This window comes from Leopardus geoffroyi, chromosome B3, assembly GCF_018350155.1.
Source record: "Leopardus geoffroyi isolate Oge1 chromosome B3, O.geoffroyi_Oge1_pat1.0, whole genome shotgun sequence".
In the NCBI taxonomy this organism is placed as follows: domain Eukaryota; kingdom Metazoa; phylum Chordata; class Mammalia; order Carnivora; family Felidae; genus Leopardus; species Leopardus geoffroyi.
The window spans coordinates 108,340,187-108,462,082 of record NC_059337.1 but is presented as its reverse complement, the minus strand read 5'-3'; the positions used below and the strand labels follow the sequence as shown (position 1 = coordinate 108,462,082).

At 40.9% G+C, this 121,896-nt stretch overlaps 2 long non-coding RNA genes across 7 annotated transcripts in view; both read left to right on the top strand.

The window, feature by feature from the left end:
- Positions 1-2,806: 2,806 nt before the first annotated feature.
- LOC123583955 lies at positions 2,807-74,782 on the top strand. Its single transcript, XR_006705079.1, has 4 exons — positions 2,807-2,931; positions 66,585-66,636; positions 73,391-73,470; positions 74,123-74,782. It is a non-coding gene; the product is annotated as an uncharacterized LOC123583955 (long non-coding RNA).
- Positions 74,783-94,798: 20,016 nt separating this feature from the next.
- Positions 94,799-121,896, top strand: part of LOC123583953 — a 79,979-nt gene continuing 52,881 nt past the window's right edge. Inside the window, exons 1-5 of one of the 6 annotated variants that reach the window (XR_006705076.1) lie at positions 94,799-95,510; positions 97,689-97,799; positions 97,912-99,048; positions 99,752-99,885; positions 100,186-100,399. This is a non-coding gene — a long non-coding RNA (uncharacterized LOC123583953). The other 5 variants (XR_006705072.1, XR_006705071.1, XR_006705073.1 and 2 more) reach the window with 5 other exon arrangements.

The window sequence follows — 121,896 nt, the reverse complement described above, 5'->3', positions numbered from 1 at the left end:
GAGGGACTGGGCTATGTCACAACTGTGTTTGCTTCTTATAGTTTCTTTCCCCCTGTTTGAATCCTTCCATAGCTTTTAGTGTCCAGATGTCGTTTAGCAATTCCCAACAATTATTCTTTTTGAGGAAGTGTATCTTTTGTTCTTTTTTCTATAATTCAGTTGCCTTGTCATTCAGAAAGATTTTTATCCCGAAATCTTGTTTATTTTGGGCCAATTTTTCACTTTGGTAATATTTGTTGTTGTTGTCATAGAAAGCATGGCATTTTTATCCTAAAGGGAATTTATCTGATCTATTCCTCTCATTTCAGGGTGAAAAAAACTGAGCCCTGAGAAACTAAGTGAGCTCTTCAAGGTTAATGGACAATGGGGTAGTTGACAGAGCTGAGACTAGAACCTTCTGATTTCTGGCCTAGGGTTTTTTTTGCGGGGCAGGGGGAGAAGAATTTTCATCAACTTACGTGTTTTATTTCAAAAATTCTACTGATAATTTGAATTAGTGGCTAATTAATTTCTCCCCTGATCATTAAGATATATTAACAGTTTTTTTTTTAAATTTTATTTTTGACAGAGGAGAGACAGAGCATGAGCGGGGGAGGGGCAGAGAGAGAGGGAGACACAGAATCTGAAGCAGACTCCAGGCTATGAGCTGTCAGCACAGAGCCCGACGCCGGGCTCGAACTCACAGGCCTCGAGATCATGACCTGAGCCGAAGTCGGACACTCCATGGACTGAGCCACCCAGGCGCCCCAACAGTTCTTTAATGATTTAAATTTTAGTGCAAGTGGGGCTTTCTCCCCCTTGAAAGTAAGGACAGAATTAGGAGCCACTAACAAATAAGCAAAAATATTTACACTTAGATGGCTATAGCTTTGTACCACTTCACTTGCTAGTAATCAGTCTAGACCTGTACTTAGAGCAGCCATGTTCGCGTTTATTTTCTCCTTCCAGAGAATGCCAAGCGTACAAAGCAACTCCCACCAATCTTGCTTAAATCCCACTAGAAAGAATTTCAGAAAAAAAAATTCAAATATAAGAAAAGAATTCAAATACACAGTCTTGGGGAATTCAAAGCACATCAGCAAAGCAGACAGTTTCATGAGATGATCAGAAGGATTCAAAGAAAGTTGGAAGAAGGAAAAACCTGCCTCTGCAAGATCATGTTCCCCGTGATCATGCTATGCCATGATCCTGGGAGCTTCCACCTATCTGTTCAGCCAGTGCACAGAGCTCATGCTGACTTCAGCACCTTGTTTCTCTAGATCCTTACAGAGCTCCCTGGCTGCCACTCAAATCTGCTTTATCAGAGAGGTCTCCCTGACTGACGACAGTCAGTAAAATAGTTCCCCACCCATCTAGGCAGTCAACAGTTAGCCTGGGTTTTAACGTCCATTGCTGTCTGTCTTGTTTCCTTCCTTATCTGACTTGGTTCCTCTCTGAATGGTTAGTTCTCTTTAATATACAACCAAACAACAACGACAAAAAATGTAATTTCTTCCCCTCTTGTTAGCTAAATAATATTGTTTGGTGTGTATGGTAGGATTAATTTTTGTAAAACAGAGATGTGTATTTGCAAAATATATACAGAAGAATGTACAAAACACCTTAACCATGTAATTTTCAGGCGATGGAAGTTATGGCGATTTTCATTTCCTTTGTTATACTTTTCTTCATGGACTGATTTTATTCCAAGTAAAATCAGTCAGAGATTACAAAAAGCTCTGTTTTTGTAATCAGAGAAAACAATAGTGTCGGTTCCATGTGGGAAAATGAGTGCTGTTTAACAGAAGTTTGCAGGACATTAAAGTAAGGAGTCAGAATAAGGGCACAGAATCAAGCCTTGTTTAGGTGAGTAAATTTAGTTGAGAGAAATTGTAGTCTATAAGGGAAAAAGAAAAAAGAAACACTAGTCTACAAAATGCAGACTTTTTTTTTTTTTTTTTATGTGACTGTGGTCATAAGGGGTAACGATAGAAAACAAATCAGGGCTTCTGACCCACTGATGGTAGATTGGGTGTCTTTCTCTCCCGGGAGGAAAGACCATTCTGTAATGTCAGTAAGCTTATTAAGCCTTCAGTGATCAGCATTTTCCTCCCACCCTCCCCAAATTCTGCTTGGAGTATTATAGGGCAGACTAATGAACAAAACAAGATTAAGATCTGTTAAATTAATAATTTCATTTTCCTAATGAAAAATTTATTTTTCATTTGGAAAATTGACCTATAGCCTTGTGTTTATTTTTTCTTTTTAAATGATTTTTAAAATTTTTATTTATTTATTGTTGAGAGGGAAAGAGAGAGCGAGTGCACAAATGGGGGAGGGGCAGAGAGAGAGAGAGAGAGAGAGGGAGAGGGAGACACAATGCGAAGCAGGTTCCAGGCTCTGAGCTGCCAGTGCACAGCCTGATGAAGGGCTTGAACCCATGAACCCTAAGATCATGACCTGACCCAAAGTTGGACACTTAACCCACTGAGCCACCTAGGTGGCTGAGCACAAGGTGCCCCTACCTTGTGTTTATTTTTAATGCAGGAAAATATTAGTGAAATAAAATTGTCTTCTTAATTTAGGCATATTGGAGCAAGTTTTATTTACACTCACTGAAATGATAGTGTTGGCAATTTCTCCTTTTCTCAGCCAAGAAACCTTAATCTCCTTTCTGAAAGTGATTCTATTTGGGCAGCAAATCCTACATTAAAAATTGTTCCAGATCTCAAGTTATGTAACTGAACAGATGGCAGTCTCATGGCTTTGACATGTTAGGCTGCAATCATAGGACATGCTGAGGAACCAGCTCTGGAGCCTTCCAGTGGACAAGCAGACAGCTCCCGTGAGCAAGCAGACATGTGTGGCTGTGGGATCAGATGAAGAATTGCACTTTGGCTCAGCTTCCCATGTTCACTACCCAGGAACAAATTCCTCAGGATCCTGAAAGAGGTAAAAAACAGTTATGGAGAAACTAGTGGTAAATTTGATTGAATCATAAAAATAAACAACTCTCTGCTATAAGAGAAAACAAAATCTCTCAGGGAATGCTATACCAGAAGAGTGATTTAGTTTATGGTGCAGTTGAAATGTCAGTGGAGATAGATATTGAACTAAATGCATTTTTTAAGTTTATTTATTTATTTTGAAAGAGAGAAAGAGAGAGAATGCATGGGGGAGGGGCAGAGAGAGAGGGAGAGGGAATTTCAAGCAGGCTCTGTGCTGTCAGCACAGAGCCTGATGGGGGGCTCGATCTGACAAACTGTGAGACCATGAGATCACAAACTGAGCCAAAACCAAGAGTCAAATGCTTAACAGACTGAGCCACTCAGGCATGCCAGAGAATCTTAAGCAGGCTCCATGCTCAGCATGGAGCCTGATGTGGGGCTCAATCTCACCACCCTGGGATCATGACCTGAGCTGAAATCAAGAGTTGGATGCTCAACCTACTGAGCCACCCAGACGCCCTTGAATGCATTGTAATTGTACCTTGGGCTTGGAACACAAGGTGGCACAATGGATAAAAATCCCTGCCTTCACAGAGTTTGCAATTTAATGAGGGAGAAAGATAATCAACCAACCAATCAATCAATCAATCAATCAACAAATGAGCAAACACATACATATGAGAGTGATAAATGCCAAGAAGAAAAAAATAGCACACAGAGGTATGTATGAAATTTTACATAGAGTGGCCATAGAAGTCTTCGTTTAAAAAGATGACATTTGAGGAGCACCTGGGTGGCTCAGTCAGTTAAGCGTCTGACTTTGGCTCAGGTTGTGATCTTGTGGCTTGTGAGCCCCACGTTAGGGTCTGTGCTGACAGTTCGGAACCTGGAGCATGTTTGGATTCTGTGTCTCCGACCCTCCCCTGTCTGTCTGACCCTCCCCTGTCTGTCTGTCTCTATCTCAAAAATAAATAAAACATTAAAAAAGTAATAATAAATAATAAAAAAATAAAAAGATGACATTTGAGGAAAACCTGAAGGAAATGAGGGTGTAAATCTTGTGTATATTGGGGGAAAGTGTTATAGAGAGAGGAAACAGCAAATTCCCAGACTTAGGAGATACCTGGAGTGTACAGGGAACCACAAAAAGTCCATTGTGGTTGAAGCAGAGTACACGAGGGGAGGTTGTCCAAGATGACATTTGAGAGATGATGTGAGGTCAGACCAAATAGAGTTTTAAAAGTCATAGTTTGGAGTCTGCCTTTGATTCTGAGTGAGATGGAAACCATTAGGGGGTTTTTCAGCAGACAAAGGGCATGATTGAATTATTATTTATCAGGATAACCCTTTGAAGGAAATAAACTGTAGAATGGTAAGAGCAGATAAGAGGAGCAGGGGAGTGAGGATCAGGGAGGAATCATTTAGGAGACTGCTGAGAGAGAACAAGTTGAGAGATTATGGTGGCTTGAACCAGGCTGTCAGCAATAAAGGTGGTGAGGAGTGGGCAAATTCTAGCTATATTTTGAAAGCAGAACCAACAGTTCTGGTTGATAGATGAGGTGTATTGCCTAAGAAAAAGAGAGGAGTCTGGGATCATTTCAAGGTTTGGGGTCTATGTAACTGAAAGGAAGGAATACATCTGAGAAGCTTAGTGAAAAAGAAGAGAATGTGGAAGGAGTATATTTGAGGGATATCAGGAGTTCAGCTTGGGATATATTGTTAGAGACGTCTATTAGACATCCAAATGGAGATGTCAAGTGAGCAGTGGGATGTATAAGTCCAAAGTGCCAAGGATGGGTTTGGGCTAGAGATATAAATTTTGGGGTCATAAGGATATACATGGTATTTGAAGCTATGAGGCTTGATGGATTTACCTAGACAGTGTGACTGAGTATAGGACCAGGTGAGTATGGAGAGAGCAATCATCTATTTGGAATGTTGCCAATGAGTAAAATGAGGCAAATTGAAAACTGGATTTCACCATGCACAAGTTATCATTAATTTTCATAAGAGCAATTATCTGGAGTCTAGTAGAGTCTAGAGCAAAAGCCTGTTGGAGTGAGTTCAGGACAGAATGGAGACATTGGAGACAGTAAATAAAAGCACTTCTCTAAAGAAGACATCCGGATGGCCAACAGGCACATGAAAAGATGTTCAACGTCGCTCCTTATCAGGGAAATACAAATCAAAACCACACTCAGATATCACCTCACGCCAGTCAGAGTGGCCAAAATGAACAAATCAGGAGACTATAGATGCTGGCGAGGATGTGGAGAAACGGGAACCCTCTTGCACTGTTGGTGGGAATGCAAATTGGTGCAGCCGCTCTGGAAAGCAGTGTGGAGGTTCCTCAGAAAATTAAAAATAGACCTACCCTATGACCCAGCAATAGCACTGCTAGGAATTTATCCAAGGGATACAGGAGTACTGATGCATAGGGGCACTTGTACCCCAATGTTCATAGCAGCACTCTCAACAATAGCCAAATTATGGAAAGAGCCTAAATCTCCATCAACTGATGAACGGATAAAGAAATTGTGGTTTATATACACAATGGAATACTACGTGGCAATGAGAAAAAATGAAATATGGCCTTTTGTAGCAACGTGGATGGAACTGGAGAGTGTGATGCTAAGTGTAATAAGCCATACAGAGAAAGACAGATACCATATGGTTTCACTCTTATGTGGATCCTGAGAAACTTAACAGAAACCCATGGGGGAGGGGAAGGAAAAAAAAAAAAAAGAGGTTAGAGTGGGAGAGAGCCAAAGCATAAGAGACTGTTAAAAACTGAGAACAAACTGAGGGTTGATGGGGGGTGGGAGGGAGGGGAGGGTGGGTGATGGGTATTGAGGAGGGCACCTTTTGGGATGAGCACTGGGTGTTGTATGGAAACCAATTTGACAATAAATTTCATATATTAAAAAAATAAATAAATAAAAGCAATTCTTTCAAAAATATTCACTTTAAAGAGGAGAGAAATGACATGATAGCCGGATAGAGAGATAGGATCAAGAGAGAAATTAAGAAACATTTCTTAAAGGATAACGGACGTGATAAAAATGCACATTTCTTAGGTGCATAGCTCTGTAATTCACAACCAAACACACGGGCTAGCACCCATTTTCCGTTTACAAGTCCCTACCCACCTCAAGGGCAACAACTATCCTGACTTCTAAAACCATAGATTCATTTTGCCTGTGTCTGTACTTCAGTAAATGGAATCAGATCATTCACGCTCATGTGTATTTGTATCTGTAGTTACGTTTTAACCATTCTTATTGCTGTGTACCAATCCATCATTGTGAATATATCAAGATTTATTTATCTGTTCTCCTGTTGCGTGGCAATTGGATATTTTCCATTTGTATTCTCTATTTGTCGTTTCTTTTCTATTTGTAGTTTCCCCAGGTGGAATTACTGGGGCATAAAGTATGCATATATCCATCTTTAGTATTCCGAAATGGTTTTACCAGTTTACTGTCTCACCAGCATGGTAAGAGAGACTTTATCAGTAATAGGAGTGATATTATATCTATCTGTCACTCCTTTGTCTTGTATCTCCTTTTGTTGAGAACTAAAGTAGTGGAGAGGGGCGATACTTATTGGGGCCCCTCAAAACCTTAAGGATAAGATTCTACTGCTCACAGGGTTCTCCTGATGACTGACCAACTGTAAAGTGCTAGCACCATGCCTAGCACAGGACAGGAATACAGAATGTGTTAGTTGTGGCTCTTATTTTGTAGTCATCTTCTCAGACCTGCCTCCAGGCAGAGGTAAAGTAAAGCAGTGATGACTGCACATGCCTCCTGCTCCAACTCCTGCTTATCCATCCAATCTTGCTTTGTAGGGTTGGGAAAAGATGAGGACTCCAAATGTTTCAGTGACTGTACTGTAGGGCCACGAATGACACGAGGCTCAAATACTCCTTTCTGTAACTTGCACTGCATCCTTTAACCAGACCAGGCATTTCACCAGGGTGTTGGAGGGGCTGAGGACTGGTAATGCCCTAACTCTGTTAGGTTTCATTGTAAAATAAATCTTCTAATGTACTAGGAAAGATACTCAACCCAGGCACTGAAATTTTAATGGCAGAAATCCTGAGGAGGGCTAATTATACAGCTAGATATAATTTTTGCCTTTTGCAATTTTCTGGAAATGGTTATTGTTTATTTAGCCAATAAATTAAATATATTCTGGATGGATACTTGGGTGTCTCAGTCAGTTAAGCATCTGATTCTTGGTTTCAGCTCAGGTCCTGATCTCATGGATTGTGAGATTGAATCCTGCATTGGGCCCCATTCTCACAGCGTGGAGCCTGCTTGGGATTCTCTCTCCCTCTTTCTCTGCCCCTATCCAGCTCGTACGCTCTCTCTTTCTCTCAAAATAAATAAATAAGCTTTAAAAATATACTTCTGGATTAAAAAAAACATTTTCCAATATATGTATAAATCAGAAAGAAGTATATGTGACTGAAATCATCATTGCATCCGAGGAGATAAATTTATTTTTATACTGATTGTGTCTGATTACACCTTTTTCCCCCATACTGAAACATAATTTATGGAGTTTTTGAGAAACAATATCTTTCAGTGATATGATTTTCTAGGTAAAACGAAACGTTTCCCTATTTAAAAAAAAGTGTATTTCATATTTTGAGCAGTTTTATACTTAAATAAAAATTATAAACACAGCACAGAGAGTTACCACATACGCTATGCTCAGTTTCTCCTGCAATTAAGATACTAGTATAGTACATTTGTTATAATTAAAGAACTGATATCAATTTGTTAACTAAAGTTCATACTTTACTCAATGTCCTTAGTACGTACCTAATGTTCTTTTTCTATCCTAGGATCTCACCCAGGATACCATGTTACATTTAGTTGTTGTGTTTCCTCAGGCTTCTCTTGGCTGTGACATTGTCTAAACTTAATTTGTGTTTGAGGAGTACTGGTCAAGTATTTTGTAGAATGTGCCTTAAGTGGGGTTCATCTGATGTTTTTCTCATGATTAGACTGGGAGAGGGTTTTTGGGAGGAAGACCACAAAGATAAGAGCCATTTTCATCACATTGTATCAAGGGTCCATTCTATCAATATGGCCTATTACTATTGATGTTGACCTTGATCACTTGGCTGAAGTAGTGTGTCCTGTTTTCCACTGTAAAATTATGCTCTTTCCATACTGTGCTCTTTGTAAGGAAGTCACTATGCAAAGCCCACACAGAAAAAAGTGGGGAGATATGCTTCACCTCCTTGAGAGTAGAGTACCTACATAAATTATTTGGAGTTCTTCTGCAAGGGAGATGGGTCTCCGTGTCCTCATTTATTTATATATTCAGCCATTTATTTATAGACCCATAGATGTTTATGTTTATAACTTTGAGTTATAGTCCAATACCACATTATTTATTTTATTGCTCCTCAATTTGTTCCAGGTTTGGCTATTGGGAGCTCTTTGTGTTGGCTCTATATCCCTTTGACATCCCCCTCTCATTGTGTGTGTGTGTGTGTGTGCATGTGTGTGTGTGTGTTTTAATATTTTCTTAGTTTCTTTAACTATAAGATGCTCCAGGACCATCTTGTGTATTTCCTGACCTAGTCCTAGAATCAGCCATTTCTCCAAGGAGAAATTCCTTGGAGATGCCTTGGTTCCTCTTATTGGAGAATGATATTAGAAACTAAGATCTGGGGGCTCCTGGGTGGTCCAGTTTGTTGAGCATCTGACTCTTGATTTCAGTTCAGGCCATGATCTTACAGTTCATGAGATTAAGCCCATCAGGAACCTGCTTGGGATTCTCTCTTTCCCTTTCTCTCTGCCACTCCCCCATTTGTGCTCATTGCACTTGCTCTCTCTCTCTCTCTCTCTCTCTCTCAAGATAAATAAACTTAATAAAAAAAGAAACTAAAGTCTGGGCTCTAAGAGTGCTCCTTGGTATTGGGGTGTCATTGGGGTTCTCAGCTCTGTCAGCTGACAAAATGAGGAAATATACTTGTGTATACTAACTCTTGTACATACACAAACTTATAAATATCTTTATATGTAACCATATGTATCTATGTTAAGCTAAATATGTGCTCATACTGATAGGTCCAAATCTAATCCATTACCACATGGAACATTCTGGCCTCCTAACTTTTTTTATCTCTGAACTCCGACTCCAACAGTGTGAAATCTGGCTCTTTCTAATCCATTTATGTAATTGTTCAATTCCAGTGTATGGCACTATCAAAATTATTAACCTGAAACTCCATGGGAAACAACTTTCTATTCAACTAGAGTTACAGTTTGATATACATTTTCTCCTGCCTTCAGAGGTTTTTTTTCCTCCTTTTTTTATGAAGTATAATTAACATACAGTATTACATTCATTTTGGGTATACATATAATTCAATAATTCTATAAATCACTCAGTACTTTTTGAAGTATGCGTACTTTTTAAAAAAAGTTTATTTATTTTGAGAAAGAGAGAGACAAAGAGAGTGAGAAAGAGAACCAATGGGGGAGGGGCAGAGAGAGAGGGGGGACAGAGGATCCAAAGCAGGCTCTGTGCTGACAGCAGAGAGCCTGATGTGGGCTGAACCGTGAGATCAAGACCTGAGCCAAAGTCAGATGCTCAGCTGGCTGACGAGCCACCCAGGAGCCCCAAGGTAAGTGTACTCTTGATCCCCTTTATCTGTCTTACGCCTCCTCCCATCTACCTCCCCTCTGGCATCCATCAGTTTGTTTTCTGTGTCTAAGAGTCTCATTTTTTGTCTCTTTTTTTTTCTTTGCTCATTTGCTTTGTTTTTAAAATTCCATATGTGAGTGAAATCGTATGGTATTTGTCTTTCTGTGACTTACTTTACCCACCATTGTACCCTCTAGGTCCTTTCATGTTGTTGCAAATGGCAAGATTTCTTCTTCCCTCCCTCCCTGCCTTCCCTCCTTCTTTCCTCCTTTCCTTTCCTTTTACTCTTTTTTAATTGAGTATAGTTGACACACAATGTTATATTAATTGCAGGTGTACAACATAGTGATTTAACAAGTTCATACATTATGCTATGTTCACTATAAGTATAGCTACCCTCTGTCACCATGCAACACTACTACAATATGATTGACTGTGTTCCTTATTCTGTGCCTCTTATTCCTGTGACTTACTCACTTCATAACTGGAAACCTGTATCTCCCACTCCCCTTCACCCATTTTCCCCATCCCCTCACCCCCTCTGGCAGCCATCAGTTTGTTCTCTGTATTTGTGGGTGTCTTTCTGTTTTTTGTTTGTTTATTTATTTGATTTTTTTAGATTCCACATGAGTGAAATCACATAGTATTTTTCTTTCTCAGTCTGACTTATGTCACTTATCATAATACTCTCCAGGTCCACCCATGCTGTTGCAAATAGCATGATCTCATCCTTTTTATGGCTGCATAATATTCCTGTGTGTGTGTGTGTGTGTGTGTGTGTGTGTGTGTGTGTGTGTCCCACATTTATCCATTAGTCTATTGATGGACACTTAGGTTGTTTCTACATCTCAGCTATTGGAAATAATGCTGCAATAAACATAGGGGTGCATTTATCTCATTAGATTAGTGTTTTCATTTTCTTTTTAAAAAATGTTTGTTTATTTTTGAGAGAGAGAGAGAGCGGGGGAGGGGCAGAGAGAGACAGAGAGGGAGACAAAGAATCTGAAGCAGGCTCCAGGCTCCAAGCTGTAAGCACAGAACCCAACACAGGGCTCAAACTCACGAATGGCGAGATCACGACCTCAGCCAAAGTTGGACTCTCAACCGACTGAGCCACTCAGGCACCCTAAGGATTAGTGTTTTCATTTTCTTTGGGTAAACACCCAGTAGTGAAATTATTTTTAATATTTTGAGGAACCTCCATACTATTTTCCATAGTGACTGCACCAGTTTGCATTCCCACTAGCAGTGCATGAGGGTTCCTTTTTCTCTACATCCTTGCCAACATTTGTTGTTTCTTGTGTTTTTGATTCTAGCCATTCTGATAGGTGTGAGGTGACATCTCATTATGGGTTTGATTTACATTTTCCTGATAATTACTGATGTTGAGCCTCTTTTCATGTGTCTGTTTGTCATCTGTATGTCTTCTTTGGAAAGATGTGTATTCAGGTTCTCAGCCCATTTTTTTAACTGGATTATTTGCTCTTTTTGATGTTGAGTCAAGCTCTTTATATATTTTGGATATTAACCCCTTAATGGATATGTCATTTGCAAATATCTTCTCCCATTCACTAGGTTGTCTTTTTGTTTTGTTGATGGTTTCCTTGACTGTGCAGAAGCCTTTTATTTTGATGTGTTCCCAATAGTTTATTTTTGCTTTTGTTTCCTTTGTCTGGGGAGATATATCTAGAAAAATGTTTCTACATATGATGTCAAAGAAATTACTGCCTATGTTTTCTTTTAGGAGTTTTATGGCTTCAGGTCTCACATTTACGTCTTTAATCCACACTGAGTTTATTTTTGTGTATGGTATCTAGAAAGTGGTCCAGTTTCATTCTTTTACGTGTTCTTTTGCCTTAGGTCTTACAGACTCCACCCATTTCCAAAATTACTTAGATCAGCACCTTTACCCCTACCTCCTTCAGTGAAGTTGTTTCAAATATTTTTAACACGGTCTGATTGTTCTGTCACTTTCTGCATTCCATTCTAGGATCCCTTGACCTCTGAAATCGTTTTTAAATTTGCATGCATTCAGGTTGACTCTTTGTACTGTAAATGAAATTCTGTGGGTTTTGACACATGTGTAGTGTCACGTACCCACAATTACATACAGAATAGTTTCACCACCCTAAGAAATTGCCTGTGCTTAATCTGTTTAACTCTTCCTCCTCTCTCTCTGAGCCCCTGGGAATCACTGATACCTTTCCTGTCTCTATACTTTTGCCTTTTCCAGAAAGTCATATAAATGGAATCATATGGTATTTAGCCTTTTTAGACTAGCTCTTTTTACTTAGCACCATGCATTTAAGATTCATCCATGCCTTTGGGGGCTTAAAAGCTCATTTCTTTTTACCCCTGAATAATATTTCCTCGTATGCATGTGCCACAGTTTGTTTATCCATTCACCTATTGAAGGACATTTTGGTTGCTTCCAGTTCTTGGTAGTTGTACATAAAGCTGCTATAAACATTCGTATGCAGGTTTTTGTGTGGACATAAATTCTCAAATCAGTTGGGTAAATACCTAGCTGAGTTATATGGTAAATTGCTGAGTTAAGTGGTAAAACTATGTTTAGCTTAGCTGCACTATTTAGCTAACATGCCACTGCTCAAAATCAGGTGGTGACCATCCCACAATTGTCGACAGCCGTCACTGTCAGTTATCTGTTTCTTTTACCCCATTCAAGTTCTTGCACGTGAATATAGTTCCTGAACTTCTCTCCTATGTCAGAATAATCATTCTATGTACTTTGCAACGTCTTTTCATATACACGATGGCAGTCGCAGTACAGTAACTCAACCTGTTCAAGGGAGAATCCTTCCCCTGCCCCTGACCTACAACCTGATACTGGGAATCCTTTCACCTGTGAAAGAGGATACTGGTAGCACCTATATAAACCTACCTCAATGTGTTGTGAAGATTTAGTGAGTGTTTAGAGCAGAGTCCTTCTTTGACCAAGCCTCACTGTTGTCTGAAGGATCTGCCAAGATTAGAATGTGAATTTGTTCATTCCTATTCCTGTGCTTCTTCCACTAGAGATAACACCCCAACTTCATTTTCCTGTTACCCAGCCAATATGTGGACCTCACTGACACCCAAGCAATTGATCTAACCAGTCAATTTAGGAAAGCCTCTGGTAACTTCTGTGTATATGTATGGTAGGCAAGGGATTTGCTTTTAGTTAAATAGGAATGCCTAGTAGCCATTGGCAAAAATAGTCTTCTCTCACCTTTAAATGGAAGGAAAAGGACAACAGACTTTCTTTCAAGGTATAGACTTGCAGATCAATGAATGGGCTAAGCACTGAAGTAGTTCAGTGATCCATAGATTAAACTGCCTGAACATGAATTAGTGCATTAAACTCTATGGACACAAAATGGATCTGTTCAGAAACAAGTTTGGGCGGTTCATGTCTGGTACATAGCGTTTTCAGAATAAGGTTTAATTTTTAAAAGAGGTTTTAGAGCTCTGTATCCCAGCCAGAGAATGCTTATCTGCTTTATGCTAGTTTTTACCTGCAGAGTTTTTGTCTTTGTGACATCATTTATTTGCTCCTGTATTTTAAAATGCATTGCACAATGGTGGGAACTCATCTAAGAAAGTTAATCATACCCTGGCAATCCTTGAGCATGCTGGTAGTTACTGAGAAGATTTTAAGAAGGATGTTATATCAATACACTAAGTCTTCTGTATGGTCAGGCTGATTTCCTATGATTGGTTGGTTGAACAGTGAATGTGCAAAAAAATCCTAGAGAACTGACAGGTGGAGATTAATACTGTGTTAGCAAGATCAGCAAACAAAAAAATCCACAAATGCTTTCACACACACATGCTCATATATGTGTGCACACACATACACACAAGCACGCACAAACATATCTTCGTTGATATCTGTTTGGCCTGGACTAGTTGTATGTGTGGGACGTGACTGGTACTATCAAAAAGGATCACCAGGTTTCCAAATCACTTGCAATGACTAATATCAGTTAAAAATGCTTGAATTATCCAATTGATCAGGGTCACAGTCTAGTCTGGAAAACATTTATAGATAAAATTATATTCTAAACATACTAATAATTTAAATATATGAATATATTTATATATAAAGATATAAATGTTGCCATTAAATATTTAATAAATCATCCAGGGTTCTTTTTACAACTGTAATGTGAAGGATAGCTCTCTACCGGGTGGGTCAAATGTTTATATCGTGAATATTGGTATTAGGACTCAGGTATTTCTTGACCTGCATACTCCTATCAGGAAAAGCACAAGGTGTAGAATTTTTTATTCATGCATTCACATAGTTTATTCACTGTACAAATATTTAGCACTTACAATGTACCTGGCATTGGTCATGTTACTGGGGAACAGATAATCCAATGGTTGCTTGGGGGAATTGAAACAGTTATAAAGCCAAGTGATTTGATTGACTAAATGTTTTTATTTAAAGTTGAAGGCTCAGGAATATTAAGCAACCAAAACTTTTTGACCAGTTTTACCTGTGCACACCCAATATGCACACACATACCTTCTACCAAATCTCTCTCGGCATCATTACCTGCTTTCCAACCATTGCCTGTTGGCTATAACTCCAACAGGTGTATTGGCCATAATTGACAAACTGAATGGCTTATAAATGCAAAAAAAATCCTAATCTATTCACTTCATCTACTCTGTAGGTACAACGAGAGTCAAATAAATGTCATGTCATACCAAACAATGAGGTATATGGCTTTAAATTTTCATTTAAACATATCAAATGGACCCAGAAATGATAACAACAGAGGCAGGTGAACATTCCTTACAACCCCTTTCTACTGTCTATTTTCTGGCATTGTTTTCAGATGACTATATGGTAAATGTGTTTCATTCCCTGCTAGTAGATTTGCAGAACACATTATTTAATTTTAATGAAGAAGTTTTACATCCAAATAGCTGTAAGACAAGCAGATTTTGCTTTCTTGCAATTTTATTAGTAAAAAATGAAGGTATCAATATTGAAAAGTCACAAATGTGAAGTTTTGTTTGTTTTTACCAATATAAAGTTTTTTTTTAAAAATTTTTAATGTTTATTTATTTTTGAGAGAGACACATACACACAAAGTGTGAGTGAGGGAGGGGTAGAGAGAGAGAGAGGGAGACAGAATCTGAAGCAGGCTCCAGGCTCTGAGCTGTCAGCACAGAGCCCAACATGGGGCCCGAACACACAGATTGTGAGATCATGACCTGAGCCGAAGTCAGATGCTTAACCTACTGAGCCACCCAGGCACCCCACTGCCAATATGAAGTTTTAAGTCAAATATCTGTATTCTCTTAAAGGAGAATATCCTTTCTGAAGCTTGGGAGTTGCCATTAGTGGACAAATTAGCTAAATAGACATTGGCAATGAAAGAAAATTCCCATTAGTTTGGTTAAATATTTTCGTTTGTTTGACTTCAGGTTTATTTCATTACAAAAATAGAAAAAAAAACCATGTAAGATTATAGAAGAATAAGAAAGAAAATAATTAACTTTGGCTCCCCCATGCAAATGATTCTGATGTGCTTCACTGGACACAAGACGTAGCCTGAGACTCCAAGAAGCTGGTTCCTTTCCTCGGCTTGGCAGAGCATCTGTTTCTCACAGAAGCCTGAAAAAATACCCAGCTCTGTGGATTGCTGGGGTTCATTTCTGGTCATTGCACTAGCATGGAACAAAGTGTAACCACGTAATAAGTATGTGGGGGATGGAATGCTGTAGGGGGTTGTGTTAAGTACACTCCAAATTCTATGTATGCTCAGTGCTATGGAATGATTGTTTGGGTCCCCCTCCAATTCATCTGTTGAAGTCCCAATCTCCAATACGATATGTGGAGGTGGAACTTTGGGAGTTAATTAGGTCATGAGGGTAGAGCCTCCTTGAATGGAATTAGTGCCATTAGAAGAAGAGACATGAGAGAGATGATCTTTGTCTCAGTCATGTGAGGACATAGCAAAAAGATGACCATATGTAAATCAGGATATGGTCCATTACAGAACCAAACCATTCTCGCACCCTGATCTCACACCTCACAGCTTCCAGAACTGCAAGATATAAGTTTCTGGGTTTTTTTCAGTCACCCGGTCCATGGTATTTTGTCACACCAGCCTGAGGAGACTAAGACATTTTCGTACCGAAAAAAAAAAAAATCACACTGCATTCATGGCCCATGGTTGTACAAACAATAAGGAACACCGTGTCTGTTACTGCAAGAAAGCAAGTGTAAGAAAAGAACAATCTCTTCTTCAGACACAGAAGTAAAAATGCACATATCCAGTACAAAAGAAGGGGTGACTGTTCCTCTTAGTTCTGGCGATTTTATCTTTAATAATTCCAGAGAGGCGCTGACAAGCTGGAAGGTGAGGGCATGACTGTTGTGTTCCCTATTGAATGCACAACCTTGGTGTGGGGCACTCAGTGGACACGCGTAAATAGTTTTTGAGTAAATATGGGAGAGCAACTGGGACTGTGGTGGAGTTCTAAAATAGACCATGTAGTTAAATAAAATGAAGATATCTTCCTCTGGGAAAAAGAAGACTCAGGGCACGCAACGGTGCTCTTCAAAGCAGTTGAAAGAAATATGCAGAGGAGACCTCGACTCAATCTATGGAATAAAATAACTGCACAGACAGGAATTTATCATGACAGCTGCCTCCCATGGTAGAGAACCACCGGAACAGCTCTTGATATGTCTTGGCCACTTTAATTCTTAATTAGTTTCCACATCTTCCTTTCACTGGAGTGGCTCATCCATTCAATTATTCATTCGAAATATATACTGAACATCTTCAAAATACCAGGCGCCCTATTAGGTGCCAGAGAAACACCAGTGAACCTAACAGACATGACCTCTTCCCTCATTCAGTTTATAAGCTAGTGAGCAATGAGATTGGTTATCATAGTGAATTGTTTGGAAAGAAGCTACATGATCACTTGTTGAGGGTAGCGAAAAGGGAAATTCTGAATCACACATCAGGGCCAGGCAAAATGATCTTGCGAGTTCTTCTAAGTCTGGAGACTCCTGGGATTCTTCGTTTTCTCCCTGGATTCCCGTCTCTTAAGGACCCTATGATGACCTGGGATTCATTATGTTCACCTTCATCCTCCTCACCTCCACTTTCAAGTCACTGTTGAATTTTGACCTTTCTAATTCTAGTTTCCACACTCCTATCACAAGGTCAGCCTCATGGTTGCTGACATCTCCTAACTGGGCCCATGTCCCTAGTCCAGCAGAGTGCAAATGACAGAGTGCAACATTCCAGGAGACCCTAATGCAACTTTTCTGCAGATCATAGGCTGAAAAACATAATTCTGTAGTGGATTGAATGATGACTCCCGAAAAGATATGTCTATGCCCAAATCCTTGGAACCTGGGAATGTTATCTCATTTGGAAAAAGTCTTTGCAGACATAATTAAGTTAGGGATCTTGAGATGAGATCATTCTGGATTCCCCAGGTGAACCCCAAGTGTAAAGACAAGTGTCCTTATAAGAGACAGAAGAGGAAAAGAGAGAGGAGAAGGTGATGCAAAGACAGAGGCAGAGACTGAAGTGATATGGCCACAAGACAAGGAAGAGGAGGATTGTTGACAGCCAGCGGGGGCTGCGAGAGGCAAGGAAGGGTCCTTCCAGAGAGCCTCCAGAGAGCCTGCAGCCTTGCTGGCACCGTGATTTTGGACTTCTGGCCTCCAGAACTTAGAGAAAATAATTTTCTGCTTTTTAAAAGCTACCCAGTTTCTTGGGGCGCCTGGGTGGTTCAGTCAGGTAAGCATCTGACTTTGGCTCAGGTCATGATCTCACAGTTCATGGGTTTGAGCCCTGTGTTGGGCTCTGTGCTGACAGCTCACAGTCTGGAGCCAGGAGGCTGCTTTGGATTCTGTGTCTTCCTCACTCTCTACCCCTCCCCAACTAGAGCTCTCTCTCAAAAGTAAATAAATTAAAAAAAATTTTTTTTAAAAAGCTACCCAGGTTCTGATATTGGTTGCAGCAGCCTGAGGAAACTAACGTATTATGCCTTCTACTATCCAAAACAACCAATTTCTCACGAAGCTGTCAGGTGGGGGGGGGGGGGGGGGTCTTGCTAAATGCAAATGTGACCATTTCTTACCCCTGCTTTAGGCCCTCTGTTGTCTCTATGCAGCCTGTAGAGGCCCTTCCTTTCCTGGCTCTGACTCCAGGAAAGACTGCATTCTCTTGAGTGACACACTCCCTGGGGGTACACAGGTGATGTTCAACTCACAGCACAATGGAATTAATGCCATTTGCCCTCCCACTCAAGAATTAATGTCACAATGGAACTGAGATGACTGATGTGTGATGATGATTATAGGGGATAGACACTCTGATTTAATTAAACATAACAAAATCAGAAAAGAAACCATTTTCAAAGTACCACATGCTATTAGATTACTTAAAACTCACCCCTGCTGATCACACTCTGCTGGCCGCCTGCTATCACCCGGTGTCTGCCTTTCTCTCAAGCTTTTTCTCCCCTGAGCATATTATGCTTTGGCAATGTCAACTTGCTTCTAGTCCCTCAGATGCAACTTGTTCATTCAGGCCTCTTGGCTTTGCACATCCTCTTCCTTTTGTTTGGAATGCCCTTCCACCCTTAGCCACCTTTTAACTCCTTTTTGTTTTTTTAAATGTTAATTTATTTTTGAGAGACAGAGAGACAGAGCACAAACAGGGTAGGGTAGGGGCCAAGAGAGAGGGAGACACAGAATCCGAAGCAGGCTCCAGGCTCTGAGCTGTCAGCACAGAGCCCGACATGAGGCTTGAACTCACAAACTGTGAGATCATGACCTGAGCTGAAGTTGAACCCATAACTGACTGAGCCACACAGGGTCACTTTTTTTTTTTTTTTTGAAAGAGAGAGATTGCATGTGTGCACACAGGAGATGAGAGAGGGGCAGAGGGAGAGACAATCCTAAGCCGGCTCCAAGCCCAGCATGCAAGCACAATGCAGGGCTTGATCTCATGATGGTGAAGTCAAGAATCGGATGCTTAACCAACTGAGCAACCCAGGGGCCCCTCCTATTCATTTTTTATTTTTATTTTTTTTAATTTTTTTTTAATGTTTATTTATTTTTCAGACAGAGAGAGAGACAGATTATGAACGGGGGTGGGTCAGAGAGAGAGGGAGACACAGAATCTGAAACAGGCTCCAGGCTCTGAGCTGTCAGCACAGAGACTGACGCGGGGCTCGAACTCACTGGCTGAGAAATCATGACCTGAGCCGAAGTCGGACGCTCAACCAACTGAGCCACTCAGGCGCCCCCTTATTCATTTTTTAAAGCCAAATTCATATGCCATTTACTTTAGAAAGACTTTTTGCCTCCTTAAGATTTGATCAATTCCTCTCTTATGTAATGAACTTTTTATAAAATATAAAGACTTATTCTACATATTCTACTATACTATAATCCTTTGTTTATTTGTCCATTTCCTTGAAGCCCAGGCCATTTAAAACTCATCTTAGTATTCTGTGTCTAGCACAGAGATGAAACTCAGTATGAGTCTCCTGAATTATATTGATTCAGAATTTACACTCTGGAGTTGGTGATCACGTTTGAGGCTTGTGATACTTCTTTTGCGATGAAAATAGCACAGATATCAATATTTAATTGAATTTTTCATGATTTTAAGGGAGCAGTTGTGAGAGGCTGGTAGAGAGACTGAAGAAAATGTACGTATTTTGGGGGGGGCACTCAATTATTAGGTAGCAATACTGGGTTTTGCACAATTACTCTGAGAATGGAGAACATGATGATCTCCTTTTATGAAGACCTGGTGATAAAATAGAAAAAGAGTGACTTCTATTCGCCACAAAAAGAAACAAAAATAGTTTTGAGAGTGAGACAGCGTTTTCTCTTCATGCTTCACATGCAGATTTGTCCTGGACCCTGGTCCTTATAAACTATCACCTGCCTGTGTCCCTGCAGGTAGTTTTCTCAGCCCTACCAGAACAGACCCACTTTTTCCCAGAGATACAGAAGGACATTGTGGCTCAGGGTTCCTTTGGGAACAGATGTTTGGAATAAAAATAATGCAACAGTACCATTTCCGTGAGTTCTCTAAATGGCTTGAAAGGACGTCTCTTGGTAAAAGCACCATTTCTATCCCTGTCCTAAAGCTGGGATGCTGCCTGAGCTATTTTTGGTGTTGTTTCCAGTTGCCGCTGGCCAGTGGCAGGATTTCACACTTGGCTGCCAGTTCTCATTACTGCCCACGGCTCCCTTTCTTGGTAAGGCTTCTCCTCCCAGGCTGACGTATGCGGAACTGCCTCTGCCTTGCTGGGCCAGGAAGATGCTTTGTACGGTCTGGTGTGTTTGTGTTTGACTAGGCAGAACCTGCACATCACTTTCCAGATTGATAGTGCTTTCTCCCCTAAGGCTGTAAGTGCAGGAGATTTAGCCACTTTCTTAGGGAGCTGCAGTCAGAAATGTATCCAGGTAAATGCAAATGAGGAGTTCTCTACCCCAGGACACTGAACTCTACGGATAACATCTGTAGGTTTCCTTCCACTCTGGCTTCAGGTGGGGCTTGGCCAAGCTGGGGGCCAGGCCAGTAGGATGTTGGAGGCAGGCAAGTGAGATCAGGATACATTTCCCCTGACTTCCTCCCTATGAGGTCGCCTCAGGCTGGCTGTGTTCCTTGACCCAAGTCACTGCTCTTCTCAAGGTGTTTCTCTGCACAGGACTCTCTTTTTCTGAGTTCCAGTAATTGTTGCCTCTTTGTTCTTTCAGCGCAGGTGTGGTAAATGCTCAACAGTCACTAATGTTGGCTTTCTGCGCAATCCCCTGTGTCCCTAAAGCCCACCCCCCCTGCCCCGCCCTCCACCACCTGACCTTTGAAATCTTCAAGGTGAATGTGCCATCTGTTCACTGTTGAGGTTCTTCTTGATACACTCACCTAAACTGGAGTTACACTAAAAAGCTTAATGAGCAGGGAGTTTTTTGGTTCCACGGGATTATTTGGTTTTAAGGAACAGAGACTCACTGAATGAACAGAGGGTTGACTGAAAGGAGGCAGCAAATAGAAAGACAAATGAAGTACAATAAAGGCAAGCCATCCCCCCTGAGAATTGGAAAGACTCTTATTTCTTGATCTTAACTCTTATAGTTTCTTGTCTCTATCACCTGTTCCATTTCCTCTAACAGAACATCTTCCTCTGCTTTCTCCCGCTTCTAATCCCCAAACTTCACCTTGTGCATGATTTTGTCTTATCAAGATAGGGACTTCATTTTTCACCTCTGACCTGGCAGCTGTCTTGTAATTAAGTAGAGATTATTGGATCATAAAACAAATTAATAAACTAACAAGATTGTAGTTATCAATGGGGAGATGAAAGCAAACTCAAACCCTTTTTGGGAGAGGTAGAGTTTACCCTTTTTGTAAACAATGAATGTTTACAAAAGATGGCAAGTTGAGTTGCTGAAGATATGCACTAATCTACTCCTATAGGATCATAAATGGTGATCACCCATATTTTTCAGAAATGAGGGTCAAGTCTTCCAGGCAATGGAAGAGAATGTTGTTGTTCTCAGACATGGTACTTTAGTGCCAACATGGAAGGCCAGAGTTTTCTGTACATGGCAAGCTACTGGCTCTGCCTCCTTCAAGCTGGTCTGAATGTCCCTGGAAGTTCAGGATATGTTTGAACCTTAAAATGGTAATAAAATATCCACAGCAGCTTCATAATGGTTGACTTTATTAGACCTCAGAAAGAATTTGACCTTCTTTCTGGTGCACCCAGACCATAAGTATGAATTAGTGACAAGAATGGAGGGCTCAGACTGCTTCATTTCAGCCAAAACGACATATTGCTGAAAAGATAATTTACTTGAATGTTCTTATTTTACATGAGGAAATTGAAGCCCAGGAAGTTTGAGTGACCTACTCATGGTCTCACAGAGAGTTGATGTCTACCACCCCGATTTCCCTACAGTTGATTACCTGTAGTACCAAAGATGTCTTTGAATGTAGGATTACAGAATAGAGGCAGCTTTCAGTGTGCATGGAAAACCCTTGAAGAGTGGTTTCCACAGTAGGTTGATAAGATGTGGCAGTAACCATATAATTTATTGTTCCAAATAAGACCATTTTGAAAGGGAAAATGAGTGCTGTCAATAATTGGGCCAGCACATCAGATATAACATCCGAGTGTCTCCCCAAATAAGAGGCCATTGCAGAGAAGTGGTAAAGAGGAAACTTTATGCTAATCCATGACTCCAGTGAAGCCTGAAGAATAGGTGCTTATATGACCCAGTCCTTGTCGGTGATGTTTACCAAGGTTCTGAGCCTCTAGTTGTTGAAATCTAGAAGAAAAGCTTGGGCTGAGACTCTTCATATAATTGGGGGTTTACTATTCCTTTTGGTGGGAAAGGGGAACCATTTATCTCCCAAATTATAGACCACTAGTCTGTTGGACAGCTCTCAGAAGTACTCTTGTCTTCTCAAATTATGGGGTCAAGTTTTTTAGTCTAGTACCTTGTGTAAGGAACAAAGAGGCTATAGTATCAATTCCACTACTGATTTTCTGTTTTATGTTATGAAAAAAAGTAGGTATGCGTAATAGAAATCCTTTCATAGTGCAGATCAATTCCCTCATTTATCTGACTCCATAAACAGGAGACCAAACTGTGTAATCTGTTTTCAGGTCACTGATCATTACTACTTTTTCTATGTCTGTGTCATGGCACCACTGTCAAAGTTTTGTGTGAATTGAACTACAGCCCTAAATTGTAGAAAATAGCACTGTGTTCTAAGTTCCTTATCTCTTCTCTCCAATATATATTTAACTTAACTTGTTACCATTATGCAAAAGAGTAGGATCCATGCCTTCCATGTGAGCAAAAAGGAAGACACATTCCTGCTGAGGGCTCGATTGCATTATTTCTTTTTTAATTTTTTTTAACATTTATTTATTTTTGAGACAGAGAGAGACAGAGCATGAACGGAGGAAGGGCAGAGAGAGAGGGAGACACAGAACCGGAAACAGGCTCCAGGCTCTGAGCTGTCAGCACCGAGCCCGACGCGGGGCTCGAACTCACGGACCGTGAGATCGTGACCTGAGCTGAAGTTGGACGCTTAACCGACTGAGCCACCCAGGCGCCCCTTGATTGCATTATTTCAAAACAGAAGCAAATGAACCTACTGGCTAATTTACAGGAAGAGCAATATGGCTAAAGAATACCAAAACTAAAGTCTCTCAACCAACAATCTTCCTCAATTAGTTGAAATATGAAACAACTCCATCAAATAGACCATTTATTCATTCATTTGTTCTTTCCTTCCATTCCTAACCCTTCAGTTCCTTTGGTCTGGCCCTGAGCTAGACACTAAGAGCTAGGTTAATTTATCATGTTAATTTTTGGTCTATTTTTCTTTTAATCTATCCTCCCTAACCTATCAAGAAAACTATTATGGAAAATTAGATGTCTTCCAGAAGACTTACTGAAGTTCTTTCATGATCAAGGCGGTCAGTTGTTAACACCTACGTTTAATATTTTTCATGTCAAAATCATATTTTCCATGTTGGCACAGAACTCTGCAGTGTCAACCAAGTACTTGTCTACATACAGGGCTAGATTCAATGCTTTCCTTTTGGTAAAATATTAGCCTAACTGCCAAGCACCCTCCTGGTGTGCGCCAGCACTGAAGAGGAATGACTTTCTCTCTGGCCAGTTCTGAAAGACAACTCTTCTTCCCTCATTCCTGCTTTCTGAAGTGCCTGGCTAAATCCCCATGGAGTCAGAAATAGTGTCTCCATACTTTCCAGTGACAAAAGATATCCTTTGACATTTTCCAAGGTTTCCCTTGCAACAACTGGTATTTGAAAGGGACAATCCAAAGGATGTTACCTGTTCTTTTTCCAGGTGCTCTCCCTGTGTTGAGCTAGGGCATTTTCTCAGCCACGGTGTCCACTCATACCTACATACCTTATGAGAAACCCTCAGGATTATATACAACGGAAGGCATTCCAAGACCTCATTTTTAATGACCTTATTTAATGAAATGTGCTATATATGGATGAAAATTAATGTTGAAATATGAAAATATATTTACATAGAATTTTATATCCTCTATGTAATAAAAGGAATCATATTTCTGTCATTTACTTTTCTACTTAAGAAAAGAGTATTAGTGCCTCGTAATCCTTCCAAGTCTAACATAGAGTCAGGCTCTTTCACATTTGACACCACTAGGAAAATATCAAAAGGAGAAAATCATGGGGAAGACACGGATTTAGATTTTTTAGTGTGTGATACTATGTAGGTAAATGGTAGCTTCTCCTGTATCATTGTCTCCATTCCTCCTAGTTTTGCGGAAATGGAGGTTATTGCTGGACCATTCTTTGTGCCTTAACCTCTGCAAGTTCCAAGTAGAGGATTCTACAAAGCTGTCATCTGTTGTTAACTCTACTGTAAATAGAGGACCAAGTAAAGTTTAAAACAAGACCACAACCAAGGTATGGAGTTTCTTGGAAGGTCATACTTTCTGTTTCCTTTTAGGAGAAAACATAAGCGTTGTACTTGGAAATTAAATTGTCAATATATTTTGAACCTCATTACTAGATGGTAACTAATTCTATGTAGTACGAGTTCCTCGCTCAGAAATTAAACATTAGGCTCTTTAAACAATCCAATATTTAAGTTGAGAGGAGTCATGGGAATAGAAGAAAGGAAAAGGACCATTTTGAAAAGAGATCATGTTGCAAGTAATTTGATATTAACACTAGTTAGACCACTGAATGTTGCCAATGATTTACCTTCTTTTCTAAATTAGAACAGGATAAAGATTATGCTCATAATACTTTCCTCTTAATTTGCATCCAGCTGTGCTCTCTCGAATGGGAGAGAAAAAGAGACAGGGATGCAGAAGGAATTAATTATCCACAACTGTGTGAGTTTTGTGGCAATATGTTACACTTTTAAACATATATGTACGTCTCTTCTGAAGGAGCCACAAAATTAAATTATCAAAAATAAATTTCTTACACAATTTCACATAATATTTCCAATGAAATGCCTTCCCTGAGTTACAATTTAATTTTATATCTTCAGGCTTTATATAGGATCAGTACACGTGAAGGTTCTCTAGAACACTTCCATAATTTTATAAAACTGTCATTGAAGAAATTATGTCTCATTGTTTAAGGACCACACAGCAATTCATCCTTGAATTCAGGTTAAAAAATTTTTAATTTTATGCAAATTATGCTTATTTTCTTTTATTAGAGAAAGGGACAATATAGCCCAATATATTCCTAGTTTTCTCAAAGCTGCTAAGAAACTCCAAATTAGAATCACTGCCCAGCTTTAGGAGTTCATTTAGTTCAAGTGCCTGGTGACTTTTATTTTCTTACTTTAAAAGCTGGCCATATATTTTTATTTTTATTTTTTTTTCAATATATGAAGTTTATTGTCAAATTGGTTTCCATACAACACCCAGTGCTCATCCCAAAAGGTGCCCTCCTCAATACCCATCACCCACCCTCCCCTCCCTCCCACCCCCCATCAACCCTCAGTTTGTTCTCAGTTTTTAACAGACTCCTATGCTTTGGCTCTCTCCCACTCTAACCTCTTTTTTTTTTTTTTTCCTTCCCCTCCCCCATGGGTTTCTGTTAAGTTTCTCAGGATCCACATAAGAGTGAAACCATATGGTATCTGTCTTTCTCTGTATGGCTTATTTCACTTAGCATCACACTCTCCAGTTCCATCCATGTTGCTACAAAAGGCCATATTTCATTCTTTCTCATTGCCACATAGTATTCCATTGTGTATATAAACCACAATTTCTTTATCCATTCATCAGTTGATGGGCATTTAGGCTCTTTCCATAATTTTGGCCATATATTTTTAAACATGATGATTCATATTAAATGTATTGAAATGAAAAGGTGGAAATATGAAAGAGATTATAGAGTAGGCATTTACATTCCTAAATTCTGTTTGGTTACTTCTTAAAAAAATTCTCATTATCCTAGAATCATGCAGTTTTTGCCAACATGAACATTATTTATAATGTTGAAATATAACTTCACTGATATTGTAAATGAGGATTATTATAAATAGCAAATTTTTAAAAAATATACACACACATTTTCTGTCACACCACTATTATTGGAGGTGATCATAAAATTAACTTCTAATCCTTTGGCAAATTGGTCAATGGTCAGGAATAAATATTGGTTGTTTTGTTAATGTATTTATTTTTAAACTTTACCAATATTATCTTCCTGGCTATTGGCCTTAAAAATAATTATGGATACAGATTTTGTTCACCTTGGTAAATGAATACATTCTTTCCTTTACCATGTCTTGATGGAGAAAGGAATATATTTACATGAAGTAAGTAGCAGACCGCCTGGGGAGAGATGAGTTTTAACTGAAAAGATGGAATTAGTTTTATGTGATAGCAGCTGTTCTGCAATATGTGTAGGAAAATCAATGAATTTTGATTCTTGCAGTACATATGCTCACAATTCCTCCTGACTTCCAATAAAAGTCATGCTTCTAGTTCCCAAGGGTACTCGCTTCAGAATATTACATGTAATAACTATAACTAAGAAAATATGTAATGATTTTATGGTTTACAATGTAAATGGATAGGCAGCCCAAAATTTCATCAACTTCTGCATCAGTTAGGATTGCATTTGGCTATATAGACCACAACAATAAAAGAAAATGCGCACACATAAATATAAAAACAACATTACACTGGCTGAAATAAGTAGAATGGTAATTCTCTTAGCCTCAGAGAAGATCTGAGATAGGCTCTCTGTGATTCATGTAGTGGCTCTACAACATCTTGCTACTCTGCCATCACCATTCTTTCACTTTTTTGGCCCATAATAGCTGCCTGCACTCCAGCCTTTGTAATTACATTCCAGTCAGAAGAAAGGAGGAAAAATGAAGAGTCTGCCTCCCTCCCTCCATCTGAACTGAATGCTTTTTTTTTTTTTTAATTCTCAAGTTAGTTAATATACAGTGTAGTCTTGGCTTTAGGAGTGGAATCCAGTGATTCATCACTTACACATAACACCCAGTGCTCATCCCAACAAGTACCCTCCTTAATGCCCATCACCCATTTTCCCCACCCCCATCAACCCTCAGTTTGTTCTCTGTATTTAAGAGTCTCTTATGGTTTGCCTCCCTCTCTGTTTACGTATGATTTTTCCTACTCTTTCTCTATAATCATCTGTTAAGTTTCTCAGATTCCACATCTGGGTGAAATCATGTGATATCAGTCTTTCTCTGACTGACTTATTTCGCTTAGCATAATACCATGAAGGGTCTGCCTCTCTCCATTTCAGGGAAACTCCCCAGAAGTTCCACATAAACAGTTCCACTTATACACATTAGTCAGAATTTAGTCACATGATCACATCTCGCTGCAAAGGAGGCTGGGAACTATTGTCCTTTAACTGAGCACATTGCTTTTCCAAATAAATGCAGGACTTTGTCACTACAGAAGAAGAGAGAATGGATATTGTGCCAGGCACTGTTTTGTTCACTGGATGAAGAACATATCATGTGACAGTTGGGGGCAGAGGTTTGGAGTCAGGCTGCCTGGTTTCAGATTCTGTCTCCTCCCATACTAGTTTTGTAGACTTGAGCAAGTAATACAAGTTTTCAGTGCCTCCATTTATAAAATGGAGTTGACAGTGGAAGCTAACCCATAGGGTTACGGATTGTAAGAATATAAATGACTTAATATGGTGCCTGACACATAGAAAATTATCGGCGAGAGCTATTAATGTGCTTTTAATGTATATCATCTCATTGATTCTTCAGAACAAGTCTGTGAAGTACAAACTCTTATCCTCGTTTTGCAGATAAAGAAGCTGAAAGCTATAGAGGTTAAAAAATCTCTCTATGTGCATCAGTTAGCAAACAGCAGAGACTAGACCACAGCCCAAGTCCCTTGACTCCAAATCCTTCCTCTTCTTACCATGCAGGCTGCTTTATTACTATACATTGGTTATGTGGTATCTCAGCAGTAAGAAAGCCCCAGGGTAGAAGGTCATGCACGTATCATGGACGTGAGGCACGGCATTTTCAGGATGTTCCTGTGCAAAACTGAAACCCACACAGAGTTGGTATGACAGAAGTAGCTGGAGCAGAACCAGTGTCTGTAGATCCTGGAGACAGGCGAGGTCAAGAGGATACAGAGAGTGCATAGAAGTTTTGACAAATATGGCTATTGATACTCCCTTAATAAGTCTTTTATAGCTATTAGCCTGCAGCTAGGTCAAATAGGATATTGCTTAGTTCATTGTTTAGTTTATTCTTACCCTTCCAGATTTAATAGCAGTAAATACATTTTGACCAAGGTATCATGTAGCTGGGGTTGCCAGGTAAAGCAGAGAATGACCAGTTAAATTTGAATTTCAAACAATGTGTGTGTATGGGTCAAATAGCTCATGGGCACCATGTTAAATTTGACTTTTGGGTAAGCAATGAATACCTTTTCTTACTGCAAATAGGTCTCAAATATTGCATAGGACATACCTGTGTTTAAAAAGTTGTTTGTTGTTTATCTGACATTCAAATTTAACTAGGTGCCCTTTCTTTTCTTCTCCTTAAACTTGCAACATTAGTGCTAACTCACGTGATTATTTAGGATTCTAGCTAAGCACCCAGAACTGGCTCCACACAAAAGCAGGCATATAACACATATGAATGAAGAAGGTAACAGACCTTTTCTACTTAAAAAATGTTCCCCATAAATTTGCAAGATTGGGGCTGAAATTTCTACCATTTGAATAATTTGCATTATGACATTTTTCGTTATGACAACTCCATAACTTGTTATGTTTTATTTGAGCATTGCAAAATCCTAGAAGTTAAATGAATGTATAAGTAGTCCCATTTTACAGATTAGAAATTTACAACTGAAAGATTAGGTGATTTGCCTGAGGTTACAAAACTGGTAAGTGACATAAAAGAGACTGAACATACATTTTGTGACTTGAGATTTCCTGCACTTTCTACATCAGTGGAGCTCAAATTTATTCAAGTGGCAGAGCCCCTAAAGCTTATGGTACTCCTTGTGGAACATCTGCTTCATTCACAAGACTACGTTATGTGTATATAATACAAAAATCAAAATAATAAGCACTTATAACCACATCAAAAATTGGCTGTTAAAATACAAATGAACCATCTACAATATTTCCGTAAATATTATCAAAGAAATTTACAATAATCCTATGAGACAGGTGCTAGTATTACCTTCCTTTTGTAGATGAGAAAACCCAGGAGTGCACTGGGTATCTTCGGTGACAAGCTCTTATTGTCAAATATACTTTACAAATAATGCTGTCTGAGGTTATTTCCAAGCCTTGACAAAGAAGCAGAACAATATAGTCTCGATATAGAATACATGCATTAAAAGGCCAGATGCCAAGTTTCATTTAGTGAATTATGGGCAGAAATTCAGGGGATAGTCAAAAGGTCACCTTCTTCCAAGATATACCTACGTTCATACTGCATCTCCCAACCTGATTATTTTATTGAGCACTGAAATCTACACTTATACTATTTCTGCATTCTAGAGAGCTGATGGGCAATTAAATCAGTGTCTAGCTGCAAGAAAGGCCAAGTACCTTCCTGGGAAGAAACTAGTCTTAAGGCAAATAATCAAGGTGTTTGGCTCAAGGAAAATGGGTCATTGTCCAAGGGCAGGGGGTAGAGACATGTTTTTAAATGTCATAAAGCTGCCCTCTACCCAGTCTCTTATATACATAGTTAAATTTGAGTAGCAGAAGCAATAAAAATTCTAATTTAGAACAAGATCAGTGATGAGCTATATTACAAAAACCTTTGTTAAAAACTGGGAACCCAAAGCAGCAATGTTTTGAGAACTTGTATCACAAGTAGGGGCGAAAGGTATTTGCCCTGCCTTCACATTGTGCATTTACAAGTAGAGGCAAGAGGAAGAGGTAAGAGAAAGATAACACCCCAACAAAACAGGGTTTAGAAGCTCAAATCAGTGCTGTAGAGGAAAAAGCGATAGTTTCCTACCACTCTCAGGTAATAGGGCAGGAGTCCCTAGGTAGGCATCCAGGGAGTTTAATAATTTGGAATTTCTTCAAATTGATGTCCTGTGATATCACTTTCTTAGGAGAGAACATCTAGCTACATGGGAGGAGGACTGCAAAAGAGAGTCAACAATGGAAGTTTCAGACTTTCTGCTTTTGCTCAAAACGATTTCACTCCAGCTCTGATCTGAGAAAGCACATTCAGCCAGGTATAATCCCAAGTTACCCCTACCCATTTTGTTTAGAAGTTAGTCTATTGACCAACCACCTGTTGTTACTACAGCACAGCTCTTGGAGAGGATGGCTCATCCTCTTTTGCTCCTCCCCACCTTCCACCTCAAATCACCCACAGAAATATGTCTACAAACCACATACCTTACTTCTCCTGAAATGGTTTCTGAATAATGTTGTTTTCTCTGTTACATTTTTTGATGTCTGATTAGCTCGGTGATATTTTAATGTGCCTTATAGATTGGCAGCTGCTTCAGGGGATTCTTTTAATCCAACTTAATGGGGGGAGGTTTCTTTGTTCTGAAATAAATGAGTGACCTCCTCATAGGTGGTTGAGAACCATTATGCTGGAACTATAGACAGAGACAGCAATCAAGATTCTGTGGGTGACAACTCCAAAATATAGTTTTCTTGGGGCACTTGGGTAGCTCAGTCAGTTAAGTGTCTGAGTTTGGCTCAGGTCATGTTCTCACAGTTCGTGAGTTCAAGCCCCACGTCAGGCTCTGTGCTGACAACTTGGAGCCTGGAGCTTGCTTTGGATTCTGTGTCTCCTTCTCGCTGTGCCTCCTCCACTCATACTCTGTCTTTGTCTCTATAAATAAACATTAAAGAAGATACAAAATACTGTTCTCATGCTGTTATTGGGACCCTTTTGTGCCTACAGGTGGATATGGTTTGAGCAAAAGTGAGAGTTGTAGGTGATGGTGTAAGTAGATTAATTATTACTTCCTTAAAACTCCTGATAATATGTATTGGCCAAGGGTCTGGCAGGAAACAAATGGCATTCAAACTGGATGAATGAAGAGAGGTCAATGAAGGGAGTATATAAAAGGGTGAAGGCAGGGTTGAGGGAAATCAATAGGGGACAATGGAAACTCCCCATCCTAGCAACAGCAGGGTGCTGTTTTTATTCCTAGGACCAGAGGCAAGAGGAAGAGAAGGTTACAAGTGTCTGGAGAAGTCTACCCATAGGAGTTGTGGCATGTGGTTGAGGACTATAACTATTGTCAGGCCATGACCAGGCAGGGTGGAAGAAATCTGTCACTCCTTCCTTCTTCTGATCTTCTGCTTGTGATGTTCATTGGTCAAACTCCATCAGAAACCAGAGAGCCAAGGAGCCAAGTTGGTAGAGTGCTCAGAGGTCAGCCTCCTAGGGCCACAGAACAAGGTAGAGAATAGATCTGAATCAGGCAAATGGAGAAGATCCAATGTATGATGTACTGCATTAATGATGACCACATTTTAAAATGGACTGAATCTGCTCAGATGATGTTAAATACAGTATGTAAACTGAACCTAACAATTATAGGTAGTTACCTACAACCGGATCTTAAGTGTACAGCATGATTAAAGTCATCCTCTTGTCCGTACATATTGCAGGTGGATTCCATAAAATTTCTGAATTCATCTTTTAAAAAGAACTACATGTTTTTACATAGGTTTCTTAAAGGAATAATTACCACATCAAAAACACTGCAGTATGTTCACTAAAGGCTGTAATTAATTTTAGACAATTTACAGTCTTTGAAGTACCTTATTGAAAAGCCAAATTTTCTGACATTTTCTGGAAGGAAATTTATGCAAGAGGCAAGACAGGAACATTATTGTGGATTAGTAGCTGTCTATGTAGTGTGATTTACCAGCATCAGGAAAGTATCTTCCCGCTAGACCCTAAGATGATACATCAAATAATTCAAATTTTCATTTTATGGCTTGGTAGTTTGTTGTTGTGTCTCCTTTTTTTGGTAAAATGCAAATGCCCTGAGAGAACATCATTAATTCATTACGTCCTCCCTCATTAAACATTTACTGTTAATATCTGTTAGTAGTTTGTTAGACATTGGAGTAACAAACATGAACAAGACAGTCCCCAAGGTGCTCAGAATCTAATTGGAGATTGGACACAAAGTATTCAAGGACTCCAGAATTGGTTGATACATACCATGGAAGAGGTATTATAAGATACTGTGGGGGAATATCTAACTCCTTGGAGGATAGAAGAAGGGAAGGGGAGTGGTAAGAATAAAGAAAGACCCTTCACAGTTGATACCTGAACTTAAGATAAGTGAGGGTGAACCAGGTGGATAAAGTAGAAGTGAGTGTAGAAATTAGACTTTACAGGGGAAAAAAGGGCCCTTCATCAGATCATATCCAGAGAATATGAAGCTAGAAGAGTACTCTGAGGTCAAATTATAAAGGGCCTTGAATGCCATTCTAAGGAGTCAATGAAAGATTAAGTGGAGCAGTAGTCCTTTACTATTTCCTCTACAGAAAAATCATCCTTGAGGCAGTGCAGAGGATTGGATTGAAGGAGACAAGACTAGAGAATGAGTTAAGGGGGGGCCCGTGCGATGGTTTTAGCAAGAGGTGAGAAAGTATGAATGAATGAGGTAGAAGTGGAGGTTTTCTAAAAGTGTTTAGGAGGTTCTGAGCATGACATTGTAGCCGACTTGCCATGTGAAGTCTGGGACCGGGTATGAATGATTGAGGAGGAGAGATTAGAGTGATGCCCACATTTTTGTCTTGGGTGACTGGATAGAGGCTGTAGCATTGACTGAGGTGAGGAATATAGGAGGAGGACCATGTCTGCAGAGGAAAATGAATTTGGTTTTAAACATCTTCAGATAGAACCTGGGAGAGAGGTCTGACTGAGAGTGTCAGAATATGGGTGATAATCAGAGCAGCAGGTGCAGGAGCTTTCCTCCATGGAGTAAGCAGAGAAGAGGCTGAAGACTGATCTTTTGCGGGGTGTCTGGGTGTCTCAGTTGGTTAAGCATCCAACTTTGCCTCAGGTAATGATCTCGTGGTTCGTGAGATTGAGCCTCACATGGGGCTCTGTGCTGACAGCTCAGAGCCTGGAGCCTACTTAGGATTCTGTGTCTCCTTCTCTCTCTGCCTCTTTCCTGCTCGTGCTCTCGTTCTCTCTCTCTCTCTCTCTCTCTCTCTCTCTCTCAAAAATAAATAAAACATAAAAAAGGATTGATCTTTTGGGAAGTACCTATGTTTGAGGAACATGTGAAGGAAGGGAAGTACATAGATGAAAACCCAAGCTGACTGGGATCATGGAGAAAAGAGCTTTTAAAAGAAAAGTGGTCTATAATATCAAATGCTACAGAGAAATTGTGTGTTAATTATGATACACTTGGCTGCAAGTAGCAGAATAAAAGTGACTAATGTCATTATAAATGACCTATCAAGAAGTCTGAAGTAGGTGATGTCTACATGGGTTTTGTGACCCAGCAATGTCATGGAGAAACCAAGCACTTCCCATCTTTCTGCTCTGCCACCTTCAGTGTGTCAAATGTTTCCCATAGGGTCACAGACTGGGCATGTCAAGTAGCTGAGAGCATCCTAAGCAGAAAGCAAGGGAAGTGGAGACAATAAGTGGAGACAATTTCTTTTTGTGTGCTTCATTCTCACTCAAGGAACACAATGTTTCCTGGGAGAACCATCAAGTTCCTCTTATGTCTCACTGACCAAGGCTCTTTCCAATTCCTAGATCAATCATTGGCAAAGTGAAAGGGTTTGCCATGACTGGATTAGATCAAGCATGACTCATTGCTCAGGCCTGGGCAAATAAACAGGTGCCAGCAAGAAAGATGGGAAAATAGCAATTTTCACTGTCTTTTTCCTACAGAAGTTTAGTAAGAATAGGACTGAGTATCCATTGGATAAGGGAAGTTGGGAGCATATTGGTGGCCTCAATAAGAGAAGTTTCAGTGAGAGTCAGTGGCACCCGAGCCAGATTACAGTGGATTGAAGAGTAGGCCCCAGACTACTCTTCAAATAAATGTAAATATGTTTTGTCTAATCCTTTTCCGGGAGCATGTCTTATGAAGAGATGGCAAGGATTATCTAAGGGTTCAGGGGAAAAGAAATAAAAAAAGAAGTTGGAACCTGGAAGACAAACTTTGCCTAACTCATCATCTGAACAAGGACCTCTCTTTGGCTAGGAATATAGTTTTCTCCAGATTTCTCCAAATTTGAAATTCTCCTCATTGCGAGAAATGAGTCTCCTCAGCCACAGACTGTAATTTTTAGAAATCTGAGTCAGCAACAAGAAAGAGGTTGTTTTGAACTCTAAATAGAGCCTTACTATTCCACAGCTGTGTACAATTGGTGGTGGTGGTGGGGGGGTGATTAAAAGGTTTCTACAAAGCACTTAAATTAAATTAACTAGGAGGAGATTCAATTCTGAACTCCTTCCAAGATTTCTAATAAAGAGATTATATATTTCATTAAAAAAATAAAAATAAGGCTGAGGGTGGAGTGATACGTCTAACTGCATAAGAGCATAGACTTTCTCCTAAAGCTAAGCACTCTATTTCCACACACCCCACCCCCCCCAAGCCCTGTTACTTGGGAATAGTTTGTGTGCCTGTATCAGCCTCAAAATGCATCTTTTCCCCTGTCTGCTGAGCACTGAGTAGGATAGTAGGTAGCCTCTTCTTCATATCAATCAGCTTGGAAACAGACATAATTAGCTAATCACTGTGGTTAATGAATCTTGTTTGCCTCTTTCGTTTGTTTTTAACAGACTTTATATTTTTAGGGCAGTTTTAGGTTCACAGAAATATTGAGCAGAAGATACAGAGATTTCCTCTATATCCTGTATCCCCGTATATGCACAGCCTCCATTGTTATCAACATTCATACCAGCATGGTACATTTGTTATAAGATGAGTCAACATTGACCTATCATCACCCAAAGTCCATAGTTTACATTAGAGTTCACTCTTGATGTACATTCTATGGGTTTGGACAAATGTATAATGACATATATCCATCATATCCATCATTGTAGTATCATTCAAGGATATTTCTGTCCTAACATTCCATCATGCTCCTCCTAATTATCCCCCTACCCCCACTCCTGGCAATCACTGATCTTATTCTCTCTATAGTTTAGCCTTTTCCAAAATGTGACATAGGTGGAATCATACGGTATATAGTCTTTTAAGATTGGCTTCCTTCACTTACTAATATAGATGTAGGGTTCCTCCATGGCTTATAGCTCAATTCTTATCAGCACTGAATAATATTCCATTGTCTGGATGTATCACAGTTTATTCATTAACCTACTGAAGGACACCTGCTTCCAAGTTTTGCAATTACGAATAACGCATATATAAAACAAACATAACCAGCCAATCTTCCTGGTTGATGAGTTGTCTCTTATGCAGCTCTGGTCACTAGATTTCTAGCTTTTGAGCTTAAGAAAATATAAAGCAATAGGAGAAAGGTTGTGGCTTACAGATGAATTTATTGGTCAGAGCGAACAGAAGACAATAGATAACCACTTTTTCTGGTTGTTAGCACTATCTCTAAATACACATTTTAGTGAAAGAGCCTTAAGTACAGGGAACCTAAATACAGGGTAATTCAGTCTGACTCTATCTGTCTGGCGCTGTTTTGAGCTGCTTTGACCAATTTGGAACAGAATTCACCATGGGTTTTAACAATTTAGAAGTACAGCATACAACTGATGAAGGAATCAAAGCAATCATCTGATTAATATGAGAAAACAGAGATCCAATAATCTCTGTTTAATATAGCCCCAAACTAGAATCTGGGTCTCCTGACTTCAATACAGCTTTTTCTCAGGTTTTCCTGATGACCTCACTTTCCCAATATCTTACTTAATTAGGGCAAAACCTAAGACAATCTTAATATCTAAATCTTTGTCAGGCCAACTTTAATTTTCAGGCACTTCAAATAGCTGAAAACCCATGTTGACCTTGCAGCCCTTGTTCTAGGCAATGACAAGCAGTCAGCTCCAAAAAGCTTTATGCATGTAGAATTGGTAAAGGAGTTACACCACTGTTTACTTATTTAGCCAGGCCTTCACATTTCTTTCTTTTTCTCTTAATTTAAAGTTACTGAGCACTTCATCTAGGTCTTATAAGTATTCTTTCTTGCAATAACAAGCCAAAATGTAGGCGTTGTACCAGTCAGAGTTCTTAGCTGCAAGCAAAAGATACCAAAGTCTGGCTAATTTAAGCAGAAAATGGAATTTTTAATAAGTGGATATTGGGAGTGCCTGGGTGGCTCAGTCAGTTAAGCCTCCAACTCTTGATTTTGGCTCAGGTCAGGATCTCATGGTTCATGGGTTCAAGTCCCGCATAAACTGGGATTCTGTCTCTCCCTCTCCCTCTGCCCCTCCCCTGCTCATGCGCTCTCTCTATCTCCCAAAATAAATAAATAAACTTTAGAAAAAAGGATATTGGGTAGTTTCTAAAATCTCTGGAAGGGGTAAGAATCAGGTTTAGAGGACACACATCCAAAACAATGTTGAAAATCATGTCATGGAGCTAGTTCTATGAGCACCCCCTGTCACTGTTGCTGGGTGGAAGGCATTGTATACGGTCTTTCTAGGATCACCAGCATTGGACCCTGGATGTTGCTACTTTCCTGGCTGACTTTGGAACTAGACATACTTACCATTCCTGCCATCACCCATTGCCAGAAAGGACTTGGTTTGGTTTCCTCTTTGTACATCTATAGTTTTCCAATTTAAGGTCTAGGGAAACTGCATGTGATTGGCAGAACCCTGGTCATGTGCCAACGTCCTAGCAGCAGAGAAAGCAGTAAAAGTGAGCATCTGGCATAATCAGTTTCTACAGTGGGAGGTTAGCTCTTCTCCATAATGGGACTGGTTTAGATGCTGGGCATGCAAAAAGAAGGACAATAGTGGACTATAGGGACCTGTTTGTCACAGTGGTTTCATTTTAATATTTTTACTATTATTTATTGTTTTGAGTATGTAATATATTTATATACTGCAAAATTTAAAAGATAAGAAAAGATATATAGTAAAAAACAAGTCTTCCCTTTCCCTGACTCCTAGCCATTTACTTAGCCTTCTTTGCATGGTGGGTTGTTACCGTCATCAATATTCACTTCTATTCCCTGGAGAAGGAGAGTGAGAGAGAGTAAGATTTATTTTAAAGAATTGGCTCATGAAAATTATGGAGGCTGCAAGTTCAAAGTCTGAAGTTCAAGTCTGAAGGCTATCTGCTGGCAGAATTCCCTTGCTTGGTGGAGGTCAACCTTGTGTTCTGTTTGGGCCTTTGACTGATTGGAGAGGACAATATTACAGAAGGTAATCTTCTGGCCTCAAAGCCCACCAATTTACATGTTAATGTCATTCAAAAACACCCTCACAGAAACATCCAGAATAATGTTTGATCTAGTACCATGGCCCAGCCAAGTTGACATATAAAACTGTTCACACCACAGGCGGGGTATGTGACTCATGGGTAGGATTAAATGCAAAATGTTGAAGGAAATGGTAACCTGATTCCACGGGCAGAAGTAGTTTTAAAAAATCAGATCATGTCAGTCAGTGTCTCTGTCTGCCAGTAGCAACCAAATTAGACACTGGGCAAAGTCTAAAATTTCTAGATTCATTTTGTGTATATAATTTTCTTTATAATCCATACAGAACAATTCTAACTGTGTAGCCAGAAGTATGGATATTAGCATCAGACAGTTTAGTTTAGAGCCCTGGCTCTAGCTTCTGCTTGCTCTGTGAATTTGGATGAGCTCCTTAAACTTTTTTGCCTTTGTTTTTCTCATCTATAAATATTTTTCTTTAATATGAGGGTTAATTAGAAAATATATACAAAGCATATAGTATCAGAGGCAAAATAGATGCTCAGTATGAGTACTGTTGATATATAATCTTCAAAAAAGATTGAGTGCAAAATTGTATTTCAATTCATAATCATATGGAAAGAGGAAAATCACTATGAAGTCTTTAGATAATTTTGCTTTGAAAATTTGAGAAGTTATAATGTAATTCACCAGTTACAGACTTTTATCTGACATCCATGCACCACAAGAGGGTTCCTGGAAGTGAGGCAGAGTAAGGGAACTTGGCTAGGTGGGTAGAAGAACAGCTCGAATGTCCTAGCACTCATAAACTTTATGTCTTGGAATGGTTTCAAATTTGGTATGGCTGCATGGATGTATTGGCAAAAAACCCTTCTCTCCTTTAACTAAGTACCAACTCTTTGCTAACCTTAATGAGAAAAATGAGAAAGGAAGTGTGTGCTCAGAACTGGCAGGGAAAAAAATCTATGTACATTGTCTTCTGCCTTTTAGTGATCAAGACTGTGATGTAGTATACAAATCTAAGCCTCTTCTTGTTTGCCGTGCAGAGAAAACTGATGCTGTTGAATCAGGAATGTATTTAATTTAACACAAGAAAGTGTCAGGGACAAGGTGAGCAGTAATCTTATAGCTTTATAGGTAGAGGTAACCAGAACTAACCGTGAATTATCCTGGATCATGTTCTTGATCTTTGCCTCACCATTTTAGTTATTTGCAACATATCTTATGGGCAGCTACTAACTTCTGAGGTCATTAGTCTGTGATTATCACAAAACATGTGTTTGTTAAGTTGATTTAATCCCATGCTGCTTGAAAGAAGAAGGATCCAAAAGAGCAGAAATTTTTTATACTTTTTTTTTAATTTTAGAGAGAGAGGGAGCAATAGCAGGGGAGAGAAGCAGAGGGAAAGAGAGAGAGAGAGAGAGACAGAGAGAGAGACAGAGAGAGAGACAGAGAGAGAGCCCTAAGCAGGCTCCATGCTGAATGGGAGCTCAGTCTCACAGGGCTCTATTTCATGACTGTGAGATCATGACCTGAGCTGAAATCAAGAGTTGGGCCCCTAACCAACGGGGCCACCCAGTCACCCTGAAATGAGCAGTCTTCAAACTTTTTGGATACAATTCCCCAGATTCCCACAGTGCTCTGATACTGTTCATTTGAAAGCTTTTGGCTAGAATAGCTAATAAATGTGTTATCCTTTATGTACTGCTCTTAATTCTTTCTGTATTGTATTTTTCTTTGCTTTGCTGAATACCCAGCAAATACCTTTGCTGAATACCCAGCTGAATACCTAGGACTTTGGCATCAAACAATTCTGATAAGAATTGCTTTGGGTCTTTTGAGAGTCTGGTCGTCTTATATGTATTCACAAAAAAAACTGATAGAATTTTTCAGAAATTCTAAGCCCCTGTTTCATGTTTTCCTGCTTTCAAAAGGACAAATATAAAACACAGAGCCCATGAAGTTAAAGACTTCCCAAGTTAATGTCAGTTGGTTGCAAATATTTCACAATTGTACAGTATTCTCTCATGTTTTCAGAAGGTAACTGATTGTATTTTTGACAGAAACTTCCCTCTAGAAATATCAACTCTTCAAGTTTGCTCTTATTGTTTTCATTGGTCTTTCTTTTTCTGTTCTGTCCTTTCCTCTGCTACCTATTCCTTCAGCAAAGATAATGTGGGACAGGAAAAGGAGAGAGCTGGTGGGCAAATTGGGAAGGCAAGGAAATCCGTAGGACCTACCCTTCTTCCATCACATGGTCTGATGTTTGGACTCTGGAACTACAGTGGACTTTGGGACACAACAGAGTAGAGCAACATCATCTGTGTCTCCAGCCTTATCATTCTATGAACCTCATGAAGCATGGACACAGGATGTTATCCTCTTCCAATGAGGAAATGTCAGGCTTACAGATTTGGGACACAACAGAGTAGAGCAACATCATCTGTGTCTCCAGCCTTATCATTCTATGAACCTCATGAAGCATGGACACAGGATGTTATCCTCTTCCAATGAGGAAATATCAGGCTTACAGAAAATGCTGCTTCATCCTAAGGTTTAAGGCTATTTCTTGGTGGGCCATAATTGTATCCCTGTTTTTGAAGAACAGTGTATTTATTGACATTCTAAAAATTACAATTATTAAAAATATATTCAACTGGTCACTTTCTTACAGGGTTATCTTGTTTGTTTTTATTGGGGTAAAGATGTAAAATTTACAATCTTAACCATTTACAAAGTGTACAGTTCCATAGGATAGTTCACACTGTTGTGAAACAAATTGCTGGAACGTTTTCATCTTGCAAAACTGAAATTCTGTACTCGTTAAATGACAGCTCCCCTTCGTTCCCTCTACCCAGCTACTGGTAGCTACCACTGTACTTTCTATTTCTATGAATGTCGGTGCTTTAGATCCCTCATATAAATGGAATCATCTAGTATTTGTCTTTTTGTGACTGGCTTATACCACTTAGCATAACGTCCTTAAAGTTCTTTCATGCCGCAACGGCTGACAGGATTTCCTTCCTTTTTAAGGCTGACTAATACTTTATTGTAGGTACATATCACATTTTATTGATCTATTCATCTGCTGGAAGTTTGTGTTGCTTCCACCTCCTGGCTATTGCGATATCCTGTTTCTTAAATATTAAAATTTAACTTTGGCCTTCCGATACCCTCTGGTAGATTTAATAAACATGACATCATCTGTACGGAACTTCTGACAATCAAGGAGAGAGTGTAGTACTAGAAGAGCGTTGAAGACAGAATCCTGGGGAACCCAATCCCTTTAAGATGCCAGCAGAGGAAGAAGGAGGAGGCTGAGAAGTAAGGATCAACAAGAAAGAAGAAGCCCAGGGGACGGGGGTGTTTCCTAGGGGAAGTAGACAAATGTCAGAGAAAGCAGGGAAGCCAAGTAAGAAAGGTGTTAGCACTAACAAGGCATTAGGATCATTTGAGTTTTAGAAGAGGAGAGAAACTTGATGAAAGTAGGTGGAGGAGTGGGAAGTGAGAAGGAAGAGAAATCTGTTGAAGACCTACTCAAGGAGTTTAGATATGAACGGAAGAAGGAGACAGAGTAGTAACTGGTGGGGCAGGGTGGGGGTGTAGTGCTTTTTTGTTACATTGCTGTTTTTTAAGCCAAGAGAGCCTTGAGAATGTTTAATTGTTCGTTGCAATTTAATTGTTGCTACATAAAACATGATCCCCAAACTGAATGTCTTAAAACAGCCATTTTATTTTGCCCCATGATTTTATGACTCAAGGTTTCAAGGAGGGCTAGCTGGCCAGTCTGGCTTCTATCCACGTGGTGTCAGTGGTGGTGGCTAGGACTGGAGGCTCTACTTCTAGGATGGCTGTTTTACCCACATGTGTGGTGCCTGGGTGCTCCTTCACATCCTTTTCTCCTCCAGGGCCTCTCAACGTGGGTTGGGCGTCTCACAGAATGGTAGTCTCAGAATAATCACACTCATTACATGGCAACTCACTTTCAAGAGCTATTACTCTAAGGGTCTCAGAGGGAAGCAGCAAGGTTTCTTGCTTCTTCAAGACGTGAAAGCCAGAGGTCAATTCCACTGCTTTCTATTGGTTACACAAGTCACTAAGACTCATGCATATTCAAGAGGAATGAAGGACTAGACCCTGCCGCTTGATTGGGATGGCATGAGCCAGTAGGGAGGGAAGGACTTCATGGCAACCATCTTGGAAACAAGTAGAGGAAGAGGGTTTGAAGTTACTCAGGTAATGAGTTTGCAGGAATGAATGAGACTTTTGAGATTTGAAACCAAAGATGGGTACACTGAAAAGCCTTTGGCAAGAGGAGGAAGATCCTTTTATGACACTATAATCCTTTATAAACCACAAACTCCAAGGTAACCTAAGCATGTTTTTCAGTATGCTGCAAAGTCTCAGAGTTCTACCTGCTTTTTTCAAGTTTCTGGCACATCCTGAGAGGAAGTTCAAACACTTGAGGAGGCTTTTTCTAAGCCAAAGGATACTGCAGAGGGTCACAGGTACATGCACTAAATGTGTAAACATACTGCCATATGTTGATCTGAACACTCTCATTTCAAATGCTTTCTGAGGAAATCCCTATAGTCAAAAGCCTCTCTTGCTATCTTTACCCACTCACCTTTATGTGTGATTGGCTGTAATAATTCTAATCAAACTATTGTTCTATCTTTTTGAAAGGAAATATAGTGCCTAGTCCCTGGAATTAACTGTTCCATCTACTAGCTATGTGATCTCAAGGCGAATTATTTGGCCCTGTAGAGCATCAGTTTTCCCATCTGTAAAATAGGCACTAATAACCTCAGTAACCTCAAAGGGTTTTTGTGAGAATACAATGATATAATTCATGTAATGGGGCACTTAGTAAGCTCTCAATAAAGGATAGGTATTTTTATTATTAAAACTGTTTATCTTCAGGGGCACCTGGGTGGCTCAGTCAGTTAAGTGTCTGACTCTTGATTTCAGCTCAGGTTATGGTCTCACAGTTCGTGAGATCAAGCCTCACACGGGCTCTGTGCTGTTAGTGCGGAGCCTGCTTGGGATTCTCTCACTCCCTCTCTCTCTGTCCCTCCCCCACTCATGTGTTTTCTCTCTCTCTCTCTCTCTCTCTCTATCTCTCTCTCTATCTCTCTACCTCTATCTCTATCTCTATCTCTATCTCTCTGTCTCTCTCAAAAATAAATAAATAAACTTTAAAACCCTGTTTCTCTTTAGAGGAGCCCCTCAATTTCATCTTTAGGTGGGAAGCAGAACTTTAGCTTCTTGCCGGACAAGCTGGAAATCATTGTGACTCACTCTCTACAAATGGTACACTTTGAACCAGAGTGGAATTTTACCTTGTGTGCCACAAAATCTTTACAAGCTTCTCCAGGGCCTAGTTTATAAGGAGAAAGTATCTTGGGCACTTACATAAGATAATAAAGCTCACTGAATCAGAGGGATAAGAAAGGGACTTTGAGCATCTAATTTGCTACTACCTAAGCCATCCAGACATGTGAGAATCTGCCTTTGTGCAAACAGCTCCTGGGTCTTACCAGCTCTGTTTCCAGCTCCCTCCTCCTCCAGCCAACCCTGCCCCTGGACCCAGTTAGGTTCCTGGAGCCCAGTCTGGCCTGGATGAGAGCCCCGGGCCTCCTTCTTACTGGGAAGCAAAGTTGGAACATTGGTATTAAGCACTCCTTTGCCTTTTTTGAAGAATAAGATATGGTAATACAGCACTTTGACTAGAATTTTTATAAATACTATAAAAGAAAATCTTTCTTGGGCCGGTTTCAAGAATTGAGGTCATTGTGCTGGTGAGTAATGATTTAGAACTGACTTGATCCCTTTGTTTTGGCTGCCAAATGCCCATGGCTGGTTGTAACCGCCTTATGGGTTCTTCATCCTCCCCTGGCCCTGCGTGATACTCAGCTTTCGCAGTGACAGTGATTTCTGCATATGACACTGAGCATGCTCATAGCCCCCTGCCCCTCACCCTCCAGAGTCCAGACTAAACGTGCCTCACCCCAAAACTTCCCTGGGGCCTGCTTTCATCTCCTGCCCTTGCCGTGAAAATGCAGGGAAACTGGGTGGATCCTGGGTGTCTTTCGGATGAAAGTCCAGCCTGTTCATGACAAGGCTTCTCCCTCCTCATGTTTGGAAGGGTTTCCTCCCCACCTCTTCCTTCTTACCCTTCATGGCCCAGAACTCCTGACCTTCTCTTTCTGGTGAACTCACTTTCATAAAGATGAAGCATCTATGTATGCTTAGGTTTTTTTGTCTTGCTGAAAAAAAAAAGAAAAAGAAAAAAACCTAATTCAAGGTCTTAATCCAAAGTGATTCCACCCAGACTGTCAGGAAAGGGGAATGAAACAATTTGGCTGGGGGGTGGGGGGTGGGCAGGAAGTGGGGAGGTGGCTAGGGGGGTAAGTGGCAGCAAGGGGACTGAGGGTGGCAGGACCCCTGACCTTGTTGGGGACAGGGGTTTGTCTCTGAGTCAGAAGTACCTTGTAAGGCATGCCCAGGTCTGCTTTTCTGTTTTTTTTTTAAATTATTATTATTATTATTATTTTAAATGTTTATTTATTTTTGAGAGAGAGAGCACAAGTGGGAGAGGGTCAGAGAGAGGGAGACACAGAATCTGAAGCAGGCTCCAGGCTCTGAGCTGTCAGCACAGAGCCCAACTCGGGGCTCAAACTCGCGAGTGGAGCCATGAGATCATGACCTGAGCCAAAGTTGGCTACTTAACTGACTGAGCCACCTAGGCCCCTCTAGACATTTTTTCTTAATCACCCCCACATGAATGTTTAATATAACAGATGTACTGCACATTTGTTGTGTACTGTGTGCATATCTGTGCTTTATACATAAAAAGAGTAAAATTTTATGGCCTGCCCCCCTGCAAGTAACCAGATTTCACCCCTTGAGGACTATATCACCCTGTTGAGAATACATCCCCCAGAAGCAAACCAAGACGAGGCAAGGAGTTTTTAGGAGATGAGGAGAAGCTGCTAGGGGAGTAGGAGCATGAGCCAGAGAAGGAAGCCAGCAGCACGTGCTTTAGAGCAAGAGGCACTGTGGGCAGCTGGGGTCTACTCTAAGTGGGTGCTCTGTGTCCCACTGCACAACGCCCACCTCCAGGGTATCTGGCTTGAGGGACCGGGTATATGCACAGCCACTTTCCTCAGTCATTGGTTGAGGGTTGCTCCCAGGAAGATATTAATTCTCCAGCAATTTTATTTTGTCGCTTGCTTGGGCAGGATGAGCTACAGAGGACAGAGAAAGTCCGCAGGCAGAGTCATGGGTGCTGGCAGCAGTCTTACGGGCTCCTTCAGGGCATATAAAACGACACGTGCTGAAGAGCCCTGGGAGGGAGGGGGCACTGACATTGGTTGCATTATTTTTTTTTTTTTAATTTTTTTTTCAACGTTTATTTATTTTTGGGACAGAGAGAGACAGAGCATGAACGGGGGAGGGGCAGAGAGAGAGGGAGACACAGAATCGGAAACAGTCTGCAGGCTCTGAGCCATCAGCCCAGAGCCTGACGTGGGGCTCGAACTCACGGACCGCGAGATCGTGACCTGGCTGAAGTCGGACGCTTAACCGACTGCGCCACCCAGGCACCCCATCATTATTTTTTTTTAAATAGACTTTAATTCAGTTTTAAGTCCACAGCAACACCAAGCACAAAGTATAGAGAGTTCTCATATACCTGCTGTCTGCCCCTCCCTGCCCCTACGTGCATAGCCTCCTCTGCTATTAACACCCCCCATCACAGTGGTCCATTTGTAACAACTGGTAAACCTGCATTGACACATCATTATCGCCCAGTCCATAGCTCACCTTCACAGTAGCATAATCACATACTTTATATTACATAGCTCACTCTTGTTGTGCACTCCTGGGTTTGGACAAATGTGTAATGACAACTATCCACCATCACACAATCATAGAGTAGTTTCACTGCCCTAAACATCCTCCATGCTCTGTTCATTCATCCTTCCCTCCCTGCTGCATTATTTTTGTTTCCTTCTAGTCTGTGTTACCACATTATACAACTCTCACATAGTTATAATCACTGCAGGTATATAATTTTGTACTGTGCTTTTTTCGCTTGAAGCGTTTGTTCAGGTTGATATAGTCTTCATAATTCTAACCTTTAAAGATGGCGTAGTTTTCCTTCATATGCATATACCATAATGCTTACCAATATTCCCCTATTGTTAAACATTTTTAGCTTATTTCCATTTCTTCTATTATCAATAAATACATTGCTAGAAAAACAAAGCTAGAAGGGATTCATTAAAAACAGTGTTAATAGTGGTTGTATGTGATAGAATTCTACACATTTTTGGTTTTGTTCTGCTCATTTGTCTATAATTGCTTTTATGACAGGAAAGTAACTGTTTTTATGTGTTAACTTGGCTAAGCTAAACCCAATTGTTCAATCAAACACTACTCTAGGTGTTGCTGTAAAGGTATTTTGTGGTTGTGATAAAGAGCTGCATCCAGTTAACTTTAGGTGGAGGAGATTATCCTTGATAACCTGGGTGCACCTGGTACTATCAGCTGAAAGGCCTTAAAAGCAGAACTGAGGTTTATGTGAAGAAGAAATTCTGCTCTGCACTTCAGCCTCAGAGACTTCTTGAGTTTCCAGCCCATCCTTCCTGATAGCTTATCCTGTGGATTTTGGAATTGCCTAGCCAGCTCCCATGACCCCATAAACTAATTCCTTGCAATAAACACTTTATATGTATATTACATATATATGCTTATATATTACATATAGTATATGTTTATATATATATTATATGTAAGTTTATATATAATGTTTATTTTACGTATCTATACATCCCCCTTTCCCTCTGGTGAAACCCTTAATGACCCAATAACCTCTCATTGCCCCTCTCCTCCTCCCAAAAAGAGACATTGTAAAGAACATCTTTTTCAAAAAATTTATTTATTTATTTTGAAAGAGAGAGAGAGAGAGAATGCTCACATGCGAGTGGGGGAGAGGTAGAGAGAGAAGGAGAGAGAGAGAACCCCAAGCAGGCTCTGTGCTTGTCAGAACTGTGAGATCATGACCTGAGCCAACATCAAGAGTTGAATGTTTAACTGACGGAGCCACCCAGGTGCTCCTGGAAAGAACATCTTAAGGCGTACAGATTTTTTCTTCGCATTTTGTCCTTTTTGTCTTCCCCTGGATTGCAATTTCTAGATGTGGCATGAGCATATTTAACTAACATATACATTCTTATTATGGACCCTAAACAATAGTGAACTCAGGAGGCAAATTAAAGGGTGAGCCAGATGGGCCATGTGATGAGGTGCCAATGTAAAATGGATCCTGAAACTTCCTGTTAATTGTAGGAATTTTTTGCTGGCTGGAGTTTGCCAGTGTGGGACCAGAGCTGAACTGCAAGGGACAAGCAAGGAGAGACAAATTTCTGTTCCAGTGGTCGATTTACCCCCAAGAAGCCCTTTGCCTCCACTCTAAGAAAATGTAAACACATATTTAACCAAATGTCTGTCGAATGGAGTGCCAAAATATTAATCAGCTTGAGTCACCCACTTACCTAGGCCATCTCTTCTGGGCCTCAAGTTGGTCCCGGAATTAAGTTTACTAACCAGGCAGTGTATATTTTATGCCTTAGGACAATAAGGGGCAAGTGTAATGACATTGTTAGGGTTTGGAATACAGAGAGTCGAATAATGGCGGGGATATGAAGAACCTGAATCCCAGAAGATCGCATAAAAGGTGTGGAGTTTCAAGAGCTGTTTTCCGTTTATTCAAGCAATATATTTCAGGTACCAGGTATTATACAAAGTGCCATGGATACAGAAGTGAGAGAGTTATGGACCCTCCTCCCAATGGAGTCTGAGGGAAATACAGACAGCATTTGCATAGAGATTACATATAAAATTATTTAGTAGAGAGTACAGTGAGGGAAACACATCTGATGTCATATGAAGACATATAACAGAGGGAGCAGATCTCAGTGAGTCAGGATGGCTGAGGCAGCTTTGTAAAAGCAGGTGTTCTGGTGGGCCCGACAGAGGAAGCTGACTTTCCTAAGCTGTACCTTAGTTTCTGAGTTAGAGGTGTGTGTGTGTGTGTGTGTGTGTGTGTGTGTGTGTGTGTGCACGCGTGCGCACACACGTACACGTTGGCTGTAAAAAGAGCAGATAGGAGGGTAGATTGAGGAAGCTGGGACTGGTGGCTGTCCATCTTAGTATTTAGAAAGACCATCTAATCACCTGTTAGCAAAGTAGCAGAGGGAAGGCACAGCAAACACAGCACAAACTTGAACAGCTTTTCAGTACCTCAGATAGTTCTTGGTCCTTAGCAGGTGCTCACTAAAGACCAAATGAGGGAAAGATCAAGGGCGCCTGGGTGGCTCAGTTGGCTAAGCGTCCATCTCTTGATCTCGGCTCCGGTCATGATCTCATGGTTCATGAGATTGAGCCCGCGTGGGGCTCTGTGCTGACACCATGGAGTCTGCTTGGGATTCTCTCTCTCTGCCTCAGCGCTGACAGTATGGAGTCTACTTGGGATTCTCTCTCTCTCTTTCTGCCTTTCCCTCTCTGTCTCTAGATAAACAAATAAATAAGGGAAAGATCACCCTGGTGCTCTACTATGTGCCAGGCACTGTATTAGGGTGATTTATGTAAGCTTTCTTAATCTTCCCATAATGATGTCAAGATCCCAAAAGAAAAAGGAGAAAGCCTCTGTCTAGAGATTCTAAAGAACTTGTTCAAAGTCACCAAACCTAACACAAAAGTGCAGTGTTTGCTATAGCTATGATGGATAGAAGAATGGAATCAGTAGGGATCATTTTGGACATGAATAGAGTTTGAATTGAATTCTTGTACTGAATGTTACCCCATTCCTGTGGTATGTGATAGAATTAATGTTTCTCTGCAGCTGCTGGATGCGGTTTCCGTTCCTTTGATCTAAGAGCGTTCGGAGCAGAGCAAGCAATTACAAATAAATGGTTGGATGAGACATTTTAAACTTGGCCTTCAGACTTTTACTGACAAGGTGCCTTCTGCTGCACTTACTTCTCTTTTTGTTTACCTTAACCACAACCCTTACTAGACATTCTGACAATGTTTTTTGCTCCTAATTTCTTTTAAATGGAGGAAACTCCATAGAGATTCCAATAATCAAAGAGAGCCTCTGGTTTTTGTCTCGTCAAACCTACTAAGATCTGCCTAGGGCGGTCAGGGACAGTTAATGTGTGAGATAGGCTTTGACATTTCCAGGAAGGCCACTGCTCTACACTTTTAGGGCTCTTAAATGTCTGTCATACACACTTATCATGGGCTTCAGAATTATCCTCAAAGTATTCCTTTGAATTAGGAAGACCAGTAAGAAGTTTTTACTACAAATGAACACACTGACTCTGGTTAACTTAAGCAGAGAAAGAATTCACTTTAGAAAGATATCAGGGAGTTCAAAGAGTCAACCACATGCCCACTGAATCAGGCTTAACAGACAAGCAGAAGCCGAGGTATATAAGAAGACCAGATGACAGCCAAAATCATAGGACAGAAAGGGTCTGGTTAGACACCTCTGTGGTCCCACTCCTGCCCCATCACTGCTCTCATGAGAAGGGATTCCAAACTATCCTTGCATCTTTGAGTCACTTGCTCCAGATTCAAAAGTCCAGGTTGAGCTTAGGGCCAGGGTCTGTGTTCTAACTGCTGCAGCTCAGAGAGTGAACAGATGTACTTTTTGGATTTCCACAGTAGGATGCATGGCTGGGAGTAAGGGAAGGCACAAAATTGAAGGAGGCACTCACTTCCAGCATCTTTCATTTTCAAACAATTAACAATTGTCATGACGAATATATTTTAATTTTGAGGAACTTCAAATTCAGTAAAATATTTCCTGCATGAAATTTGCACATAAAAAAAAACATCACGCCGTGCAGTCTGCAATCTGTTTTACTGTCTTGAGTTGTATTTATTTTATTCTAGTTTATTCTATTTTATTTATTTATTTATTTATTTGTTTCATTGTCTTGGGTTTCAAGCACAGATGAAAACTCCTAGTAGTCAAATAGACTTGAAAGAATGCCTGTTCTGTTTCTTTGTCGAGACAATGGCTGTGTTATCACTGCTTATTCCTAATCTGTTTAAATTCAGGAATGCATAGTATCACAGGGGTTGGAGACACAAAATGTGCCAAAGGGAGCTTGGATAATTCCAAGCAGTCACAGACTTACTTTCAAAAGGAACACCTGTGGCTGAGTCCACCTGCGTCCAGGGCAACAACAAATCAACAATTGTTTAGAGCTTGTAGGAAAAAGTATTTTATCACTGACGCTGTTGAAATTGTCAGCGTTGGTGATAATAAGCAGTTTTATTGATTTGTCAGTTTTATTATTGTTTTTAAATTCTCGGCAGTAGTGCATCCTTTTATTGCCTGTACCCTCTCTCCTATCACCCCACCATCGTGCGTCTTTGAGTGGACCATATGCAGGAAGCTGGTAAGAGACCTTGACTCTTGGGAGGAACAGCAGAGAGGTACAGTGGAGGGAAGGTGACCTGGCTTGTAGCAGCTTCGTGTATTACCCTATCCGAAGACAAAGATAAAACAAGATGGCTTTGGACGGCTGTCTTAATTCCAGCCCTCTCTTATGCCAAAGCCCAGTGTTCCTGACCCAGCTGGCAGGTTGTGAGCCCAGGGCTGTGTGGCCCAGTTAGCGGCCCCCAGCTCAGGACTGGCCAGCTGCCTCAGAAGTGAGTGCCTCTGGCCATGCTGGCCACAGGGGCAGGGGAATCGTCAGTTCAGCTCACATTCATTGCTACTGTGAGAAAGGCAAGAAAAAATACACAGTCTGCCCATGATGTGTCCTCATCTCTGAGAGATGGGACGCTACTGATTAAAATCAGATTCCGATCCTAAAAGCAGATCTTCCGCTAATTAGGCACATTAGCTTTGTGCCAGGCTGGGTGTAAAATAACTTCCATTTCATTCATTTCCAGAAGACAAGGCTGATGATGAGGGCAAGAGGATGTGGCCCACATAACCAGAGCTATTGTTCAGTTCCTGGGGAAGGTATTCCCGGTGCAAGACAGTGCAGTTTTCACCGCTGGACTTGCCTCCAAAAGATCATTTCATAAACAGTGTTGTTGTTGTTGTTGTTGTTTTAATCTTTTCAACTTCATCGGAAAATACAAGACATGCCTCACCCTCCTCCTAACCCCCAGACGAACAGACATAACGAATACCCAGACGCACAGACTTGGCAATGACTGCTTCACCCCTGAAAGGTTGCTTTGCACTAAGCGCTTCTGACACTAATGTTCATGCTTAAGCAAACACATTACTTAGAGAGAAGAATGGCTCTGTCAGCCCGCCTGCGCTGCTTGGCACCATGGGACCTGCAGGGGCACGAGGTCTCATTCAGACAGGCACGGGGAGACAGTCTTCCAGACGCACTCACAGAGACCCTCAGATGTGCACACCCTTGCAAACATACCACCCACAGTCACCAGCAGACAGCCGACTTCAAGAAGTTCCTGAGAAAGAAAACGTCACTGGTTATTAACAAGCCTGCCATATTTGCAGATGTTAATAAGCCTGAAATACTTGCAGAACTATCTCGGGATTCTCTCCCATTCTTTTTCTTTCTCTTGTTTCTTGTTTGTTTGCATGAAAGTGTTCACGTTTGTGAAAAGAGGCCTGTTGGGGAAGCAAATGATTTGTAGAGAGAACTATATTTGGGACCATTTCTTAATCTTTTCCACTGGAGCTGGTTCGTTGGAGTGTCTGTGTTCACATTAGCATTTCTGTCTGGGGCTATGAGTTATGCTGTCAAAGGAGTTTCACACTGGGTTTGTTACCTGGATACCCACAAATATGCTTGGTCTGTTTGTATAAATCTGAAAAACCTTCCTTGTCCTTAGGAAACCAGGCCATTCTGCATATTAGGAAGGGGCAGTGAATCCAACCGTTAGGGGAACGGTGCCTGGATAAATAACTGTAGAAGGGAGCCCAGAGTCCATTCTTGACTAAGGTGGTTGTATTCCATTCACAAGGAGGTAGACTTCCCTGTGGCCGGAGATGCAGGGTCGAGCCTGCTGTTAGACATCCCTGAAGGCAAGCTTGAGACCAGGACATATCTGTGTACCATCATAGCGGAAACTATTAAAAAGCTCCTTTACACGGTGCATATCATGCCACAAACCAGTCCAGCTGTTGAAGCATCGGCCAGAAGCAAGGACTAATGGAGGCAAGGGCACAGCAAGTGATGGAAGGATGACAGAGCTCTGTGGCTAAAATCCCAGACCATGCTCGCCCTGTGAGAGCCCACCAGGAGATTTTCTGAGAGATGGCTCAGCCCGTTCTTCTCCCATCAAGTTAGACTCAAGCATTTGCCTCTGACAATGTCCCACATATGTCATTCTGACTGCTTTCATAGCCCACTTCCCACAGCCCACAGCTCAGCCTCGGGAAGCCGATTGTGAGTGAGCGTGATCGAGTCAAGCTCAGGACCTCTGGCACCATGCCCACATCATCCTTGTGAAGGAGACACCTCCAGGGTTTCCTATCCACAGACACACTCCCTGGATGGCTGTTGTCGATTTCCATCACCCAAACCCCTCTGGGCCAAACCCACCCGGATGGGCTCTCACAAAAGGCAGGAGAAAAAAGGCTGTGCGTGCTGACAGGGCCAGCTCCCTGAGTGTCATTCCCTTGCTACTAGTGCTGGGCAAATGTTCTATGGCCACTGTCCCTGCTGGCTCATTTCCTACCACTCTCATGGCAGAGCCTGGTGTCACCTACTTCATGGTGCCTCAAGCGTGGCCCATAGTGCACTGACAGGAGAATCATTTGGGTGTATGTTTAAAATGCAGGTTCAGGGGAGCACCCGGGTAGCTCAGTCTGTTGGGCGTCCAACTTTAGCACAGGTCATAATCTCGTGGTTCGTGGGTTTGAGCCCCAAGTTGGGCTCTGTGCTGACAACTCAGAGCCTGGAGCCTGTTTCGGATTCTATGACTTCCTGTCTCTCTGCCCCTCCCCTGCTCACGCTCTGTCTCTCTCTCTCAAAAATAAATAAACATTAATTTTTTTTAAATTCAAGTTCAGAATCTCTAGATGTGAGGCCCACAAATTTGTTTTTCAGCATATACCTCTGATGATTCTCATGCACATTAAAATTTGAGAGTCCCTGATCACTGGCCCTCTGTATTTCTATTTTATATTATTTAGACCTCAGGAAGACGGAATAGAGTTAATCACTCACCAGTTCACGTACCACAGTCATCATTCATCTACCCTCTTTAACAGAGGTGTAGTTGACATACAAAAAACTGCACTGTTTAAAGTTTACAGTTTGATAAGTGTTGACATCTATATATACCCGTGAAACTATCTCCACAATCAAGATAACCATTTCTTACCCCCATTTCTCTTTCCACCATAGGTACTTGAACCTGAACTTCTGTATATCCTTTCAATCTACCTCCACATGTTAGGTACATATTCTTAAAATGATGCCATTTTGTGTGTGTGTTCTTATCTCACAAATATGGTTCTGTGCTGTGGAACTCATTCTGCTTCTTACCTATTTGATTCATCATTAAGCTCTGGGGACCCAACCATGTTCCTATATATAAATTCCTTTTACAACTTCTGGCTAGCACATATTGTTTGTGTTTTTGCTTAACTAACCCACTGCTTTATTAATAAACACCAGGTGTCCTCCAAGTCCTTGTTCTCTCTCTCTCTCACACACACACACACACACACACACACACACTCCCCATGATGAACATCCATTATGTGTTTCTTTATGATCTGTATGTTAGAATTTCACTGGGCACATAATCAGGGCTGAGACTGTGTCCTTGACTTGTCTCAGGACTGACTTCTCTGAGGAATGACTCTACCTGTTCAGACTCACTAGCTGTTCATCTCTGCTATTCTTGATATTATCTAACTTCCTGTGAAGTGATCTCTCATTGATGTTTTAATTTGCATTTCTGATTTCTAGTGAGGTTGAGTATCTCTTCATATACTTACTGGCCATTCAGAGGTTTCCCCTTCTATGAATTGTTTATTCACATATTTCGCTAATTTTTTCTGTTGTTCACCCTTTCCATTTCTTACTGTTTTGCCAAATTTTCTAAATACAGATTTTTTTTTTTTTGGTTTGTCATGTTAGTAACATTGTCTTCTGGTTTACTATCTACTTGTTGACCTGTGGTATTTTTGCTGGAATAAATCTTTAATTTTGTTTTATAGAAAAATCTATCAATTTTTCTTCTGCTTATGGTTTGTACATTTGGGGCTTTCTTTAAGTTATAGGTCCCATTCAAAAGTTATAGAGATAGCAACACATATTCTCTTCTATTAATATATAATTTTACATTTAACATTTAGTCCCTTAATACATTTGGGGTTTACTTTCAGATCATGTGAGTTGGGACTGAATGTAGTTCATTTTCCCAACACAATCTACTAATTGACTTATTACTTCCCCAGCAATTTTGCAGTCCTCCCTCATATTACATACCAAGTTCCCAACTACAGCAATGTCTATTTCTGGGCTCTCTATTCTATGGCATTGGTCACCATGCCTTCCCCCCTCCTTTTTTATTCTGGCATTGTGATATACCTTAATATCTAGTAAGGCAAATCTTTTTTTTTTTTTTGCTTATTTTTAAAAATTAGCCATTTGTGATGTTTATTCTTCCATATACATTTAAAAACAGGTCTCTCAAAATTTCAAAAGTTGGACAACGGGGCACTTTACTGGAATTACATTGGATCTGTAGTTTCACTCATAAAGAAGCGACATTCTTAAAACATTGTCTCAGGTTGCTGCATCACTCCATTTATTCATGTCTTTGTTTCTGTCCATTACTGTAATTAAAACTTTCTCCCAATAGAAAAAAAAGAGACTTGTACATTTTTGTTAGATTATCTCCTAGGTAATTAAGACATTTAAAGTTTCCATCCCCAATTCCTCTGGATCTCCCCGTTGCTGATTATCTGCTTGCACTTTTCCTCCACCCTGGTCTTGTTTTCCCCTGTGGTTTTTATAGCCTCTTGGTTTCTTTTTGCTTTCCTGGCTTCAGTCCTCACTCCTCTGCCTCTTCGATTCTACCTCCTGATCCCTTTCCCTTGACCTGTAAGCTACCTACCATTTAGATATTCTTTGTTCAGGGGGCTTTAAAGATGTTACCTAAAGCCATACTTGACTTATAGCCTAGGATGTTAATGAGGATTATGTCTGAGAGCAGAATATGATTTTATGGAGGCAAAAACAGGACCACTCATCTGTTTATCCAGCTTTTGGTCATGGAATTTACATGAAATTATATTTGTTCCAAAATGTATCAGTTTGAGAAAAATATTTTGGCTCCTACAGTATAGAATTCAAATAATAGCCTGAATAATAAAGGCATTTATGATCTCACATAGGAAGTTTGGGGGTGGTTCCAAGGTTGGTACAGAAGTTCAGCGAGGTCACACTAGCATTTCTTCAGGTCTTTCCCTCATGGTTGCAAGACAGTTGCTATGATTCTAAACATGACATACCTTACCACATTTGAGAAGTGAAAGGTTGGGGGCAGAGGTGGCTACAGAGAGCTCTCTACATATTGTTCTTTCTTTGCATCAAGGGCAAACATCTTTCCAAGAAGCCCTTTAGATACATCTATCTAGCTAGATATCTCCATCTAGCTCATTAGCTGGAACAACATGTCATACTTATTCTGATCCATCACTGCCACAGGGGAGTGGGATTGCATGATTGATTTAGACCAATTCATGATTTAGTCTTTGGGCTGGGCATTTTGTCAACTAAACAACATCCATATTCTGATAGCAAAGAATATGTGGAGTATGGCTATTGGGTAGAAAACTAACAAAGTTTCCTGGTGTGGATGGGAGAAGATTTGAGGCAAGATCATCTTTGTTCTTCAACTTTAAGGCCCTGAAGTTAGAGCTTTCTCATTTATGTATTTATTTAGTAGTATTGATTGAGTAGTATTGATGCTGGGGAGTGGAAATATAATGATGAGCAAAACCTGCCAGGATCTGCACCACCACCAAGACTGCAACATTCTATGGAACAGAACATTAAATGAATGTTCCCACAAAAATACAAAGTCAGCAACTTACTAAAGTACTATGAAGGACAGGAACAGGGAACTAGGGGAGTACATAATGAGGGCACCTGTTTTTGAAGCAGTGATCATTTTTTCACATCCCAGTGAAGAGTTGTAGAGTTGCTAAGAAGGTTGGTGGCCTGACAGAAGCCTGAAATTGCTATGAAATGGGAGGAGTCTCTGGGGCTGGAGGCAAGTGGCTGGGGCTCTCGAATACAGTGGTGAGCACCAGCCCCTTGATTCCAAACAGCCAGATGGGACCAAGGGCACATCACTGCTTACCACTCCATGGAGCAGACCCATCCAGCTACTGCACAGCAGAGATCAGAATGGACCTGGTTCTCTCTCGATGGGTTTAAGGGGCCTACCTCTCCTTTGCTGACACAAGGTTACTGACTCATGAAACCTCTCCTCATATGCCCGGATACCATCTTGGAGGAAAGAAGCAAAGGCCTAACGTTTATTCCCAAAGAACTGAGATTCCTAAAGAAATATTCAAGTTATTAGATCGGTATAAAATTAGTAGATTGGACAAAAATTAAGGTTCTTTTCACACTACTCAGCAGCAGGAGTTTATAAGGAAAACTAGATCAGGTAACTGAAAATTAAATACATTTTATTGCAACTGAGTTAATGTGAATATGTCAAAACAACATTAGGGGAAAGTGCTATTATTGACTCCATTTTATAGATAAGGAAATTGAGGCTCAGATAAGATAAGTATATTGTCCAAGGTCATGTAGTTAACAAGTGGTTGATCTTGAATTTGAGCCAGATAGGACTTCAAAAACTCCATGATTTTAACCACTTACAAGATACCACTTTATAAGGTGGTAACTGCAATAAGAAATACAGATAAACTTTCAGGACTATGTCAAGGAGGAAAAGATGGCTTCTAAAAAAAAGAGGACTGAAGAAAGTTTCGTGGAATAGGCAGCAATGGATTCCATCTTTTCCTTTTTAACAAACAGTGATGGTAAATTGTCAGTCCTTGTCAGCTAACTTTAATGTCTAGATCTCCTGTCTGTGTCTACTGTCTTTTTCCCTTTGGTTTTTCAGCCTCATGATCCTGTCCTTTGGTATACCTAGTAAATCTTAATTGAGTGTTGGACATTATGTATACTAAGTCGGACATCAAATGATATATTCTTTTAGAGAAGTTTACCATCCCCTTGCTGCAACTGACAGAATGATGTCTGGTCATGTTCTGGTGATTTGCTGAGTGTAGGTTGTATTATAGCTCTGATAAATCTGTCTTCCATTGGTTCATCTCTGACCTGGTTCATCTTTGACCTTCGACAAAAGCCTATTGTATTCTGCAAGGTCCCTCCCATTGTGTGTACTAAACTCTAATCTTAGTCTTACAAGACTGTCGAAAAACTTCCGCTCTGCTTTTCAGAGGCAGGGTTTCCACTTGCATTTTAAAACCCCTGCTCTAAACAGTCCCTGTATTTGGCACAAGTTCTCAAGAGAAAAGCAGGCTGCATGCTTGAGGGCCTCCCAAGTCCTTCACCAAAACTATTGGTTTCTCTCCCTCCTTAGCAGCCCTTGGCCAGACTTTGTACTGCACATTGCCTCGGGATTCTCAGCCTGCTGCAAATGCTCTGAGAACTTTCAGGATCTTCTCCTTCCAAGGCCTTAGCTCTTCCAGTTTTCCTTGCCTCAGCAGCTCTCAGCTCCCTTCAAAGGGATGATTTCTGTGTTTTATTTGGCTTTTCTAATTATTCTGTTGGGAATGCTGGTCTGCTGACAGCAATTCTATCCAACCAGAAAGAAGAAGCGGTTGAGGGGAGAAGGGTGGATGGATTTGCATATGGGAAGTAACTGCTCTAAAAAGCAGCTATGATCTATCTCCCTGTCACCAACTCCATTGGTCTTTTCCTTATCCGCCAGCTCACTGATCTTTCTGTGTTATTTGCCCCTCCCCAGAGACTCTCCATTCTTGTTTAAAAAAAAAATGTTCATATTTTTTGAGAGAGAAAGAGAGAAAGCAAGCACAAGTGGGGGAGGAACAGAGAGAAGGGGACAGAAGATCCAAAGTGGGTGTTGTAAATCAACATTCTCTGGGCTTCAGTAGCCACTTCTGGGTGGATAACTCCTGATTCTATGCTAAGAGACCTTCCCTGTCTCTGAAACTCCAATCTTACCCTTAGAGTCCCTCACTTATGTCCACTTGGTATAGTGTGGAAAGGGAGCAGTTTGCAATTTCTTCTTAAAAGGGAAGAAGAGGCACAAATAATTTTAAAATTATAGGTAATATCTGTCTGGAAAAGCAGAAATGCTGGTGCTAAGAATGTGAGAGAGGTTAGAGGAGGAACTGGCTTGCAGAGTATAAGTTTTTTTTTAATGTTTATTTTTGAGAGAAAGAGAGCTAACAGATGTGTAGTGGTATCTCTACATGTTGTTTTATTTTATTTTTTTTTAATTTGCATTGTTGTTTTAATTTGCATTTCCCTGGTGACATTGAATGTGGAGCATCTTTTCACATACTTATTTGCTCTCTGCGCATCTTCTTTGGTGAAGTATCTGTTAAGGTATTTGTGAACAGGGGAGGGGCAGGGAGAGAGGGAGACAGAGGATCCAAAGCAGACTCTGTGCCCTAAGCGCAGAGCCCAACGCAGGGCTCAAACTCACGAACCCCAAGACCTTGACCTGAGGTGAAGGTCAGGCATAAACAATCTGGTATAAACAATCTGATATAAACAGTCTGAGAAGTCAGACGCTTAACTGACTGAGCCCCCCAGACGCCCTCAGAGTATAACTTTTTTTTTTTAATTAAGCGTTAATTTTTTCAGAACAGTTTTAGATTCGTAACAAAATTGAGGAGAAAGTACAGAGATTTCCTATATACCTTCTGACACCACTCATGCATAGCCATTATCAAAATCTTCCATTATCAACCTCTCCCACCAGAGTGCTACATTTGTTGTAATTGATGAACCTACACTGATGCATTAAAATCACCTAACGTCCACAGTTTACATTAGAATTCACTCTTGGAGGGGCACCTGGGTGGCTCACTCAGTTAAACATCCAACTTTGGCTCAGGTCATGATCTCACAGCTCATAAGTTCGAGCCAAGCCCTGTGTCAGGCTCTGCATTGACAGCTCCAAACCCGTAGCCTGCTTCTGACTCTGTGTCCCTCTCTTTCTCTGACCTCTCCCCTGCTCATGCTCTGTCTCACTCTCTCTCTCTCTCTCTCACTCAAGAATAAATAAACATAAAAAAAAAAAAAGAATTCACTCATGGTGTATATTTTGTGGGTTTGGACAAATGTATATGTGGCCTATATCCATCATTATAGCACTATATGGAATATTTTCGCTGCCCTAAAAACCCTCTGTTCTTCTCTTATTTAGCCTTGCCCACAACCAATCCTTGGAAATAACCACTGTCTTCATAACTTTGCGTTTTCAGAATGTCATACAGCTAGACTCATACAACATGCAACCTTTTCAAATTGGCTTATTTCCCTTAGTAATATGCATTTAAGACTTCCCCATCTTTTCATGGCTTGATAGCTCATTTCTTTTTAGCACCGAATAATATCCCATTGTCTGGATGTACCACAGTTTATCCATTTACCTACTGAAGGACATCTTGGTGGCTTCCAAGTTTTGGCAATTATGAATAAAGCTGCTATAAATATCTGTTGTTTTTATGTGTACATAAATTTTCTACTCCATAAGCTAAATACCAGCGAGAGTGATTGCTGGATAATATGATAAGAGTATGTTTCGCTTTGTAAGAAAGCACCAAATGGACGTCCAGGGTGGCTGTGTGCATCCCACCAGCAGGTATGAGAGTTCCCGTTACTCCACATCCTTGCCAGCATTTGGTGTTGTCAGTGTTCCAGATTTTGGCCATCCTGATAGATGTGTAGTGGTATCTCTACACGTTGTTTTATTACTTATTTATTTACTTAGTGTTTAATTCGTGTTGTTGTTTTAATTTGCATTTCCCTGATGATGTGGAGCATCTTTTCACATACTTATTTGCTCTCTGTATATCTTCTTTGGTGAAGTATCTGTTAAGGTGTTTCGCTCATTTGAAAAATCAGATTGTTTTCTTATGTTGAGTTTTTATTTTTTGTTTTTAAGAGAAAGAGAGAGAAAGAGCATGAGCAGGGGCAGGCAGAGAGAAGGGAAAGAGAACAAGCAGGCTCCACACCCAGTGTGGAGCCCAACACAGGGCTCAATCTCATGACCATTAGATCATAACCTCAGCTGATATGAAGAGTTGGACACTTAACTGACTGAGGCACCCAGGTGCCTTGAGTTTACATCTTAAACTCTTAAAGAGTTCTTTGTATATTTTGGATAACAGTCCTTTATCAGATGTGTCTTTTGCAAGTATTTTCTCCTGTGTGTGGCCTGCCTTTTATTCTCTTGACTTTGTCTTTCACAAAACAGAAGTTTTAAGTTTTAGTGAAGTACAATTTATCAATTATTAATTTCAAAGGATTGTGCCTTTGGTGTTGTATCTAAAATGTCATTGTTATACCCAAGATCACTTAGTTTTGAGTTGTATATTTAGGTCTATAACGTCTTTTGAGTTGATTTTTGTGAAGGATGTAAGATCTGTGTCTGGGTCTGGATTTATTCTTGCATATGGATGTCCAGTTGTTCCAGCACCTCTATTGAAAAGACAATTTTTGATCCATTATATTGCCTTCCCTCCTTTGTCAAGGATGAGTTGGCTAGATTTATATGGGTCTATTTCTGGGCTCTCTATTCTGTTCCATTGATCTATTTGTCTATTCTTTCATCAATGCCATACTGTTTTGACCATCACAGCTTTGTAGTCAGTCTTAAAGTTGGATAGTATCAGTACTTCAATTTTTTCTCCTCAGTATTGTGCTGGCTATTCTGCGTCTTTTTACTTTCCACATAAATTTTAGGACCAGTTTGTCAATATCCACGAGATAACTTGCTAGGAGTTTGATTGCAATTGTATTGAATCTATAGATCAAGTGGGGAGACCTGATATCTTGACAAGATTGAGGCTTCCTATCCATGAATATGGAATAGCTCTCCATTTATTTAGTTCTTTGATTTTGTACACCAGAGTTTTATAGTTTTCTTCATATAGATCTTGTACATATTTTGTTAGATTTATACACAAGAATTTAATTTGTGTGTGGGAGTGTGTTAATGTAAATAGCATTGTTTTTTTTAATTAATTTTTTTTTAAATTTACATCCAAATTAGTTAGCATATAGTGCAACAATAATTTCAGGAGTAGATTCCTTAGTGTCCCTTACCTATTTAGCCCATCCCCCCTCCCACAACCCCTCCAGTAACCCTCAGTTTGTTCTTCATATTTATGAGTCTCTTCTGTTTTGTTCCCCTCCCTGTTTTTATATTATTTTTGTTTCCCTTCTCTTATGTTAATCTGTTTTGTCTCTTAAAGTCCTCATATGAGTGAAGTCATATGATTTTTGTCTTTCTCTGACTGACTAATTTCACTTAGCATAATACCCTCCAGTTCCATCCATGTAGTTGCAAATGGCAAGATTTCGTTCTTTTTGATTGCCGAGTAATACTGCATTGTGTATATATACCACATCTTCTCTATCCATTCATCCATCGATGGACATTTGGGCTCTTTCCATACTTTGGCTATTGTTGATAGTGAATAGCATTGTTTTTTAAGTTTCAAATCCACTTGTTTCTTTGCTGGTCAATAGGAAAACAGTTGGTTTTGTATATTAACCTTGTATCCTTAACCTTGTTACAATCACTTACTAGTTTTAGAAATTTTTTTGTTGATTCTTTCAGATTTTCTACATAGATGATAATGTCATCTGTGAACAAAGACAGTTTTATTTCTTCCTTCCCAATTTGTATGCCTTATTTCCTTTTCTTGTATGTATTAGGTAGGATTTTCAGTATAGGGTTGAAAAGGAGCAATGAAAGGGGACATTCTTGCCTTTTTCCTGTTCTATAGTTAGAAAGTTTTTTGCTTTCTCCTCGTTTAGTATGATGATTTTTATAGATATTTTTAATCAAGCTGAGGAAATTTCTCTTTATTCCCAGGGTTTTCATCATGACAGGATATAACATTTTATTTTATTTATTTATTTATTTATTTATTTATTTATTTATTTATTTTTTATTTTTTTTCCAACGTTTATTTATTTTTGGGACAGAGAGAGACACAGCATGAACGGGGGAAGGGCAGAGAGAGAGGGAGACACAGAATCGGAAACAGGCTCCAGGCTCTGAGCCATCAGCCCAGAGCCCGACGCGGGGCTCGAACTCACGGACCGCGAGATCGTGACCTGGCTGAAGTCGGACGCTTAACCAACTGCGCCACCCAGGCGCCCCAGGATATAACATTTTAAAGCAAAGGAGAGAGGTAAGGGGAGGAAAATTATGAAAATGTGATTTTTCAGTGATTGTAAGAGAACAATATGAAATCAGAAAAATTTTGAAGATGATTGTTACAAGGGAAACATTTGATTATAAATGAAAACGTGAATACATTTAAAATATAAATATTAAAATATAGTATTTCAAATCAATAGAGAAAAGATATATTATTCAACAAATAGTTTAGAATAACTGGTTAGCCATCTGGAAAAAAATAAAATTGTATTCAAACCTAAAACTTTATTTATTTATTTATTTATTTATTTATTTATTTATTTTCAAACCCAAAACGTTTAGACCAGGATAAATTTCGGATAGATTAAATATTTAAAAGTAACAAATCATAAATGTGTAAAAAAGAAGCCATAGGATTTTTTAAAAACAATCTCAGACTGGGAAAGTAGGATAGAAAACACAGAAGCCATAAAATTAAAGGACTTTTAAGATGCCAACAACAAAGTTGGAAGACACAGATCTGGGGAAATATGTGCAACTAAAACCACAGATAAACTGCTAGACACTCTACTGAATAAATAACTTGTACAATTCAGGAGCACCTGGGTGGCTCAGTTGGTTAAATGTCTGACTCTTGATTTCGGCTCAGGTCATGATCTCACTGTGCTGACCGTGCGGAGCCTGCTTGGGATTCTCTCTCTCCCTCCCTCTCTCTCTCTCTTAAAATAAATATATAAATAAACAGAAAATAAAATAAAATAAAATAAAATAAAATAAAATAAAATAAAAAGCTCTTACAAACCAATAGAAAAAGATCACTGATGTACTATACAAAAAAACCCTGAAGGCTATTAATAGTTTCTAGGACAGAAATACAAACTGCTCTTAAATATGTGAAAATGTTCTCCTCAAAAAATTAAAAATAGACCTACCCTATGACCCAGCAATAGCACTGCTAGGAATTTACCCAAGGGATACAGGAGTACTGATGTACAGGGGCACTTGTACCCCAATGTTTATAGCAGCACTCTCAACAATAGCCAAATTATGGAAAGAGCCTAAATGTCCATCAACTGATGAATGGATAAAAAAAATTGTGGTTTATATACACAATGGAGTACTACGTGGCAATGAGAAGGAATGAAATATGGCCGTTTGTAGCAACATGGATGGAAGTAAAGAGTGTTATGCTAAGTGAAATAAGCCATACAGAGAAAGACAGATACCATATGGTTTCACTCTTATGTGGATTCTGAGAAACTTAACAGAAACCCGTGGGGGAGGGGAAGGAAAAAAAAGAAAGAGGTTAGAGTGGAAGAGAGCCAAAGCATAAGAGACTCTTAAAAACTGAGAACAAACTGAGGGTTGATGGGGGATGGGAGGGAGTGGAGGGTGGGTGATGGGTATTGAGGAGGGCACCTTTTGGGATGAGCACTGGGTGTTGTATGGAAACCAATTTGACAATAAACTTCATATATTGAAAAAAAATAAAATAAAAATAAAAATAAAAAAAAGAAAATATTCTCAATCACACTCATTATAAGAGAGATACAAATTAAAACTATACCCAGATATCACTGTTTACCTATCACATTTATAAAGGTTAAAAAAAAAGAGTTGGTAAGATACCATACTGGCAAAGGTAGGAAGAAACAGGCACTTTCTACACTACTGGGAGGGCTTTAAATTGATACAATCTCTATGAGGGGAAATTTAGCAATTTCTGTCAAAATTACAAATGCTCATATCCTTATATCTCACATTTCCCTTTCCAGGACTTTTTCTTTAAAAAAAAAATTTTTTTTTTAATGTTTACTTATTTTTGAGGGAGAAAGAGTGTGAGCGCGGGTGGGGCAGAGAAACAGGAGGACACAGAATCCAAAGCAGGCTTTAGGCTCTGAGCTGGCAGCACGGAGCCTGACTTGGGGCTCAAACCCACAAACTATGAGATTATGACCTGAGCCAAAGTCAGAGGCTTAACAGATGAGCCACCCAGGCCTCCAGGACTTTATTCTTGATATAAAGTTGCGGATGTGTAAAATAATGTATTCTACACCATTGTGTAAAATGTTGCACCATTGTGTAATGGCAAAATTCAGACAATAAATATCTATAGCGGAACTGATTAAATGAAATATTCTTTATTCCTACAATAGAGTATAATGAAATGCATCTATAATAAAGAATGAGGTAGCTCTTTAACTTATGGATACAAAATATCTTCAAGATATTAAGTAAAAATGGCAAGGTGTAGAACTGTTCGTAGTAAGCTACCCCTCATGTAAAAATTTTCACAAAAGAATATATGTGTGATTATATATTTAAGTATGTCTAAAATAATTCTGGAATGATATATAAGAAACTAGAACTTGTTTTTGCCAGGACAGGAACTGGGTAGCCATGGATGGAAGGGAGACTTCTCACTGTACATCCTTTGGTGTCTTTTGAATTTTAGACCATATGACTATATACTTCCTATTGAAAAATAAATTAAACTGAAAAATATCTTTAGGAAACTGCACATATTTTGAAAACTGCAGTGACCTTAGATAGAAGGTTGTTTGCTAGAGAATGGATTTCCATGAGGTGGGAGGGGTGAGAGGGAGCCAGGACGGCTTTTAAAGAATAGTTTGAAAATCTTCTCAATAGAGAAAAGAAAACACAAACATAGCACAACTCTTCCCGGATCATCAGTTTCCTCTCCTGCCTTGGCTATGAAAAGCTTTTCTCCTTTGGCGGACTCTCAGAGCCACACGTATTTCCTACCTCTAAGCTGCCTGAGCTTGCTGGCATCTGGCCTGAATGAACCGTACAGAGTCAACCAGGGTGAGAGGGGTACTTCTGAGAAATGTCTTAAACTTCTCTTTGAAAGGTCAATGCTCGGTAAGCTGTGACTCCTGAATGTGCTCGTGTACTTACCTGCTCGGTATTTAGCACGTCTGTAATATCTATAGATGTTTCCTTCTTGTGGGGAGCTTTCTAAGGATTTAGTCAGTTAACAGCAAAGGCTCCTCTATGTTTAACAAGTGCTCCAGAAACTTCTCAGTTTCTTCAGTTGTTAACTTCTGGAGATCTAGGACAAACTATCCTTAAGCAGGATCATTTTATTAATTCTGCTTTTGCTGTCCTTGATAGACCCTCACTGGAACCATCTTCAACCAGCATGGTTTTAGGGGAATATGTCTCACCTCTCCATTAACTAGCTTTGGTTCAAGTCTTGGTTCTAGTCTCAACTCTGCCCTGCTAGCTGTGCTAACCATAAACAAGTCAACTAATATTTCTAGCACTCACCTATAATATTAGGAGATTTGAATAGAAGAGCTTCAGGTCTTTCTACATTTGAAACTCTAAGACCTAGGGGTAAATTCTCTCCTTTACCACACCTCCAAAGTAAGTAAATAGATCTTGTTCTTTCTATTAGAAGTAGCAGCCATTGTTCTAAAAGTCTGAGGGATCTATGAAATAACAACTTTCAATCTGGACAGTTAAAATAATAGTTCTAAAGGACTAACACACGGACTTGGGGCTTCAGAAAACTACAAAAAGGCAAGTAACAGAACAGCTCAAGTATGTATAAGTATTTAGAATACGGTAAAGAAGGTATTTCAAATCAGTAGGAAAACCATGGACTATTCAGTCCAAATGTTAGAAAAATAATTTGGAGGGGCACCTGGGTGGCTCAGCGTCTGACTCTCGGTTTCAGCTCAGGTCACGACCTCATGGTTTTGTGGGTTTGAGCCCCACATCGGACTCTGCGCTGACGGTGAGGATCCTGCTTGGAATTCTCTCTCTCTCTCTCTCTCTCTCTCTCTCTCTCTCTGCCCCTCCCTTGCTCATGCTGTCTCTGTCTCTCTCAAAATAAATAAGTAAACTTCAAAAAAAAAAATTTGGATCTCTACCTCACATGTCAAGTAAATTTTAGATGGCTTAAAAATATAAAAGTAAAAAACAAGGGAAAATAGAAAAAAACATAGGTAAAAATTATATAATTCTGGAATGTGAAATACCCTTCTGATCATGATTCAAAGGTAAGACATAAAAGGGAATTATTAACATATTGGTCACTTAAGGCAAACCAAAACTTCTATACATCTAAACTACATAGTCCAAGTTACGAAAAGCTGAGAAAAAAAGTCACAACACACATGACAGCAAAGGGTTAATACTTTTGAATTATGAAGAACTCTTAGAAATCAATGAAAAGATAAAAAAACCCATTAGGAAAATATAGTTGGCACCTGGTCAGGCAAGTTGCACAAAAAAGAGAAATGCAAATGGCCAATAAACATAAAAAACATTTGACCTCACTGGTAATAAATGAAATGCCAATTAAAACAAAAATGAAAATATCTTTTAACCTATAAAACTGGAAAATTTTAAAAAGAATGATAATAACTAGTGTTGATGAGGGCTTGAGATAATAGGGCATTTATACACTTTAAAGGGAATGTAAATTGGTTCCGACTTTCTGGAAGGCAATTTGGCAAATTGATACAGCACTTTAAGGTGTGCACGCTGACATTTAAATGTTCACATTTAAGAACTTATCCTAAGGAAATAACAGGATAAATGCACAAAAATGCCTGTTCAAGAATATTCTTTAGTGTGTCATTTATAATAACAAAAAAATTGGCACACCTAAATATTTGTCAATAGCAGAAGAGAGACCTATGCAATAATTGAAAATATGGCAGAGATGTTCTCAATATATTAAGTGAAACTGAAGATTATATAATAAAACATACAGTATGATCATATATACGTATATTTTCTACATGTTTGCATTCAAAATAAAATCTAGAACACCAAGTGTGAATAGCTATCTCTGAATGTTTTGAATAATAGGTAATCTTTACTTTCTTATTTATGCTTATCTGTGTTTTCTGATTATTCAAAAATAAGCAGTATTTATTTATTTTCATTGTTAAGTGAAAAAGCAAAACTGTAACATTCCTTCCAAAACTCAAGTATGAGCCTTAGAAAACCATTGTAGGTAAGTGATGTGTGTATTTCCATGACATGGCTTTCGTTACCATAGCAAAGTGCACAGAGAAATAATGTCCACGACTAAACAGCTGTGTGTCTGTCAAATGTCTCAGCAAGAATTTGCTTCCTCTATTGCAGATGGAAAGCTAAATTTTCCAGTGAATTTCCCACAGAGTTGTCACTTCACCAGGTGGGTTCCAGCAGTAATATTCTAAACAAGGTTTGTCATAGAAATGGTTTTTGATTTTCATTTTCCACACAGAACAGACATCTAAGACAGAAGCAACATACAGTTCCTTCTGTCTATCTCACTCTTTTTATCTGCCCTGCCCCATTCTCATTCCCTCCATTTCTTCCTTTACCTTTCTCTCTCTCTTCCTTCTTTTTCTCTTTTCCTATGCTCTCTGCCTACCCCCTTGTTCTTTTTCAGCCATTGTCTCACCAGGCATTTCTTGAGAGCTTTCCAGAAGCCAAGTGCTAGAATGGGTGCCAAAGGCTTCTTGGGAAGCGTCATGGGGGCTTGGGAACAAGTGTGTTCTCCAGGTCCCTGCAGCTGATGGCAATTCTAAGGCAAAATGGTAATAGCAGGATTTTGTGATTTACTTCGCTTACTAGTTAACTCCCGGGATTGATATCGTTATCAGAATATTCAGAATTTATAAAATTGAAAACATCAGTGAGGGGCACCTGGGTGGCTCAGTGGTTGGGCAACCGACTTCGGTTGGTCATGATCTCACGATCTGTGAGCTCGAGCCCCACGTCGGGCTCTGTGCTGACAGCCCAGAGCCCGGAGCCTGCTTCAGATTCTGTGTCTCCCTCTCTCTCTGCCTCTCCTCCACTCGCACTCTGTCTCTCCTCCACTCGCACTCTGTCTCTGTCTGTCTCTCAAAAATGAATAAACGTTAAAAAATTAAAAAAAGAAGAAAAAGAAAACACAGTGAAACAATATGTGTGATGCTTTTTGAAAGGGCACATTTATAAGCCTGCTTTAGAACATTAAGCAAACGTGTAAGTTCTTAAGGATAAACACATTAAATACACAGTATTAAGCTCTCACAAATTAACAAGGTAACAAATTAACATATAACATTAAAAATAGTCATAAAAGGAAAATTCAAATATCATACTAAAAGTATTTGATTTTTAAAAAGAGAGTATACTTTTAAAAACAAAGTGCTACTTCAGTGGTGTCTTTGTTGAATTGTCCGTATACTTTTACGCACATTTTTCAACTGTTAAAAATATTCTATTATGCTGAGGAGTGATTATAATTCACTTTAAATTCTTTTCTTCTGACTCATTCACCTTCAAATTATAGGATTTCCTGCTTTATAACTGAGGAGTTCTGGGGACTCTCAAGAGTTTTTTGGTGTGTGTTTGTGTTTGTGTGTGTGTGTGTGTGTGTGTGTACAAGTTTGTTGTATGTGTGTATAAGATGTGCGTGGGGTCTATGAATGTATGTGTGTGTTGTGTGAGATGTGTGTGGGTGAGTATGTGTGAGTGTGGGGTATGCATGGTATGTATATGTGTGTGTAAATTGTGTATGGGGTCTGTGTGCTTGTGTGTGATGTGTGTGGTGTATGTGCATGGGTAAGGTGTGTGGTATGTGTGTACGTGGTCTGTAGGTATCTGGGGTGGGGAGCTGGCAGAAACTAGCAAAATTCTCTAACTGCAGTTTGACTCTGGATATGGATCTTTCTCTACCTAATGTTGGCTGACTGTGGTCAGAGGTCTGTTTGGTGCTTTGTTTATTCATGCGGGGACAAACTGCCCCCAAACCACTAGTAGTTTGTGAGGCCAAAGGACTGATAGATAGTGTCAACCCCCGAGTCATCCCTGAAGCTGCCAGATCAGGGAGGTTAGACACTTGCCTTCCTAGAAAGAAACCTCACAGACTCTGAGAAGCCCCAAGGGGGATCAGAGATTGAGGGCTGGAAAGCACCTCAGAGGGTGTCCAGTCCAGTGTTTGTCAACGTTAGGATTTAAAATTTTAGTGGGTAGTAAAATCAATTTAGTAGATTGCAAAGATCTTTTCTGAAAAGTAGAACAGAAAAGTGTGCATTGCACTAGTGAGAGTAAGTACAGATTCTTGGAACTTTTGTTTCAGTTCTGCATGTGTGTGCGTGTATGAGTATGTGCTGGGTTATGCTGCAAGATGAACTTGATATCCTTAGTTGTGGTCACTGTTTTTATTTCAGGGTGATAAAATGGAGAATATGTGGGGAAAGAGATCTAGTTTGAAAGATCATAGCTGATTAGTGACGGAACACTCTTCCTATTATATCACATATAAGAAAGCCAATAATGAGTCACTAGAAAAGACCAGAACAATGACTTCTCTCTTCCTTTTGTGGAAAATAGCACTTTTAGTCCTTTTTGAAATATTATTCCTTCTCAAAAATTTCAGACTTCCTGGAATTTCCAAATGAGAGAATTGAATAAGTTGGCTGATGTTCAGGATTCCCATCAATTTTGAAAATTCTAGAGTTCTATGACTTTAAGGATGTCAGAGAGAGAGTGTGCAAGTGACTCAGTGGTGGTCTATGGGGAAAACCATTTTTATCTAGAAGCAGTGAATTCAGATTCAAGTGTCACCTCTGTCCCCATGTGACTTGTGGTAAGTCATCGGACATTCTCCCTACCGTTAAAACACTATCCTTATAGCTACTTTGTGGAAGTCAAACCTGATTATTATGTGAGATGCTTGGAAAAGCACAAGATTGAGGCAAGAGTTGCTATTAGTGATCTAACAGCTGCTCTGGTCTCAGTATCCTGTCTTGCAGCCAGTCTGTGGGACCAGGGATGGACATCTAAGGCCAACCTGGGCACCATTCCTGCACCTATGCAAGGTAACTTAATGTGCCTCTTATCCTAGTAGCAACTATGCCATGTAATCAATTATTTAAAGAATTTTTCAGGTTATGAACATACAATGATAGGATTCTCATTAAGAATATTAAAATCGAAACAAAGTTTGGGACTGGATGAAACACTATGTCGTGACTTTGTCAGTCACTGCACCTGTTTACATAGTGATCCTTGTAGCTGGCACGACCCTGCCCTCCTCTCAAGTCCACATCTTGATGACCGTCCCTCCCATTTGCATAGTCTGGACATAATGGCCTTCTCTCAGGCCTTCAAACACTCCATTCATTTTTGCCTTTGCATGTGCAGGCTTTCCCTCAGCCTGGAAAGCTGTTCCCTCCTCAATTTTCCTCTGAATACATTTTCTCAGCTTTCAGATCTCAGCTCAATTGTTAATTTTTAGAGGTCAAGTAAGGACTCCTTTGGTAAGCTCCCATAGCATCTTGAACCTTGCCATTGAAATATTTTGGTTTAATTTTACATTCAGTTGTGGACTTGTTTGATAAATATTCATCTTCTTTTTAAACTTTTCTTAATGTGTAATTTTGAGAGCGAGAGACAGAGTATGAGGGGGTAGAGGAGCAGAGAGAGAGGGAGACACAGAATCTGAAGCAGACTCCAGGCTCTGAGCTGTCAGCACAGATCCAGATGCGGGACTGAAACTCATGAGCTGTGAGATCATGACCTGAGCTCAAGATGGACCCTTACTCGACTGAGCCACCCAGGCACCCCATGAATATTCATCTTCTTAACCTAGAAGTTCCATGAGGGTAGGGAGGTTTTCTATCTTTAATTCCCATTGTGTCCCCAACACCAAGGACACTGTCTAGTGTGTAGGTCAGTGCTGAATAATGGCACACTGAATAAATGCATGTATTTGTGGGTCTACAGACCACACTCAGAAAGCATGTATTGCATGCACATTTACAATCAAGTGCTATGCACATGGTCACATAAAAGGCGCTGAATGAATAAGGCAGTTCTTGAGCAACTTACTTTAATGTTTTAAATATGATTTTTCCAGAGAATATCAGATTGAACTTAAATCTCTTCATTGCCAGGAGAGTCTGTATTCTCAATAGGCATATTTTGTGTTTTTCTGAATAACCATTTTAGATGCTACGGTTTTCTTCCTGCCACCTTTTGACCCCTCAGTAGTTGAGGAGAGAGAGAATGAGAGAGGCCCTTTGTTTATTGTCTCCTCCTTATTTCTCATGCACTCCGTACAGTAGAGATTCAAAACCTGTTGGTATTGGTCTGATAGGTGCTACTCTACTGCCTGGTTCCACTGTGCATCTGGGAAAAAGTATTTGGGTGCTTGCCTATGAAATATTGAACGAAGAACATTTGTGTGGCATTTCACAAAGCACCCCGCCTATGTTACCTGGTTTTAACTCATAACAATACTGTTATCAGAAGATAGCATTTTCCAAATTTTATACACAATGAAACTCAAAGACATTAACTCACTTGTCCAAGGTAATGCAGCAAGTATTTTGGACAGCAGGACTCAAACCTGGCTCTTTCAGTTCTAGAGTTTTCTATTACTATATAACACCTGTTTTGCATTCATGTTTCCTAGGATTCATAATACTTCATAATTGCTCCTTAGATTTTATGGTACTTCTTATTCTTCCAATTAGGCCACATTAATTTATGTGTTACTTACAACAACTTCCTGAGGTAGGTGGGGCAAGTATTCATCCCATTGGTAGAATGGCTTGGGGCAAATTTCACTTCTCTGCTCCCCATGTGACTACCTGTGGTAGACAGAATGGCTCCCCAAAGATGACCAAGTCTTCATCTTCAAACCCTGTGAGTATATTATCTTATGTGGCAAAAGAGACTTTGCAGATGTGATTAAGTCAAGAATCTTAAGATTGGGAGATTATCTTGAATTATCTGAGTGGGCCTAATGTAAACACAAGGGTCCTTATGAGAGAGGGGCCAGAGAATCAGAGTCAAGGAACAGGATGTGATGATGGAAGCAGGATTTTAGATGGGGGGGGGGGGGAGAGAGAGAGAGAGAGAGAGATTTGAACATATTCTGTCATCAGCTTTGAAGACAGAAGAGCCACAAACCAAGAAATGCAGGCAGACTCTAGAAGAAAGATATTTCCAGAAGAAGCAGATACTGCCTCCAAAAGGAACATGGCACTTCCAACATCTTGATTTTAGGATTTCTGACCTCAAGAACTGTAATATATTTATGTTGTTTGAAGCAACTAAGTTGTCGTAATTTGGTACAGCAGAAATGGAAAATGAATATACTACTCTAAGCAATGATTGACTTCTGTAGGTAAGGAGAATTTCAGACCATTTCTGGTGTATCTGGTGTATCCCCCAGGCTTGGAGGGAAGGGCTGTGGCAGGTAAGAGGCCTTAGGATGTAGAGAGAGATTAATATGTCACAAACTTCCGCTGTCTCTGAAGGAGATGTGAGGTCCTGCAGTTCTTGCCTCTAGAGTCTTCCATTGGCCTCTAGCTCCCTGACCCAGCCCACCTCTCTGACCTTAGCCTATTTCTCCCTCACTCACTACGCTACAGAGGAACACACACCTTGTTCCTGTTCCTAGAAGCCTTGGCACATCCTGTTTCTTCTGCCTGAAATACTCTCACCACAAAATTTCACGTCGCACCTCTCATCTCTCCTCAGAGAGGATGTACTTGGTCATCTCTCCAAAGTGGACCCCAAGCCATTTTCAACTCCATCAGTGAATTTTATTTTCTTTATAACTTTCCTTATCACTACCTAAGACTATCTTCTTTCTCCACCCCTATTTTCTGGTGCCCCTCAGTAAAACATCCACACCATGAAAACTATATGGCTCACGGCTCTATCCCAAGTGCCTGAATATATTAGCTGTTCAGTATATATTTGTTGACTGAATGATGAGACCAGAGGCAGCCTTAAATCAGGAGCACCTGGCTTCTCTAAGCCTCTTCTCCAGCCCTCCAGAAGGAGTTTCTGCTTAAGATGTGAACACTGCAAGCCTTCAGATTCTTTCCACTCCAGGGTTCCTGGCTGTCTTTAGACACAGGGCTCAGTTCTAGTTGAGAAAGAGAAAACAGCCCCCAATATCTAGGACCTACCCCAGAACTCACAGCTTGGCCATGATGTTCTCATGTTTAACAGAAATATTTCCATAGAACTCCAGCATCAGCCAAGGCCGCTCTGTGACCCTGATGAAGCAAAGCAAAACAAGATTACTCCATAATCATGCCTGGACCTAGACAAAAATAAGAACATTGTCCAAACCACAAAAATGACCAAAGATACCCCTTTCTTGGCTAAAATGTGTGACTGATATTTCTTTACCAACTATAGCTTTAGCCTTGTCTCCCTCCTCTTAGCCTTTTATGTAAGAATAATCAAGATACCCATAGAATTACCCCTGCTTCTGATAACACCCAATCCAGAGCAAAATCCCGCCTCTCTGAACCCTCCCCAATATCACCTGAGCCAAAGCTAACTCCTGTAAGTTCTCTGTCATATCCTCTCACTGAGACACCCCACGGCTCCCCACGCTGTATGTTAGCCCTCGCTGCAACTGGTCGGTAACCCCAACACTGCTCAGCTCCAGGCGATCCTGGTGCTCTCTGGCTGGAGGACACTGACACTTTGGACTGGAAGTCGGGCTTGGCTGCTTTGCCATCTTGGAGGAAGAAATGCTAGTTGGGCCAGCTGGTCAGCTAGAAAATCCTGAACTACTTTACCAGTGAGTCAGTAATACTGGATACACACTGGGTGTGTATTACCAGCTTGCACAAGAGCGGGGCGGTGAGGTTCCAGGTGGAGCAGCTTCCTTACAGGCGCACGGCACGCAGGGACTCAGAAGGTGCAGCCATGACCTGCCTGGTTTTCCTCAGGGATGGCTCAGCCCAAGACACGGCTGCTCCCTATTGCCGATCTATTCAAGTCAATCTCCCCAACACAGGTTCAAAAGTCGGTGGCACCTGCACTCTTTTACCTGCCTCACCCCCCAGGTTCCTTGCAGTCCATGTTAAACTCTCCTTCCTGCCTGAACTAATTCCCTTGTTGGTTTTCTTAATACCCTTACCCTACCCCTCCTGCCACAGCTGAGCCAGAACCACTGCTACCGCCACCAACACAGCCTCTGTACAACCACAGCCATGGCCACATCCAGCTTCTGCCACAGGTATGTGCATCTGTGCCGCTGGGCTCTGACCTCTGGGCCTCCTTCCCTCTTTTCAAATCCTGCTGGATGATTAACTCCCATCCTCCCCAAAGTCTTCTTGGTTGAGCCCAGCTGCCTACCCACGCTCATAGCAGCTGCTCTCAACATTTACCAAGCAAGCTCAGGTTACAGTAGCTGTAATCAGGTTGATTTATGGGTTCCGGATAACCCATAAATCCGTGGACTGTGCGTATGTTTAATTTTGATGGAGCGGTGGGAGTCCTACTGCTCATGTCCCCATCGAGAGTCTAATGTCCCAGCACAGAGGCCATGCCTGCTGGCTTCCTTTTTTGACCCTTTTCTCCCTACTACCTGAGCCCAGGATGGTGACTACCCGGCACTCTGCAAGTTCTCAATGCTCTAGGAGAAGGTCAATCAAGGACTGATTTTCTGTGCAGTTGAAGAATGATACCTGCTTCTCAGGTGACCCAAATCCCAACCCCAGGCCAGCATCTGTGCCTTCAGTTGCCAGGAAGGCTTCAGAGGGAGCTGTTTTCAGGGATCCAAGAGGCATATCAGCTCTCCTGACCAGCCCAAGTTGTTTGCTTCTAGCTCGGAGCTTCATGGCCTTCTGTTCATAAAACATTGATCCTGGCATATTGTTTTTTTCCAGAACTGAACATTTGTCAGCCTGACAACTCCAGGAACCAGCTCACTTCAGTTAAGGGTGAGTTAATCTCTGATGTCCTTCTCATCAACCACCTCTTGTAAACACCTGGTGACACTTTACAGCACAAGGTCAAAGATAAAGCCAGACACATTTTTAAAAAGGGGGAGCACTGGGATACAGAATACTCTCCTGCCTTAAATAGAACCAGATTAATCTAAATGCAAAATGTGGAGCAATGTCTAAGATATGATGTTAAGTGAAAAAAACAAAGGTTGCAAAATAGTATACACACTGTGAGTTCATTTTTATAACCCCATTTATATTTAATGCTTTTATGTATAGAAAAAGAGTGGAAAAGATGTTTATCAGTCTGTTATATAGAAAGAGTTATGAGAGGACTTTGAATTTTTTATAGTCATGTCTGTTATTTTTGCAATCAGTAAATAGTTTTTTGTAAAAGGGACTTGAGATAACAACTCTTACTTTCATACCATTTATTTTTTGCTTTACCATTAAAAGAATTTTACCTAACTAAAGGAATCTCTATGTATATCTTTGTTTAGATTTTTATTATCTCTGATTTCTAACTTATTCTTGCCTCAAAAAAAAAAAAAAAACATATCTCCAAGCACTTCAGATTTCTCACAAACTTCATCCTGACACCAGCCTGGGGAAATCTGAGAAGGAGGGATCATTCCACAGCCCCTCAGAAAAATAGTTCGTTGGGGAAGTGGTTGAGGGACAGTTATTCACTGTGTTCATTCAACATACACTACTGAGTCCCGCTGTGTATCAGGCTGTGTGCTTGCTTCCAGGGCCAGTTGACAAAAGAGATTAGAGTTTCAAGGAAATACTCTAGGCTATTCAGTTGCATTAGGACTACAGGTTTGCCCCACAGTACAGGGTGGTGGGTAAGAATGGGGGTTGGAGAGTCAGACACCAATAACCTCAGGGGCATCTGCCAGTTAAGGAGTGGGTCAGATGCTAATGACAACAACCAGAAATAACATGGGATTAAACAAGATAGAAGTTTGTTTTTCCTTCATTTAGGCAGACGTGCCTGGAGGGAGGCAGTGTGATGCTGGTACAGAAAGTCATGGTCCTCAAGGACCCAGGCTCCTCTGTCCTTCTGCCCTGCCATCCGTAGGTTGTGGCTTCCTTTCTCAAGGCCACAAGAGTTGGTGCTGGAGCATTAGCCATCAAATCTGTACTCTAGGCAGGTGGCAGGAAACAGAGGAAAAGAGTAAGAAAAAAAGCCCACATAAGCCCATAACCTTATTAAGAAGCTTACTTACCCAGTGACCTCTGCTTCCATTTTTATGGGGATAGCGCTCTATAAAAGAGTCTGGAAAATGTAGAAAAATATAGACTTTGAGCTGTCCGTATTGCCTGCTCGGGTGAAGTCAGGCTTCCCTTTACAAGTGAGAAGGGGACTTTACATCCTAGCTGGGTACCTAGCTGTCTCTACCCCAGGGTCATACCTTGCCTGCTTCCCCAGTACTAGAAGATTAAATAAGATACTTGTAAAGCCTTCAAATGTCACCTCTCCTTGGAAGCCTTCTGTGGTAAAGTTGGTCATTTTTTAAATTTATGGATCCAACGGCACATTGTTCACACCCAAATCCTACCACTGGCTGGGGTTTATTGTAATTTTGCATGACTATCTCCCCAGTGGACTTTGAGGCCAGGGGTGAGGCCTTATCCATCTTTGCTGGAGTGCTAGCATTCTGTGGATTCTCAATCAATCTTTATGGAATAAATCAAAGAATTTCCCTCTATTCCTTTCTTGACTGAACTTCCTGAACCAATTTTACTTCTAAGTCCAAATACCCTCCAGGTCCTAAACCTTCATCTTTGAAAAGTCGCTTTTGGGTTTTGGTCTCAGGTCTGAGAAAGAGTGGAAGGAACAATAGCACTGGTCTCAAATACCTGCTTTGTCCTTTATTTGCTGTGTCACATAAGGAAAATTGCTTAACTTCTTTGAGCTTTAGTTTTCACTGGGAAGTAAGGATAATATTAACGATGTTGTGTATGTGATATAAAGATTAAATGAAAGTATTCAGCATGTATCTGGCATGGACCAGCACTTATCAGTAGACATAAGCATCTTTGGTCTTTTGATATTTTTCCCCTGTACTCTAATAGAGCTAGCCCAGGCAAGTTGAAAATAGCTACCACTTTTTGAGCATTTATTCTATGCCAGGTGTTACCTTGAGATAGTCCCATTAGGTTCGCCCCATTCTACAGATAAGGCTGCTGAGGTTCAGGGAGTCACCCAGCTAGAGGACAGAAGTAGAGTCAGAGCAGTCTGGTCACAGACTATACATGAGACCATATTGCTTTTCATGTTGAATTTGCCACCATTTAGCTTCAGCATATCCCCATCAACGTTTCCAATTTCTCTGGATACTCAAGAGGCCACGTCACCGTGGAGGTAGACAATGAGGATTCTGGGTCAGTTTACCCACAGGGATGACTTTCTCAGTTTAAAAGTTCCCACAGAACCCAGCAGCTACTCATTCCTCAGAGAACATTATGAGAAGTTCAGTTGAAGAGCCTGAGAACAACTGTGACCTCAGAGTTCATGAAATCCAGCCTGTGAAAAATTCAAACTTGTAAAAAAGATCAGTGTGTGCGTGGGAGGGATAAGGTACATTATCTAAGGATAATTTACTTTATAAAGTATAGCACCTAAGCCTTCCTTTATTTGACAATCTTTCCCCGTGTAGTTATAGTGATTTAATTTTTTAAAAAATTCCATTTATGTGAAAGTTTACAGGGACATAGCTATTAAGCCAAGTGAGATACACCCATGTAATTCAGTGATCTTGATATTGCCAGGAAATTGCTGCAAACACTGCCCTATCTTACCCTTTGCCTTGCATTTTTCTCTTCCAAATTTTCCTCTGAGAAGGTACTTTTTGAACCCAATTATAAGAAGAACATCATTGAAAATCATTCAATTATCACAATAGAAAGAAGTTAATTTTGGCTGTGCTGGAAGCTTCCATCAACCACTAGCATCCTTTTTCAGCACTGGAAAATTACAGTTTCTTTCCCTACTGTTTTAAAACTCACAGAGCCTTTGGGAATCAGCCTAAAGGATCTGGCCACCAGCCAGTACCAGAGGGGCGGAGGCAGATCGCTAATGATATCACGGAACTTGGAGGCCAGTGAAGGAAGAGACCGTGTAAGGAGCTGGCCTCCTGAAGCTGGCCTTGGTTGTTCCTGGACAAGCTGTCCTAGACGCTGTTTCCAGTGTGCCTTTCTGACCAGACTGCCAGTCATGGGGTGTGAAATTTCTGGCCAGAAAGGGCAGAAAGCAGTGGGGAGGAGGAGTGGGGGAGGAAAGGGGATGAGAATCCATAAAATCATAGAGAAGTGAAGCACATATTTTCCTTACATTTTCAGAAAGTTTAAACCATACTTGACTTTGATACAGAAGTTATGCATTGCCAAGGGACTAGAAGCTACTCAAACATCACCAGCCTCAACTGAAAAGAAGAATCAGGAACCCAAACATTTAAAAATTTTTGAGTGTGGCCTTCTAGAGGAAACCGCTGCAAGTTTACATTTCAGGAAAACCTGGCCTGCTGAAGTCTCTTCTGACTCACGCTTATGGGCTAGAGCTGTTGCTGGAAAGGGTTGACATTTCCTTGTAAAGCAACAAAATGCAGCGATAGGACCCAGGGCTTCTCAGAAATCCCCTGCAAGCTCTTCCCCTAAATCCTGAACCCAATTCAGGATGTCAGGGGCCTGTCAGGGTGAGGCCAGTAGGAGTTTAGGACAAAGATTTAAGGAGGCCCTCACTCTCAGGGTTGCTCGAATGCATGGTCGGCCCCGAAAGTGAGGGCCTCCTTAAATCTGGCTCCCTGGACCCTTGCTTTGCTTACTTTCCTCCCAGCCCTGCCTTTCAAAGTCCCCACTCAGCGACCCCCATTCTAAATCCCTTGGTTTGGGATTAAGGTGTAAGATTTCTAAAAGCTCCTCAGATGATTCAGATGTGCAGCCAGGAAGGAGAGACACTGCTTTAAGTGAACAAGGGTTGGTGGAAAATTCAAGGAATCCAACTAAAAGCCAGGAGTCAACCTTGAATTCATTTCTTCCTTGCATGTTAACTGGGGGAGGGGGGGGAGGTGGAAGGGGGAATTCTTATCAAATTCATTTTGGTTCAGTCTGTTCACTATATCATAGGTCACAAAGGGTCCCATATCCAATTGCCAGATAAAATACAGGATGCCCAGGTGAATTTGAATTTCAGATAAACAACAAATGATTCCAAATCCAACTAGGCATCCTATATTTCTGTTGGCTAAATCTGGTGATCCTCATTTTGGATGACATGTCAAAGTATGTGGACTTGATTATGTAGGGCAGCATTTCCTAGTTTGTATTACAGAACAAAGTTGTGGTGGATATAATGTGTATTATACTAAGAAAAAACCTCCATAGTCAGCTAAATTTGGCAAGTATTGGGTTAAACCAAGTTAACCTGGGTTTTTTGGCTACAAAACTTCTTAGAGGCTTTAATATGTAAGTGGACATTGTACTCCTTGGAGTTGGAGAATTACAGTTTCCAAGTTTACATACCTGGGGACATCTTAATAACAAATGTTCCAGAAAACTTAAATGTAGAAAACACCACAGGGAGAGGTGGGGTGCTACTGAAGGGTTTTAAGCAGGCAAGTGACACAGACCAGTGATTGAGACAGATCATTCCACTTTTAGAAGTATCGATTTTGAGAAGGACATGACTGAAAGCAAAGAACTGAGATAGAAGGCTCTATTTGTTTGCTAGAGCCAACATAACAAAATACCACAGACTGAATGGCTTAAATGACAGAAATTTATTTTCTCACATTTCTGGAGGCGAAAGTCTAAGATCATGATGTCAGCAGGGTTGGTTTCTTCTGAAGCCTGTCTTCTTGTCTTGTAGACGGCCAACTTCTCCCTCTGTCTTCATGTGGTCTTACCTCTGTGCCTTTTGGGGTCCTAATCTCCTCTTCTTGAAAGGACACCAGTCATATTGGATTAGGAAACACTTGGGACCTCATTTTACCTCAATTACCTCTTTGAAAGTTCTGTCTCCAAATATAGTAACATTCTGCAGATACTTGAGGCTAAGCCTTCAATGTGTGAATCTGGGTGGGAGAATACAATTCAGCCCACAACAGAAGCTATTACAATAATCCTAGTGGAAGATGACAAGGCTATTAGTTAAATTAATGGCAGTGGGAATGCAGAGAAGAGACTGTATCCTAGAAATATTGGAGACAGAACTGAAGAGACAGATGAATTGATTAGATGTGGTGAATGAGCAAAAATAAAGCATAGTTTCTAGCACATAATCACACTCAAATATATTTGTTTCCATCTCTACTCTTCCCTGAGTCTGGAATAGATCTTTCATGTAACAAAAATTTATACTCCTAGTGCAATGTTGGTGTGGGATTGAATTCATCTCAGAGACAGAGCATGAACAGCGCAGTTATTAAATATTTCCTCCTTACTTCCAAAAATGTACACTAGTTTTTGTATTGGGATGATTGACTAATCTCTGAATCATCTCTCCCCACCCCTGGAAAAAAGTATTGAGCGTTATGAGAACGCCTGGCCGTAACTCTGCCAGATTGGTTCTGACTCCAGTGAGTAGAGTTTGGGTGATCTCCATGAAGAACAAAGGCTTGGTGAGGAGCAATGTCTTAATAGACCTGGCTCCCCTGGAGGGTGTGGTCCTCTGGCCCTTTAAGACGTATCGAAGACCAGCCATAGTTCCTACCTTCAATAATAACCCCTGAGAATTGAAATCCTGGTCAAATTTTGATAGTATGAAAAAAAAATTACTGTGTGGTTTACACAGATGAAGAAGTAGCCAAAAGACATTTTTGGTGGCAGCCTTCAGTTCTGCAGAATCTATAGAACAAATCAACTCTATAAAAAGAAACTCTTAGGATTGTTGGAGTGAGGGACTACAGATCCACAGGTCAATGTACCTTCTGAGTACCAGCCTCTAAGCTCTCCCTGGCCTCATTTGGTCCGGGCACCAAGAACATCAACAACTGGATGGCTATAGTATGAAGGGGGTGTCGTGGTAACACCCTGAAATTCTGACAGACCTACCACAAGCTGGGACCCATCTTTGCTGAGGTGTACAGAATTCTTGTTGATACAAGTGTTCTTTAAATTAAAAGCAATACATTCCTTCTGGTTTAACTTAAAAAAAAAAAAAAAAAAGAAACAGTTGAGACAACTTGGATTCTTTTCCCTTTGTCTTCTGAGGATTGATGCATTTCTCAGGCTTTTGGCCTTTCTACCTATTAAATAAAAATGCTGGCAAAAGGGCAACCACTGCCTGTAATCTTCTTCTCTTTTGAGTCTTTAATCTTTCCACGGCCTCTTCCTTTCAGCCTACACTTGAAGTTTGCCTCATTCCAAAGATTTTCCCTTGGCCAGTCATCTTGTAGCATTAATATTCTGCCTTGTTGTAGAGCTGGAGTCTTGCCCTGCACTCCCTTATTCAAGTAATAGCTGCTTGAAAGGCAAGAAGGAGTTCCTCTGTGACTCTCCCTTGGCTCCTAACACATACCTTGATTATGGCAAATACTCATCCAGCTGTCCCGAATCTGATGTAGAGCCTCTACCACTACCTCCTATACTTGCAACACTCAGGAATTCCTAGTTTGCTCCACTGCTGACATCTTTTCTCCTGAAACTTAATTCAAATTCATCCCACAACAAGTTAAGTCCATTTTGTACTCCATTCATAGTACACTGTTTGAAAAAATGGTCAAAATCGTCCCCTTCCTTGTATCCGTGACCCTTTGCAACTTCCTCCCATCAAAGGATAGTACTTATCTTCCTGCCCTTTGAATGTGGACTGACCATGTGACCTGCTTTGACCAGTAAATCACAGCAGAAATGACGCTGTGCCATTTCCAAGCCTAGCCCTTAAGAAGTTTGGTGAGTTTCTCTTCTCTCCCTTAGAATTCTCTCCAGCTACCATGTGAACAAGATTAAGCTATGTGAAAGACCACATAGCCAAATCAACTTTGTTGCCCCTGTTGGTTTTAGCTGACCATCAGTTATATCTCAGAAGCAGAACTCCTTAGCTGACCTGTGGCTGACCATGGATGCATTAAAGAACTCAGCAAAGACCAGAAGAGTGTACAGTTGATCACCCTAACCTGCTGATTTGCAGAGTCATGAGTTAAATAAATTGTTGCTGTTTTAAGCCACTAAGTTTTCCACAAAACTTAAATAGTTAACTACACACCGTCCAAAATGTTCAGATGTTTAAAGAGTGTAAGGAACTTCTAGTCAATCCATATGACTCCACAAATTTATGCATTTATATAATTTTGGTGCCCTAAACTCATAGTAATAAGAGATAGAATAGGAAATAAAAACTGGATAGCTGGCTCATGGACAAACATCTCAACAAACCAGAAACTTATAGTGCTGAGGAATAGGAATGAAAGCAAGGAGAGGTCACTGGGCAGTTTGGTCTCTGCAAAGTAAAGGGAATTTCACTTAAGGCAGGAGATAAAAGCCAGTTTACTGCTGGAAGCCGGGGGTTGGTGGGAGGTAGATAACACCCCCCAGTGTCGACAGTGCATGAAAGGAGGCTTAAAAATAACTGTCTAGTATGGGGTGCCTGGGTAGCTCAGGTCATGATCTCACAGTTCGTGGGTTCAAGCCCCACATTGGGCTCTGTGCTGGCAGCTCAGAGCCGAGAGCCTGTTTAGGATTCTGTATCCCCCTCCCCCACCCACCCCCAGCTCCTCTTCCACTCATGTTCTGTTTCTCTCTCTCTCTCTCTCTCTCTCTCTCTCTCTCTATCAAAAACAAAAAACACTAAAAAAAAAAAAAAATTGCCAAGTATTACCATCCAATCAGGCATTCTCCCCCTGCTTCATCTACTGACTTTGCTGAAACTAGAGTTCAGTTCTCAGTCCTCATTTTACTAAGAGACTTGATCCTCTCAAATTTTCCTCTTTTCTGTGTGAGGATACAACACTTCCCTGGTTTCCCTTCTACTTCATTGGCCACTTTACTTGGTTTTGTTGTTAATGGTTCCCCCTCTTCTTCCCAAACTTTTAATGTTGGAGAATGCTTAGATTCAGTCATTGGTCCTGTTCTGGATACATCGTCACTCCTTTGAGGATCTCATCCGTGTTCATGGCCTTAAATATAATCTAGATCCTGACCACTTCCAATTTAAATTTCTAGCTCAGATCTCTCTTAAAACTCCAGGCCTATATATCCAAAAGCCTACTTAATATCTTCATTGGATGTCTAACAGAAATCTCAAATTCAAATGAACTCCTGATTTTCCCCTGCCCTAATATCTCTGCTCTACCCTTAATCTACCTGATCTCAGGTAATAGCAACTCTGTCCTTCCGTTCCTGAGGCCCAAAATTTTGATATAACCATTCTCTCATATCTCTCAACAAACATCCCAGGAAATAGTGTTAAATCTACCTTCAATATTTATCTAAAATTTAACCATTTCTTATTTGGAGTCATGGCTTTTGGCAAACTGTGAGCCTGGGAAAGTGAGAGGGCCTAGACACAATCTATGAATGGAAAATGAGTAAATGTTGGCTAAGTGCCTAGATGTATAGTATCTCCAATTTCACCAAAAGATAGAAGCTTCACCTGTTTCTAAGCTCAGGTGAGGCAACTGCAAAACTATTTGGGGGAGGTGGGAAAATAAAAAAGTTAAAACCTTCCCAAATAAGATTTGGAAAGCCTGTAGACCAAAATTCTAAATTCTACCAAAAAAAAGTCTAAAGTTAATGAAGTCAACAAATTTCTTATCCTGAGTAAAATTATTTTATAGAATATCCTGAAAATATTTTTTAAATGAGTATGTTTTAGAGTATTCAAAGAAATAAAATGAAGGACCAGCTTCCATTTTTTAAAAAAGAGCATGTTATGAAAAACTAATAGTCATAAATAAAATAACTTATGTAAATATGAAAAATAAGCTATTTGAGGGGTGCGTGGGTGCCTCAGCTTGTTGGACATCTGACTCTTGATTTCAGCTCAGGTCATGATCTCATGGTTCATGGCATCGAGCCCCACATTGGGCTCTGAGCTGACAGTGCAGAGCCTGCTTGGGATTTTCCGTCTCCTTCTCTCTGCCCCTCCCCTTCTCTCCAACTCTCCCTCAAAATAAATAAAGAGGGGCACCTGGGTGGCGCAGTCGGTTAAGCGTCCGACTTCAGCCAGGTCACGATCTTGCGGTCCGTGAGTTCGAGCCCCGCGTCGGGCTCTGGGCTGATGGCTCAGAGCCTGGAGCCTGTTTCCGATTCTGTGTCTCCCTCTCTCTCTGCCCCTCCCCTGTTCATGCTCTGTCTCTCTCTGTCCCAAAAATAAATAAACGTTGAAAAAAAAAATTAAAAAATAAATAAATAAATAAAGAAACATTAAAAAAAAAAAAAGAAAAAAGAAGCTATTTGAAATGTTTGAACTAAAAATGTTAGTAATTTGAATTAAAAATTCAGTTGATAGGATAAGCTCTAGCCTGAACAAATACATAGAGAATTAAAGAATTGCAAAATCATACTGAGGGATTTACCTGTACACAGCCAAAGATAGAAAAGATATGAAAAAAGACAAGGACCATAGTTTGAATAGCTACAACACATGGCAAATAGGAGTTCTCAAGAAGGAAAGCAATCTTTGGAGATGTAAATAGCAGAGGCTTTTCCATGATTGAAAAAAGAGAAGAGTCCTCACACGAAAGGAGCTCTCTGAGTGCTAAGATGAATAAAGAAAACTCATGCTTACCATGCTTACCAGCCACATTGAATTAAGAATGCAGACTGCTAACATTAAAGAGAAGAGGTTTAGGGAGCCTGGGTGGCTTGGTTAAGCATCCAACTTCAGCTCAGGTCACGATGTCATGGTTTATGAGTTTGACCCCTGCATTGGGCTCTGTGCTGACAGCTCAGAACCTGGAGTGTGCTTTGGATTCTGTGTCTTCCTCTCTCTCTCTGCCCCTTCCCCACTCACACTCTGTCTCTCTATCTCTCAAAAATAAATAAACATTAATAAAAAAAAAAGAAATCAGAAATTTCTGGAGAGGAAATATATTCTCTATAAAGGAGTAACAACTGCATTAACAGTAGATTTTTTACCAATAACAACACAAAAACTCCACTGAAAGAAATATTAAAGGATGTTATTCACTAAGAAGAAAAGTGAACCCAAGGCATGGAATATAAGAAATAATAATAAGACAGAAATTGATAACATTTATCAGTGAGTTTAATTAATTATTGACCATGAGAGCATGCATATTAACCATAACCATACTTTTGGATTTTAAAAAGGGTATAATTCAAGCTCAGTACAGCAATAGTAAGATAGGGGGAAAGGAATACCATGTTTAATCTCTATTAGGCCTATGCCATAGTAAAAAGAAAAAAAAAGGATAGAAATTATGAATAACTTTAGCTTTTGTTTAAAAAGTTTATGGTTAGGGTTTCCTGTGTGGTTCAGTTGGTTGATCAGGTCATGATCCCAGGGTTGTGGGATCGAGCCCTATGTTGGGCTCTGTGCTGAGCATGGAGCCTGCTTGGGATTCTCTCTCTCTCTCCTTCTGCCCCTCTCCCCTGTTTGCATGTGCTCTCTTTCTAAGAATACAAAAAAAAATAAAAAATAATAAGTTTATGGTTATAAATATGTATTTTTTTAAAAATTAAAGGGAACCACTGTAATCAATAAATAAATTTGTATCTAAACATTCTAAGTATATGAAAACTATTAATACAGTAGAAGGCAGAAAAGGAGAAGTTTACAAAGCAAAAAAAAAAAAATTATGGCAAGGTGAAAACCCAAAATAAGAAGGCAGTTCAAATATACCACAAAAAATATAAAGGGATCACATTTATCTAGTAAAAATGGTTATCAGAGTGGGTTTTTTAAAAATCCAGCTGTATTCCTCTTTTAAGAGACATAAGTAAAACAAAACCAAAAGATAAATTTTGAGTAAAAAAGAATAAAAAAGAGGTACCATGTAATAATAATAAAAAGAAACCCAGTACAGTAATATTTTATTGGATAAAATAGATTTTAAGGTAAAGGCTCTATATAATATCAGATGAAATAATCCACCAAGATGTAGCATTCATGATCTATCCGCATCTAACAGCATAACTCTGAAAAATACAAAGCCAAGGCTGAAAGAAATAAAAGGAGGCATCAACAAATCTATAATCATAGTGTAGATTACCGAGATCAAGGAAAATGAAAACTTAGCAAGAATTTAAGAGGTTTGAACAACAAATCTACTAGCTATGTAGGAAAAAGTCCTTATATTCAACATTAGACCTAAATACATATTTACATAATCTTATCTCCTATTCAAGTCACAAAGGATAGCTCAACAAATGTACAAGGATATTATAGAGACCATATTCTCTGACTATAATGCAATTAAATTTGAAATCAGCAATGAAAAGTAATAAAAACAATAATGACACATGTCTATAAACTAGCAAAGCAACCTACTAAATAATTCATGAGTTAAAAAGGAATTCACAATGGAAATGATAAAATATTTAGAAGTAAATGACAATGAAAGTACCTCACCTGTGGAAGCTGGTCCAAAAAAAAAAAAAAAAATGTTGTTAATGGTATTTTGGGGACAACTGGCAAAATTTGAATAAGGTCTATATATTAGATAATAGCATTATATTAAATTTTCTGATTTTGATAATTATACTGTGGTGTGATTGTCTTTGTTCTTAGGAAATATTCACTGGGGCACCTGGGTGGCTCAGTTGGTAAAGCGTCTGACTTCAGCTCTGGTCATGATCTCACGGTTCGTGGGTTCGAGCCCTGAATCGGGCTCTGTGCTGACAGCTCGGAGCCTGGAACCTGCTTTGGATTCAGTGTCTCCCTCTCTCTTTGCCCCTCCCCAGCTCTCACTCTGTCTCTCTCTGTCTCAAGAATAAATAAAACATAGGGGCGCCTGGGTGGCGCAGTCGGTTAAGCGTCCGACTTCAGCCAGGTCACGATCTCGCGGTCCGTGAGTTCGAGCCCCGCGTCAGGCTCTGGGCTGATGGCTCAGAGCCTGGAGCCTGTTTCCGATTCTGTGTCTCCCTCTCTCTCTGCCCCTCCCCCGTTCATGCTCTGTCTCTCTCTGTCCCAAAAATAAATAAACGTTGAAAAAAAAATTAAAAAAAAAAAAAAAGAATAAATAAAACATCAAAAAAAATTTTTAAAGAAATATTCATTAAAATATTTAGGGATAAAGGCATATGAAACATTCTCAAATTGATCAGATGATGATGATGATGGTGATACCTAGAGAGAAATAACAAAAATGGTATACGGGAGTGAAGGGCAAACAATATTCTTTTACACTATTTTTAATAATTTTTTGTGTAAGTTGGAAGCTTGAACTTCAAAATAAAAAGTTTAAAAAAGAAAAAAAAACTAATGCAGTCAGAGTTAAAGTTAAATAGTTAGTAGTTAAACTATTTAAAACTCCAAATAGTTCTGTCTTTTAAGAAGGATAGTGATTTGCCAGAATGAATTTCCCTTCTGAAGATTCTCAGTTTCACTGATTGGATAAAACAAAAACCTGTTATGTGAGAAAACGGCATGTTCTGCAAATGAGCAAAGTAGCCCACAATGTCTGTTGTGTATGGAACAGCATCTCAGGGTTGTTGGCACCATTTGTTAGGAATTGCCTTGGGGATAAACACAGACTAGTGACTAAACAGTGATGTCACACAATTGTTTTAAATAAATGAACCAAAAACGCCATTTGTGCCACATTCCAACTAGGTCATAAAACTTTATTTAAGAAGTTTTGACCCTAGGATTTCTCGAAGCTATTCACAATACTTTGTTTTGACTCCTCTCTCCATGGGTCATGATTCAAAACAGTGCAACCCAATCTCCTTTAAAATGTTGCCTGTGAAATCTGGCTCTTAACTTCAGAAGAGCGCTAAAGTGTCAACACGTGGCTGAGAGATTGCTTCCAGACGGTCAACACTGTGTAGAAAGATCCAATGGTGGAGGATAAAAGCAGGAATATGGTGCAATGCTGTGCGATCACCAAGGAGTAAACGTGAGTGTGGAGGAAGGAGGAGAGAGAAGTGAGAACAGAGAAAAGATGGATGAGCAACGTGTGGTTTTGAGACGAGCTCTAAGGATAGGTTTGGGAAAATCTACCAGCCCCTACACGTCCACAAGGTCACTCAGTTGCCAGGTAAACCTTTTTGGTGAATAAGGAGAAAGTCCTAGACTGAGGGCTTTGGGAAGGTTGCATGGTGGAGAATCATTGCTAGAGATGATAGAGAAGAATATAGATGCCAGATGTGTGATGACACTGTTTTCTCAGTCAGTAGATTACGGTGGGCTTGATGGGCCAGGCCATGCGGATTGTTTGGGGACCTTACGCATTTTTGCAGCAGACTTACTTTGTAGTCCTCCTTTGGGACACCTCTCTCCTTGCCCCATCAGACCCACAGTCTTGGGCCTGCATTATTTCGCAAAGTCATAGCAACTCTTGGGTCAATGGCGCTCACAGCATATTGGCAGCCAGGAGGAGACTAGGAAATTATGCCACTTCTACAAGACAGCGCAGTTTAGATTTTCAATGAATTCTTTACCTCTTTATTTTATGTCAAAGTCTGTCTATTGTAATTAAAATTACTCCAGAAAATAGAGCGTGCAACCAACCCTAGAAGTGCACATTTTACTTCTAGCAAGTGTAGAGGGTCAGGAACTACCTGAAATTTGCAAGCTGTGCCTAAGTATCATCATCTCATGGGAGATGGCTATGCTTCTGAGGGCTCCAGCCCTGGTCTCTATTTCACCTGACCAAATTCCTGTCACAGCTGTTTCCCACAGAAAACCTTTCTAGCCTGGATGGGTCAAGCGGAGAATTCCTAATCTACCAGGTAAGTGTGAATACCTTTTTTCTAAACTTTCCTTCCTGACAGCTATTAGCTGTGAAGGGAAAGAGAAGAAAAAATCTGACTATATGAAAATAAATATTTCATAGGATCAATCAGTGAAGGTTCTGGTGGAATTTGGGGGCCATAGAAAATAGCGCTGGAAGACAGCAATGTTCAAACTTTCCCTATTACCCCACATTTTATAAAGATGCCTCAAGTGCCAAATCATCACTGACATCATCACCACCACCATCATCATCATCATCTTCATTAAGTCCATCTCTACTCCTCCTGCCCATAAAGGGTTTCAATGGACGCTATTTGAAAACCTCCAACTTAAGAAAATGAGGCCCAGAGAAATTGAGAGCCATACTCCACGCATGCCAGCTAAATGGTGACAGTATTGGCACACAGCCCCTTTGCCCACAGAAACATTTACTCATTGTCTGGAAGTTACTGCATCATAAAAAAAAAAAAAAATAGATGGCAGAGACTCCAGTAATTTCCAGTGTAAGAAAGACACTGTCAGACTCAGAACACACAAAAATGTGTCTTCAAGCCCTCCAAATATGGGCAGACAGGCTAAAACTCTTTGCAGCATTTATATTATTAACAAGCAGCAGACTATGTCTCCAGGAATTTGTATGACATCTCCTCCACCCCATCATGAGGTCCAGGCTATGGAGTCAGTGTAAGAAAGCAAACAAAACAGAGATGCAGGGTATGTGTATTCTTGGGAACTCTTGGATGCGTCCCACAATAGTGCTAGCCTTCTCCACTCTGGCCAGGACTTAAATTAGGCGTGCCATCACATGGTTTGGCAAGGATTTTGTTCCTGTTTTTTTTCCCAGGGAGAATAGGGAGAAAGGATAGGAAACACGACTTCACATAATAGCATGGCTATATTTATGTACTATTTTAAAACTTTGCACAGTTCACCCACATACTGCAAATTAAGTAAGTTTCACAGTAATTCTATGAGAGCGAAAGAGCTGCATTTTCCTTACTCCGCAAACAAGGAAAAGGAGAGGGCAGTCATGTGGTTCGCCCAAGGCCACTCCATCAGTTGGTGACAGATGGGATGGGATGATCAGTCAGTGACTGAAGGAGGAACACTCCATTTTATTTTCCAGCAGACTCTAGACTGGATTTGGGCTCTGTCCTTCAGTGAACAGGTTGTAGGCTCAAACAGAGGGACTGTTCTAATTTGAGGAAACGGAACAGAGAAGAAATTTCAATGGCGCATGGATCAGAAGGGGGGAAAAAAAACAACCATAGACAGATGACAGGTATCACAGGATTCCCTCTGACCTGTGTGTTCTTCAACATTGTTTTTTAGATCACTTATATTCAAATATAGACTTACCTTTGGTGAATAAGTAAGTTGTGGCATCACAGACTTGCGTACCCTTTGCTGGTCAAAACTACCCTTCCCCACAAAGAGTTTTAAATCAGTTTAACTGACCCCTGAAATAAGGCTGAAAAAACTTTTTAAATGAAGAGTGAACTTTGAAAGCAAAGATCTCTGGTAATGCCAAAGCAAGTCCCAGGAGTGAGAGAGCTAATTTGGCAGCTGTCAGGACAGATCAGTTCATGGAGTGAGAAATGGGTTGAAGGGAGGAGGCTCTGTCTACAAGGACAAAGCTGGGCATGTAGGTCCAATTTTTCAAGCTGCTTCTCTTCCTGAGGGAGCCACCCATAAACCCCCACATGCCTTGCCACCTCATCTGATAGAAGTAGAATGCTACCTCTGGCACAGAGTCATTTCTAATTTCAATGGCATTACTGGGGCCTGAAACATCCATGGTCAGAAGTCCTGAAATAACATAGGTTTTTCAGCGGCTTGTCTGAGCACTCCTGGAATTCCTTTAAAATGCAGCAGGATGAGTAACTCTGGGCTCATTTCTGCAGAGAGGGCTGGGGAAAGGCCCAGATGCACAATGCCAACAGTGCAAAATTTGTAAAGCAAATCTAGTTAACAAGCTGTTACTTTTCAGACCAAAACCTGTTGAGAATTAAGACGTCTTTCCGGAAACCCAGGGATTATTATTCATTTGCCTGTTTCACCTGTGCCAGTAGCTTCAGGAAATAGCAAGGTGGGACAGCCCACAAGAAAGCTAGCATCAACCACAAAGGATGTTCACGGCTCAGGCAGAACCAAACTTGGTTAAAAAGGCTTTTCAACTCAGGAATCGCTTCCCACTCCAAGAGAGTTTCTGATCATCCCAGAAGGTGATCTTGGGAACTTCAGCACCTTTGAATAAATATGAATACCAAAGAACAAATCCAAATGTTCTTGGGAAGACAAGTTATTTCTTTTTCTTTCTCAGGGGCCAGTATTAAAAGCCCCTGACAACATTCCTGGGGAGCACACGTGCCTCTTGTTCAGGGAACTGGAGCATTGGACCAGGGGACAGGGAACCATTGGATCAGGGAACAGGGAACATTGACCTTGGGCTAATCATTTAATTTGGGATTGGTAATTCATAGTCAAAGCCATGATTACTGTGATCTAACAGAAGTAAGCCTGCCCAGGCATGGGGACCCAAGGGTTATAATTTTAAGGATTTATTCTTTGGGAGTGGAGGCAAAATGATGATGGAAATAGAGCAGCCCAGATTTGAATGCCTTATCCGTGAGTTTTATTAGGGCTCCTACGCCTTTCAACAAGCCTTGAGGGCTTTCTAGTGGGTCTGGGGAGGCATAACCTTTGTTAGCTCACAGGTATAGAGGCAGGACTTGGGTGGTTCATCAGCCCACACAAGGGATACTTGGAAGACATCGAGAAATGATATTTTTGCTCACCGTTGTCTCACCAGAGCAATCTTCTGGGAAACTTAAATTTAATGTTCTTATCCCCTATTCAAAATGGCTTTCCATTATTCTAAAATAAAAGCCAAACTCCTCAATACTGATTACACATCCCCGTGTGATCCAGTCCCTCCCTACCTCTCCAGACCCTTGCTTTCCTCCTTCCCTTTAATCCAGCCTCAAGGACTAGATTTCGTTTCCTCCAATAAGCAAGCTCTTTCTATCTAGAGCACTCACTTACCCTTCTTTACGTTTTAATATCTACTTTTCTTTCAGTGTGCAGCTCAAATATCACTTCTTCTGAGAAGCCCTCCTTGAATCTTCCGGTATTAGATCAGATAAAACCTCTCATACTGCTCTTGTAGAGCATCCTATTCCTTTCTTTTAGGACTTTTATCACAGTTGATAATTATATACTTACTTGTTTACTTAGTGGATTAATTCCAGACTTTCCCACAAGATGATAAGCAGTATCTACTTGCCATTGTATCTCTAATGCCTACCAAACTCCTGGCACAGAGCAGGCACAAGATCCAACGATCTCACTAGGATGAAGGTGATGTGAATGGAAGATGGCAACCTTACTCTAGAAATCCAGAACACTGCTATGATCCACACCTGCGGGCCTTACTGGGCAATGGAGCACCTATGAATAAAACAAATTCATTCTTTTCTGTTGTTTTGGCTGTTGGCAACACTGGGGGAATTTGAGAAGAGCTGAAATCCCAAACTTCCTTGTTGACTTTCTTTAGACATAAACCCAGCTGGAACACATTCTACCACCTGCCCTGTCTCTGGGGGAGCACACAGGGCAAAGTGAGGGAGTCTGTGTGGAGGCACTCTGGCCTGACTGTGGGATCCAATATAGCACATACTTTAAAATATGCTGACATGGAGTTATAGCTCTTCAAAGCACTGGAGGCAAAACCCCTTGTTTTTAAAACAAAGCATTCATACAGAGCCAAGAATGTCCCTGAGTCAACAGTCCTAACCCTTTCTCAGTCTGCTTGTGAGGCCCTGGGTCTCAGATGGATGAACCAAGGACCTGCCACTTAGAGACTACTGTCTGCTAACCCCAAGTGACATTGGTCGAGCCTAGACTGTGTATAGTAGGGGCCTGGGAGATAACAGGAGATGAAGAACATAGAAGGCTGCTGATGTAGCTGTGTAGACAGCTAAGAACAGAACAATTAGAGAATAATTCCAAGGTTACACAAAAGTAAAAGTGTGATGGGATGGTACAGACCCTCCTCCTGAGCGAATTTCCTTTGCTTTAAGGATGAGATCCCTACGAATGAGGTCATTCAGGAAGTCTTCTTGGAGGAGGTCAGTTTGAGCTTTAAGGGAAAAAAATGGATTGGCAAAGAGAGCAGAACTGGACCTACAGTAACCATGCTGCCTGGGGCTGAGAGTCTGTGTGAGCGCTGTCGTCACATGGGATGCCTCTCCTCAACCATTTGGAGAAAAAGTAAATCCCTTTGTAACATCTAGGCGATGTGGGTGAAGATTTGTCCTGCTTTTCAAGTTAGGATATTATGTAGTCCCAGTGGCTCTCTGATTCTCTCATGAATCCAGGATTCCAGGTAACACTCACTTTGTTTCACCAGCTGAATCAGGCCCCCACTCCCAGAAGAACTGAAAACTATCTTATAACTTGGACTGAGCACTTTTGCTTCCTGTTTGTTATCTTTCCTGTTGTCTAAATCATTCTCCAAGGAAACACTGAAGTCCTCCTGAATTTTAATCAGCTGTGTCCACTTAGCTTCTGTTCACCTAGGCAAAGGGGCAAGAATAAAGGCCCAAGGCATACCGCAACAGCAATTACTTTCCACGAAGAGTCAGAGATTGGAAGTGAAGCTAAAAGCATCTCTTTTAAGGCAAGCCATTTCCCCCAGGGAGTTTGCAGCTTGGAGCAAAGGCAGGACAATAAAAGATCAAGGATGTCTTTCTAAGGCTGCAAACAGAGCAGCTGACACATTCAAGTTGGTCTGCTTTTGACCTCTTTAAATGCCAGGACAGCAGCAAAGTGCCCACATCACATCTGTTATAAGCTGGCCACCCATCTTTTTTATTTTAAACCACAAACCCCGAGTGTTTGTAGAGAACAGGCAGGGAAGGACAGCCTGGGAGATCAGGCCCCTGTTTCAGCTGGTGTCACTCAAGCCTGTCTTCCCCAGAGTAGTTTTCTGTACTTCCGTCTTTCCCCTGTCTGTCCCACTCTGGAAGTCTGTCCCTCTCCCTGCTCTTACCTCTAATGGTTTCGGCACCTTCATTTTCAAATGCTAATGAAAATCATGTTAGGCTGTGCAAATGAACAACTCCAGGGTAATCTTTCTCCCATTGTCTCTCCTGTAGTTGGTAGTTAGACCTTGGAACTGATTCCAGCAGCACTGAGGTCAGAGCTACTGCTAAAGCTAAATCCCAGTTCGACTTTGTTTAGGAGGTGGTCCTTTGTCATTTTCATCTCCAGACAGAACCTCTGGAAACCTCTGTTTTCCCAGAGGTAAAATAATAAAAAAAGAAGTAGCCCAAGGTGAGTGCACACAGGTGGATGAGGTCTCTTGTTGAGGGCAGAAGGTGCTGTGAGTGCTGGGTCCTCCTTGTGAGCACGGTCATCGTGTCCTGCAAACAGAGCTTAGTGGAGTTACATCCACCTGTTGTGGTTTTCCCAAGAGGGAGAAAGAAATGACTGGGACTCTACTAACGACTATTAGCAGCACACTTTGGGTTGGGTCTCTCAAACTTTAACAGGCATACAGATCCTCCTGACTTTAAAGTGCAGATGTCCTTTCAGTCTGGTCTCAGACAGAGCCTGAATTTCTATCAGGCACCTTGGTGATGTTGAGGCCACTGATCCCATGCACATTTTGAGTAGCGAGGGGTTGGGTTTTTGTTTACTGCCTTCCTACCCTCAGCTGGACTATGTCATTTTATCAAAACAATATAGTAGGAGTGATACCCAATTATTAGCCTCCTGAATCATCCATTGTTAGAGCTATTTCTTGCAGCTACATTAAAAAAGCCCCTCCCGGTAGTTCCCCATTGCACAAGAAGCCCATTTGTAACAAGACACTTTAGGCAAGCAAGCCACTATGCAAAACATTTTTGGCTCTTTCTGCTGCCTGACAGGTGGCTGCTGGTTGATGTTGGAATAGGAAGTTTTATATGATAGCGTTGACGGTGCTGATTCTGAAGGGGGTGAGGAGTACTTTGCTGTGGCAGCTTTAGCTCCCACTCAATGCCCGCTCCCACCCCACCCCCCCTCCCAGGCTTATGGGAAAGATGAGGTGGAAGCTGGGAGAGAAGCATCGGGCCATGCTCTGCAGACTGGGGGATATTATTTTTCACTTTCTCTGCTACAGGGCTTCCCACGCCTTTTATAAATATTTATAGGACAATTTCCTTCTTGAGAGTGCCCAAGAGTGGGGGATGGTGAGGAGGATGGTTGAACTGGGAAAGTAGGGAAAAGGTGGTGCTCACATGTGTGAAGATTAGAAGGTGGCAGAAAGCTCCAGAGGGCTCATTCCAGGCCAGTCCCGTCACTTGCAAGAAGAGGAGTTGGACTAGACTAGAGATATTAAGTCTGGGGGTAGGGGTTTAAATTAGCAACTCCAGTCCATAGATTTCAACTGATTCTCAGAAGGTCCCTGATTCACAAAAGGTTAATCAGCACCAACCAGGATCATTTCCTAGCCCCTCCCAGAGTGGATATTTAGAGTGCTAGGCTTCAAGAAATGGCAGACATCAAGCTCAGGTCGTGGGATTCGGAGGGCCAAGACAGCCACTTAGAATCATTTTCTAGCAGAGGCGAAAGGGGCTCAGCTGTCGGCAACCCCATTTTACAGAGGGAAAGCTGAGGTACAGTCAACTCAAGTGACTCTCCTAAACCACGGGGTCAGAAGATAAGCCTGGCTTAGAATCCAGGCCTGGCACAGGGAACACTGGTCTGCACTGGCCGAAAAGCCCCTTCAATCAGGCCGTCGCCTGGGAAGGGCAAGACATTTGTGGCCACAGCGCCAGGAGCCCCGCTGGTTATTTCTAGCTTGCTGAATGTCAAAAATCCAGGCCGCTTCTCACAGCAGCCTCCACTTGTCAGACCAAATCAAGGCATCCACGCGTCAAGCAGGCGAATCAGCTGCCTCCAGCACTGGCCTCGCTGCGCCCGCCCAGCGCGGTGCACCTGACCTTGTCCGGATGCAGCCGGCCAGCGAGCCCCGCCCCCGCGCCCAGGGCGACTGCTCCCACCTGCAGCCCCCGCGGTTTCTCCGTGTGGAGCCCGCTTGGCAGCCTGCCTTGGCCGACTGTGACCACAACAGACAGCCTCCCACGGCCTTTGACCCTAGAGAGGGATTGGGTAGAACCCTCTGCCTGCTCTCTGTTCCGGTTTGGAATTTCCCACCTTCACTTGCTTTTCTTCTCAACACACTTCTCACCCTGCAGCCCAGTTCCTTTTTAGGTCCAAATCAGCAAGCTTGTTTGTGTCTGCAGAATTCTGTTTCACAGCAATTGCAAGGCAACACTAGTCCTGAGTGTCTGCTGTTAGTGTCTTGTCCCAACTTCTCTTCATTGAATATTGGAGCAACTGCTGGCTAGGCTTTGGATACAGCAGACTGACCTTGACCCTCAGGGAGCCCACAATCTTCTGGGGGAACAGAAGGTGATGTTTTAAGCTGTGATTTGATGGTTGCTATGGAGTTTGCTAGAGGAAATGGGGGTTGGGGGCAAGGATCATTGCAGGCAGAGAGAACACCGCAAGGTGTAAGGCCTGAAAGAAGGCAGAGGGGCCACCCAGGTAAAGAGATGGGAGCAATTAGCATGTGATGAGTTGGGAAAAAGCCAGAAAGGGACTTGTGAGCCAGAGAAAGGAATGTAGACTTTATCCTGACAATTCAGGGCTTTGGAGGGGGTTTTACCATTTGGTTTGGTTTTGGTTTTTTGTTTGTATGGTTTGCCTTGGAGGGTTTTTAACAAAGAAGTGACCAATCAGATTTGATTTATAGGTGGGCCTGGAGGCCCTGTAAGTCCCAATACAGGGTCAGTAGCAGCATTTTCAAGGGCAGGGGCTATGTTCTCCCACTGGGGGCTCAAATTGGGACTCCTACTTGGGGTGATTTCTTCACCCCTTCCCTGATGCTTTTTTCCTACACCCACCCCCACTGTGACTGGTTTGTTCTTTGGCATCCTACTGGCCCTTCCTAAACTTTAGTCAAGATACTAGGTTGACAGTATCCCCAATCTACCACCCTATTTTTCAATCATTTATTTACTCATCTCACTTATAAGAAGTTGTTATATGCCAGGTGTTGTGCCAATCACTGGGGGGTGCGGAAGGGAAGACTCACATGTTTCCTGATCTCAAAGACTCAGAATTTGTCCAGTAGTTCCTCCACTTGCCCATGCACCAGAAGCCTCTGTAAAGTTCTGAAAAATACAGCTGATTGAATATCACTGGACTGACTAAATTGGAATCTTTGGAGGTAGGTTCCATGGAGCCATATTATTAAAACTCCCCTCCAGGTAATTCTGCTGAGCAGTTAGAACTACTGATCTTGGGAGGGATTTCTCTGATGGTTGTTTGTCTACATGGTCGATGGGGAGAACAAACCCAGAGTCTGGCTCCTAGTCATAAGACAGTCGGAAATCACTAGAAAGGAAGACAGGGGCAAGCTCAGTCCACTGACCTGTAAGCCTGGGACCTGCTGACATGCCTGCAGAGAAGCAGGAGGGGTAGCGGTGGTGGGTAAATGGAAGGGCGGGGTAGAATGTATTTGGATGGCAGGGTGACTGTGCCTGCCTAGAGTGGACAGTGCCTCTTCCTCAACCTAAATTGTATAAATTGTCCAGTTAGAAAGCAGGAGACCAGCTTTCTGGCTTGTTGACACAAAGACTCCTTTTCAGCACCGCCTTGATCGTCATGGTCGAGACCTAGGGTTGTTCACACTGGCCAGTTTCAAATGGTGACTGTGATGAGTAACTAGCAAATCAGCAAGCATGTTATACACGACCCACAAATCTCTACCAGTTATGTCTGAGTACTGGGGCAAACTAAAGCAAAGGGAGTCTGTTAGCTCACTGTTCCCAGAAGTAGACCCCATAAGTATAACCATCCTTCGGGGGATTCCAGGAAGGTGCTATCCTGTCCAATGATGTCTGGAATCTCACATCCCCAAGGATGGGTCTTCAAGGGGTTTGAAGGATTGGATTTCCAGTTCCACTTTCTGTCTCTTGGCAAAGACTGTTCTGAGAAATCTATCTGTTAAGTATTTATCTGTTGAAAGCTTACTGTTGGCCAGGTACTGTGAAGCCTCAGTGAATATACGTACAAGCCACTTGGGAAGATAAGACACAATTTTGTGTAAAAGTAAATAAATACAGGACTTAGATATTTCCAGACCAACCTAGAAGAACTGGCTTGTGGTTGACTGGGGTTTTGTATCCTGACCACTTACTTGCCCAGTATGTATTTGAGTGCACTATATTCCGGGTCATTTGCAGACATGTAAGGCATAGTCTTTGCCCTCAAGAAGCTCGCATTCCAATAGGGAACCCAGAATGTATCAGTATGGATATATAGCAAATAGTGTAGGCTGGGACGAAAGAGTGATTCAGTATCTGCTTTAGCATCAATAGGGCTTGTCCTGAAATATCCAACTTTTTTTTTCCGTACCCTAGACATCTTTTGGGAAGACAGCTCTGATCATTTTGGGATTCACCTTATTGGAATTAGTGGTCAGGACATTACAGCCTCTTCTATCACCATTATCAAACTTTGTGGTCTAGCCCCCTTGCTGGATTTCACTTCTCTCTCCATTCCTGTACATCACCTCCATTTCAGGTATACACCCATCTCTTCTACCAGGAACTGAGTCACTTTGGGTGGGAAGGTGATACAAAGAGAGAGAAGAAAAATGAATGAATACCTGATCATCTCCAGAAAAGGGGTAAGGTGAGTGCCACTTAACAGTAGAGTCTCCTATATGCCAATTGTGCAAACTGTTCATGGGCGTTTGCTCTTCTTTTAATCACTTCCCGGAAATACTGGTGATTTAAAATGACAGAAATCAGGACCATCAAGCCTAGAGAAGTGGGTGAAAAGTGATTTCCACCTGGACAAAGTCACTGCGTCCCTGTGCAGAGGCAGGCACCCTGACCCCAGCCTGAAAGCTGAAGTTGGCTCAAAGGAGGCAGGTAGGAGGAGGCCACTTCGTGTCTCACTGAGAGGAGGCAAGCTGTCTGGCTCCTGCTTAAAAACCTATGTGCGATTTTGTGATTTTTTAGTCCCGACCACAGGTAATTACAGAGGCTTTGCCTGGGGGGGGGGGGGGGGGGGGAGGGGTGCGGAGAAGCTGCCCTCGCCACAGCAACCTTGGTGCACGGCCTCTATCGCATCTGGAGGGAGGTGCAGTCAAGCACTCAGGCCCCCCTCGCTGGTCACGCTCTTGGCTTCTTTGCATTCCTAGCTGGGAGACACCTTTGTTCCCGTCTCCCTGTCTGAGGCTTGAGCAGCGGTCCTCTTCAGGTGCCCATCTCTGCTGAATCCTCCTTAGTGGAGGGAGGGATGGATGTGGGGGAGGAAACCCTGAAGACACTCTCTTCACTGTCTCAGTACCCAGTACTTTTCCACTCGGAGCCCTTCCCCCAGCCTTCTCCTCCAACCTCAGGGTCCATAAAGCTGCCTTTTCCTCAGGGGCTTCCTCATGAGTGAGACAAGCCTCACATCTACACTGATGCAGCTGCCCCTGACTGGTATGCAGTTCCATGGCAGAAAGTGGAACAGGGGATGGGCACCTTCTCTGATTTTAGACTCTTGCTTGTACTGTCACAGTGAGTGATTAAGGGCTTGTTGCTTTAATTGGCTACTCTGACTCCTGACAGCAAAGCCCTCTCTCCCTCCCTCTGAGTTGAGCTCCTGACAGGAGCTCAAGCCCCCTACCCAGTGGGGAGCACACACTTCAAGCATGGCCCCATTTCTGGTGGAGGCCATGTTCCTATTTCAGTTCTCCACTCCGTTTCTCTGTCTCTCTCACTCATACACAACAGTACCTGAGGACAAAAAGAAACCCAGAGTTGCCACGGGGGGCTGGAAGGGAATCAGTAGGAAAGAGAGGAATAACGAAGCAGGCCCTGGCCAGATCCAGACTCAGAGACCAATTTCTTTCCATCTATGCTGCAGAGGAGGAATCAGAGTTGGCAAGGTGAGTGACTTCGCTCTGGCCACCCAACTAAAACCCAGGCCCTGATGATTTCCAGGCTGCCTCCTTGATCTTTCAACCTCCTGCTACAGGTTCCGGGCAGGGCTGCATCTCTGGGTGCCCAGGACTGTGCCCTGCCCTCTGTAGTCTGTCCTCTGAGGAGCCTCAGCCTCACTGGGGAAAGGGAGACTAGAGCAGGGCTCTAAACTTTGAGCAAGCTCACCATCAGTCACCTGGAGGGCTGGGTAAAACACAGACCGCCAGCCCCACTCCCCGAGCGTCTGATTCAGTAGGTGTGGGGTAGGGTCTGAGAATTTGCGTTTCTAACAAGTGCCCAGGTGTGGCTGATGAGAACCGCCGGGCTAGACTATGAACAGCCAAAAAGCAACAGAGAAAGAAAGAATGGAAACTAAGCAAAGGAAGGAAGAAGGGAAGGGGTAGGGGTGACATCGTATCAGGGCAAGAAATGAACCTGAAGGGCTGGGCCCTGGGAGGTTTTCCTCTTCCTCAACCACCCTGATCTCAGGCTTACCCAGAAGTTTTCACAGTTTCCTTTAAACCCCTCCCCCACCCTCTGCGCTCTGGCCCACAGGTGAGGGCAAAAGCCCCACTTAAATGAGAAGCCTTAGAGCCTGCGCTTAAAAAGCCCTGAGGTGGCTTCTTTTCCAACACCGTTCATCCTCGCTTCCTTGTTGCGATGCTGCAGGCTGCTCAACTGCCAGCTACTCATGAGCCTCAGGTCCTGAGGATAGAGTCCTGGAGGGTAGTTGTAGCTAACTTCCCCATCTTTCTCTGGCTGCCCCCGTGCACTCACAGGAGCCCTGGAAAGCCCAGAGAAAGGTAAAGGGGGGGGGGCGCACATTACGATAAGATGGGTGGAGGAATTAAAAACCACAGCTCACGTTGACTCAGCTCATGTTTCAAGTTCTCCTGAATCATCAGTGAACGCGGACTTCTGGTCTCAATGTGGGTCATAAATGTGTTTGAATGTAACAGGATAGAGTGAGCCAGATACACAGGAGAAAAAAACCAAAACTTTCAAGTGGGTGTGAAAAAAACGACCCACCTCTCCAAATCTGTTAGCTGTTTGATTAGCTCCCGTTGGCTGTGGGAAAACCAAGGCACAAATGTTATGTCCAGGGGCCTAAAGCTGTTCCAGCGACAGCAGGAGGAGGGCTAGAGAGTAGTCGACGCAAAGGCAGAGAGCAGGAACCCTCCGCCCAGAGAAGAGGCACTGGGGGACCCTGGACGGGGTGAGGCCAGCTGGAGGCCCCCTCCGGCTGCCTAGTGACCCACAGAGCACCAACTGACAAGCAGCTGCTGTGAGCTTCTCTGCCCCAGGCTGGCTCTGCAGGTAAGAGGCTGTTCTCATGTTGAGGAAAATACAAGCCTTGCCACTCAGAACGTAGAGACTTCTGCCTACTTTCATTGTTGCTATGAACTCCAGAAAAAAAATCAAAACAGTGAACAAATCTTCTGTTTCAAAAGACTGAAAATATTTCCAAAAGACCTGGGGCTCTGAGGTCTCTCCTCTGCCTGTTTCTCCAGCCCCAGGGGTGGGGAGCTACCATGCAGCACCCCTCCCCCTTAGTCCCTTCAGAAAAGCCTGTGTGTGGCTAGGGGGTGTTTCTCCCCACTGGAGAGGAGGTGGGTGATGCCTTGGACGTGCTTCCTTAAAGCCACAGGGAAAGAGTTTTCTGATTCACCACCAGCTGCTTCCTGGAATTGCAGCACAGGGCTGGTGAATGAATGGTGTTTTTCCAAGGTGATCCAGAGCTGTTACAACATTCCTGTTCAATACCCATCAGACCTTCCTGTAAGTTAAACCAGAAAGTTACCCAAACCATGCATTCCTGAGCAGTCAAGCACACGAGATTCCAGACACACTGTTTCCAACATGCCTCCATATCCCTCTGGAGACTTGAGGTCCAGTCACCCCCACGACCTCTGGACTTCCCTAGTGGGGCCATGCATTTGTCTGGCTGACATTGGAGTCATGTGGAAGCCTATGTACGGCTCCCAGTCATCCGGGAAGTGCAGGACTGTCCTGATTCCCCTAATAGGACTGTCAGCTGAGAAAGGAGTGGAGCCTTGAGCTTGCTTTGTTCTGCATTTCACAAAGACCCTTTCTCTTGACCTGCCCAGCTCTCCAGCTGGTCTGAATAGAAAGCTATCTGGTCCCACACTGAATCAGTATTGGCTTTTTGTCAGAAATAAGGCACTGGTTTGGGAGTGCCCCTGATTGACCCTTGGTCTGCGCACACTTGCTCTGTCTCTGTCTCTGTCTGTCTCTGTCTCTGTTTCTCTCTCTCTCTCACATAAAGGAGGCATGAAGGAGAATCCAAGTCTCTCTGCTGCTTTTGAGTGTAGAGGCTTTCACTTGGGATGTACGGAGAGGGGAGAGGAGAAATTCTGGAGTTGTTCTGCCTCTGAGACCACACTGCAGTGGGAAACATGAACAAATAAACCTACTTGGTTCTACTTTCCTTATCCCTTCCCCAGTAAATGGAAAGCTACTCAGAGTGGATGTGTCTGGGGAATAAAACAGATGGAACTGAGGACTGGGGCCTGCTCTTAACAGTGACTGAACTCCAAGCCTCCTCTAGGATGAACTGGAATAAGACCTCCCCCTCCTTCCCCCTCCCCCTTGACTGATGGCTTATGGAACCTTTAGTTGGGAAATGCTGACCAAGCTGAAGTCCCCTGCTTTTAAACCCAATTCCTCAGTTATGGCAACTATAACTATAATTTGCACGGAGAGTTAAGAGTTTACAAGGTATCCTATTTTTATCCTCGTCACCGTCTTCTGAAGTAGGTATTATTATTGCTGTTGAATCAGTAAAGACAGCCAGGTTTGCGAGGGTTGGCCCAGGGTGAATGCGGAGTCAAGTTTTACATCCATGTCTCCTGACTCAAAGTCCGTATTCTTCAGAAGCAAGGCATGATTGGCTGGGAAATTGTATTTTCTAGGGTAAGGTGAGCCAGCTAAAGCAGAGTTGGAGGATTGTGATTGGTGTTTGGCTTCTTTGACAGGTGTTTCCTGTTGAGTGCAGGCTGACTTCCATCTGTGACATGGGCCGGACCGCTGGGGCAGCATCTGTTCTGTGGGTCCCGGTATACGAATTAGCTTTCTCAAGGCACTAACATTTTCAGAAGATACAGATTAAATGGAGTAGTCTGCTGAGCCTGTGGCTTTGTGGTAGTGTTGGTCTGCAATAGGCACATGTGATATTGTGATTTACAATATATATTTGGTTTGTGATCCATTCCTGGCACAGAGCTCCTAAAACACTTGGAATTTCCTGTGATAGCAATGAAGGTGTCTTTTGTGATGTTAATGGGGTGATTTTTCATTTATTTATGTTTTTTGAAGACCTCTAAGGACAGGACTGCTTGCCAGTGGAACCAACTGCCTAACTAGAGAGTTGGAATGTCCAGTCTCACTCCTCCCCCATCCCTCCTATCCTCCCTCCAGGGAGAGGAGAGGGGCTGGAGATTGAGTTCAGTCATCAATGACCAATGATGTAATCAATCATGCCTACTTACTAAGGCCTCCATTACAAACCCAATGAGCTTCTGAGTTGGTGAATATTTGGAGATCTGCTGAAAGTAATGCACTCTGAGACACATGAAAGCTCTATACCTTTCCCAACACCTTGCCCTATGTATATGTCTCTTCTATCTGGCTGTTCTTGAATTAGATCTTTTTATTTTTTATTTTTTGAGAGAGAGCATGCACGCATGCATGGGAAGGGGAGGAGCAGAAGGAGAGACAGAAAATCTGTCCCCTCACTCCGTGGGGAGCCAGCATGGGGCTCTATCCCATGATCATGAGGTCACGACCCAAGCTAAGATCAAGAGCCCGATGCTTAACCAACTGAGCCACCCAAGCACCACATATCCTTTTATAATAAACCAATAATCTAGTAAGTAAAAGCTTCTCTGAGTTGTGTGAGCTGTTTTGGCAAATTAATTAAAACCAAGGAGCAGGTAGTGGGGACTTCCACCCTATAGCTTATTGGTCAGAAGCACAGGTGATAATCTGGACTTGCAAGTGGCATGGGTGGGGCAGTCTTGGCCTTAACCTGTGGGAGCTGACTTGACCTCCACATAGATAGTGGCATAATTGACTTGCTTTGTAAGACCCTCAGCTGGACTTGCTGGGAATTACCCTCCTCATCCAAATTCCTGACCAGAATCTTAGTGGTTCTTACAGGGCTCATGCCAGGGCTTATAGCTCAGTGAAGAGCACAACAAACAGGGAAGCATGTCCTATGTTCTCTGTGTATCTGTATAAGTTGCAAAAGCTTTTTATTTCCCCTAAGGAATATTTCTTTTTGAGGAGTGTCAATTCAAAATGTTATTGTCTATTAATAATTTTACTATTTTTTTGAGGTATGCTTGACATGACCTCTATTAGTTTCAGGTACACAAAATGATTTGGTGTAGTGTATGTTGTGAGATGATTAGCACAATTAGTTAATATCCATCACATAGCCTCAACTTTTGTTTTTTTCCTGTGATAAGAAATTGTAAGATTTATGCTCTTGGCAACTTTCAAATGTACAATACAGAATGGTTAACTATAGTCACATGCTGTACATTACATCCCCAGGACCTGTTTATCTGATCACTGGAAGTTTCACCCATTTCACCATACTGCCTGCCTCTGGCAACCACTAACCTGCTCTCTGTATCTTTGAGTTTGGCTTTGGTTGTTGTTTTAGATTCCACGTATAAGTGAGATCATACAGTGTCTTTCTCTTTCTGACTTATTTCACTTAATACCCAAAGGTACATCCATGTTGCTGCAAATGGCAAGATTTTACTACTTTTTTATGGCTGAATGATACTCTATTTTGTGTGTGTGTTTGCCTCTCTTATCCATCCACCTGTTGACGGACATTTTGGTTGTTTCATGTCTTGACTGTTGGGAATAATGCCACAGTGAATTAACATGGGGTATATGTATCTCTTCAAAATAGTAACTTTGTTTCCTTCACGAAAATGCCCAAAAGTAGAACTGTTGGATCATATGGTAGTACTATTTTTAATATGAGGAACCTCTATATTTTTTTTTTCATAGTGGCTACATCAGTTCACATTCTCGCCAACAGGGCACAGGGTTTCCTTTTCTCTACATCCTTGCCAACACTTGTTTCTTGTCTTTTTTTTTTTAATGTTTATTTATTTTTGAGAGTGAGAGACAGAAAGGGAAACACAGAATCCAAAACAGGCTCCAGGCTCTGAGCTGTCAGCACAGAGCCTCACACAGGGCTTGAACCCATGAACCACGAGATCACGACCCGAGCCAAACTGGGACACTTAACTGACTTAGCCACCCCGGTGCCACTTGTCGTTTTGATAATAGTCATACTAGCAGGTGTGATGTGATCTCCTGTGGCTTTGATTGGCACTTCCCTGAAATTTGTGATACTGAGCACCTCTTTATGGATCTGCTGGCCATTTTGTATATTTTCTTTGGAAAAATGTGTATTCAGATCCTCCGCCGATTGAAAAAAATCAGGTTGTGGAGCGCCTGGGTGGCTCAGTCAGACTCCGGCTCAGGTCATGATTTCACAGTTAGTGAGTTCAAGTCCATATGCGGCTCACCACTGTCAGTGTGGATGGAGCCTGCTTCGGATCCTCTGTTTCCCCCTCTCTCTTTCTCTGCCCCTCCCCTGCTTGCGCTCTCTATCAAAAATAAAATAAAACATTTTTTAAAAAATCAAGTTTTTTTTTGTTTTTGTTTTTTGCTATCAAGTTGTATGAGTTCTTTATGTATTTTGGATATTACCCCCTCATCAGATGACATGCAAATATTTTCTTCTATTCTGTAGGTTGCCTTTTCATTTTGTTAATGGTTTCTTTTTAGTATAGAGAACCTTTCAGTCTGATGGAGTCCCACTTGTTTATTTTCTCATTTGTTTCCTTTGCTTTGGGGTGTCAAGTCCAAAACAATCATTGCAAATACTGATGGCAATGACCTTACCCCTATCCCCCCCCCCACCTTTTTTTAAGGAGTTCTAAGGTTTTTAGGTCTTACATTCTGTTTTTAACCCATTTTGAGTTGGTGTGTGTATGTATGTGTAGTATAAGACGGTGACCCAGTTTCATCCTTTTGCTGTGGCTGTCCAATTTTCCTAACCCCATTTAGTAAAGCGATTATCCTTTTCCTACGGTATTTGCTTGGCTCCTTTGTCATAAGTTGAACATATATGGTGATTCCCATTTATAGGCTCTCCATTTTACTCCATTGATCTATCTTTTTATGCTACTACTTTACTATTTTGATTAGTATAGCTTTTTTTTTTTTTTTTTTTTTTTTAATGGAAAGTTATTGTCAAATTGGTTTCCATGCAACACCTAGGGCTCATCCCACCAGGTGCCCTCCTCAATGCCCATCACCCACTTTCCCTTCCCTCCCACCTCCCATCAACCCTCAGTTTATTCTCAGTCTTTACGAGTCTCTTACGGTTTGCCTCCCTCCCTTACTTTTTTTTTTCCTTCCCCTCCCCCATGGTCTTCTGTCAAGTTTCTCAGGATCCACATAAGAGTGAAAACATATGGTATCTGTCTTTCTTTGTATTATTTCACTTAGCATAACACTCTCCAGTTCTATCCATGTTGCTACAAAAGACCATATTTCATTCTTATTGCCAAGTAGTATTCCATTGTGTATATAAACCACAACTTCTTTATCCATTCATCAGTTGATGGACATTTAGGGTCTTTCCATAATTTGGCTGTGGTTGAAAGTGTTGCTATAAACATTGGGGTTCAAGTGCCCCTGTGCATCAGCACTCCTGTATCCCTTGGGTAAATTCCTAGCAGTGCTATTGCTGGGTCATAGGGTAGATCTATTTTTAATTTTTTGAGGAACTTCCACACTGTTTTCCAGAGTGGCTGTGCCAGTTTGCATTCCCACCAACAGTGCAAGAGGGTTCCCGTTTCTCCACATCCTTGCCAGCATCTATAGTCTCCTGATTTGTTCATTTTAGCCACTCTGACTGGCATGAGGTGATATCTTAGTGTGGTTTTGATTTGTATTTCCCTGATGAGGAGTGATGTTGAGCATCTTTTCATGCGCCTATTGGCCATCTGGATGTCTTCTTTAGAGAAGTGTTTATTGATGTCTTCTGCCTATTTCTTCACTGGATTATTTATTTTTCATGTGTTGAGTTTGGTGAGCTCTTTATAGATTTTGGATACTAGCCCTTTGTCTGATATGTCATTTGCAAATCTATTTTCCCATTCCATCAGTTGCCTTTTAGTTTTGTTGATTGTTTCCTTTGCTGTGCAGAAGATTTTTTATCTTCGTGAGGTCCCAATAGTTCATTTTTGCTTTTAATTCCCTTGCCTTTGGAGATGCGTTGAGTAAGAAATTGCTGCGGTTGAGGTCAGAGTTTTCTCCTGCTTTCTCTTCTAGGGTTTTGATGGTTTCCTGTCTCACATTCAGGTCCTTTATCCATTTTGAGTTTATCTTTGTGAATGGTGTAAGAAAGTGTTCTAGTTTCATTCTTCTGCATGTTGTTGTCCAGTTCTCCCAGCACCATTTGTTAAAGAGACTGTCTTTTTTCCACTGGATATTCTTTCCTGCTTTGTTAAAGATTAATTCACCATACTTTTGTGAGTCCAATTCTGGAGTTTATTCTATTCCATTGGTCTATGTGTCTGTTTGTGTGCCAATACCATGCTGTCTCGATGATTACAGCTTTGTAGTAGAGGCTAAAGTCTGGGATTGTGATGCCTCCCGCTTTGGTCGTCTTCTTCAAAATTACTTTGGCTATTCGGGGTCTTTTGTGGTTCCATACAAATTTTAGGATTGCTTGTTCTAGCTTGAGAAGAATGCTGGTGCAATTTTGATTGGGATTGCATTGAATGTGTAGATTGCTTTTGGTAGTATTGACATTTTAACAATATTTATTCTTCCAATCCATGAGCACGGAACGTTTTTCCATTTCTTTGTATCTTCTTCAGTTTCCTTCATAAGCTTTCTATAGTTTTCAGCATACAGATCTTTTACATCTTTGGTTAGGTTTATTCCTAGCTATTTTATGATTCTTGGTGCAGTTGTGAATGGGATCAGTTTGTCTTTCTGTTGCTTCATTATTAGTGTATAAGAATGCAACTGATTTCTGTACATTGATTTTGTATCCTGCAACTTTGAATTCATGTATCAGTTCTAGCAGACTTTTGGTGGAGTCTATCGGGTTTTCCACATATAATGTCATCTGCAAAAAGTGAAAGCTTGACTTCATCTTTGCCAATTGTGATGCCTTTGATTTCCTTTTGTTGTCTGATTGCTGATGCTAGAACTTCCAACACTATGTTAAACAACAGAGGTAAGAGTGGACATCCCTGTCATGTTCCTGATCTCGGGGGAAAGCTCTCAGTTTTTCTCCATTGAGGATGATATTAGCTGTGGGCTTTTCATAAATGGCTTTTATGATGTTTAAGTATGTTCCTTCTATCCCGACTTTCTTGAGGGTTTTTATTAAGAAAGGATGCGGAATTTTGTCAAATGCTTTTTCTGCATCAATTGACAGGATCATATGGTTCTTATCTTTTCTTTTATTAATGTGATGTATCACACTGATTGATTTGCGAATATGGAACCAGCCCTGCAGCCCAGGAATGAATCCCACTTGATCATCTATTTGCCATCTACAGGAGACTCCTTTTAGACCTGAGGACACCTTCAGATTGAAAGTGAGGGGATGGAGAACTATCATGCTACTAGAAGTCAAAAGAAAGCTGGAGTAACCATACTTATATTAGACAAACTAGACTTTAAATTAAAGGCTGTAACAAGAGATGAAGAAGGGCATTATATAATAATTACAGGGTCTATCCCTCAGGAAGACCTAAAAATTATAAATGTCTATGTGCTGAATACGGGAGCCCCCAAATATATAAAACAATCACAAACATAAGCAACCTTATTGATAAGAATGTGGTAATTGCAGGGGACTTTAATACCCGACTTGCAACAATGGATAGATCATCTAGACACAGAATAAATAAAGAAACAAGGTCCCTGAATGATACATTGGATCAGATGGACTTGACAGATATATTTAGAACTCTGCATCCTAAAGCAACAGAATATACTTTATTCTCAAGTGTGCATGGAACATTCTCCAAGATAGATCACATACTGGGTCACAAAACAGCCCTTCATAAGTATAAAAGAATTGAGATCATACCATGCACACTTTCAGACCACAATGCTATGAAACTTGAAATCAACCACAGGAAAAAGTCTGGAAAACCTCCAAAAGCATGGAGGTTACAGAACACCTTACTAAAGAATGAATGGGTCAACTAGGCAATTAGAGAAGAAATTAAAAAAATATATGGAAACAAATGAAAATGAAAATACAACAATCCAAATGCTTTGGGATGCAACAAACCCTTTGGGATGTCCTAAGAGGAAAATACATTGCAATCCAGGCCTATCCCAAGAAACAAGGAAAATCCCAAATACAAATCTAACAGCACACCTAAAGGAAATAGAAGCAGAACAGCAAAGACACTCCAAACCCAGCAGAAGAGAAATACTAAAGATCAGAGCAGAAATAATATAGCATCTAAAAAACTGTAGAGCAGATCAATGAAACCAAGAGTTGGTTTTTTGAAAAAATAAACAAAATTGAGAAACCTCTAGCCAGGCTTCTCAAAAAGAAAAGGGAAATGACCCAAATAGATCATGAATTAGAATGGAATTATTACAACCAGTCCCTCAGAAATACAAGCAATTATCAGGGAATGCTATGAAAAATGTTATGCCAACAAACTGGACAACCTGGAAGAAATGGACAAATGCCTAAACTCCCAGACACTTCAAAACTCAAACAGGAAGAAATAGAAAATTTGAACAGACCCATAACCAGTGAAGAAATTGAATCCGTTATCAAAAATTTCCCAACAAATAAGAGTCCAGGACCAGATGACTTCTCTGGGGAATTTGACCAGACATTTAAAGCAGAGATAATACCTATCCTTCTCAAGCTGTTCCAAAAAGTAGAAAGGGAAGGAAAACTTTCAGACTGATTCTATGAAGCCAGCATTACTTTAATTCCCAAACCAGACAGAGACCAAGCAAAAAATAAGAGAACTATAGGCCAATATCCCTGATGAATATGGATGCAAAAATTCTCAACAAGATACTAGCAAATCGAATTCAACAACATATGTCTTTTTAATATGGTTTAAAATCAGCAACCATGATGCCTCCAGCTTTGTTGTTCTTTATTGAGATTGGTTTGGCTATTTGAGGTCTTGTGTGGTTCCATACAAATTTTAGGATTATTCTATATCTGTGAAAAATGCCATTGGAAGTTTGACAGGGACTGCATTCAATCTGTAGATTGTTTTGGGTAGTGTGGACATTTTAACAGTACTCTTCAAATCCATGAACATGGAATATCTTTCCATTCTTTTTCATTTTCTTTCATCGATGTCCATAGCTTTCAATGCATGGGTCTTTGATCTTCATGGTTAAGTTTATTCCTAGGTACTTTTTTTTTTTGTTTTTGATGCATTTGATGGCGGGCGGTGGGGGGAGTTTTCTTTTTCAGATACCTTATTGTTAGTGTACAGAAACACAACTCATCTTTGTTGATTTTTGTATCCTGCATCTTCACTGAACCTGATTATTCTAACAGTTTTTTGGTGGAGTGTTTAGGGTTTTTCTATATATAATATGTCATCTGTAATAGAAATAATAATTTTACTTTTTCCTTTCTGATTTGTATGTTTTTTATTTCTTTGTCTTGCCTAATTGCTATAATTCGGACAACCAGTGCTGTGTTGGATAGGAATGGCAAGAGTAGGTATTCTTATTTTGTTCCTGATCTTCAGAGGAAAAGCTTTCAGTTTTTCACTTTTTAGTATGCAGTTAGCTGTGGAATTGTCATATATGTGGTCTTTATTATGTTGAGGTACATTCTCTCTATACCCAATTTGTTGAAGGTTTTTATAATTAAAGGAGGATGAATTTTGTCAAATGCTTTTTCTGCATCTATTCAGATGATCATATATGATTTATATTCATTTTTAATGAGGTGTATCAAATTGATGTTGTAGATGTTGAACCATCTACATTCCTGGAATAAATCACACTTGATCATGGTGTATGATCCTTTTAATGTATTGTTGACTTCAGTTTGCTTATATTTTGTTGGAGACTTTTGCACCTGTGTTCATCAGGGATATTGGCCTGCAATTTTCTTTTCTTACAATGACCTTCTCTGGTTTTGGTATCAGGGTAATGCTGGACTCATAAAATGAAATTGGAAGTGTTTTTTTTCCTATTCTAGTTTTGGAAGAGTTTGAGAAAGATTGGTACTAATTCTTTAAATGTTTGATAGAATTCACCAGTGAAGCCATCTACCCTTACGCTATTGTTTGAGAACTCTTAAATTCTTGGTTTGGGGTGCCTGGGTGGCTCGATCAGTTGAGCGCCCGCCTTTGGGTCAGGTCATGATCTCACAGTTCATGAGTTCGAGCCCCTCATCAGGCTCTATGTTGACAGCTCAGATCCTGGGGCTGGCTTTGGATTCTGTGTCTCCCTCTCTCTCTGCCCTCTCCCCACTCACACTCTGTCTCTCAAAATAAATATTAAATTTATTGATTCACCCCCTTACTAGTAACCTCTTGGTTTAAGATTTTCTGTTTCTTCATGATTCAGTCTTGGTAGGTTGTATGTTCCTAGGTATTTATCTATTCTAGGTTGTCCAATATATTGGTGTATACAGGCATACTTCAGAGATCTTGTGGTCCAGACCACTGCAATAAAGAGAGTATTGCAATAGAGTCAAATGAATTTTTTTGTTTCTCAATGCACATAAAAGTTTACACTACACTATAGCCTATTAAGTGTGCAATAATATGTCTAGAAATGCATATACTTTAAAATATTGCTTAAAAAATGCTAACCATTATCTGAGCTTTCCAAAAATTGTAATCTTTTTGCTGGTGGAAGTTCTTGCTTTGATGTTAGCGGTTCCTGACTGATAGTGTGGTGATTCCTGAAGGATGGGGTGGCTGTGGGAATATCTTAAAATAAGTCAACAATGAGGTTTGCTGCACTCACTCTCTGCCTTTCACAAATGATTGCTCTGTAGCATGTAATGCTGATTGAAAGCATTTTATCCACAGTAGAACTTCTTTCAAAAAAGGAGTCAATCCTTTCAAACCCCACCAATGCTTTATCAACAAAATCTACGCAATATTCTTAATCCTTTGTTGTTGTTTCAACAAACTTCACAACATCTTCACCGGGAGTAGATTCCACCTCAAGAAACTACTATCTTTGTTTATCTATAAGAAGCAATTCCTCGTCCTTTCAAGTTTGATTTTGTAGAAATTCAGGCTCTACTTTAGGCTCTACTTCTAATTCCAGATCTCTTGCTATTTCCCTCACATCTGCAGTTACTGCCTCCACTGAAGTCTTGAACCCCTCAAAGTCCTTCCTGAGACTTGGAGTCAACATCTTCCAAACTCCTGTTAATGTTGATATTTTTTGACCCCTTCCCATGAATCACAAATGTTCTTCATGGTATCTAGAATGGTGAAATCTTTCCAAAAGGCTTCCAAGTTACTCTGCCCAGATCTATTATAGGAATCCCTACCTATGGTACCTATGAAATACATTTCTTAAACAATAGTTCAATTTCAAACTTACTTCTTGATCCATGAGCTGCAGGATGGATTTTGTGTTAGCAGATATGAACAATAACCTTAATTGCACTACTCTTGGGTGAGTAGTCACTAAATGGTAATATTTTGAAAGGAATCTTAACAGCAGGTCTCAAAGTGGGTTCAAAATGTTCAGTAAACCACGTTGTAAACAGATGTTTGTAATATAGACTTAGCTCTTCTATTTATAGAGTACAGGCACAGTAGATTTAACATAATTCTTAAGAGTCTCTAAGATTTTCAGAAGAGTCAATGAGCATTGGTTCAACTTAGTTACCAGATATATTGGCTCCTAACAAAAGAACCAGCCTGTCCTTTTGAAGCTTTGAAGTCAGGCATTTGCTTCTCCTTAATTTTATTTATTGAAGTATACTTGACACACAATGTTACATTAGTTTCAGGTGTAAACATAGTGATTTGTGTAGCTACTATCTGTCACCATACTGCCCTATTACAATACCATTGACTATATTCTCTATGCTGTACCTTTTATCCCCATGTCTGGAATGAGTTTCTTTGTATTTCAGGTGCCCTTTTATTTTTTTAACTTAAATACTTTTTATTTGAGTATTTGAGTAAAGTTGATACGATGTTACATTATTTTCAGATGTGCAACATAATGATTTGACAAGTTTATACATTATGCTATGCTTACCACAAGTCTAGCTATCATCTCTTACCATATAACACTATTACAGTATCATCGATTATATTCCCTGTGCTGTGCTTTTTATCTCCATGACCTTCATTCCATAACTAGAAGTCTATCTCCTACTTCCCTTCACCAATTTTGCCCATCTGAACACCCCCTTCCGCTCTGGCAAGCATCAGTTTGTTCTCCGTATTATAGGTCTGATTCTGTTTTGTTTTTTCATTTTTGTTTTTGTTTTTTTTTAGATTCCACATATAAGTGAAAGAATATGGTATTTGTGTTTCTCAGTCTATTTTATTTAGAATAATACCGTCTAGGTCTCCAGTTGTCTCAAATGGCAAGATCTCTTTTTTTATGGCCAATGTTCCATTGTGTGGAATCTATCAATGGACATTTAGGTTGCTTCCATATCTTGGCTATTGTAAATAATGCTACTATAAACATATAGGTGCATATATCTTTTCAAATTAGTGCTTTTGTTTTCTTTGGGTAAAAATCTAGTGTACCACCATTACCATTACTGGATCATAGGGTTAATTCTATTTTTAACTTTTTGAGGAACTTCCATACTGTTTTCCACAGTGGCTGCACCAGCTTGCATTCCCACCAACAGTGCAAGAGGGTTCCCTTTTCTCCACTTCCTCACCAACACCTGTTGTTTCATCTCTTGATTTTAGCCATCTGACAGGTGTGAGGTGATATTGTGGTTTTGACCTGCATTTCCCTGATGATGAATGATGTTGAGCAGATGTCTTTTCATGTGTCTTTTGACCATCTTATGTCTGTTTGGGCAAAATGTCTCTTCAGGTCCTCTGCCCATTTTTTTTTTCATGTTTGTTTATTTGAAAGAGAGGGAGAGCAAGGGCATGGGTGGGGGGAGAGGCAGAGAGAGAGAGAGAGAGAGAGAGACAGACAGACAGAGAGAGAGAGAGGAGAGAAAGAATCCCAAGCAGGCTCTGCACTGTCAGCACAGAGCCCCACACTGGGGCTCAGTCTCACAATAGTGAGATCATGACCTCAGCTGATATCAAGAGTCCTACTTAACCGCTTGAACTGCTTAACTGGATTGAGCCACCTAGGCACCCTGTCCTCTGCCCATTTTTAAATCAGATTGTTTGTTTTTTTGGTACTGAGTTGTAGAAGTTCTTTATATACTTTAGATTTTAATCCCTTTTTGGAGAAATCATTTGTAAATATCTTCTCCAATTCAGTAGGTTGCCTTTTTGTTTTGTTGATTCTAGTTGCCCTTTTAAACCAAAGCTTTTTCCTGCACCCCAGGGCAGATGAATCTGCTCTTGGTCCTCAGTATTCTCCCTTCCCACTACAGTTCACAGCATCCAGGGTGGGGATTCACTTTGCTAATGTGTCTCTGTCTCCTCATTCTCTATGTGGTCTTTCTATCTTTCCTTGTTCAGAAGCCGTTCAGTCTGCCCTCAATTTTCTGTCAGGAGGAACTGCTCTCAGTAGGTGTTGATTTGGTGTGTTTATGGAGGAGGTGAGTTCAGGGTCTTCCTGTGTCACTGTTTTGGACCAGAAGTCTCCTGACTTCTCCTCTTCAACTATAAGAGTTCTACATCATGCCTTCTTCCAAAAGAAGGCTGTTTCATCTACATTCAAAATCTGTTGAATGTAGCCACCTTCATTATCTAAGTTAGGTCATCTCGGCAATTTGCTACAGCTTTTACATCAGCACTTGCTTCTTCATTTTGTGCTTTGATATTATGGAGCTGTCTTCCTAAACTTGATAAAGCTCTTCTAGCTTCAAACTTCTCTTCTGCAGCTTCCTTATCTCTCTCCGCCTTCTCAGAACTCAAGAGAGTAATAGGCCTTTCTCTGGATTAGGCTTTAACTTAAGGGAATGTTGTGGCTGGTTTGATCCTCTACCCAGACCACTAAAATTTTCTTCCTATCAGCGATAAGACTGTTTTGTTTTCTAATCATTCATGTGTTCACTGAACTAACATTTGTCATTTCCTTCAAGAATTTACCTTTGCATTCCCAGCTTGGCTGTTAGGCTGAAAGCTAGGCCTTTTATACCAGTCTTGGCTTTCCATATGCCTTCTTCACTAAGCTTAATAATTTCCAGCTTTTGATTTAAAATGAGGGATGTGTGGCACTTTCTTTGACTTGAACACTTGGAGGACGTGTAGGGCTCTTAATTGGCCTGGTTTCAATATTGCTGTGTCTCAGGGAATAGGGAGGCGGGAGAAGAGGGACCGAGTTGGGGAAACGGCTGGTTGGTGGAGCAGTGAGAACACATACATTGTTTGCCATCTTACATGGACATGGTTTGTGGGGCCCCAAAACCATTAGTAACATCAAAGATCACAGATCACCATAACAAATGAACTATTTCAAACTTCTTCACTCATGTTATAAGAATTACCAAAATGTGACACAGAGACCTAAAGTGAGCTAATGTTAGGAAAAATGGTGCCAATGGACTGGCTCAATGAGGGGTTGCCATAAATCTTCAATTTGTAAGAATAGAACATCTGTGAATCTCAAAGTGAAGTGCAACAAAATGAGCTATGCCTGTAATTGTTCATAATAGTCCCTTAGGATCTTTTGTATTTCTTTGGTATTGATTATAATGTCTCCTCTTATTTTATTTGCACCCCCTCTTTTTTTTTTTTTTTGAGTCTAAAGTTTTGTCCATTTTTTCTCTCTCTCTCTCAAAAAAAAAAAACAAAAAAAAACCTCTTAGTTTCCTTAGTATTTCCTGTTGTCTTTTTAGTCTCTATTCATTTATTTCCAGCCTCCTCTTTATTTCCTTTCTTTCTAACTTTGGGCTTCATTTGTTCTTGTCCTAGTTCCTTCAGGTATAAATTTAGGTTGTAGCAGCTCTTTTTTGTTTCTTAATGTAGGGGTTTAGGACTTAGACATTCCCTCTTAGAGGCATGCCTGGGTGGCTCAGTTGGTTAAGTGTCCGACTCTTGATATTGGCTCCTGTCATGGTCCCAGGGTCCTGGGATCAAGCTCCACACCAAGCTCTGCGCTGACAACATGGAGACTGCTTGGGGTTATCTCTTTTCCTTGCGCTCTGCTCCTCCCCCATTCACTCTCACTTGCTCTCTCAAAATAAATGAACTTCAAAAAATATATACATAAAAAAAATTTCCTCTTAGAACTGCTTTTGTTGCATCGCATAAGTTTTGGTATGTTGTATTTCCGTTAATCATTTGTGTCAAGGTATTATTTAATTTATCTTTTGATTTCTTTGACCCATTGGTGGTCCAGAAGCATGCTTAATTTCCATATATTTGCAAATTTTCCAGTTTTTTTCTTAGGGCTGATTTCTAGTTTCATGGCATTGTGGTCAGAAAAAAAGTGCTTGATACTTACTAAGATTTGTTTTGTGGCCTAACATATGCTCTATTCTGGAGAATGTTCCATGAAAGAGTGTGTATTCTCTTGCCTTTGGGTGGAATGTTCTGTATATGTCTGTTAAGTCCATTTCATCTAATGTGTCATTTAAGGCTAATGTTTCCTTATTGGCTATTTTTTTTTTTTTTTTTTTTTTTTTTTTTGGTCTGGATCACTTATCTATATTGCTTTATATATTTAGGTGCTTCTATGCTACGTGCATAAATATTTATAAATGTTATATCCTCTAGCTGGATAAACCTTTTATTTTGTTCTATGATGATTGTCTTTGCCTCTTATTATGGATTGTGTCTTTAAAGTCTAATTTATCTGTAGAAGTGCAACCACCCCTGCTTCCTTTTCATTTCCTTTTGCATGAAATATCTTTTTCCATCCCTTCACTTTCAGTCTGTGTGGGTCCTTAAAGCTCAAATGACTCCTGTAGGCAGCACATAGTTGGGTCTTGTTTTTTTCTAATCTATTCATCCCCTTTATGTCTTTTGAATGGAGAATTTAGTCCATTAACATTTAAAGTAATTGATCAGTATGGACTTGGCATTTTGTTAATTGTTTTCTGATTCACTTGTTCCTTTTCTTGCTCTCATCATTTGTGATTTGATGATTTTCTGTAGTGGTATTCTTTGATAACTTTTTCTTTTATGTATAGTAGGCTTCTGCTTGTGATTAACATGAGGCTTACATGAAACATATTTATAACAGTCAATTTTAAATTCATAACAAAGTTTGAACACATTCTAAACCTTTACACTTTTACTGCCTCACGTCATGTTTTTGATATCCTAATTCACATCTTATTTTATGTATTCATTAACAAGTTATTGTAGTTAGTTATTTTTACTACTTTTGTCTTTTAAATTTCACACTAGTTTTATAAGTAATTAGCCTACTTCCACTACAACAGATTATTCTGAATATATATATTTGACCAGTAGTATTTATACTTTCATATGTTTTCCTATTGCAAATTAGTGCCCTTTTCTTGCAGCTTAGCTGCAAGTGTCTTTAACATTTTTTGTAAGACAGGTCTGGTGGTGATGAAATCCTTTAGCTTTTCCTTACGTGGAAAACTTTGTCTCCCATTTTTAAGGACAACTTTGTTGGGTATTCTTGGTTGGCGGTTTTTTTCTTTCAACACTTTGAATGTATTATGCCACTCCCTTCTTGCCTACAAAGTAGTTTTTTTCTGCTGGAAAAAAAAATTGCTAATAGTCTTATTGAGGTTCCCTTGTATGTAATAGATTTTTGGTTTATTTTTTTTCCTCTCGCTGCTTTTAAGGTTCTCTCCTTTTCCTTAGCTTTTTGTTGTTGTTGTTATTTATTTACGTCCAAATTAGTTAGCATATAGTGCAACAATGATTTCAGGAGTAGATTCCTTAATGCCCCTTATCTATTTAGTCCATCCCCCACCCCTGCCGCCCGCCACAACCCTCCAGTAACCCTCTGTTTGTTCTCCATATTTAAGAGTCTCTTACGTTTTGTCCCCATCCCTGTTTTTATATTATTTTTGCTTCCCTTCCCTTGTGTTCATCTGTTCTGTGTCTTAAAGTCCTCCTATGAGTGAAGTCATATGATATTTGTCTTTCTGTCACTAATTTCACTTAGCATAATACCCTCTAGTTCCATCCACATAGTTGCAAATGGCAAGATATCATTCTTTTTGATTGCTGAGTAATACTCCATTGTATACATATACCGCATCTTTATCCATTCATTCATCGATGGACATTGGGCTCTTTGCATACTTTGGCTATTGTCGATAGTGCTGCTATAAACATTGGAGTACATGTGCCCCTTCGAAACAGCATACCTGTATTCCTTGGATAAACGCCTAGTAGTGCAATTGCTGGGTCGTAGGGTAATTCTATTTTTAATTTTTTGAGGAATCTTCACACTGTTTTCCAGAGTGGCTGCACCAGTTTGCATTCCCACCAGCAGTGCAAAAGAGATCCTTTTTCTCCACATCCTCGCCGGCATCTGTTGTTGCCTGAGTTGTTAATGTTAACCATTCTGACAGGTGTGAGATGGCATTTCATTGTGATGATGAGTGATGTTGGGCATTTTTTTGGTGTCATTTGGCCATCTGGATGTCTTCTTTGGAGAAGTGTCTATTCATGTCTTTTGCCCATTTCTTCACTGGATTGTTTTTTTGGGGTGTTGAGTTTGATAAGTTCTTTATAGACTTTGGATACTAACCCTTTATCTGATATGTCGTTTGCAAATATCTTCTCCCATTCTGTCGGTTGCCTTTTAGTTTTGCTGATTGTTTCCTTTGCTGTGCAGAAGCTTTTTATTTTGATGAGGTCCCAATAGTTCATTTTTGCTTTTGTTTCCCTTGCCTCTGGAGACGGGTTGAGTAAGAAGTTGCTGCAGCCAAGGTCAAAGAGGTTTTTGCCTGCTTTCTCCTCAAGGATTCTGATGGCTTCCCATCTTATATTTAGGTCTTTCACCCATTTTGAGTTTACTTTTGTGTATGGTGTAAGAAAGTGGTCCGGGTTCATTTTTCTGCATGTTGGTGTCTAGTTTTCCCAGCACCACTTGCTAAAGAGGCTGTCTTCATTCCACTGGATATTCTTTCCTGCTTTCTCAAAGATTAGTTGGCCATACATTTGTGGGTCCATTTCTGGGTTCTCTATTCTGTTCCATTGATCTGAGTGTCTGCTTTTGTGCCAGTACCATGCTGTCTTGATGATTACAGCTTTGTAATACAGCTTGATGTCTGGGATTGTGATGCCGCCTGCTTTGGTTTTCTTTCTCAAGATTGCTTTGGCTATTCAGGTTCTTTTCTGGTTCCATACAAATTTTAGGATTGTTTGTTCTAGCTCTGTGAAAAATGCTGGTGTTATTTTGATAGAGATTGCTCTCCTTGTCTTTAACTTTTGACAACTTAATGTGTCTTTGTGTGGGTCTCTTTGGATTCATCTTACTTGGAACCCTGACCTTCCTGCATATAGATGTCTATTTCCTTCCCCAGGTTAGGAAAATTTTTAGCCATTATTTCCTTAAATAAGCTTTCTGCCCCTTTCTATTTTCCTTTTGGGACATCTATAATGGCCTGCTTGATGTTGTCACATAAATTCCTTAAAAGTTAACATCACTCATTTTTCGTTTTGTTCCTCTCATTGGGTGAATTGTTCCGTCCTGTCTTTGAATTTATTGATCTTTTTTCTACTTCATGTAGTGTGCTGTTGGACCCTTTTATTGAATTTTCTAGCTCAGTTATTGTATTCTTCAACTCTGATTTGTTGAGTCCTTTCTTAGATTTTCTTTGAAATTCTCCCTTTGTTTATGCATTATTCTCCTGACCTTGGTAACTACCTTTGACTGTTAGTCTTGATGGAGTGGCCTCATGTAGGAGGTTGAACCTTAGTATTTAATCCTGCCCTCGACCTGTGTTGTCTCTCTCACCTTTGTGATTATCCAAGCAGCCATCTTTGTTCTTAGTGGCTCCTGGTAGTGGAGGGTGAGCCAAGACTTGGCAGTGAATCTCTGTCAACACCTAAATGTAGGCTGATTGGAAGCTGGACCCTCAGAAACTTTCAAAATAGGCCAATATGCTGGGGTGCCTGGGTGGCTTAATTGGTTGCGCATTCAGCTCAGGTCATGATCATACATTTCATGAGTTCGAGCCCTGCATCAGGCTCCCTGCTGTCAGCACAGAGTCTGCTCTAGATCCTCTGTCCCTCACTGTCTCTGCCCCTCCCCCACTTGTGCTCCCTCTCAAAAACAAATAAACATTAAAAAATATATATGCCAATATATCTCTTTCAGGAGAAGCCTGGAGATTAATGTTTGTTCTCTCTGCACTGAGCCCTGGAGGCATAGTCAGTTAAGAACTGTTTGTTTCCTACTGTCCCGTTGAACCTGTGAACATAAGCCCTGATAGCTACCAGACTCTCAGGGGTGTATTCTTTGAGCAGGAGCTACAAAAAGTGGGGTACCAGATGTATACAGAAGCTCCTTATTTAGAGCTATCCTTGGGGAGGAGCAGAGGTACAGTGTAAAGATGGTACCCGCTGGCCTCTGGAGAAGATTGTATTCAGCTTCTAGATATATATTAAATTAGAAGGTTGGCCCTCAAGTGTTAGCTTTTAATATGTGTAGATAGGCCTCCCTTATGGAAGGACTGGACATCTAATTCTACTGTCTGTACCATGCCTTGGGATGGTTAAGAACTGTGTTTATTACAGTCCTGTGAAACCCACAAATGTAAGTTCTGCTGGCCACCAAAGTCAGGCAGCCTAATGGTGTCTCTCCTGAGTGACCGCTATAATACCTGGGGTGCCAAATGTGAGCACAAGCTCCTTTCTGGGAGATAATAGTGACCTGGAGTGAGGCAGAGGGCAGAGATGGCACCTGCTGGCTTTCCCAGTCTCAGGAGAGTATCCCAGTTAGCTCCTGGATAGTGTTACATTGGAAGCCTGTGCCTCAGGCCATAGGTCTTAAGATAAGCAAATAGGCCTCTTAAGGAAGAACTGGGGACTTTAATTCTGCTTTTCTGTGCTGGGTCCTGGGGGTGGAGGGATAGTCATGGTGAGTCATGTTGTCGAAACTGTTTCTTAGCTTGCTATAGCCTTGTGGATCTCATAGACACAACCTCCACTGGCTTTCAGTACCAGATGTTTTGAAGGCTCATATTTCAGGTGGAAATCTTAAAAGCTGCGGCACCAGATAAGAGGTCTAAAGGCTTTACTTCTCAGGGAAGAGCTTGGGGTTGTGAATTCCTTCCCAGTTGTGTGACGCAGCACTGGGGGTGAGGTTTATGACAAGACTGTGTCTCCACCTCTCCTACCAATTTTGATGTGTTTTTTTTTTTTTTTCATTCACCCATGTGTAAGAGTCACTCAACTAGTTTCTATATTTCTTTCAAAGGAAATTGTTCTGTATGTAGCTATAGATTTGGTATGTCTGCAGGAAGAGAGGAGTTCAGGAGTCCTGTGTGTCACCATCTTGAACCAGAACTGTAAAAGCTTAACCTTTTCCCTCCTACCCCTTATTTTCTCAAATCTTAATCCAAGACCATTTGTTTTCAGTTGATTTATCTTCCCTATAAGAGCAACCTTTTTTTTTTCTTGCTTTTTTTTTTTAAACACAGGTATGTATATCTCTTATTGAATTAGTGTTCTTGTATTCTTTTTTTTTTTTTATGTTCATTTATTTTTTGAGAGAGACAGAACATGATTGGGAGAGGGGCAGAGAGAGAGGGAGACACAGAATCTGAATCAGGCTCCAGGCTCTGAGCTGTCAGCACAGAGCCTGACATGGGGCTTAAACCCACGAACCGTGAGATCATGACCTGAGCCGAAGTCAGACACTTAACCTACTAAGCCACCCAGGTGCCCCAAGAGCAACCATTTCTCAATGTGTCTGCTGAGCTCTTTGCCCCCAAAAGGTCTGTTCGCTGGGAATGGATACTGGGGTCAATACTGCTGGTTACCTGGTAAAACCACTCTCCCTCTCTTATCCTTCCCATACTCTAAAATCCTGATTTGGTTTTCCATTCTTATCCTTCAGAGGAGAATGAATCCCTCTCTAGCCCCATTTGGCCAAGTCATAATTTGTCTAAGACTTAGACTCTAAGCCATTGGTTCTGTATTCTGTGTATTGAAACCATCTGGGAAGTTTTAAAAATGCCACCAAAATCCCACCTGGGGCTCTTAGGCACCCTCAGGAGCAGTGGCTTGGCTGTCCTCTCCCTTGGCAAGTGATTGGCTTTAGGTATGGTCATGTGATGCTAAACTGGCCAATGGAATCTGGGATGGTTCTGTACATTAAACCCAGAAGTTATGACTTGGGGGTGTTCTTTTTCAGTCTCTGGAGGTGATTGTCTGCCTGTGCCCCAAGGTGAAATAGCTTTGTTTAATTTAGCAAGTGACCTCACATTTGACCCTCACACTGTCCTCTGAGGTAATTAGTAGCCCAATGTTGATGATTCTTCCCATTGTACGGTCAGGGAAACTAAGGTTCACAGAAACTTGAGTACTTTCTCCCCAATGACAATAGCTAGTAGCAGCAAAGCCAGAATAAACCCAGCTCAGCCTAGTCTCAGAGACCATGATTTTCAGCCTATTACCTGGGGTGTGCTGATAAGCTATCAAGTCCAAAACAAA